The 144,179-nt window shown below is 41.4% G+C and overlaps 2 protein-coding genes across 6 annotated transcripts; both read left to right on the top strand.

Annotated features, from left to right (window-relative positions):
• The first annotated feature begins 50,632 nt into the window (after positions 1-50,632).
• RSPO3 (R-spondin 3) lies at positions 50,633-109,141 on the top strand. Of its 2 annotated transcripts, none has more exons than XM_040059302.2 (5): positions 50,633-50,872; positions 82,009-82,200; positions 83,752-83,898; positions 86,243-86,440; positions 108,098-109,141. In XM_040059302.2, the coding sequence occupies exons 1-5, from the start codon at positions 50,776-50,778 to the stop codon at positions 108,289-108,291; spliced, it is 828 nt and encodes a 275-aa protein (XP_039915236.1). In that variant the 5' UTR covers positions 50,633-50,775; the 3' UTR covers positions 108,292-109,141. The 2 variants fall into 2 exon arrangements, with proteins under 2 accessions (XP_039915236.1, XP_039915235.1); XM_040059301.2 differs by having other exon boundaries at positions 86,222-86,440.
• Positions 109,142-131,075: 21,934 nt separating this feature from the next.
• RNF146 (ring finger protein 146) lies at positions 131,076-142,124 on the top strand. 4 transcript variants are annotated; one of them, XM_040057881.2, is made up of 3 exons: positions 131,076-131,159; positions 136,617-136,772; positions 140,352-142,124. In XM_040057881.2, the coding sequence occupies exon 3, from the start codon at positions 140,353-140,355 to the stop codon at positions 141,409-141,411; it is 1,059 nt and encodes a 352-aa protein (XP_039913815.1). In that variant the 5' UTR covers positions 131,076-131,159; positions 136,617-136,772; position 140,352; the 3' UTR covers positions 141,412-142,124. The 4 variants fall into 4 exon arrangements, with proteins under 4 accessions (XP_039913815.1, XP_058275640.1, XP_039913814.1 ...); XM_040057880.2 differs by lacking the exon at positions 131,076-131,159 and adding an exon at positions 131,302-131,368 and having other exon boundaries at positions 136,617-136,773; XM_040057879.1 differs by lacking the exon at positions 131,076-131,159 and adding an exon at positions 131,536-131,659 and having other exon boundaries at positions 136,617-136,773.
• The last annotated feature ends 2,055 nt before the right edge of the window (positions 142,125-144,179 follow it).

The raw sequence follows: 144,179 nt of genomic DNA, 5'->3' as shown, positions 1-144,179 counted from the left end.
CATCAGAACACCTCTGATTGTGATTAAATGTCTGTAGGTGAATGTGCAGTGTGAGACCTTTGAGAAAAGTCAAGATACTGTAAAAGAACATTCCTATCTATTAGGTAGTAGGCAGGATCAGTGAACTGACTGAATTCCAAGGAGCTGCAGTAAAGCATGATTATATTCACAGGCATGTTTCATGGCTCTGCATTTCCATACTAGGTTCAAGGAGGAAAAAATGCAGTGCATGAATCCAAACATACATAATTCAGAGAAGTCTCTTTTCAAAATTCCGTGTCAGAAAATTGGCAAAATTCTGCCTGTATGGACTTTTTGTATATAACAAAGTGCAATAATGTGAAATGTTGGCTTAGGAGCAGAGAGACAGGTTCCATGAAATCTCTCTCCAGAAATATAGGTATTTGCATAGAAATCCATTGAATAGGTCTCTTGAGCTTTTTTTCTTTTTCTTTTTGTCCTGCTTGACCTGAACGCATACTTCTAGTTGCTCAGGGAGTGTTACCATATTGCTTTTACATTAGTTTGCATCACAAAAGAAAGGAAACGTAGTTTTGATGAACTCAGGACGTATTTGGTGCAAAAAGTTCTACTCTTTCCCCTTCACAGTTGAGTTTTGAGGGTGTTCAAATGGCTTTAATGGAGCTGATGTTAAGGCAGAATTAGAGTTTATATATAGTAACCTGGAGCAGCTAGGGAAAGCAGCACATGTGTACTGGAGGGACAAGGACAGAGGTACCTAGAAACATCATAAATTAACATAGTGCGATTACATATGAGAAAAAGGCACCTTACTAAGGAGCAAAATTGCTATTGCGATGAATGTTTATTTTTTCAAGTTACAAAAGGTATGTTTTAGAGGCTATTAGTCAAAAGAAAAAAAAAAAGCGGGGGGGATTTCATTCAACATCTAACCACATGCTTCTGCCTGCAATGCAGGGAAACAAGGAGAGCATTGGATTTCACAGATAGCACCACAGACAGCTATTAAGGCCTAATCCAGTGTCACATTTCTGCTTAGCGCTGGCTAACTACCAGCCCAATTTGCTGGCTTCTCTCTCCCTATGTTTCTTCATTGTTTCAAGCCATGCAGAGACTTATCCTAATAATGGGTCAACCCTCAGCCAAATGTGTTCAATTGAAGGCCACCATGGGAGAATGGCAGGATATTGTCTTTCCAACAGCAAGTGAATTTCAGGCAGCTTAAGGCGGTATCCATTTCACTATAATGCTGGTTTATGTTACAGCCCTTTTCAAAGTTCTAATTGCCCTGTACTGCTGACATTTATAGACATCCTCGACTTTAAATGAAAACACAACACTGAGGTCAGGAGGAGGTTCTGGGACAGCAAAGATCCCAGGTGAGGCCAAAGGAGGAAATTGCTTCAAAACTTCCAAATGCCAAACATGTTGTGGGGAGGGGAGGAAAAAAAAAAAAAAAGAGAAAAAACCCCAGAGGTGAGGGACACCCTATTCACAGCCTGAAAGTTATGGATGGATGCCTAATAGTAACTCTCGCTTACCAACACATCCAACGCCTCGAGTACAGCTAATCCTCTCTCTCCTCAGTTTCTCTCCCTTAGGTATAAACTTTTTAAAGTATTTATTCATCTGGATGTTTGTGACTCTATTTTGGCCCAGCTCTTCGTTAGCGCTACATTGGGTGATCTCCAGCGAAGTCAGTGACTTTATGCCAGCTGGGAAAATGGTCTCATTGGAGAAGGAAAGTGCTTTGCTTATTACAGAGACAAAACTCACAGAGCTTCCTTCTTTTGTCCATCCTCCCTCATCTCAGGGAAACTGATTTAGCAGCAGTGATTGTAGGAAATATTGCTACACAGGCTGGCCCTTGCTTTGCAATGCCCTGCCCAACAACAATGCACTGTCAGCTACAATGTGGGGTAAAATCAGAGTTAAAGGGACAAGGTGAATAAACAAGGCATGCCTCTCACTCATGCAAGGAGTGATCTGTTCAAGTGGTAGACTTTGCTTGCTTTATATTACTCCTGTGGTTCAAATGGCTCCATTTATTCCAGGGTAAAAATATTCTGCAAGAACAAAAGAGAAGGGATTCTACCGCCGTTTTGTGAACTCTTATTTGTTCTCTTCTTTCTACAACTGTTCTTACAGATTTCTAAGGGGTTTGAAGCCTGGCTTGTGCTCCCAGCTTTTTTGACATCCCTAAGGCCAAGGCAGGCAGGTCAGGGTGGAAGAAATCAGGGACGGTACTCAGGGATACAGTTTCTTCATTCAGCCTCTTCAAAAGATGCCTATACCTTCAAGACATCACCCCATCCTACACTAGGGAAACTTGCATCAGTGAGAAATGGTGAGGAAGAAACTCTGCAGAGCTACAGCCTTGGCAGCCAGTGAGAATATATTAAAAATATGTTTTAAACTTTCAAGTTTGTTAATTGAAATGCAATCAAGTTTATACATCATTCTTTATTTCTGCGACAACAGGCTGATATTACTAGTGGATATTTGTAATGTTTTTATATAGCAATAAAACCTTCTTCTAAACATAGTCAGCTGTGCACTGTTTTTCAGGTCCTGTGGTTTATCCTGTCTGTAGATATTCCTCTACACCTTTTGTGGTGTCTGGCAAACTATCTAGTGGACGTGTGCCAGCCATTATGCAAGATATTCAATTGCTGTATGGTGACAGGTTAGAGTATTAAGGTTAGAGTATTAAGACCAGTTATTTAGGCTGCTAATGATGATAATGATCCAAATCAATCTCCTGTGCCTTTTAGTAGGAGATGAGTGACAAAACACTTGAAAATCCTGTGATAAATGTCTTAACGCATTTGATTCAGTTGTTCATGCACAGATACTTAATGTCACTCCAGAGACCTTACAGTGTCTGAGAGAGGGTATCTGCTACAGAGGACTAGCAGATAAGAATAGGATCTTCAAGGGAATCAGATATTTCTGGACCACAGCATGAATATCTTTATGATAAGGGCAGGGGAATGGGGGGAATGCTCCCATATGTTTCAGAGAATTGAGCCCTGGATGTCTGACAATGCCTATACATCTGACCTCTCCCGATCATGGCAAGTTTAAATTCAAAATTATCAAATCAAGGGCAATTGCTGATAATGGAATAAAGCCTGCAGTGTGCAGGAAGAAGATCACTTGCTTTTGTTCTTTGTTGAAAAGAAGCATTGCCACCACGTAGCTGGCTAGTAAAATTCAGAGGAGATCTAACCACTTCAGTGGGAATATTTTAATATGTGACACTTAATCAGAGGGCATGGCAAGATTCCTCTTACTGGGATAGTTACAACTATATGGAATCAAAGAATCAAATATCACTACCTTGTGACAAGAATAGACAATGAGGAGAAACCCACATTCCTCTGACTTGGTGTTTGTCTCGATTTCAAAAAATGCAGTTCAAGCTTTAAATAACAGGCTGTTAATACAGTGAAGTTTCAGACCTCAGTGAATTTTAGGACTTTGTAAAGTAAACCTGTACCTAAAGCAGTTATTTCTCCCTAAGTCTATGTCTGTTTCTATCTCCAGGCACTGACATAAGGTACTGAAGTTCCTGTTTACAGAGAGGACAGCAGAGTCCCATGGTACTGGTGTGTTACTTCGTATGCTGGAATATAGGCGTGGAAGTGATTCCTGAGCAGAATGCATAGGACAGTCCTTCTCCTTCACTCCTACAATTGCTCCTCACTTACAGAGCTGAGACTTAAAAACTTGCTTTTCTTTCAGCATCCCACTCTTGTGTCAGGGTTAGTTAAGTAACATTTATGCTGTGTTAAGCTCTTGGTGGCCTTTCGGCTGACACCTCAGGAGGCCTGGGCTGCAGCAGTCTTGTCCAGTTTCACCTCCTGCTTAATTCATCCTTGTCCTACACAGCATGGGAAACCCCAGAGCTAGAGAGAGGAAAAGCAGAGGGAAATCTCTTTCAAGTGTATTCATGCAGCCTCCCACCTTTGACTCTTTCCAGAGCTAAGACAAACTTTCCAGAGCTAAGACAAACTGATCTATTATCAATACATCCAGTGACTACAAACAAACTCAGCTACAATTTTATTTTATTTTTGTGAGAGACTATATTTTAATCAAAAATTTTCCAACTCAAATTTATTAACCAGAGCATAAATAACATTTTCTATCTCCTTTTTCTCCTCTTAATTTCTACCAAGTGCCAATACCGTCTTAGGAGGAAAAATGTTGTTCTACTAATGCGGTGTGCCAGTTCCCTGAAGCCCTTGGTAGATTTTATTCAAGGCTTTTATTTTAGCTGAATTTGAGGCTGATTCTAGTTGCTCACAAAAAATAGGTCTCTTCAAAACTATGTTTAACTTAAAAATATGTATGACTGGTGTCATGGGTTAGTACAGTTTGGTTTTTTAGTTATAGAAAAATGTAGCCTATTTCAAATACAACTCCTTGTTCTTACACTATCATTTCTGAGCTGAAACTCAGCTCACTCAGCTCACTGTTTTCAGATTTCATCTTGTTAAAGGGAGTATTTGGTATGTAGTGCAATGTTCAGCCAACACTTCATTACAATTTGGGATCCAATTACTCATGCAGGGTTTTGGTTTTATTTTTTGTAACTTGGTGTAAGTTTTCTTTTCCTGATGAGGTTTTATTTTAATTCCCTTCAGTCTGCAATGTCTTGCAAGTATTTTGTGTTATTTTTTAAATTGTGGTGGAGATACGGAATAAATATTTCCTTTTTAACAAATCTGGAAAAGAACCAAATCCCGATGAAATGCATCTCCAAGATTTTTGAGTGAAAGCAACATTAAAGGATATCTAATTAGACCTACAGTAATAACATCACCATCCTTGTTACGGGACATATATGTATATAAAAGCTTGTGATCTGCTGAGTTAGGAAGTTAGCAAGCTGGAGGGTCTACCACAACTTCTGACTGACCAATCAGCTACACCACATATTACACACACCGTGGAAATTATAACCTACTCTGTAGCTTTTGTGTAATCAATTTGGAATGACCAGATTTGGTCTCAAAACAAGACTTCCAGGATGCAAAAACCACAGATCTGAACAAAACCACAACTCCCTATATGCAAACTATCACATTTTTATATAGTACAGTGAATCTAAAGAATTTAAAACAAGATGCAGAAAATTTGAAATGCCAGCAAACTAGTTTTGCTCTTTGCCTATGACCACAGAAAATTACTCTGAATGTCCTACACAGCCTGCAGCTTTTTAAAGAACATTTAATGGGTACATAGGAGTTGCCATCTATGAATCTAGGCATATAGCCTCACCAAATCCTAATATAGGATCTCTTCTGGTTGTAGTTGATCAGCTCCTGAATTCCAATTCAACCTTTAAATGATAAACTTCTTTACTCTGTGAAACATTGATCTCTCCCTCTCAATTTGAAGTAACATCTGTTCTTAAGAATTTCAATGATTTTGCTCAGCACTGATCTAAATTGTTGGGGTTTGGGTAAGGAGTTTGGTTTTAGCTTCCTCTCTCTACTGCATCCATTTGTCATTTATGCAAGTTTTGATGTTTTTATTAATCTTGGCAAAAGCCAGAAAATGGAATATCTTTAATAAGAAAGTCTAGACATTTTGGAATAGCCCAAGGCTTCCAAGCTGGCATGATGGGCCAGTTCTATTCAAATAGAGGTACAAGGCAGCATCTTATTTTGTAAAAGCCCCATTTATTTTGCCACTTTTCTGTTGCCTTTTCCCATTTGTCATGAATATGGTGAAGTTAATGAAGTAAAAAAGAATACCAGAGGATAAATTTATTCCAGGCATTGCAAATTCTGCTTTCAAAATATATTCTGAACTGTATTTCTATTTAATATTCATGTCATTCCAGTGAGAGATGTGGCAATAAGCTCTGGTGGGCTTGTTTTAACAAACTGACGGAGCAGCAAACTGATAAACTATTCTAGATAGTTGAATAAAAGTATGTCTGCCCATAACCTTGGTTCTTCAGACATAAGTAGGAATTTTGTGATTTTCCCCTCTAGCACACATTAAGCCTATACCTGATGATGCCTGCCTGTGGTGAGTCTGTACGGTAAGAACAGGGATGATGCTTGCTTTGGGAGAGTTGTATTTATAGGAACTAGCCCCACATTTTTGTGGCTACATTTTCAATATTAAAAATTCAACAAATTCACATCATGCTAACAGTAATGCTGATTTTCAAGCCAGTATGTGCAGTCATAAATATTCCAAGTTTCTTAAGGTCATAAAACCCTAGTCATTTGACACAGCATGCAACAGTCCCTGAGCTGCCCATTTTTGCTTCCCTTTCCAGCCTTTTAGGAAGAAAAGAAAAATGTTTACCATGACCTTTTTTTTTTTTTTTTTTTTTTTTTTTTTAATGACACTTTTTAAAATTGCCCAAATCCCTTCTTGCAAGGAGGAAGAAGAGTCTGTAGAAACTAGATGGAAATTGTCTTCGTTTTACAGTTCAAACCTTACCCACAGAGGCAGCTGGGGTGAGGGTCCTGGAGGGGAAATGTTTTTAAGACAGAGGTAGCTGAAACTCTGATCTGAATGGAGAGGCTGCACAAAAGTGCAGCCACAGCTGCTTGATGTAATACAGGGGCACATATTGCCCAGATTGATGGCTCAGAGAACTAAAACTGTCTCCTCTCACCTCAGTGATAAATCCATGCTTGCAAGTTATGGCTGCTTTAGAGCAGAGAAATAAAAGATAGGGTGCTACAAGTATCTGGTTAGAGAAATAGCCGAGTAACCTGAATCAGCTTGCAACACAGACATCTCTGTTTTGACGCACAATAGCACAGTACGTATAGTCCTTTTCTAAGCTCCAGGAAAATGTTCTGCTTTCTGCTGAGCCCAGTGAAATAGATCTGGATTCTCTGCAACCCTCCTGTTATCCCTGAAGTATTTAAACACCTTACCTCTTATCTCCATCATGCTGTGAATCAAAATGACAGAGTCAATGATCTGGAACTTTAAGCCATTAGTCTAGAGTTATTTAAAAAGTATTTGTGTTTAGAGTCAATAAAGAAACAGTTTTACTACTTTGTAGGAAAACAAGATGAGGGGAATGGCAGAAGATTTCCTTTAGTGTGTGATCAGTACTGGGCCAAATAATGGTTAAGCCCAAATCATGTTGTTCTCTATCCTGCAGCTTTTTTATAGAAATCAACACATTTCCTGAGCACTAACAGGAGTTTCTGATGGTTCACTGTTCTCAGACAAAAACAATTGCCCAAGGTTGGGAGCCCAATGGTGCTGTCCTTGGGGCAGAGCTGTCAAGAATTAGGAGAATTTGCAGAACACTTCTTTGTTTTACTGAAAGTGTCTCAAATTCATTGCATTTTCAAGAAAACAAATGCAAACATTACACAGAAAGATTCTGCCATCCGGAAAATATTGACTGGATGCGTTCATGGTAAAGAACAAAAGCATAAATGTAAACAAAACCCTGACAAAGGAAGATATTTAAACATTTTGAAGAATGTGTTCAGAGTAAAACATCTACATAATCACTTGGTCACAAATGAGTCAAAATACAAAATACAAAACTAATCTCTAATTTTTCTAGAGGTGAAGTTGAACAATGCGTTTCTAGTTTTCTGATGTGTCCTGTTGTATCAATCACACAGCTTAATACAGTACAAAAACTCTGTCAGATGAGAACAGAAATTCCACCCACAGAAATTATCAAATCCAGAACACAGTTTTTGCATAATATATATGTGCAAAGTCATCTATACATATATGTCTAAATGTGTTTCCATTACTTCCTAAGCTCTTGCAAGGCACAGGAAATCAACAGAGTCAAACAGCCCACTACAGCACATTCCCCTATCAAACCGAATGTGTTAATCAAATAGAAACATATTAAAAACCTGCAGAGCAGCTTTACACGGCTTAAGCGGATGTATTATTTAGTGGTGAATTTCCTGGGTGGGCTGGTGGGGACCTAAGAAGGTGTATTGGTTTCACGTTCACTAAATTCTGGTCTTAGTACTCACTCTTTTTCTGTGGGAGAGAGACTAGGAGAAAAACAAAGCGGGCTCAACTTTAAAAATGAACAAATAGTTTTATTAACACACACTAAAAGAACAGAAAAAGAAAGTTGGGAAAAAAACCTAAAAACAGAATGAAACTCTAAAAACACTCTTCCTTCCTCTTACAAACTGTTCACTTTCCTACAAAAGAACATAAAGATATAAAACTTGTAATTTTCAATCAGTTTCAGTCAGTTTCACTATCTGACAATAGTCTTTCATCAGTTCTTTAGGGGAAGAGTCTCTCTTACAATCATGGATCCCACTGACAACCTAGAACAGTTCTCTTGTGGGTTTTAAACTGGCACAAAAACTGTCCAGAGAAACCTGCCTTTGTGACCCTTCCCATCAGCAGGTTCCTAAGCTGCTTATGGGACATGGGTCTTAGACTTTTGCATATTGGGGTGTCACCTTTTAAAGATTAATAACTCCAAAAGCAAAGGATTCTTTATCTCAAGGTACAGAGATATCTTCTCACTTCTTCACTGGCATAGAGGGTTTCTCATCTCTATCTCTATCTCTATCTCTATCTCTATCTCTATCTCTATCTCTATCTCTATCTCTATCTCTATCTCTATCTCTATCTCTATCATCTCTATCTCTATCTCTATCTCTATCTCTATCTCTATCTCTATCTCTATCTCTATTTAAGCATTTTATAGGATTAATATTACTTAGTTCATCATAAACACTTTTGCTCAAATCTACACACAAATCTAAACAATTATCTCCTCAAATGCTTATCTTTCCCATGATTTAAAGGAATAATCTAAATATAGAGTTCATTTCTATAGCTCAAATAAGAATGGAACAACCAACTCTTCAACCCTCTGTCCCAATAGTCTTTTTACTCTTGTTCTACTGACTTCATGCTGTTTTTCATTATGTTCGCTCCGTCCTTTCTTACTCTCTCAGAGAAGGACTAAGATCTGGAAGTTTCATGTTGCTAGGAAAGAGTTAAATCTGCTCAGAGTCTTTGTCTCTCCCTCTGTAGCTCCTGGTATTAGACATTCAAGGCCACGCTGGTGAGGGAAGATCTCACACAGAAACATCAGAGATCAGAGCACTCGGGCAGTCCGGAATCACAAAACCCAAGCAGGATCATAAATGCCTTTTCAGCCCACCCTCGGTGTAAATCGGGGTGGCTTCAGCCCAAATGGTGCCCATAGCTCTTATCAGGGGCCTGGCAGAGATCTCTCCCTGCTCCAGGGAAGTTTGGATACAGTAGTTGTTGTAAAGCAGCAACCTCTCCTTCCTCCCGCCCCCCTCACCCGGGAGCCGATGGAATCCGGCCAGGCCTCAGGCCAGCTCCCCCCAAAAGGGGGAAGCAGCAGGCCCAGCTCGATGTTACCTGTCTCTCTCTGGTCAAAGGAAAGAAGGAAAAAGACCCACCTACAGGAAATCAAGGGGTTTAATATGGTACTTCTTAAAGTCGTAGCCAACAATTTTCAGTGGTCAAAACAGATGCCAATATTCTAACAAACCCTCTGATAGATCCCTGTCTTTTTTAAAGCAATTTCCAGGTCCTGACTCAGAGACTCATTCTACATTCCTCTATAACTAAAAAAACAAACTGTACTAACCCATGACAGAAGGTCCTAAAGTTCCTCTGGTACCAGAACCCTGAGTGGTGTTTCCCAGAGTAGCAGCTATACCAATGACCAGCTTATTTGTTCCCATCATATCTGTTCCCAGCACTGGCATGTCTCCTCTTTGCCCAGACAATTCCTTTTACCATGCATGAAGACCACACTAGTTTAATTTTCAGTCTACAAAAGGAAGTGCTTTAAGGAAATTGTCCGACATAACCCAAAAATTTTGAATTTTTTGGTATCATGTGTAACATCTATTCATTGTGGGTGGGAAGGGGGGTAGGGGAGGGTCTGAACTGTAGCAGCAACACCTTATGTGAGCTACCCTTCTATGGAAATATATGTGGAAAGATGTGAAGGCAATACATGCCACCTTGCCTATGCATGGAAACAGTTGTGCTTTCACTCATCTCCCTTAACTTTAGACATCTGCCAATGGCAGTGAACTTTTCTCTCTCCACTGACAGAAAAAGAAATTTAGAAAGTCTCTGCCTGTAACTTAAGCAGCATTGCCAACAATCTGAAATAGGTGGGATGATTCTAACTTTCTGTGGGATCCTCCCATGGTCCATCTCCCCTTAAATGTCTAGAAGCAGCTTCAGTAATGAGATATTTTAATCATTGAAATTGCTCTTGCTGAGCCCAATATTACACACTGCTATGTACCCATTTGTTCATGATCATTAATGCTGAGAATGAGCCTAGCAGGTAGCCTTGCATGGCACTCCATGATCATATACCTTGGACATGTATCCTAGCTTTCACACTGACACAGTAGCTAATTATAAAAACAAATTGTAAGCCTATCTGTTTGTCCTTGCCTGTTGCCAAGTAATGTTTAATTTCATGTGGGACAATAGTATCAAAATGCCTGAACCAAGGCTGATATATAATAAGAGAATGATGCTAAGAGAAAACAATTGCAATAAGTAACTTTCCTCATAAGGAAAAGAATAAGAAAGCTATAAACTGTTCTACCATTTTAAGTGCTTTTTTACTTTAGCTTTAGCTTGCATGTCTGAGGATAAATTTCATTTCATGTATTAAAGCTAGGACTATAATTTCAGCTTCTTCAATATTTGTAACAAATGAAGAAATATGAAACTCTCTTTATTGACTTACAAAATCTCAATAATTTCTTCAGGGCTAAATGTCTAACCCTGAAAGGTCAGGTGAAATTCTTTGTTTATAAAAATCACAAAGAAGTTAATATGGTATAAACTATCCCAGTAAAGTTTGGATCCATGATTCCAGAGCTGTCTGCTTACCTCGTGACTTTGATCCAGCCAATGTCTACAGCTATGCATAATTTTACATATTCTGACCTGCATGTCATCAGTGAAAAAGATGCAGCTAATGCATAACCAATTGCAGATTCACATCTTAATCATTATCACAACACAAGAGAATTCCTTTTCACTTTTGTATATCTTTTCAAGTTGTGATAACCTGACTAAATGCACTTCATAAGGCATGGAAAGCAAACAAAAATGAAGCCTTGCTCAGAATACATGTGTATTATTTTTTCTCTTTAGCATTTCTGAGTAAAGATGAATCCACCAACTCCAAAATGTTTGAAACTTTTTCTGAGTTTAGCCATTTATTTTTACATGCGTTATGTTCAGGTTTTTATCCTATGTCTACAAGTTTTTAAATTGAGCCTCTTAACATGTGGGAGACTTGAGCTATTTTTTTTATTAATGCTGCTCCCCTACTGACAAGTTTATAATATGCAATATTTTGCTTCTTAAATTCTACTTGGTTGCCAAAACCCAGGCAAAGATTGGAATTAGCTGTCCATAAGTAAAATTTCTAAATTTCAGTTCAGTTGACAATATCATATTCTTTTTGGAGTTCTAAGAATTGTGAATCCTTTTTATTTTGCCTTGCTCAGTTGACAAAGAAAATCTCTGTGGTTGAGACTCAAGTCACAAGCACCACGGCTTCAAAACAAACAAACAAAAAGCAGGAAAACAGTTATTTTCTTCATTCTCTCCAATTCATAACTGTTCCATCTCTTCATGGCTTGGTTTTTCCACCCAACATTCTGGAGGCATTTTTGTTCCTCATGACCCTTCAGCATTTTCTCGGGATGTCTCTGCCTGTAAAGAGAGGTAGGCTTGACTTTTGATTAATCAGCTAAGCTCTGGATGAAAATGAAAATACTTTTCTTGTTGTGGTGGAGAAAGAGTGCTTGCAATGGCTCGACCTGTCCTGAGAGCTTTCTGTGTTCATTAACTTCCCTGAAATTTTTGTTTTGGGATGTCAGCCTTTAATCTCCACCAAAGTTGATTTTTTTAAAGAAGACCTCTGGAAAATAGTATTCTGTTAGAATTGTTCTGGTTTTATAGCAAAATCCTTACCTTTCATATAGAAAAATCTGAAACACAGTAGTTAATATATGTTAATATTTTGCTAACATTATGTGTTTTTGGACTTTGTTTAATAATGTCTTTAATTTAAATGAAAATCTGGCTCCTCACTGTGACCAGAAGAAAAAATACATTCACCTCCACCACATTTTGTCCAAAGACACAATAGCAGGTTCAGGAGACAGTACAGTCTATTTCTGGATAGCAGATGCTCTGTAGTGTGATCATTATTCATTGGCTGCAGGGATTTTCAAGCAGACTGCCAAACAGCCCATGTGCCTCTGCTTATTGCCACATTTCTTAAAGGTAGGTTTTTAATTGGGAAAGGGATAGATCATGTGTGATATGTTATGCAGTTCTTGACAAGAAGTGTTTTACATTAAGTGCTATGCCATTTTTTCACATGCAGGGAGCTTTGGAGAATGTGATCTCCAACAAGTACACGTTAAAATATAAAGCTCCATAGAACAAAACTGTTCCTAAGAAGAAGGGAAAACTGGGAAATTATTGACACTAGGCTGTAATTCAGGACTTTAGATAAGTGTGTACAAAATACACATATCCACCATAGAGAGCAAGTGGTATGTTCATGAATTCATTCCTTCTCCAGTGCAAAGTACTCTTAGCAGGCACTTTTAATCTCTACCTAGATCTGTATTTTCTTCTATATTTTGTACAATATACCCCTCCCATATGGGAGTGGATAAAACACAGATTTACAGATTAGTTTAATTCCAGGATTTGATGGGCAAGACAAACATATGGTTTGCATCTTCTAGACCTTATCTAAGATTTTACAGATTTCCAGATCACCAGATCATTAGGTCTTGATCTCTAGATATAGGATGTAGCCCTGTAGGGATAAAACTATAGGATTTTGTCTTAGAAAAATGAAAAGATAGTAAAAATATTAATGCATTTCTTCACTGCAATCTTGAAAGGCGTAATTTTCACTTTTGACTGTCTAGAACAAATAAATAAATTTCTAGTTTTTATCTCCCTTCAAGTATGTAAGCCTTGATTTCAGCCCCTCCAAATGAAAAGTATATAGATGTCTTGATAGGGACCTAGTTGGGCTTCCTCTTACTTTATGTCTGTGTGTCAGCAGTGTAGATGTACATCTGAGCTGGTTGCCCAAATCTTCTTTCAGGCAGTTAGAGATAGAGGCTCCTGGAAGGTGCTTATGTCTTCCTGAAGTAGAATTTTAAAGTCGATCTGTTAACTACACCCTAAAAAAGTGTCTTTTTTTTCGTTTGTTGTTTGGGTTCTTTTATTTAATGTGTTGGCAGGAAAGAAAAGCTAGAGATTTATTCCTAATGTAGACTTGTCTTGTGGATACCACACACACCTTGCATGCTAGCCCACAAAACTAATGAAAACCAACCAGGTTTAAAGACTGGAAGCAAGAGGGAGGTGATATGAGGACAGAGTACAACTGGTAAGGCATTAATGCAGCCTGATTCTGCTGTTACAGAAGCCCTCCTTCATGTTCTTCAGCATTACAAACCGCAAGCAAGAAAGAAAAACTCATTTTTCTGATGTGCTGCAGTTGCCCATCTTTGCCTACATCAGCTGACTAGAAGTAAGACTGAGCTTGCTTGCATACTGCTGGGATGATCCAATCTTGAATGTGGGAGGAATGATGCCAGAGGGTACCAACATCCCACGTGCATTATAATGCAGCCATGGGACCCTGTAGGAGCTGCTGCCACTTCTGGTGCTTGCACCCACCTCTGAGGGCACCCTTTTCACCATCCATCTTCCACCTGTCTTATACTTCACCACCTTAGGAATATTTTGTGGTGTATCACCAGGGGTTGAAAAGACTATATCAAGATGTACAACTAGAAATAATGAAGTAGAAATTAGAACAAACAGAATAAGTATACAGAAAAAAAGTTTCCTAATGTTTCCTACCAGTGAATTCTCAACAAGTTTAGAAGGAAAGAAACTCATTATTTAGAGGCATTTTCTTCAGTGTCTTCTAGCCTGACCTTCAGAGGCATTACACAGCAGTCACAATGCACTCACAGATTGATAGACCTGCTCGTGATTTAAAGGTGTGAGGGCCCATGACACTTCTGAAAATATCTCTGCAGGTGGTCTGCTACTTTAATAACTTTATATATCTCCACTTTGTTCCACCTTCTTTAAGCTTACTAGAGTACCTGCTCAACTGTCTTCACAATATCTCCTGTGTTGTTCCACAAATTTGCTGAGATATGAATAAAAATATCTTGACTGTCATGCCCAATCCCTCTCTAACTTATCTGACCCTTTTAGGAAACCTGACTGACTGTATATATCAGTTAAATTATACAGAACAAATCTGCTAAGATTTCAAATGCTACTTTATGAGTAGGCATCATCCTACTCACAAATGGAGAACGTTTTGGTTTCCTGTATGCATCCTGATTGTTAAGGTTGGAGTATGCTTTAACAGAGTTTACTTTAGACCATGTGAAAAATGGGTTGCATAAAACCTAAAAAATATGGAGAAGGTCCATTGCAGGGCATGATGCTGGACTGGCACAGGTTAGATTAAAGTCATAATGGCCAAACCTGGGCTACTGAACGCTGCTGTGTGTTGTCAGGGATTTTCTCTCTACACTGGAAAGCATCCTATAGTTGGAGGGGAGGGACAGAAGCTCTTTCCCATCCTTCTGGGACCATGAGAGGGTATTGCTGCTGCCTGGGGAGGGAGAAGGGGAATGGATTCACCAAGCAGGAGATCAAGAGTTTCAAGCTGCTTGTCCTACTCTCCAGTTCCCCAGATAAACCAGGGATCTGAGGAAGGAAGGAAGGAAGGAAGGAAGGAAGGAAGGAAGGAAGGAAGGAAGGAAGGAAGGAAGGAAGGAAGGAAGGAAGGAAGGAAGGAAGGAAGGAGGAAGGAAGGAAGGAAGGAAGGAAGGAAGGAAGGAAGGAAGGAAGGAAGGAAGGAAGGAAGGAAGGAAGGAAGGAAGGAAGGAAGGAAGGAAGGAAGGAAGGAAGGAAGGAAGGAAGGAAGGAAGGAAGGAAGGAAGGAAGGAAGGAAGGAAGGAAGGAAGGAAGGAAGGAAGGAAGGAAGGAAGGAAGGAAGGAAGGAAGGAAGGAAGGAAGGAAGGAAGGAAGGAAGGAAGGTCCCTGAAGAAGAGGCGTCTGCAAAAATCCCAGACACCTAACAAATCTGTGAGGATAAAAATAAAAAGGAAAAAAAAATCCCTATAATTTTATGTCTGGTCTGAATGATTAAGCAGTTTTTCCCTCTCTGATATCTATGACTTCATACCTGTGTGTTGAAATACAGACTCCACTAGAAGTGATGATGAAACTCTCACTGAATTTGAGGAGCTAGGCTTTTATGTGTAGTGTCTAAGGAGAACTTTTTACTCATTTTAAAAGTCCTAAGTGCTATTTGTGGAATTTCCAGCTGCCATAAAAGCTATTGTTGTCTTCCTAGTACTGCAAGCACATTTCCATTCCAAAAGAGATCTGTACAAACGTAAGTATTTCTGTAAGTCTTCTGCTTCTTATTGTCTTTAACAATAGATATTTCCACCGATCAGCTTGAGACTTAAAATCTCATTATCTTACAGATGGGTAAGTAAACCTTAAGGAAATCAAAGATTGGGTCTTCAGGTCTGTTTGGTCTTTATGCTGCCTATCAGGGTTTTTCTATTGCTATTTCCTGCAACACTCAGCTGACAGCCTGAAGTGAAACTCCCAGGTTCCACTGGTCTACAGCTACAAAGGGGCTAAGGGAGATCTGGAGGGAATTGGGAGAAGCCAGTTCATTCCATGCAGATGTGTTCATTGCTACTATGAAATGTCAAAAATGAGAAAACACTTAAATGTTCCGACTCCATGATAAACTCCCTCCTCAGCACCACTGTGGCACAGGTGTCCTTCTGGGTCTCATTTCTTCCCCTACCTAAAAAAAAAAAACAAAAAACAAACACCAAAAAAAACCAAAAAAAAAAAAACCAAACCAAAAACAAAAACAAAAACAACAACAACAAAAAACCCAAACAAACAAACCAACAAAAAAAAAACACCACCAACCAAACCAAACCAACAAACAAAAAGCCAAAACACCACAAACAAACAAACAAACAAACAAACAAACAAATCCACCACTTCTCTTGTGTTCCTACAATTCTTGTTTGTTTGTTTGTTTGTTTGGTGGGGGGAGAACTAATGAGGGGAATCCATCATTTATCTGGCAACAGTTTAAGTTTTTGGTTTAGTAATTAAATATTCATGAACAGGGCAAGAAGGAACAATTGTGAGTGCACCAGTGCAGTTTAAAGCTTTTCCTTTGATGATGGAAAGGAGAGTGAGAACCTTCTTGAGGCAGGATAATATTCAGTGATGCTCACACTTCTTGAATGCCATCACACACCGCACATTCTCTGGAGAGGGCAAGGAGGACTGTTACCACTTCCAGATGTCACAAGAGGGAATGGCTAAAGACACCGCTTTGCACAAACCTAGTTCACATAGGCATTTTCTCATCTTTAGGGGGAAGAAGGCAAAGCAATCTTGTTGTGGATTCCAGCCTGTGGATCCCAGAATCTCTTAGACCATGAGTTACTTGGACTTTCTGGACTTCCTGATTTTCTTGAGATACATACCCTTCTCACAATTTTTCCCTTTTTACACCTGCAGCAGGCACTGGGGTATTTTCAATCCATCCTCTGATGATGGAATGCTCAAACTTCCACTTCTGGAAGGACCCAGATATTGCATGGACCATCATCAGTTTCAAAAGGAAGGAATGTCCTGTGTTTCCTCACCATATTTCCTCATCTGTGTCCAGATATCCACTTTCTCCCATAATGCCTGGATAATCTTGGGCATATAGTAAAACTCAGCTCCCAGGAGATAGCAAATGCCTAAAGCAGATCAAAAAGGTTGGGTGTGCTCAGTCATCCTAGTTTGCAATCAAAGAGAACAAAAAATAAATGTGCAAAAAGGGTGACAGGTTGTCACAGCACAGCACAGCACAGCATGATTGTGTTTGCTGCTGGCTTCATCCAGAAAACATCAATTGGCTCGAGTCCTTTCCACATGATCTGTATGGCAATGTCACTTGCTGTCCTTTCATCACTATCTGATGTGGTTCATATCTGCATAGCTTCATTCCTACAAAACACCAGTTGCTTTTGCCATTGATTTTTGTGCAAGACACTTTTCCATGTTCTTTCATTTTTAATTCATTCTCTTCTTTGCTTGCCTCAAATGTTCCCATGTGGTTATAATTGTTTTTAGTTAATCTATGCTCCTTAAGAGAAGCATAAAAGACAACAAGCTGGCACAGCCCACAGCAGACAGATTGTAAAGTTTTGTTTGAGTCTGTTGAGGTTCCTTTCCTTATTGACAGGACTGGAGAATAAGAGCTGAAAAGAGCAAAGCTAACTTCAGAAAATTCTAGTTCTGTCCTGCAAATGTCAATTTAGTCTGCCATCTTTGTCATCTTACATATGAAATAACAAGGAAAAAATCCCAGGTGTGATTTAAAAACATGCACACAGCAATATGAATAACAGATAATATGAATATCATTAACAATCTTTCTATCAAAGTGTTGTGAGTTGTTTCCCTTTAGCTTTCCACTTTGTATAAATTATCATTATTATCTGGGTTTTTCAGATTTTGAAGCCTCCTACAACACCTTTAGACAATGATTAACTCTACCATCCATAAAACAAAGCATAAATCTTTTGATTTGAGGCAGAAGAAATGGTGTTGTACAGAAAGGAATCTTCTATGGTAACAAGCCTTCACCTATATTTCCCAAGATAAACAACTGTAAGATTATGGGGTTTCAATATCTCTTAATTTTTTTTCCTGGATCCTTCCTCCTTAGGTATTTAGCATGAGATATATGAACTGGTCAAAATGATACATACTCACCAACTTCCTTGTGTTATAAAATAATTAAACTAAAATGCATTAGATTATCACCATACAAATTATCAATAAGTCATTTATCATCTTGAATGGATTTATACCAATTTGGGTGTGCTGCAAGTCTGGCCAAACAAGAATAAGTTCCCCTTTTTGGGGAAATTCCTTGGCATCAGTTCCTCCCATATTCTAAGAATAAGAAATTAGCTCTGTGTGTTTAAAAGAGCAAGGAAAAAAAAAAATCATGGAAGCAAATAGCTCTTCCCCACAAATGCTTACAGACTGAATATCCTGAGAGAGAGTTTTTGAGATACTAACAGTAAAATTGCATGTGACAGAAGAAATATTTTTTTTTTTTTTACCAGAAAAATCAGCAAGAAAAGAATCCAAATTATGTCTGGAAGTAACAGAAAGCAGGACTGCTAGGGAAGATTTTTGCCACATAACAGACTGATTTCTAGCAAGAAGAGAGAGCTAAAGAATAAGTCAGGAAATAGAAACTAACAAATTAAATTGTATTAACAAAAAATATAAATGGATATCATGTTTATATTTGGATGCTGAAAAAAGTACTGACACTTAAATGAAAAAGTAAGATTTTTTTCCACTGCTCTGAATACCTCAGTACCTTAGAAAATTGCCTAGAAAATCTTTGAAATAAGAAAGTGAACCCTGTCTGTGCTGAATGGACTCATATTTGTTGAAGAGAACTAGGGTCACACTGCTAAACAGAATTACATTTTCTATGGTGGATTTAGTAGCAAAACAACAGAGAATACATTGGAAATGTATAGCATATTTGTAAGTTAGACTGTGGTTTTCTGAATACATCCAAACGACAGACATGGAAAAAAGCTTCCAGGAAGTAAAATCTCACTATACTTCCCAAAAACCCAGACAAAATATGGAGAGATATTTATGAAAGGCTTAGATTTCGCTCTTCTGTGTATTAGAGTTTGGACTCCATATGTATGAGAAGGCTCAAAGAATGTGTATCTTACAAGCTAATGTGCCATCTTTGTTGCAATGAATTATGATGTGGAAAAGTTTTACCAGCCTCTGTGGAGGAAAGTTTGCTGTGGTGGAACCAAGATTGTCTGGGAGAGCACTTGGCTTACCGTGAGATTGTCCCTTCCTTGAGAACTCCCTTTTCACTACACCCTTGGCATATTCTGCAGCAAAGGAACCAGGAATCCCAGTGAATAAAAACTGTGCCCTTATCACATGATTGTGTTTCAATCTCAGCATATGTATGAGAGCCTGCTCAATCTCTTGATCTGGTCAGGCAAAGAGAGGGAAAGGAAAAAAGGAAAGGAAAGAGCTAAAAATGAAACAATTAAATTAAATTAAGGAGAAATGGTAAATTGGAACATTAGATAGAATTCCCAGTGTCTTCTTTAAAAATAAATCTATGGAAGAAAGCCCTTGGGATTAGCTCAGCTGGTTAGAACATGGTGCTAATAATGACAATGTTTGTGGGTTGAATCCCCACAATTAAGAATTGATGTTCTTTGTGGATCCCTTTCGGTTCAGAATATTCTGTGAAAGCAACTGCAATGTCTGTTGAACTTTTAGGTTTTTCTTTTCTTGTTAAACAATTTTATTTTTCTTTTTTTTTTAATTGGAATAGCATCCGAATAGCTTGATTTATAGTACAGACTCAGAAGGAGCTTTCCTTGGCCTACCTGAGAGAAGAGCAAGATGACAAGGTGCAGTGAGGAAATCAGTGCAGGGAAAGGCAGCTAAGAATGCGTCTTTGTCATCAAAATTTCTGCTCATGTAATTGTCCCGAGAAAATACGTTATTCTAACTACACATTTTCTGAAAAAGCTGGATTTTGCATTGTTGTTTGGAATTCCATTCTTTTGGACATATCCAGAGCTACAAACAAATCCATACACAACCTTCTATAAAACTTGCAATCACCTATTCTAAATTAATCCATTCTTGCTCTAATGAATACAGCTGGAAAAAAAGAGAGTACTTATCCTTTATCATAAATGTAAAATTCATGCTACTAGATTAAATTTAGAACGGCAACAAATTTATTTTTTAAATTTCCTACAAATTGCAATATCATAAAATGTCATGATGTTTATTCTGTCAGCATGTCAAAATGTCACATGAGAAGTGCAAAAATTTTTGAGACATTTACTAAAACTTGGGGTTTAGTACATGACAAACTTCAGTGGCATCTTTAATTTCTGCAAACCTGAAAAATCAGTTGTGCCACACACAATAGATATTTCATCAGCTTCAGTAAGACTTCTTAAGCCACTTCCCTAATTAAAGGAAAAATAGGTACTAAGTTCTGTTCTCAGATACATTTAAACAAATCTGGAATGATTCCCATTTAAGTAAAGCAAATTAGTTTAGCTTCCTAAAGATGTTGCACTGTGATGTAATTGATATCATCGGGCAATTTCCACTCAAGGGGAACATATTAATACTGTCCACAATCTGCAAGCCTCTTCTAAAGAAACTAATTCACACAAATCTATACACAAGTGGATAAGGTTTTTGAGGCTTGAATGTAATCATTTTGCTCTCTGAATTGTGAAGTTTTCCTGCATTGTATCATGGTCATGCTTTGCATACCAAGAGATATTAGTAATGGCTGTTAAATTATCCTGTCATTAAAGAAAATATTACAAAACTGATGTGACATTTGACAGGATTACTGTTTGCAAGAAGAGAATTACAAAATGCAAGAAGCTGAAAGGATGATCTCTTTCTGCATTTCTTCATATTAACTTTATTGGATATTAATCTTTCTATGCGGTTTCCAACACAGGGAATTATGTGGGAGAGACTGTCAAATGTGTTTTCTGTCTGCTCTTAATTGGCTTCCATTGATGCCCATGAATTCAGACATTCACTTTAATACCAGATTTTGTTCAACATTAGGCATGTTTAGAAATTGCTTCTGCAAGTTACTAGTGATTGGGAAAAAATGTTTTCCTCAGGCTGAGCCCTCCTTTGGTTAAGTATTGCCTCAAAATAGATCCCACAGTGGGACAAATGTGTTTGTTGCTTAGATATGGTCTGCCAGATTTTCATGTGGAATATTTCAAGCCAAGAAGGGAGGATGACCTGTACCATGCAAGTTCTTCATGGGCGTTTAACACCCACAGTTTGTAACCCTATCTCTGTTTATTTTCTCAAATGAAAACTGAGAGCATGTTTCTGGGTCCTAGGTTTGGACCAGACCTCCCTGCCAGTGAGGCCTGGCAGGAATGACTGAATAAGCAACCGTTTTGGGTCATGCTAAAGTAACCCCGGTTTGCTGGCTGGAAAGAGCAGCCAGAACTTGCAGTTGCTCCTGGGCTGGCTGACAACTGAAGCCTGTTGTTGCTAGCCCTTCCCCTGACCTTCAGCTTGACTTTTGGCTACTGACTTTGTTTTGGTCCCTGAACCCAGATCCTCATACTAAACACTGATTTGGACTGTGTGTGTCCTATTGCTTAAACAAAGGTCATGTGATAGGTTTTTCAAGTGTGGAGAGTAAATCTTAGGAGTCTCATGTCTTCGCTGAGCGTATCAGGATGGGCCACCCCTAGTGAGTTTAGTGCAGGTGTTCTCTGGTATCTGGGTTAGCCGAGTGTGGATTTGAACAGCCACTGCAGAAAGCCATCCTCTCATTAATGCAACCAGATGTGCGCACCTCACATGAGGTGCTAGGACTCATAAGAACATACCCTGTGGCTCACAGTGCAGAATAAAGTGGCACTACCCTGAATTGTTTTCATTATGTGTTGGGAAAGACCCTGTTCCTTTCCAGACGCCTATGCTGAAGTGCTCACAGCCCACCAACTTAGTAACATTTCCTTCCTATTTATTATGCTCCATATTTCTGTCTAGGATTTTTTTTCCAACAGATGGTGAGACACAGACTCCACAGACCTGTTCTAACTGTTGACATTAATCCAGCTTTCATTCCAGAGCCTCAGAGCATATTTTGAGACTTGAGGTGTACAGTAGGCAACTGGCATCTGAAGAAGGCAGCTTGGCTTTGTTAAGGAGATCACAGGGATTACGAGTGGATACAGCAGGTTTTAATAATTATAGCATGTCCTCATGCTGAGTGTCAATATTGGAACAGAGTGCCAGGAGTGCATTGCCATACTTTCTGAGGTAGGCTTTAAGCAGTTTCATGAGGGGCATGCTCCAACCCAGATAAGGATGCACAAATCAGAAAAAAACCATCAAGCCAGAAATGTGGTGTTGTTTTTAAACATCTCCCTATAAACTGACCTTCAGATTGCCAAAGATTTGTGGTTTATAACAGTTTGATGTTGCCAATTGCAAAGGACTGCAGTGACAGGTAAGTCATTGCTGTCATATTGGTACAGTTAAAGACTTCTAAAACTCCTGAAATCGTCACAAAATTCAAATTTCAGGACTTCCATGTGGTTTGTTGAGCAGGATGTTGTAAGAGAAAAGAGACAATAGAGTAATAATCCATTACTACCCTATAGTGCTGACATACTTTGAGTCTGAATTGGCACTAGACAGCTGAACTTAGCTCGGAGTAGGCCTTTGATAGGAGCATATCTACCTGTTTGTAGGCCTCTTTTAAGCTTTGGTGACAGTGCACAATGAATACCGAGGAAATATTTTTGTTACCAAAAAAAATGTCAGAAGTTCATTCTCCAACACAGTGCCTTGATATTTCTTCTACAAAAGAAACTGCCCGGCACCACTGTGCCAGCAGGCATTGAAATTTGGGCTACGAGGAGCAGGATGCTAAGTGAGGTTGAAGGAACCCAGTTCATTACAAGCTGCTGTGAGATCTGTGCACCTTGCAAGTGCTTGAGGCTTAAAGTGATCTTGGGTCAGCCAGGAGACTGAATTTACACACTGAGCTATCAACCCAAATTTCCTCTGAAACCTCAAGTGAGTTAAAAAAACCCAAAAATATATGAATTGATATACCTAGAGTAGTGCATCCTGCAATTTCATTTACAAGAATTGTGGGATTTCTCTCACTAATGCTTGCATTGTGCTCCATTGAATACTGTAAACTATTTTTTAAGTATTTGATGATGTGGTGTCCCTACTTGAAGGCTTCCCTGAGTCCCACTTCCTAGAGACCAAAAGTGAAACAAAGGAAATCGAGGGCCTACGCTCAACTAAAGCTTTATGTAGAAAATATCACTTTAGCTCAGGGAATATTTTATACCTGAATAAGTGATTTGTCAGTACTAGGAAAGATCTGGAGCTGTTAATGGCCCTATAGTAGGAATAAAGACAGTGGTCTCTAGATTGCTCTGTGGATGGCTTTTCTCCTTTGGCATCTCCAGTCTGGTCTTCCCTCTTATCTGTAGAGGGGTCAAAGAATCCCATTTTGGGGTTGTCTTGACTGAAACCTGCTTAATTCCCTCTTTCCCAATGCTGCTAATCTCCATTCCAGCTCTGCTTGTCTTTCTGTCTCTAGCTGAGTTTCAGTGACTTCCATTTTTCAGATTAGAAATGAACTTTCTTCTTATGGAAATGGCGAGTAATTGGTCCAACTCATCATAGTATAGACAGGTTCTTAGTGAACAACCAGATCAAAATACTGGTTGGGCTTATGGGCACCAGGTACATTAGGTACAACACATTTACAGGGAAATTCTGGGGCAATTCCAAGAGCAAGACAGTGCAGACAGATTATTAAGAACAGTTCTGAGGAAGTCTTGGATGAAGTTCAAATCACTGAAATGACTAATGCATTTCAGATTTGGCCAAGAAGCAGCAGTAAGCCAACATTTCCAACAGAAGGGCACCAGCTATTAAACAGTGAGTTCTCTTTGACACATCACTTTTTACCAACTTCACTGTTGCAGGAATTTAATCATTGGTTACTTTTACTATCAAGGCAAATGGTTGTGTGAGGTTTGGGCACAGATAAGATGATTTGTTTCTTATGTCCAAAATATGTTTGCTACAGGGTGGGTTTGCTGCTAAGTAGACAAACCACATCTGAGGCACTAATGCTCTCATAAACTGACTTCTGCTTTCTGATCATTTCTTTTAAACACAGCTTCTATTCAGCATCAAAAAATATTAGCACTTTTCAGAGAAACTAGATCCTTCAGCTTTGACACATGATTTAGCACCCTGATCATTACACAACACATGGTTTCAAAGTGCCTTTTGCAGTTTTAAACATGGGATGTTACTTGAACTACACTGTCTTTTTCACAGACTTCCCTGGGAATTTTATTGTACGTATTTTCAATCAAGCTTCCTGACATTTGAGTATAGTTTTCTCAAATAACAGGAACCATTGAAACACTACATGAAACAGCATTATGCAGTATGGACTAAGCAGGTGCAGCTTTCCTGGCCTGCACACAGAGGTGTTGTGAAGTCATAAATATTTTGAAATAGATCTGTCTTATCCCATTTTTGACATTTGGAGATATTCTGAAAACAAGCATATGCCACAGCTGCTGGGGAGCAATAAGTTCTTTTCTGCCCTTTTAATTTCCTCCTTTGGTATCCTGAGATATTTATGGGAAGCAAACTCTTCACAGAGACAGATCGACCACTTGTTTATATCAGTATAGAGTTTTTCACGGGCAAAGGAGTGGGTGAGGGAGTTTAGTCAACCCTGGGGTGCCCTCTTTGATGCAGTTCACCACAGGCCCACATAAGTGCTAGTAACAGCATTAGGGAGGGTTGTGGCAGTGAAAGACAGCCCACAGGACAGCATGAGAGCTCCACTTTCAGAAGCAGATTGGATTCTTACCAGATTCAAATGATCCTGGAGGTATGGCATGAGTAATACTTATGGCTGACAGCCACTAGAAAAGCCAAATCAGCACAGCCTATGCTTATTGCTGAATCAACTCCTCTCTTAGAGCTCCAGAAAACACAAAGCTGTGCTGCCTGCCAGCAATGAGAAAGAGTAAATGTGGATCAGAAACTTCAGCCTGTGAGAGGATGAAGGAACTGAAGCTCCCTGGTCTCCTCTGTGTATCATGGGAAGAGGAGACAGGATATGAGGGTTAGTGGGAACAGAGCCCTTTTGTTGATGGACAAGTGCTGACAAGGGCTTCTCCTTGACAGCATGTTCCTGCACTGCTATCTTAATTATTCATCCCTCCCAGTGGCAAGATTTGTGGATCCACAACATCTTCCACCTTGCATCCCTGCTTCTGCCAGGGTGGCACTTCCTCATGGCACACACCTACCCCTTGGCAATGGCCTGACTTGAGCTATCTGAAAGCCAGTTGCATACTTCACAGCTGTGAACTGGGGCTTTCCAGCAAAAGCTGTGTTTCGTGGAGACACATGTTCATATCATCCTTCCTCAGTTTGGCCAGACAAAGGAAACAATGAGGCTTCTGAAAAATCCCTTTTCCTGGGAGTGCATTGTTCCCACCAACTTCAGTAACACAGCCTGTGTTAAATAAAAGGCAGAATTTATTCCTACCTATCCTAATTTGGTCAGGTACTATTTCCAAGGCTATTCCAAAGTAAATAGGTCAGGGGTACCTGCCAAAATATCAACCTCTTTCACCTTGTTATTGCTCCCTGGTGTGCCCTTGTTTCAGGAGGAGTAGGTTAATAAGAGTCTATTGCACGACCTTAACCAGCTGAGATGGGGATATGGTGCCCTGGGGGCTAGCTCCAGTCATCCAAGCTTTCCTGCAGACATTAACACTAATTGGTCACAAAAATGGAAGACGTAACTCTTATGAAATACAGCATAGTGAGATAAGCAAACCACCATGGCTGCTACAAACCCACTGCTGCAGATCTGCAGAATAAAAGCAAGTCTCACCTTGTGGGTGAAAGGATGTAATGGTATCACTGCTGGTGGTGTTTTACTAGACCAAGAGTTCTCTTTTGCAAAGGTTTGGCCAGAAGACTTATGCTTGCTTTTTTTGGAAATGAAAAAAATCTGTTTTTTATTAAAATGTATTAAATTGTATTAAATGTATTAAAATGTATTAAACACAAAATTCTGAAACACAGAAAAAGTGTTGTTAGTTTGCAATCCTGTGTATAATATGAAGGTCTAATCTCAGCTGATTTTACCTTTTTTCAAGCAAGACATATACCATGATATATACTATGACTGTGAAACTTTGACAAAAATTGGGATTTGAGTCACGACAGTAAATTCTACCTATCAAAATTAGCTCTGGCTCTTTTGAAACACAATTGCTTGACCCTTAGAAATACTTTCTTTTTACTTTAAAACTTGTTTTCTACTCATGCTGTTTCATCCTCTTCTGCCCTTTGTCAGAGAGCAGATCTGCTCTCTGACACTTATAAGGCACTTATCACTATCACCAGTATGAATTCAGGTTGACCTGGTGGTTTGTTTCTCAATGGGAGAGCTGTGTCATTGCAGGCAGATGATATGAGATGATTCATGATATTATAATGCTATGGGGTTCATAAGATAGCAATCAAATCAATGAAATCATCATCTGGTTAAAGCAGAAAGCAAAACATATGTGAAATAAATGTTAAGCTAGCAGAAGGAAAATCCAGTGCTGTCATCACCCCAGTGCTCTATCAACTTTACATAAACAGTGCATCTTGCACAGGGTCTTCTTGTCACCCACCTCATAAAGTCATGTGTCTGCTGACCAGTGCTATCATAAAGCAGAATTTAAACATGCTGCAGCAGAATGTGCAGAGAAAACAATCAAATGCTTCGGAAGTTTTTGGACTGGATTTCGGGGGCAGCAAAAATCCTTCATTCATGAGGGAAGTATTCTTGGATATAAATAGCTTTATATCTCATGAGTTTTCTTCCCACCTACATAACTATTTTTCTGCTGTTGAGGACCGTTACCATTCCATGAGGAATCCAAAATCTGGGTAGTGGGTTTTAATTGTGGGAGAACTACCATGTAATACAGTAGCAGTTATTTTTATTATGCTTTAGTGTAATTTTTCATTTCCCAAGGGGTGTCACAGGATGATTGTGAGGCTGGAATTTTCCCAGATAATGTAAAAGCCCTGACAAACTGAGACAGAGGATCAGCATAGTGAGAAGCACTGAGACCCTGGCCACAATGTCTGCTTGGAACTGGAGCCAGTTCCTGCTCCTCCACTCCCTTCCAAGCACCTCCTGTGCCTGGCTATGGGTCCACAATGACAACACCAGTTCTCAGTCTTCCCAGATCATCTAGATATGAACATTTTATCTGGATAAAATCTGTGCAACCTTTCTTCTTACACATGAACACATTTTTTTGAGTTTGTTAATGTTATCCTTTCAAGGTGGCAACCACAAGGTGGACAATGCCAGAGCAACATAAACTTAACTGATGGGGAGATAAGCCAACACAATCAACTCAACAAATTGATTCTAGCAAAATAAGTTTACTCACTGGTAGAGTTAATCACTATTTTGCATTAAGATTTTCTGGTACCTCTCGATCTGGTGGGAGGAGCCTTAAAGGTGGAGTTGACGTATTGGTGAATGCCAGCCTCAGGTAAATTACTGCAGTGCTAAGTCATTAATAAACCCTCTGGACCCCAGTATGCCAGGAGGGCAGAACAGAGACCTTCATTTTGTCCCTTCAGGGAATCAGAATTAGTTTCTCGAAGTGTATTAGCCTGGATGAGATTGAAAAGTGGCTGAGTGGTCTTGGAAGAAGAAGAGTGAATTGCACATCACAAAGCCTGACTTCAAAAGTACTGCTAGATTAAAAGTAGAGATGCATGGGTGTGCTCTGAGGTTTCTGAACCCTTGGCTGGCTAATTGAAAGTCTAGATAAACAATGTACAGATAAAGAACCATGAGGTCAGAAATACCCACTTCATTTATTTGCAATCTCTACCTTCCTATTCATCAATTTCTTGATAATTCCTCTCCCTTCTACAGTTTCATACATTTCTAGTGCAGGATTGTGGAGCACAATGCAATGTCTTTGGCATACTGGAGAAAGAAAGGGAAAAGACAGCCATACTTCCTTTACAGATATGTCTTTCCTTAAAAAATAAGGAGAGGTTTATTTTTGTACGTGTTGTGTTCGATTTGTCTACATGCTTCTGGAAGAAGAGATAAAACCTACAGGCCAGATGCTGCCTACAAGCCTCTAGCATCCCCATTCCATAAGAGAGAGCAGTGTGGAAAGACAATAACTTACTAAGATTTAGGTGTTGACACAAATCCCTCTGCATCTCACTGCAAAGGTTGTTTAAAGTCCTGCGCTGATTTTGCATTGGCAGCAATGAGGGCTGTTTCCTCTACCTGGAAATGTTCTGCCCTGGCAATGGCAGCGATCATCCAGCCAGACCTTATGTCCTTACATTACCTCAGAGCACACTCTCAGTGCCGCATGGCACCATGCAGCACCATGAGAGACCACACCAGAAACAAGATAGGCAGCAGAGTGCAGCACTTCACTGAGCCACTTCTCCCAGACTCATTTGCTTGGGTCCTGTGCCATACCAACGTGGTGATGCTCCTTCATTTCCTTGAGAAACCTCATCCAATGCCAGCCCAGACATCTGGCACCGAATCTCAGATCTGTATGAGCTCTGTTATTTATGAATGGTAATTATCAGTCCATATTTCTAATTCCCTTCACTACTTATGTGTTGCCTGAAAACTGGGGAGGGTTAACCATAGGCGCCGGTAAAAGGGCTGAAGTTGGGCTCGCCTCTCTGAACCTGGAGTTTGGTGCACAGAGTGGAGTTTCTCATTGGTTAATTTTTCTCATATTTCTTCTTTACCTCTTCTTTCTTCTTCCACTATGTGCAGATCTTCTCATATAAGCAGAAAGCTGCCTGCAAGAGACACCAATGTCATTTGCCCATAGAATTTGGGAGGCTGGCTGTTTGATCTGCTTCTAGACACAGCACCAGCCACCAATACGATCACTGACAACTGGTGTATCTTAGCAGCCCATATTACTTATCTCCAGGGTTTTCACAGCACACACTCATTTTTACCAAGGCAGATCCTTTTCTCCACAACCACTGAAAATGTGTCTGTGCCCAGTGATGCTCAGTGCCATTACACCACTTAACATGCCTCTTGGTGGGGTTTGGCAGCAGTAAAGGCCTCAAAGATGAAGGAATATACTTAGAACATTACTTGTGTGAGAGCCCCACTGGTTTGCTGCCTCTGAGGAAATCAACGACCACACAACAAGCCCAGATGAAGGAGCACTCATGAGGAGAACTCTGTCACCAAAGCTGTCTTCCCCCTGATGACAGTAACATGACTCATGTGCCCTTGAACCTGAGAAAAACCAACCTTGGGAAAACCTCTGAGAAATTAGGAAGTGGTGAGTCTTTTGCTGCATTGAATGCCAGCACAGCAAACTCATCTCTGTAAAATGTTCCTACTTTGCAATATTTCAGCTACATGCTACTAGAAAGCACCAACCGTGCATCACCAGGAACAGCCTTCCTACTCCTCCACTGCAGAGGCAAAAGTAGGTAACCTGCGTGTGATTTATAGGCAAAACTCATCTAGTTAGAGTGCAACACACACCCTGTGCCAGCAGCAGTAAATCCAAGCTCTCTGTGCTCTCAAGGGAACGTCTGACGCAGTAGCCTGAAAAACATGTGCAATGACTTTGAAAATCCTGTGGTTTAGGGTTGGTGTAAAATTTCTCATCACCCTCCTGTATGCCTACCTGCCTGTACTGAGAGACTATGACAACAGCAGCAACTGCAAACATTCCCTGGAATCAGACTTTACGTCAGACTACCCACATCACTTTTGCATACAGTCAGAAAGTTAAACACCTCATCTCTGTATATCAGAGTGGGGGAGAAAAAAGAGAAGTAGTTATATCTAGCACTGAAAATGGTATTTCAATTGCAGGAATTAAATGTTTAAAGTGTCATTCCAGAATTTGGAATGGGCAGGCAAGTGGCAGAAGAAAGCAGTGAAAGGTACTCAGGAAAAGGAGGAATTCAACTCCTGTCATCAATTTTAAATTGTGTCCACTTTTATATATGGAAATGTGTTTAAAAACTGTTCAGCCCTGAATAGGAAAAGGAGTTCATCCCTTGTCATCGAAATAACCCCCACAAAGGACAGAGGGAAGCATGGGAGGTGAATTGCCTTCCCAAAGTCAAGCTGTGGGATAAAAGAAGAGCTGAGGGGAAAGCAGATCCCCATGGTGCAGTGTTGAGCATCTTGACCTCCACCACCTCCAGCAGCCAGGCTGCAGCAGGGAAGGTCATCCTCAGGATGAGCAGGCAGCAAGGCAGCTGCCTCCCACCCGTCCCAAACAAAAAGTCTGTCCCTGCTGTGTTCAGAGGCTGCTGCCTTTGCTTCTGGTCCAGCAGTGAGAGTTTATTTCTCCCTCTGCACAGAACAGAGTCTTCCTGGTACAGTCTCCTGGGAAGATAAAATAAACATCACTCTATAAAGTAACTGCTTTTGCCCCCAGCCAGGGCAATATAACCACCTCTGCAGAGGGGAAAAATTCAATCCCTCTCAGAAATCTGGGAGATGGCAGGTGTTAGCCTCTTTAATAGGAGTAATAAAAATAATTACTTGTGTTAATTTTAGGTATCTGATTTCCAGTGTTGAACAGGAAAAGTGCAATACCTGCCATTTTAAATTAGCCTGTCATGTTTTCATTCCTTCCTCACCCCTGGGATTTCAAAAATCTTGATGAAATATGTGTTCACTCTTCAAATATTTCCTGAGGCCAGTGAGGTCCATATGTTCTTAGGAACAAGTTTTTCAGCCTGTGGGTTGCTCCCCATGACATTTAAATTTTCTGATTTGTATATATCAGTGGCACAAAGCTAGAAGATGATGGGGTTTCCCTCTCACAAATATAGTGCTATATTTATAATGCAGTTTAAAGGCAGCAAGAAAGTAATATAATATTTTATAAGGATTAGGCAGAATACTTCAGTGTTCATATTGTGATTGCAGCGATGCTTGCTAAATTGCAGTGTCATTGTCAAGGTAAGAATGATATTTTATTTAAACTGCTGCTGAACATATGGTGTTATTTATGCCCCAGACATCCACAGAAGAAAGAATTTTCTAAGTCTAATTTAAGCTGTTAGAGAGTAGACAGCAAAAATATGAGACCTCACTGTTTTTACTAGCTAACAGTGCTGGTTTAAATTAAAATAATTAAGGGATGCTTTTTTTTTTTGAGGAAAAAAAATCTGCACGGGTTTGTACAGAAACCATGACAAATGAAAGTGTAGATCTGTATCCTTCCTCTGCTTTCAGATCTTGCCCATGACATCACCTCGGGTTGTCCTCAGCTACCAATGGTACATCACATCCCCTGACCCTTCCCTCGATCAGTATTTTTTTTATGAAAGTATTGTTTAAAGAGGTTGAAGCATGTTATGTGTGTGAAAGAGAACAAACATCTCTCTATTCATCTCTGCACATGCTGAGAATCATTTGCTCTTTTGCTTATATGGAAGATGAAATTGAGCTGAAGTCAAATTCCAGGTTAACTTTACTCCTAAGTAGTGGCAAATGGTGTAGGAGGCTTTGATTCAGAGCACTCTGGGGATTATTATAGTTTTTACGGCAAACAGGAACTGAGAGAGTACTTTAGAAAAGAGGCTTATTTTTAAAACAATTTGAATATATTTCAGCTCTTAGTGCTCTTTTCTTTCCTCACCTTCCCAGTACCAAGTTAGGGCCAAGAGGGGAAGATGAAAGCCACTGTGCAACTAGAAAGTGATGGCCTGGTTGCCACAGCTGAAATTTGGTGGGATGAATCCCATCACCAGAATGCAGTTTTTGATAGCTACAGGCTGTTCAGGAAGGACAGGAGAGGAAGGAGGGGCGAATGGGTTGCCCTCTACATCCAGAAATGGATAGAGTGTGAAGAGCTGCCTCTGAAGAGCAGCAGACTGAAAGCTTATGGGTGAGACACAGAGACCAAAGCAACAAAGGAAGCCTTGTGTCTGTCTGCTACAGGGCAAGAGGGCAAGAGCTCTCAATCCCCATGCACAAGAAATTGGGCAAGAATGGCAAGGGACTGACATGCCTGACCTGCTGGGCAAAATAAAGGGAAAGGTGCAAATGTGTAGGCAGGGAAAGCAGGGACAGGCACCCTGGGATAAGTACAGGGGTGCTGCTCAGTTGTGCAGGGATGAGGACAGGGAGGCCTAGGTGCAGCTGGAGTTGCACTTGGAAAGGGATGCAAAGAATAACAAGAAGGGCTGCTACAGATATGTTAACCAAAAAAGGAAGATCAAAGAAAGTGCACCCCCAAGATGGACAAGACTGACAAACGTGTAACAATTGTCAAGGAGAAGGCTGAGGTCCAAACCAACTTTTTCCTCCAACATCCGGTTTCAGATGGTGTCCCTCAGGGACTCATACTGGGACCAGTACTCCTTCATATCTTCATCAATGACATAGACAATGGGTTTGAGTGCACCCTCGCCAAGTTTGAGACTATATCAAGCTGAGTGATGTGACTGACATGTCTGAAGGACAGAATGCCATCCAGAGGGACCTGGAGAAGCCTGAGGAGTGGGCCCCTGGGAACTTCTTGAGGCTCAACTAAGCCAAGTTCCAGATACTGCACCTAGGTTGAAGCAATCCCAAACAAAAACACAGGCTGGGCATAGAATGAATTGAGAGCAAATTTGCTAAGAGGGGCTTGGGAATACTGTGAACAAAAAGCTGGACATGACCTGGCAAAGTGAGCTTGCAGTGCAAAAAGGCCAACTGTACCCTGGGCTGCATCCAAAGCAGCACGGCCAGCAGGTCAAGGAAGGGGATTCAGCCTCTCTACTCTGCTCTGGTGTGACCCCACCTGGACTACTTTGTCCAACTTTGGAGCCCTCAGCACAGGAAAGACAGAGACCTCTTGGAAAAGATCTAAAGGAGAGCCATGAAGATGATCAGAGGGCTGGAACACCTCTCCTATGAAAACAGGCTGAGTTGGGATTATTCACCCTGGAGAAAAGGTGACTCCAGATTTCATAATTTAAAAACAGCTTGTAAGACAGATGGAGACAAACTTCATAGCAGGGCCTGTTGCAATAGGACATGGGCAATGGTTTTAAACTAAAAAAATGGGTATATTTAGAGAAGATATAAAGATGGCATTTTTTTATGATGAGAGATATGAAGCATTGGCACAGGTTGCCCAGAGGAGAAAGGGAGGTTCAGGTTGCTCAGAAGTCACCAGAGGAAGTTCAGGTTGGGCATCAAGAAGACTTTCTTCACAGAAAAGGTTGTTAAACATTGCAGTGCACTGCCCAGGGAGGTAGTGAAGTCACCATCCCTGGAGTTGTTCAAGAAAAAACGACATAGCACTTAATGCTGTGGTCTAGTTGAAAACGTGGTGACCTGTCAAAGGCTGGACTTGATGATCTAAAGGTCTTTTCCAGACTAAATGATTCATAGATGTGGTAGGTGCCTCATCCCTGGAAACCATCAAGGCCAGGGATGGAGATGGGGACCTGAACAAACTGATCTAGTTGTAGGTGTCCATGCTAATTACAGAGGGTTGAGTCTAGATAACCTCTAAAGGTCCTTTCCAACCAAGATGTTCTGTAATTCTGTGATTCTATGACTTGAATGTTTCATCTTAATGCGCCTCTTAACTCAGCTTTGTAGATGGCCTTTAGAGGTACAAAAGCTCATTTAAAGCTTGATCCAGCTACTTGTTTCTATGATAAAACAGATTTAAGTGTTAGCACTTGCTCATATTAGAGAGCTAGGTAGGGATCTGGAACACAAGAGACTATGCTAGGAAAGCTTTATGCAAAATTGTGATATTAATCATTCAAAAGGAGATGCTAAAGGTGAAAACAGGTAGGAATGGACACTGGAATTCTTTTGTTCAGACAGGACTTATAAGGTTTATCTTATTTGCATGTTTCTTAGTTACATAGAAAATGACATTACGCATGCACATATTGGAAAAAAAGTTCTAATTTATGTTTTCCACTATGCCATTCATTTGCATTATTCAGTGGCCACCCCCTGTAGCAGGTACAGGCACTGTGCTGAGAGGTCTCCACAAAGTGCAGTGGCAGGGCATCACGGGGCTGGGGCAGAAGGACGGGCAGAAAACACAGCAAAACAGAGCTCCCCGGGTTGGCCACTGTCAGAGGTGTCCAAGAAACTGCCCTCCTGTGGGGCAGTCAAGGGCTGGATTTGGCGCTGTCCTCACGCTCTGACTCCCCTAGATATGACCCCAGCTTCCAGAGCAATGGCTTCTGGCCCATTCTCACTCACAGGCTCACTGGCAGCCATCCTCCTGCCTATGTACATCCCCACTGTGGGCTCAGGGAAGCCAGGCTTTCAGCAGGGCCATATCCACCCTGGGGGAGTTCAGCCAAAATGACCAGCAGGACAAGGTAGCTCAGTGTTCCTAAATTCTGTTTTGTCAAGTGAGACTGTTCATAAATACAGGCGTAGTTTTTCTTCCTGTTGTTTAAAAGAAAGCTCACACAAGACTGCAGCTTATTTCAGCTAATCTTTGCAAAGTGCTTAAGTTTCATGTCCAAAGACGTTAAGCACAACTGTATATCCAATTCAACACCATTATTAAGGATTTTCAACAGGATATGAGCAAAGTCAATAAATCTGGAAAGCAGCCATTTGACAAGTGCTATGACTGGCAGAAGGGACATCCAGCAATGGCACAAATGGGATGTGATATTTTCAAAGCACTGTATGGTGACACCAGACTGCATCAGTAGGTAGTCATACAACTCCAGCACCATGTGGGCCAGCACACTGTATCTTTCTCACAGCAGCCATAGAAAAGGTCTTTTTTTTCTCAAATTACGCTGTTGAATGAAGGGACTTGAATTTTCACTAAATTCTCCAGTTCAGTGGAGCAGCTCCATCAAAGGTGGTTTTGCTCAGGTACCAGAACCAAGAGAAGAGAGCCCTGACATCCCATTAGCTATAAGAATTAATCCAGACCCCATCTTCCTGCTGCTGTTTTGCATTTTTTTTTTTCCTATTTGTTCCCCTGCCCTTGTAAATCATCTTTGAAGCCTTTAAATAGGGTCTTTTTATTATCTTTAGAGATAATTTGTTCAAAATTCTAATGCACAGGATAGGCTTTTTGAGATTTTTATCCTCAAATTCTGTGTGTTCAGAGCAAGTGTGAGATGCAGATACGTGTCTGTCCCTGATGCAGATGTACACCTGCAGGCTTAGGAAGTCTCCCAACTAGTATTTCACACAGTGTAGTATGTGTGAAATGGTCACATTTCAGGAAGATCTGCAGTTTATTTATGCCAAGATCACAATTTTTAAAAAAGTTTGATTATTTTAAACCCTAGCATGTAATTACATTGTTTTTATCTCTTGTAGGTTGGTGGAAACCCCAAATATCTTCACAAATGTGACATTGATGTCAATCTGGGATAGGCTAGATCTATCTCTGACAAACCACCTTGGCTCTAGAGCCAGGAGAGAGAATAATGGCTTAATTCTATAATGAGATTGCAGTTCCTCTATTTATTTCTTTTGCTTTGAGTACTGGGGGTGATACTGAGGCTTTGTTCTGACAGTGAAGGGTTGATAGTGTTAAAGCCATTTGCAAAAAGACTCTTGACTTGCACCCTAAAAAACATGAGCTATTCTCATCCTAAACTTCTCCCCAGCAGATTCTGCCAATCATGAAAAACTATATGAAATTTGTGGCGAATTTGTGATGTGCAGGAAAGTCCACTAGGGACTAATTTGACACCATCAGATGCAATTTTCCTTTATCACCCTAAGGCAAGATTTAAACTAGTTTCCAGGGGTGAGAGGTTATTCCATTAATCCAGGGCACTTGCCCCAGCAGGCTGCCACCTAGACAGTCTGGGGCATCATTAAGTGCATGTATTTGTTCTGTTTTCTTGTTCTTTTCTGGGGTTTTCATTTTAGAGAGGCACTTTCATTCTTAGTCTTCAGATAAACACCTCTTCTCATAGTCAAACCAATCTCTACCAAAGCCTTTCCTGCAGCCTGTTTTTGCAGGAGAAAACTAAGATTTAGACTAAGTCAGCCCAACAATTTCGGTTAACCCTGTGTTGTCTGGAGTGGAGGATGAGGTGAGCAGAGATCCTCAGTGAAGCTGAGATAACACAGGGAGGCAGAGATGAGTGAGAGTATGTGGAACCCAGAGGCAGCTCAGGGTCTGCAAGGCAGGGCCAGCCATCCCAAAACAGAGCCACGGCTGCACGTACTTACCCTGTAAGTACCTGGGCATCTGGGAAGAAATGAGAGCTTTAGCACAGGGCCAGGCTCAGCCACGCATCTGCCTTCATGTGACCTTGTGCCTGAAGCACTGCATCATCTGGTGTCCTGGCACCGCACAAGGCTCTCCAAGCAGTCTCCCTGCAGGACCAGCCCAGGTCCAGCAGAGCTTCCCAGCTTGGGAGTCATCCTCAAGCAAAGCAGCTACCTGGCTTCTGGATCCCAGCAGGTGCTGGAAGAAGCAGAGACCCCTGTTCTCATGAGATTATCCCTGAGTGACAAACCTTTGTCATAGCATCTCTAACCACGGCACAGCTACCCTGCCAGCCACATAAACTGCACACCACTGACCAAAACTGTGCAGATGTTAATGCTGACCAACAGCAGAATCCTGTCTGATACCTGTCTTATTCTGGACCCAGTTCTACCAAAAACCACCACAAGGAAGAATGGTATTTGCAGGAGCTCAATCTTTCAAACTCTTTTTTCCCTTCTGTTTCTTTAGGGGTTCTCCTTCAGATTCAACTTGAAGAAAGTTGAATTTGGTTTCGTTTCTGCATCTCTGTGCTGCTCTCTTTCACACAGGCACTGACTGCCAGGGAACATACTGCTTGTGTGAGATTTTGCAAAGGACAGAAGGAGGGCTCCTCGGTGGTTTTGGTAATGAGCCAGGAAAACAAGGACAAAAAACCTGAGAACTTCAATCCTGGGAAGGATACAGGACCTTCTTAAGGTTCTCTGTGTAAGTGGTTTAGTTGAACCAGGGAACTTTTGGTGCAGCAGAGACATAACAACCCTGAATCTGTGAATATTGCAGTGTCTGTCTTTGGCAGTAATTTGGAAAAGGCACTTCAGAGGCGGGAACAAGAATCCCCAGGAGGGCAGATGCAACATAATCTGCCCCAGTACAACATTCTTTGTGGTTTTAATAGCTGGCATAAATCCCAACTAGTGAGGTAGTTCCACCTCTCTTAAAATGCCTTTTTAGTTGTCAAGAAGAGCTGTAAAGTGAATTAAAATGAGCTAGTATTAAGAAATGAAAAAAATATTTATATAAGGCTTGGATGGGTTTGACTTACCTCTTTAACTAAACAGGGTGAAGGCAAAATGTTGGGGACGGATGATTACTGAAAAATAATCTGGATGAGGAACCCTTATTAATTTAAAGTTAATTATCTGCCCCTAAAATGTTTTATATATGGTTTTTTGTATATGTGGAAATTCTTGTCTTGAGGCAGACAACTCTGAAGTCTGGATCACCTGAGAGTACAAATCTGGGCCACCGTACTTCTGATGACAGTGCTGCATTTCTATCATTAATTAGCATCTCGTGGAGCTAATGATACTCACTGTCCTTCAAAAACTTCTCAACAGCCTCAACAGCCCTGATTTTTGCCACATGTTCTCTGCCTTTTCAGTCCTCCAAGGCACTGTGGGAAGCAGACCATTGCCACGTAAGAGTGCTTGTAACATACTCCTCCACAGGAGGAAGAAGACAGGCTTGGATGCATCTGCTTTCAAGATCAGCAATTGTTTTGAGAAAAACAACAACAACAACAAGAGCAAGAAACCAACCCCCCCCCCCCCCCCCCCCATTTAAACTGAATCACTGGCACCACTATTTTCACCTCTCCACAACCTAGCTATGACTTCCAGTGCATCCTGAGTTAAGAGTTCATAATTCCATCTGAACTTAATGGGAGTATTTACACAAGAATTGTGTTGCAATACCTAATAAGCTTGGTTGTGGGCAAATATCTTTTGCTGTGTCTGTACTGATTTTGGTTCAAAGAACATTCCCACTGCTGCAGTTCCACCAACAGGTAGAAATAATTGTAACTGCTGTGACTGATCACTGTTAATTCAACGACCATATGTATCTTCTACTCATGGCCCAGGGCAGATTGCAGTCTTTGCATGTCGGTGGCTGCTGCTGCCTTGTCCACACCAGATCTCCCACCATCAGTATAACAACAGAAGTTCTTCTGGGAAACAACTCCTAAGGAAAATGAGATTTTCATCAGGTCCCCTCTGTCTCCACTTTCTTCATGGACACAATAAAAAAAATAATATTTCTTGAGGTCACTGTGAAGACTAACAAGTAAACACTTACAAAGGGCTTTGAAGATGAAAAATGTGAAATATTCCACTTAGTTATGAAAGCATAAATGAGGTCAAAATAGCAGTCAGTCATCTAATTTGAATAAAATATCCTTTTATAATGTTCTAGTGATGCAGTTTTCTGAATTTGATGGCCAGCAGTCAATCTCTGCACATAAACAGGGACACCAGAATCTGCATTTCCTCTTTGTGAATTTTGGAAAAATTGATCCATCTCATTTAATAATGAAAAGAAAAAATAGGGAAGAGTGAGAAAGAGAGAAAAAAGAGCCAGAGAAGAAAAATATGTTTTTTGAGCTAATGTGAGGAGTAGGGCTATGTTTCATATTAACCCTGGTTTCCTCTTCATACATCCGATTTCTTTGAAAAATACAGCTATAGTTCATCCACCAGTACTATGGCCCACATTGTTCCTAAGGGAGGCTCAATGCTATGGTTAGAAAGAACTAAAGGAAATATATTGCTGAGGAATTTAATCAAAATTTTTGAGCTAGCAGCTTTGTAAGAAAAGAGGATGAACTGAAGCTAAAGTTGCTGATGAAAATCGTGGTGTTCATTGATGCTACCACGAAAGTTTGAAGTATTTCCAGCCAGGATGAAATATAAACCATTGGATGGCATTGGATTGCTTTGGTTGGATTGGGTTAGGTAAGACAAGGCACCTTCTAGAATACGGAGAACTGGAAATACAACCCTTGTTCCTCCTCTCTCCGAACACAGTTATCAAGGTAGCTCTCCCCTGACATAACCAGTGACTTCTGATCAATTATTTCCTTTTTCCAAAATCAGTTAGGACTTTTCCAGCAGGGAGACTGCCACAAAGGAAGGGACATCCTCCAGTCTGCAGTGACAGGGATGCTCAGCTGCTCAGCAGAGAACTGGACAGTGAGAGCAACCTGGACCTGGAAAGCTGGGAAGAACAAGGACAGTAAGCTGCAGATGATGGGCTGGAAAAGCCTGCACACATTGGGTAGGATGTGTCTTTCAATTTCTTGCTGCGGAGTCCATAGCAAATGTAAGGGCAAAAGGGACATGAGCATGGTTTTCCCACAGGACAGACAAGCTCCCTCATCAGCCTAGGAGACACAGGCACAAGAGGAGGGAGTGGTGCTTTCCAGGGGTTTATGCAAAATGCCTCAAGCCTGGGTGAAACAAAGCTAACAAGAATAATTTTGGAAATCAGAAATGTCAATGAGCTTGGGTTTATTTTCTCATACTCCATAAGTTGCCTGACTTTCCCTCTATGTATTCCTTTGTCTATACACAATAGTGGGAAGTTATTTCATATAACTTTGGGCATTTACATATTTTAGAACACTATTCAGTCAGCTCTTTCAGACATCTATCACAAGACAAATAAATCAATTATAAAATACCTGTGTCTTTCCACTGACTACAAAAGCAGTTGAGAAGACAAGTTCACATGCAGATATGTGTTCAGATCCATTTTAACCCCATGACTATACCCCCCACATCCTTCTCATTTCCCCCATGAAAAAATACAGATCCCCTCACTGCACAGAGCTCAGCACAAGCAGGGCTCTGCTTGCTGAGTTACACCAGGTTGTGTTCACTGATGAGTGAAACCAGGTTGAAATTCAACTGCTAGCTCTAGCCTCCCACTCATTATCTCTGCTGAGTGTTTAGATCTTAGGGAATTTGTGGAGTTTCTGGGTTTCCAGATACCAGATAGTCTTTTCTGTGAGGCAGTGGGCATAATTCCTTCAATGATTGTGGAGGAATCTCTAGAGGGGAACCTCATGAGCGTTGCTCACTCTCTCCTCTAAGGGAAGAAATTGAACTCACGGTTTTCTGACAAATGCTTGTTTTCTGCTGTTGTCAGAAAGCCAGGAGATGTTTAGCAGCTGTAACAGTGGAAGCTAAATAAAAGCTGAAAATTTCCCGTCTGCTGCTACTCTGGATAACTATGCAAAGTGAGGTTAAAGAGAGGTAGATCTGCTCCAGGAGACACTGTCACCCAAAATAATTTTTGAAGGGGAACAGTCTTCCCTCCCCTCACCCTTTGGTATAGGTTTAATTCCTTAAGACACAGTCCAGTGATTGCTGTAAGCTATGTATTCAAACTACATATTAATGTTAAAAGTGGATTTGTTTTTTAAAGAGGACGTGGCCACAGCCTTCCTCCAAGATACTAGTGTGCAATTGATAGGATATCTCTTTCAGAGTTTTGTTTTTCTACTATAAAGTTCCCATGTTATAGACCTGGTGTCAACAGACACTGAAGTCATGCAAATTACAGTAGAAAGTTGACTTTGATACAGGCAATACCTCAGTTTCTTTGGAATATGAGACTCTTTCACTTTCTTTTCTACTTTTGTCTCCTATGGGCCTGTTTCCTTCAGAGATAAAATTGATTGCTAGTCTCAAGGGCTATTTATTGCCTTGACAGTGACATATCACTCTGAGTAGTGCCTCTTAAGTACTATTAGCACCTACCTGATCTGAAAAAGTACAAACATTCAAACAAAATTGCTGTATTAATAGACAAGCCTAAAATAAATAAACAGGAAACAAACAGAACCTTTTAAAAGAAGGAACTGCAACTGAAATACTTTAAAGATAAATAAACTTTTAGATTTGACTCCCTCTAGAGTTTATTTAAGGAAAAGCTTGAATCAGGAGATTCCTTTTTTATTGCAGAAACTCACTGCAGTCCCACCAAAGTTGTCTCCAAGTCCAAAAATCCCTCTGTGCCCAGCAGCCTCTCTTCACTAGAGATCTGTGCCAGTTACAGCTAAGCCCCTGCAGCGCTCAGACCAGAGCACTTTAGTGCCTCACTGGCACCAGAAAACAAAGGTATATCTTCTTTTTCAGTAAGAGGTGATAGAGCTGTAACTGTGCATGCCTACATTTTCCAAAAAGGACACCAAAGCCTTCCTGTCTTCATCAACTAAATGCAGTAAGAGGGCTTTCATTTGGTCTGCAGCGATGAGTCGGAGTAGACCCATCTCTCTGGGGACCTGCTGTAGAGTAGGACCTTCATTCACTTTGGCCCCTGGGGATTCAAACAAACTCAACAAACACAGTGTTGCAACATCTGAAGATCCCAAAATTTTTTTTTTCTTTTTTTTTCTTTTTCTTTTCCCTAACATGAGGATTGGTTACCCATTTCAAAATGAGCAGGGCCAGTGTAGTCACTTAGGTCACATTACAGACCTTTTGTTGAAACTGCCTCAGTCCAGTTGTGCAGGACACGAGACACCAAAGTATCTTCTCTCTGCATCTGCTAGTGCTTCCAGCGCCACTCTGGAGAGCTGCACGGGTTTGTTTACAGGTGGTAGCGAGGTATTGAACAGAAGAAAAGGTAGCACAGAATAAGCAACTGAATTTTCAAGGAAGAACCTTGTGGAAACAAGGCACAGAATCCCTCAAAGCATTTATGTCTATGTTTCTAATGAAAAACAAGCAGAGTATCAAACACATTCCATAAGTTTCATATGTAATAATGAAGAGGCAATACAGGACAGGCACAATTTTCCTTCTCTCTTTGCCAGAAAGTAAGATTGGAAAGAAAAAAACAAAAAGAAAGAGGAAAAAAAAAAAAAAAAAAAAAAAAAAAAAAAAAAAAAAAAAAAAAAAAAAAAGAGAGAGAGAGAGAGAGAAGAAGAAGTATGAAAACAGAGAAACTGGCTTCCTGGATTCCTTACTAGCTAGGTCCATTACTTTCCAGCAAGTGATGGATTCTCAGTTTGGATTCTCAGTTGCTGAGTTTTTAAAGACACAAAAGAGAGGGAAGAAGAAACCCAAAGTTTGACATCTCTTGCTGCACCAAGGTATAGATGAATTCAGTTTTACTACAAGACATATACAGCACAGCAGTACCTCCAGGAATAAATTTGGATCACTATGCCATAGACCCCAGAGAGTCAAGATGACATATTGCATCATATCCCCCTACACAAATACAATTCACTAACAAACATCACTTCCAAAAGTGCTCCTTTATTCCACTTTTACATTATAGTTTCTTACGAAATATCTCAGTGGATGACTTTGGTGCTTTGCCACATTTCTCTCAATCTATTTATAAATGTTTGGTTGGAAAGAAAGTAAACATTGCAGGACAAACATTTTATAAACCTTTGCTATTTTCATATAATACTTGAACTGGAATTAGTTTTGCTTAAAATAAATAATAACCCTGGAGTGCTCTGCAGAATGACACAAAATCTCCAAAGGTTTTAAAATAAAAATGAAAAAGAAAAGAAAACAGAAAATAAGAAGGCATAAACCAGTGGTTTATATCTCATCTGAGAACACAGAAAATTATGTCTGTTTTGAGGGGAAAAATACCCAAAAACCAGCCTGCCAGGTATACTTTATCCTGCACAGTATATCGCTGGTAACAGCCTTCGGGACAGTTACTGCTCTTTGATTATAAATCGAATTGATTAACGTGCCACCAGAAAAGTGACAACATCGACGGCTGTGATTCCCCTGCTCCCCAATAACGGACTAAACAAATGTTTCACACCTAAAGACGGGTTGCATTTGGAAAAGCACAACTGGTTTCTCACAGGCAGAAAAGGGTTGGCTGACAGAGCATGACAGAGCTGCTGCTGCCTGCTGCTCCCTTCCCACCTCACACACCCAGCGACTTGCTGCTTGTTTATTTAAATGACACTGTTGTTTGAAATGATGGGGGCTTCTTATCCTCTTGAGTCATGCATTCTCTGTCTGCGATCCTCTGTTTAGGCACTTTTAGCACCTCATTAATTACTAACTGCAACAAAGTCATGCTGTTTTGCAACTCTATTGCCTTTGTTAAGAAATCTCAATCCTGTGTTAGAATGTGAAAGGGGACTGTTATCTACCATATGCCCTGTTTGACTCCATGCTACAAAATTAGCTTTCTAGTTCCTGAAAAACTTATACATGTTCTCCTTACACACATACCCCATGGTTAAATAGCCCGGATTCGGCTAAACAGCCTGCCAGTACCAACTGTAGAAGCTACTGTTGCAGATAAAGCCTCCTCTGAACTACACACTCTATAAATAAGTGTTTTATCGGAGAATATACCATTTCTTAACAATGTCCTTAAAAAGTCTTAATAATGTCCTTAATAATAAGTCCTGCTGCAAAGTGCTACCCTAGATGACTTTCTATGAGTCTGTGGGTACTAAACCCCCCTCAAACAGTCAACTATTAAAGATAAGTAACTCACAGATTAGGCAGTTGGAGATATTATTTCACTCTTAGATGGAAGATTGGTGGGACAGCATCATGTAAGGACAATGAAAGTCTTCCTTGTGATGCTCTGAATGTTATCACTGTGTGTAAACTCTGCAGGCATGTTAAAGCAGATCGGTACGAGAGGTTTGATCCCAAAGGGATTTTGATAGCTGTGCAGAAAGCTGTGATTTAAGAATCATCTTCAGCAGCGGCTGAGGCTGGAAGAACCTAATTAAATTCACAATGTCCTTCCTTGTTTGGGGTGAATGCTCTTCAGAGTACAGCTCCTGCAGAGACCCAGAGCCAGCACAGGCAGGACTCTTGTTTGAGCAGATTGTGGGCCAAAGAGAGCTAAATTCACTGAGGATCTAGACACAGCTACCAGTGGAACCGGGCTCCTCTCAGCAAGCAGTGAGTAAAAGCTTGTTTACAAAACAGGGACAGCAAAATAGAAATGGTAACAATAGAGACTTTGCTTAGTGGTTAGGGTATATGCAGCCAGAAGACACCAGTTTCTGCTCATAAATTTCCATTTAATGTGAAATGTGCAAGCATATTTTCAAAAAAGAGACAGAAAGATTTTCCTTCATGTGCCTTAAAATCAATTCTTTCTTATCTTCTGACACCAAGAATGTTTATGGTGGCACAGATGCAGCAAAGCAGCCTGTGAAGCGACCTCAGCCAAAAAAACGTAACTGAGAGCTCAGGCTGTGGGGTGCAATTGCACCCTGAATCACACTCCCATGGAAGGTACTCATGGAGCATGGGTCCATGTTGTGGCCAAGTTTCATTGCCACTGGGCTAAATGGAACTCTAGAAAAAGCCACAACTGACTATTTTTTTGAAAGAAAGGATCTCAATTTCTCCCCCGATGGAGGAGGCTGGCTGACTCAGGCATGAATGGATATTTAGCTGGGCAGAAAATCCTCAGCTGGGCTGAGTATTTCCTTATTGCTAGCTCCTGCTTGCTCTCAATTAAGCATGAGTCCTTATTCTGGTAGCAGACTGGAAGGAACACTTATTGCCACACTTTATTTGAAGAATTTAGACATCTAAATATTGAATGTTGGCTGTCACTTGCAATGTCATGTGCCTACAAGGTAGGATTTGCTACTCCTAAATTGGAGATGTTTCTCTAATTCATGAGATCCTGGCTTTCAAGTTGTAGCTGTCTGGTGCCTGATTTGTGATTTGTTCAATGTAGCAGAGGTAGATATTGGCTTAACAGAAGATCCATATCATTAAATCCTTGTTATTCAACAACTAGTCATCAGCCTCATGCAAAAAGAGAGCTAAGTTCAGAAGTAAAACACAGTGTGATTCTTTCCATTCATGAACAGTGGTCAGAAATATGCTGGAAGGCACACAGGTTCTCACTAGGGAACATCTGTCTCTTCAGAAAAGTACAAGGGCTTTTCTCAGTTCTGAGGAACTGAATGCAAAATATGAACTGATGCAACATATCCAATTCCTTTGAGCTCTCCAGGCATAGTGATGTACATCAGCTTGTGCTTAAAAGTCCTTCTAAAGAGTACCATGTCACTGATGCACCAAAGGCAAGCAGAGAAAAATATTCTTCAGGACTACCATTTTGCAGTTTTCCAGAATTTCACTTTACGCCTTGAAATAAGCAACAAGCGCATCTGGGTAAAGTGTTCCAGATTGCTCAGCACTATCAGCCTAATACTGAAGCATCCCATAGAATAAGTATCAGTGACACATTTACCAGTGTCTAGTGAAGGACAGGGCAGGGTAACCCATGGTTGCACACTCTGTTTCTTATGTTGTGACAGTGTCTGCCCAGTTCTTCAGCAGCTGGGGCTTACTACCTTGTCCCTGCCTTTCCAAGGAACCCTACATATGTAATTTCACTTGCAGTAGTGAGATTGCTTCACTGACCTATTTGAGAATCTCCCTGCCCTTACTGTTTTACATGTCAGGTTTTTCATTTCCTCATGGTCTACCAGACCAGGAAACTGAATATGATGAAAAAAACTTTTTTGTGCTTCATTTTTCAGCCCGATATTTCCCAAAGCCTTGGACCAACAGGGCCCAGCAAGTGGGAATGAGCAAGTCACTTGGGCAAGTGTGGAATCTACTTAGATGGACATTAACACCAAAGAAATTCACAGGAAACACTGCCAAAGTGAGAAAACAGCTCCTCCCAAGTACTGAAATCATAGCGAAATCAATGCCTAGACAAATGGATGTGTCAGACGGCGTGAACCTTTGTTGCTGGTTACTCACATCCTCCAGCTTTACCCAGTGACAGTTCCACCCTATGGGCTGTCACCACAGGAGAAGCAGACTTGGGCAAACTGATGCATGAATTTAAGCCAGTACAGTTATTCTAGTACTGTTTTCTGGGTGGTTAAAATTAGCCTACATCAAAAGTTTGGTTTAGGGGTTTTGTTTGTTTGTTTGTTTGTTTGTTTGTTTTTATTTTTTATTATTTATTTACCAAACATTAGAAAAACACTTATGTTAATTGCTTCTCTTCCAGAATGAGTGTTTACACCCAAAATACATAGATACTTCCATGGCAATGCTGATTTTTTTTTTTTTTTTCCTTGCAGACACAGTTGCTCTAGGCACAGATTCTGCAAACACAGAACAAAAAGTTGGTCTGTGTCCCGAGAGTTTTACAATTGGATCGCAAGTCCAAGAGACGACCAACTGATAGATGAATACAGGGAAACAATGACTTAGCACAGTTTGATCATCCTCGTATTAACTGCTAAAACTTCCTCTGTGCCAAAAACTTCTCATTTTGAGGCCTTCCTGTTGGGCTTTCTTAACTGAACTGCATCTGGAAGGTTTGTGCTGCAAAATTTGTTTGTGTGTTTTTCCCACAAATACGCCTTTATTTCTTTTTTTTTTCTTCCTGCATACAATAAAACAACAATTCAGCCCTCCTCCAGAAGAGGATCCAGAAGACCAGATCCAGACCTCTCTCAGACTAATAAAAGGTCAAGCTGGCAGCAGCAGGCTTTGGACCTGACCCAGACAGAGGGGTAGTCCAGATCGACATGCTAATTTAGAACCTGATCCTGTAAACTTTGATTACACTGGGATTTTATTACAATGACAGAATTGCACAAGTTGGAGATGGGAAAAATCAATTAGGTCATCTAGTCTATTTGTTGCCAGTGTAGGATTGTTCTCTGCTGCACATGTTGTTAGTGTTCTGCCATTAGATATTTTAAATATCTGAAACATAAAGACATTATTAAGGATATTGGGACTAGATCTTTAGGAATCAGTTTATTTTCTAAAAAGTATGTTGTGAGTAAAGCATTTTTCATCACACACTTTTTTCAGTATACTTAGGCTATCCAAATACAATCTTCGGTTTGTGATATTAACAGATTTTGAGAATACTCGTGATGTTACAGGAGATTAACCTCCTAAATTGAACATGGCTAAAAAACAAATGGGTTATGTTAGGAAACACAGAGAAATGTAACAACTGTCAGATTGGGATGTATGGAAAAGAATAGTAATACACACACACAGAAACACAAATACTTACAGATATGTGTATATGTGTGTGTGTGTGTGTGTTCTGGATAATTTCTTAAATATTGGTGTCCTTCTGTGTGCCTTGCCAACTGTGCTTGCCCTAAGTTTGTACAGGAAAAGAGAAATATGGAGCAAAGACTGTCATGATTTGAGGTCCTGTGTGGTGCCAAGAATATCGTGAGTGTTTAACAAATAGTAGACATGCTGGGTTGTGCAACCATTACTCAGGACTCCTGCTCCAGTCCTCCAGCCCTTCTCCCTTCTCAGACATTACTGACCCAGATCTGCGGGAAAGCTGCCAGGGATGACTCCTTGGTGGTGAGGTCTGACCTGTGCCAACTGCACCCTGATCAGTACCTGAAAAATAAGGGTATGTATCGGACACAGTATGCTTCATTTTCAAGTTATATATCAAAAGTAATCCAAGGCCTTTATTCCTTTACTGGGTTTCCCAAGTTGAAAAGGCAAATTAGTGACTCTTTTGTTCACTTACACAAACTATTTCCAGTCTAGAGAAGAATGACAAAGGGTGAGCATTCAGCTGTCCTGTTCACATGGCTAGTTTTTATGACCAGAGTGCCATTTTAAGCAAACACAATATCAGCTATTAATTGAATATTAATATTTTATTTGGGACATAATCTGAGGATCCTGAGGCCACCTTTTTTTCTAATACAATGTTTAACTATTTGGAAAACTGAAATCAGTATTTTCTAGCTGTGGGAGTTTGCACGGAGAAACCGATGGGCAGGAATTACAATAGGGAAAACAACACACACTACTACTCTTTGACTAAAGGGTTACTTTCCTTAAAAAAAAAAAAAAAAAACAACAACAACCAAACAAAAACCAAACCAATACCTAGCTGATTTTATAGACTCCTGCTGCTGGCTTTGTTGCAGCTCAGCAAAACAGACATCTTTGACTTTCCGGTAACACACAGACCATCAGCCATTCTTTCCCTCACCACCCTCCTTAATAAACCCCAAAACAGAGAGGCGCATAAAACCACCCTGGGAACTGTTTCCAATTCATCTGTTTCACTTGCAAGGAAAGGCTACATCCAACTCCCTCCACAGTGTGTGCTGCTGCTGGCTCCTCACGTCTCCCACCCTGATGAGGGGAGGCTTCTTGCGTGCTGGATCCCCCCAAAACCGATCGTCCACCGACCGCAGGCCCAGGCACAGCTGCGCAGCCCTGCACAGCCCAGCCCGGTCGCTGGCTCTGCCTCCCCAGGGCTGATGTCAGCCTGAACTTTGCCGCTGATATCTCATCCATCGGGATGAGCGACATAAACAGAGAATTGCACGCCAGAGTTTTCCTCTGGAACAAGCTCCTTCCACACATTTCAACAATATAAATCTTCCCCTTTTATCGTGGAACGGCAGTGACTGTTTATGGGTTCAGTTTGTTATTGTTGTTGGGTGGTTTTCTTCCCCCCCTAATGGGGCTGGTTTGTGGAGGCAACCAGGCTCCTGGCGTCCTCTCACCCTGCCGCTTTTTGGATCCTGTCTTGAGTCAAGGCGCAGCTTTTGTTTTCTCCTCGGTCTATGTCTCTGCCCCTCTTGCACAGCAAATAAACCACCTCTTCCCCCCGCTGCTGGTCACTCACGCATACCCTGCCCTACTGCCTGGCCCTCGGTTGGCGCACACTCCGCAGGTTGGCTTTGCGGGGCTCTTGGGTGACCCATGCAGTCCCCAGGGTTAACTCCCAACACATCTGTACCACACATCTTTGCTGGAGCAGGGACACAGCGAAGGGAAGAGGCTGGAGAGACAGTGAGCAGAGTTTCTCAGTCGTGCTTTGTCAGGGCAAGGAGAGGGAGTGCATTTCCCATTTGTTTAATGTTTTCCTTATGTTTCTCGCGGAGCGTTTATTTTTTGACATGCTTTCTCTGCCCACTGGTGCTAATGCTGCTCGAGTGAGTTGGCTGGCTAGCTGCAGGTTGGCTCACATACATGTCCCATCCTTTCTTCACTGCCTTGTTTATTTATGCCACTCATGTGGCTTGCTCAGCTATTTATACGCACACGCCAGCACACAAGAAGTCTCAATTTCCAACGAAACAAAACACGGAGACAAATGCACTTTCTACATGTCAGGGTAGCCCCTAGTTTTGTCTGCTGAATGATTTTTATTTTATGCCTCTCTGGCAAACCCACCACATCAGGCTCGAGTATCCTGGATTAGAAAGACTTTCCCCAGAGTCCTTTTCAAAGGGAGCCTCCCACAGACCTTTAAATCCCCCACATTTTATAGTGCCGATATTTAACAGCTCTGAGAGGGACAGCGGGCGGGGGGAGAGAGTGGGGAAAACAGTTGCAAGCAAGGGTGGCCCCTCCTCACACCACTGAGGTTCTTGATGCGATCAGCGCCGGTTCACACGGGTCACTCTCTCATCCCGGCAATGGGCACCGAGATAAGAAGGCAAGCAAGAAAGGGTTCAGTGAAGTCGCCAGTTTTACCTTGAATCAAGCTCACCACCCCCTTTGCAGCCTTCCCCTTCACCTCAAAAGGAAACCCTTGCCGGAGAAAAGAGACGCGATGCCCTTCGGTCAAACAGGCGGCCTCGCTTCGCCGAGGTGCAGCTGAGCTGTGCCCCGGTGCCGGCGCTCTGCTGAGGGTCCCGGCGGCACGGGCGGGAGGCTGCTGTGTTCACCCCCGAGCTCACGGCTCCGCTCGACCCCAGCCCGGGGCCAGCCCCGTGTCTCGCCTGCCGCCAGCCGGCCGTGGGGACGGTCCCCGGCCACGGCAGGACACAGAGGTTTGCTCTGTCCCGTCCGGCCGCAGAAGCCACCCCGGAAAACCCCTGCCCAGTGGGGAAAGGCCACAACGGAGAAAACCCCGAGAGGCTGGAGACCCCCCCCAGCGCCCCACTCCCATCTCCCCACCTCCACTGCGAGCCGGGATGTCAGGGGCGAATTCGGGGAAGAGAGGGTGCCGCGCTGTGTCCCCCTCCGCAGGAAAGGAGCCGAGCACCCCGCCCGTCCCCCGGCGAGTGGGGGCGCCCCTCCCTCCCCACGGAGGGGCCGGGGCGCGGGGGGCAGCGGCATCTCCGCCGTGACCCCGGGAACGCCGCCGGAGGGGAGGGGAGGCGAGCGGAGACCTGCGGGAGGGGGCTGCCAGCCAGGCTGCAGAGCCCCACCGCCCCCGGGCACCGCTGCCGGAGGATGCTCGGGCGCCAATGCCCCGAGGGGGCTCGGCCGGGAGCGGGGAGCCTCCTCCCGCCGTGCCGGGGCGCTGGGGCTCCCCTCCTCCCGGCCCGCCCCGCCCCGGGGCCTCTCCCCCGGGGCCCCGCTCAGGAGCAGCTCCCGCATGAAGCCCGGGGGCTCCTGGTCGGCGGGCGGGAGAGCCGGGGGGGCCCGGCCCACCTGCGCCCGGCGGCTGGCGGTGCCCGCGGCGCAGAGCGCGGCTGCTCCGGATCGGCGGCGGCGGGGCTGGGTCCTCCCTCTGCCCCCCCGCCGCTCCCGCCCTCGCACACTCCTCTCCCACCGCCATCCATCCATCCGTCCTGTCGGCACCTCGCCCGCCCGGCGCACACACGGGCGCGCACAGCCGCACGCACCCCGGCACCCTCACAACATGCTGCCGGCCACCGGCCCGGCATGGACCCCGGCGGCGGCTGCTCGGCTCCTCTCCGCTGCTGACTGCCCTCTGAGGTTTGCGGCAGGTAGCGGGTCAGACTTCTGGAAAGTGCAATAGGAAAAGCGAAGGGGAAGGGAAAAGGAAAAAAAAAAAAAAAAAAAAAAAAAAAAAAAAAAAAAAAAAAAAAAAGGAAAAGCCATCAAGCCGGCCAAGCCCAGCTTTGGATCTCAGTGCAGGTATTTCTGCTGCTGTGTTCATCCCTTGCCGCCTACCACCCCGGTTTATTATTTCTTTTTTTAAGGGAAGAAAAAAAAAGGACGAAAAGGAGAAGTCGAACTCTCAAAGGGTTACTATGCAATTGCGACTGATTTCTTGGTTTTTTATCACTTTGAACTTTATGGAATACATTGGCAGCCAGCACGCCTCCAGGGTACGGCGACAGGGAAGAAGTAAGTGCGAAGAAATTTATACTTTGATAACTTCTGCTTCCTCTCGTTGTGCTGTTCACCTGTCCGGGGGGTTCCGTGCCCCCGGTGCCCGGGCGAGTGCGCTGGGAACTAAATCCCGCGTCAGCGGCGCGGCCGAGCGGATTTGCAGGCGGTTTCATTCAGTTGGAGGGATGAAGGCGATTTTTGAGCTCACTCTGCCCCTCTTTCTCACCTCACCGGGATGAGCAGCGCGGGCTCTGGGGAGACCTGCTTCTGGTGCTTTAAATTTTAATGTCTTGTGAAAGGGAACGTCCTGTCTTACGTCTCTCCTCTTTCTGAAGGGAAGGGGCGATGACAGGACAGGTAACTTTTTGCCGGTGCGCCTTAAGCGCCTTTCTCCATCCCGGTCAAGAACGGGCAGTACAGATTATCGCTAGAGGTTAAGGCTGGCGCCCGGCGATGCGGAGAGGGGCTGGGGTGTCGCGGCTCTGTCCGGCCCGCTGGCTTTCAGCCTCCGCTGGCCAATAATCACCCATCGCCACCGTCCTGGGACTGTGGCCCCCGAATTTTTTAATTTAATCGATTTAACCTGCCCCGGTCCATTTCCGCCCGGGTGCGGGGCAGAGGCAGGAGGCAAGCGGGGGCCCAGCAGCAATACCCGGGGTGCTGGCAGAAGCTCCCTGCCCCCCGTGAGGGTTAGAGAGGAGAGCCCCCCGTCAGCGGGGAGGAAAGAACAGGGAGGCAGCAGCGAGTCACCCCCTTGGGAAGTCGCTGTCCATGTCGCGGGGCGCCGCCACGGTCAGGCAGTCTCTGGCTCCGGCATCGGGGTGCGGCGTGGGCTCGAACCCTCCGTGACTCCTCCGGCAGTGCCGCCGGTCGGAGCTCTGCCGTGACCCTGCCGCAAAGAGCCGTGGATGAGGCGGGATGCGGCAGCAGAGGCCGCCGGGACGTGCCCCCGACCCGGCCTCGCCACTCCGCCTGGATCGGACCCGCCGCTGTTTCTGGGGAGGAGGCATTTCCTGCGCACCTACCGCGGAGGGGCTGCCCATTGCCCATCCGCTCTCCTTGACAGCTGCAGACACCGAGGAAATGTCATAAAACACAGCAGCCTGCATTTCATCAGCAAGAAGTAACTGAGTTACTTCCTCGGGGAGGGGAGGTACTATTATTTTAATTTTCTCCTGCTCAGCCTTCGCTCCCTTGCCCCGCTTGGCACGGCTGGCCCTTGAAAGCCTCCTTTGTATGGTTTTGCCTCCTGCAAACAAGGTTTGATTCACCTAAAGTGCCCCTAAAGCGAAGCTGAGGACGAGAGAAACCGGGGCTCCGGCACTCCGATCCCCACGGCCTCGCAGCGAGGGAGCACTAAGGGCTAAGTAAAACACGTCAGGGCATCCGATTTATTATCCTTGGCAAGGGAGGGCTCCGCAGCCTCCATCACTTCCCACCCACTCCTTTAACCCCTGGCAAGCTGCGGCTGCCCCGCACCCCCAGCCGTAGCGGCACCCCGACGGGCGCGGCAGAGGTTCAGCCCCGGGCCGGGGCCGCGGCAGGGCTCGGGGGGCAGGAGGGCCCGCGGGGCGAGGGTCGCGGAGCGGGGCCCCCTCCTCCCGGACCCGCTCCGGCACCTGGTGCGCGGCGCGCCGGGCCAGCGCCGGGCCGGCGGCGACCTCTGCTGTCCCGTGCCGCGGCGGGCAGCCCGCGGCTGCAGGTGCTCGGCTCGGCTCGGCTCGGCTCGGCTCGGCACGGCACGGCACGGCACGGCACGGCACGGCACGGCCCGAGAGCTGCCCCACTCCCGGCGGGAGAAGGCCGGTCTGCCTCCTGCCCGCGGCCGCTCGCAGGGCTGGGCGCAGGGCGGCCGGCGCTTCCAAGCGTCGGGGCAGACGCGGTGTACCCTCCGGGAGATCGCCGTCCCACCTCGTTCGTCCTCAGACAACCTGCTTAGCCGGGTAATTTTCGGGAAATAGGGGCGGAAGTGTTGGCCGCGAGTATTTAGCTTGGTTGGTGCACCAAGGAGAAGGTAGCCAGCCGTCGCTCAAAGTTTTATGGTTAAAAGGCGAGAGCTAAGATAAATTCAGAGCAGAACAAGTGGCTAGAAAAACATAGCTAGAGGGTCAGAATGAGAATCTGCCTCGTTATTTTGGCAGTGAAGGCAAAAAGGCTTTCAGAACACCTCGCCTGGACGTGGTACACTCGTCTACTGGCTGAGGTCTTTAAATCCAGCTGGTTGTAAAACATGATTTGGTATAAATAGTGGTTACTTGGCTTGGAACAAAAATTTAGAGAGTGAGTATTTATGAAAGTTATTATAAAAGTGGTTATGATCACTTGCGCTAATCACTTTGGCTTTGAAACTCTATGAATCGCTGTTAGCGAGTAGTGCAACTTGAAATAAATTACAGCGTGCAGATAAAGAAGACACCTGTCAAATTCATCTACTGTGTGGAAGGCTTTCCCTGGATTAGTTTCTTTTGCTCAGATAGTCTCCTCTGATCATAAATCATAAGCACATTTCTCGGGAAGTGTTTTTAAATTTCTCTTTAACCTACTTATTTTTAAATATAGTGCGAATAACTTGACGTCAAGCAGTCAGTGAGCCCATGTTACTTTGTTTTGGTTATTATCATAGTCCTCCATTCAATGTATTATATTGTAGACTTACATATTTGAACATAAAGAAATTATAAAATCTGAACTAATTCAGAATAGGCCATGCCAGACTCCCAACTGTTATAAATTGAGGTTCCTTTGTTAAATTACCCCATCAGGAGGATCTGGTCCTGAAGCATTACTTATTTTGTACCTATTGCCAAAGTAATCCTTACTATGAGAAATGTCTAGTTTGCAATCCTTTTACTGTCCAAACTCCTACTGAATTTTCTAGTTGGGGAATGCTAAATTTCTGTCCCATGATCAGTAGTAAAGATATAGTTGGCTGTGGAGAGATAAAACTCCTGTGAAGTCAACAAAGTGCAGACAGATGATCAGGTCCAGAATTAGACACAGAACACGATCAATAAAAGTTTGAAAGCAAACATACCATTAGCAGAGAAATTTGTGGTTTTATTCCGATAAGAGCAATTAAGACTAACAAAGTTGCTTGTTTGAGTCTTACAAGACAGAGTAATACACGGCTGAGTATAGTGTACCAATAAATAAGAATTTCTGTGTATTGGCCAGTGATTGCAGCTTGCTCAGAAAAAAGAGGATAAGTCAACAGTTCCAAAATACTTTGGGTCTGCAGGCCGCTACCAACCCCCAAAACTTAGTACTGACAGTTATGTATATCTCTCACTGACCTTCTAATAGACAGAAATAAAGTAGTATTTGCTGCGGGTCTGTGAGTGACCGGTAGACCGTTTGCCATGACCCTGTGGACTAGCAGTGAGCCATGGACTAAATTCGGAAATCTAGAATAAGCAAAGTGATAGAAAATTCTGTATTTCTACCACACTCTTACATTTGTGAGTAAAATAATCTGTATGACTGTATGGAAATGCAATTTGGATGTTGAGCTCCCATGATTATTGCTAACCCATCAAATTGCCTCCTGCATTTCACTATAACAGCCTGTCCAGGATACTTGGTCTTCCTTCCTTCCTTGCCTTCCTGCCTTCCTGCCTTCCTTCCTGCCTTCCTTCCTTCCCTACTTCTTTCCTTCTTGCCTTCCTTCCTGCCTTCCATTGCTCCCTCTGTCCATTCCTCTGCTGGTGCGGGACTGCAGGTCTTCCAGCATCTGTCTCTGGTCACAATTACTAGTGGAGGGCTCCAGTCTGCAAACACTCTCTATCTCTGGCTTGGTTGCATTCAACTACTTGCAAACTCAAAATTAGGGAGATGTGTAACAGCCCATTTGTAAACATAGCTATATATATATGTATATTTATATATTTTTATATAAATATACAGTTGGTGTTTTGTCAGTATTTTCCTGGGATATATATATATATATATATATATATATCTATCCCAGGAAAATACTGACAAAGCACCGACTGGTAAAATTATGTCTTCAGTGTTTTTATACTCTTGTGCAGGGTGTAATTCACATGGAGGTAGAATATCAGCAAGAAAGGAATTACAATATTAGTTAAAATAACACTTTGTCATAGGAGCAATTGTGTTAATAGTTCACCACCTACTCATACTCTTGATATTTACATGTATGTTTAGGGTTGGCAAGTCACAGATATCAGTGCTACAGAGTTGGTATGTAATATAGATGTTGTTACCAATTTTTAAAAATAGAAATAATTTTGTATGTCAGTGCAATAGTTTAAAGCAGAAGTTAGCCAAGCAAGCAGCCATTAAGCAGCCCCCCTTGGGCAGGATTGAATTACTGTTAGTTCTCTTTCAAAAAGTGTTTGTGTACTTTGCTGGTGACAAGTGTGTCCTTTTTTTTTTTTTTTTTTTTTTTGCAATGAAACTATATTTCTCATTTTTTGGATGAGAATCTGTCCATGTAAAAATAGACAGTAAAATTCCTATTGCAGTCATTGTAAGCAGAAGCTGTTCCATCGTGTTGTCATAAACTGTGAACATATCTCACTGTAGTGATATGTTAAAAAATTAAATATCTGAAAATCACTACCAATCGCTGAAAGCTTTAGAAGCATGATAGGAATAGACTGTTTGTGTTGTTACACATATTTTTAAATAACTCTATATGCATGTAAATCTGTGCCTGATCCTACCAGCATATAACGATAAGTGGAACAATAAGTGTTGTTATCCCAGGAGACTAAAGGACATTACTGACCAGTTCCATTTCATACCTGACATCCGAAAGGGTGATAATTACAACTTTTTTTCTATGACCTGCTGAAGACATATTATATAAAGTTCAGGTTAGACTTTAAATACACATATTATCACAACATCTCAAAGGCATTGATGTAGGATGATATACCTGAAAATACGTGAAAAGTCCTATTTCTTTCTGCAGACAGAATAAAATATTACTATTATTAGTGAGATGTTTTTAGAGCTTGAACCTGCCTCCTTTGCTTTCAGTGGAGAAAGTCTTATGTACTATGCTGGAGCTGGAACGATTTTTTTCTGCAGGACCTCAGGATACATTTTGAGTTTGGAAGAAATCCCATACTAAAATACTTGGAAAATTGCATGATTCAAATATGTACAGCCCCTAAAGAGGATAAAACAATGCCTTTTACCTTTCAAAACTATGATACTTAAGCTGCTTGGAAGGCAGTCTCTTTCTTAATTATATGAAAAGTACAACTATTTTATTACTTCCACCTATTGAGTCAACTGAAGCCAAACAAGTTAACAGACTAATTTCTTCTTTTGAGCTTTGACCTTAGTGTACCAAGCCTTTGCCAATCCCCATCCTGCTGTTTCTTCTTGCTATAAATTTTTCACTGGAGACAATGGAAGTTTTACCTGATAAAATCTGAGCTAGAGCTCAAAAATCAGACTAATTCATTTTCTCTTGCTCAGCAGGCTCATTTTGCTTTCTGGTTTGCAGAGCAAGTGTGCTGGCTTGACCACTGCACTTTATCGCTAACATTAACAAGCTGTCAATCATTTCATACTCAATCATTTATAGACAGTGACTACTAGTAACACTCCTCCATTAAAATTATGGATGTCCTTAAGAATGATTTTTCCCCTGAATTGTCACTTCTGCTCAAAATTAAAATAGGAGTTGCAAAAGCTTGATGGGAGAGATATAAAAGTTTATTAAAAATATTTTTGTCTCGCTTCTAATTTTGGAGTCTGAACTACTCAAAATCACTTCGCCAATTTTTTTTTTACCAAGATAATTCTGAACAAAGCAATCTTATCAGATGACAAAAGGCAGCTGAAACCACGTACATTTTTATACAAAAGTCTGTCTGTCTGCTATTACCACAAACAATGCTTCAGAAAAAAGTACTCAGAGAACATTTATTCATGCAAAATGTGTTAGGGCTCTCTCTCTCTCTCTCAAAAAAAAAAAAAAAAAAAAAAAAAAAAAAAAAAAAAAAAAAAAAAAAAAGAGAGAGAGAGAGACAAGAGCTCCAACTTTTTAATAAATAATTGAATAACTGAGCTTTTGGTGACAACAGAATGATTACAATTAGATGTTTTGTCTTAATAAAATCTAACAGATTTTATTTATGAGTACTTTAACCTTATTTTTGTTGTTAGTACGGAGCAGTGCGATGAGCAATGCTGCTTAAGGAATGATTGTACTACGGTTGTATGACAGCTGACTAATAAAGGTTTTTGTGTGTTTCGGTTTCTAGATTATGAGCTATCGACCTTGCATTTTAAAATGTTAGTATTACTTACTCCTGTGTTCAAACATAGCAGCCCCTGAAGTAAAGGAGCCACAAAGCACATCTTGCTCCCGTGCTTCTAGGCAAGAACTCACCAGAGCTGAACCGGGAGAGCCTTTGGCTGTGGCAGTGGCACTGAGCTCCTGCCAGCTTGAAGCAGCATCCCAGCCTTGCACCTGGTATTTTGGCTCCACACAACAGGGTAATTGGGAGGAAGAACATAAAGGAATACTTAGAGTAGCACTTTTAAATAAAAGTAAAACCCCAAACCACAGGTTCTTGTGGTGCTGCTGTGAACTTTATCTTTTCAAACTCCTTAATGTGTGTCAGTATTATACCCTGACAGGTTTCATGTTTAAAATTGCAAGGTCCTAGATGGGATTTCAGACATTTAATATTTTCTGCAGTGTAAAGAAGATTTTGGGGCATTGTAAAATGAAACAGGAGGTCATTGATAGATGTTAGGATAGTAACGATGTCTGATTCCTGTGGCTTCCTGTAAAGTGCAAGGGCAAACACAGAAAGGCTCTAATCCAAGATCAGGGCACAAGGTGCTTAAGGTGTGTCTGGGACAGGATTTAAATATGAGTCCCTCACCTTCAATAATGCTCAATTTCCACCTCATGCTTGACACATGGACATTTCTAAGATGCTCTGTCATTTCTAACGTGATGTTTCATCTTGCTGGCATTGAGCATGTCTGAGCTCAGGTCCCTTCTTGCAGAGCCTTTGAGATCTTCTCTTAGAGAAATCCTGTGTTTCAGAAATGTAGTGAATAAATAGCCACAAATAGTAAATATATCAATGCCAAGTTCATCCACACAATGTTGCAGATGATCACTTACTGACATTGGAATAAAGTCACGTGCATTCCTGCTCCATACACAGCCCTCAATCCTTGCCTTTCCTGTGCAAACTACAGTGGGTGGGAGTGGTGATCTGAGATTACATGCAAATCCAGGTGAAAAACCATCAGTTTATTAGAACATATCAATACATACCGGCTAGAGTCATGCTATATGGAAGAACTAATTTAGCTTAGATTTTCAGGTTCTGGCCAAATGTTTTAGCAGCTAAGCTTTTGGATACATTAAGAGGCAACAAGGCTGCTGCTCCCTTCTTGGTATGTTTCAGATGAAAAGAGCAAATTCTCCTTTCTGTTGTTAAAGAATGTGCTGGTTTGTAGTGCTGTGTAGTAGTGCCAGGGCACCCAAATTCCCTGGACACCCAGGACTCCATAGAGTTTCTGACCTAGTCCTTTCAGGCCAGGTTAAGACTCCTTTGTACAGCATGCTGGATTTTGTTCCTTTTATAGGTACCCAGCTCTGGTTGCCTACTAAAAGGCAACTGAAATATCTTGGTCAGAGCTGCCAGCTGTACTTTGACTGAGGTGTCAATAGAGTGCATCACGATACAAAGCAGGGGTGTTCAGAACAGCTTAAATCCTCTACCACGCACCAGCTCATCCACCCCACTTCTCCCCAAATAACTCCCTGGGTACACAGGTTCACTGGTGATAGTGTTTTCATGGGAAGTCAAGGCAGAGGTAGGGCTTGAGATATTTTATCTCAGCTTCCCTACAGGGTAAGGGTCGGTTTCTAGGGGAAGGAAGACAAGGTTCTCGCATGAACCAGAATCGTAGGAGGAACCAGCTGGTGGAACAAGATTTCCATTGCATTTCTTGAAAGACTTTTACGAATATCCACATGATCCAGAGCTACTAAAACCCGACACTTTAATATGTTTACAAAGTTTATGTATGTTATCAGCACATGCAATACTCCCATTAGGATTTATTACAGGTTTCTTTAGCAACAACATTTTTTATCATAACAGCTCAACTGGTCAGAGAGAGGAAAACAGCCAGTTTCTCCAGAGTGAGTCTCCCACGCACACTTGCCCAGCATTATTGAGTTGCTTATTCATGAAGATTACACAAACCAGTGTCGGCAAGTGTTTCATAACCTTGTTTCCTTTTCCTAGAATGTTCATAATTAATTTAACTTTTTTCTATGCCACTGAATAATGAGTTGCTGGTGCTATTTTACTTGATGTTACTGCTGAGTGAAGAACTAGCCCTCCAAAATAGAAAAGTGGGAGCAAAGGCTATTTATTCAACATGGGAGTCAGAAGATGTTAAGTGCAAGTATTTCGCAAACACATGGGAATTGATGAAGATTCCAGAAAGTTTTAGTATAACACAGAACTAAAAATAATCAGCTGAAATGAGACCGCCTTGTGCTGGGCATGCTGGCTGCTGATGTCTAATAGACAAGATCCCGAAGGCCTGGAAGGCAAATAAATGACATGATTTTGTGTTTTGCAAAAAAAAACCAAAAACACCCCCCCCCCCCCAACAACAATAACACCAACAAAAAACCCACAAACACCCAAAACAAAAAAAACCCAACCAACCAACCAACAAATAATTTAAAACCCCCAAACAAAACAAACAAAGAAACAAACAAAAAACCCCCACAACCCTAAAAAATCAAAAAAACCACCACCACAGAAAAGAAACCAAAACAGTTTCTGTTTTGCAGTTCAGAATGAAATCACACATTTGTCTCTTGTATTTATGTTTTATGAAAAGTTGGGCAATTGAGAAGCTTCAGAGTTAAAGGCATAGTAAAAGGGAAAGTAGAATTCTGTATGAGAGTGTGGAATTTATAACTTGTGCTATGTCCTAGACAAGTAATTTTAAGATCAAGGCCCTGACTTTAGAAATGAAACTATTTAAATGTGTTTTTTAAGCTACCAGTTGAGGAGAAGTTTCAGATGTGTAAAAATCTGCCAGTAGGATTCAATTTCAAGTGACTGTCAGCAAAAGGACATCCTCATCACTGTGTAGGTCATATACTATTTCTGAAGAATATACCAAAGTCAATTTGAGGAACAGATAAACATAAAAACCAAGTTCCCGTAGACAGCTTGTGGACAAAGATACTGCATTCTTTCTCCATTGGCATAGTTTATCTCTGCTAAAACCTACAAAATCAATATGATTTGAAAGTGCTTATTCTCTTCCATGGCTGGCTATCGTGTTCTTTCATCTGAGTAATTAACTGAGATACTAATCCTGCTTTAAAGCCCCAGCTTCCTTCAAACATATGTCTTAGAACAAGTAAGCTGCCACATTACTAACTCCAAGTTCAGTGACATGTACTATGGCTGTGTGGTCTCAATTACTCTGTGAATGTGAAAATTATTGAGGAAGTTTCAAACAGGTTTTCATTTATGAGGTATCTACATATTGTACCTAGATATTCTGCTAAACACAAGTCTTCCCAAGCTTTATGGAGGTTAGAAGCACTGAGTGGGGAGTGATCAGAGTGGGGGAATCTTACTGCTTGTTTCCAGGATCTGGCTGGCCACAAAGGAAACTGAACTGTACCCTTTCAAGATGAGGACAGGCTGCTATTCATCTCTTTCTGAAATCACATCATTTCCAGCTACCCAGTGAGCAGAGAAGTTCATTTCTCCCTTAGAATAAATCACACCTGAGTCTCGATATAACAGATTAATCAAAAGAGTAGCCTTCTCTTGCATTTCCATACTTTCGTAATTATGTGAACGAGGAGGATTCCAACCATAGCTACCACTAAAAGACCACCAAGTATTATGAAAGTCAATCCATAATCCTTTCTGAAGCCTTGCATAATTTCTTGAAAAGTAAGTTATTCATCTATGAAACTTGTTGGTTGAGCCTTCTAGTCTGGTTCCATGATTGGCTGTGGTTACTTCTGGGAACAGGAAAAAGGGCCCGTGTTTTTCATCTGAAAGTATGCAGAGACCTTGGACACATCTTATTCAAAAGAGATCAGTCAGAGGAATTTCAGTACTGCATATAAGAGAGTTTATTCAGAAGTAGAATCTCCTATCTCCCTTGACTTCTACAGAAACATTCTCTGGCTTATATAGTTAATTCCCTGGAAACCCCTGACCCTGCAGCTGTTGTCCTAGAATTGGAAAAACCCATTCTCATGCATTGTCATCTCTCCTTTCTTACCTACACATTATCTGTGTCTGTATATACACATTCCCTTACATACACAAAAGTTCACATCCACACAAGCAAGAATTAAGTATTTTCACTTTGAGATTTTCTTAAAATATAGGTGGAATGCATGCTGATAACCTCGGATAGGGGGGGTTTGACTCCACATGAAGTTCTTTTGTTTGTCTGAAAACTCCATCTCTTCTCCCATTGTTCTTATCTTCACTTTGGTCATGGAAAACAAAGTAATTAGTTTTTTGTGGGCTAAAAAAAAAAGCCAAACTGAAGAAGTACAAAAAAAAATTACTGGGAAGCTTGTTTGGGGACCCTCTTTTCTTCCTGATGAGCTTGGCATGTTTTAAACTGTACCAGAAGGTTATGTGGACCTTTCCCTTTTCATTTCTGAAACCTTTCTTGCTTTTCAAATGACCGATATCAACAGGTTGGGAGTTTTACTTAGCTACTTGGAAGGAAGATGATGCTCCAGTGGTTATGCTCTGGGCAGGGAAAATTTGTGGTGCCAGTGAAAAATAGTTTTTCCTTGCCACTGTGACAATGCAGCTGAACTGCTGCTGATGTTCCTGGGGTTGGCTGAGCATATGGGTTCACTTCTGTAACTGCATCTGTGCATGTGCAAGGAAAGACAATATTCCTCTCTTCTATCAGCAAACAATGGCATGATCATAAGGCACATGCCATACTAACCCGAGGTTTTCAATTAGAGCCTCTGCATTGTTTTTAATGGGAGATGGTTTAGGCAAAATAAACATGTCACAAAGGTTAAGGGACTGATTCTCCTCCTAGTTACAACTCATGTCAGGGGGAAAATATCTCACAGAGCCTTGCCAGCATAAAATTTGCATGTGCACAGAATCCAGCCTAAATGTTTATACAGGCTACTAAAAAAACACGGTGAGTGGGAGGTTTTGGTTGCCAATCACCAAGAAAAGGAGCAGAAATGCAATTCTCTTTGTGAATTGCTGGTACAGGACATGAGGGTATTCCACTGTCTTTTGTCAGAGAACAGCTGCAATTCACCACTTAGAAGTGTAGGAGAGATATTTTTATGGCTTTCTTCATGCTGTACTTATTCACCCTGCTCAGTACTGTGTATTCCTGAGCATTTTCCTTCTTTGCCTTCCCTCTCTTCCTACAGATATTGAGCCTGAGTGCTATGTCTCAAAGTAGTGCCTGAAGTAATTTACAGAACGAGAACATGCACCAAACCAGACTAGCTAAATAAGTGAGCACAGGAATAGACACAAAATGTTGCATTTTCTGAAGTGGCAAGTGGTAGAGGAAGTAGTAAGTCTAGATCAGCTCCATTAGCCTGCCAGTTTTAATACATGTATGATCCATGTCCTTCTCATAATGCATTCAACACATTAATCCAGCCCAAGCCTACTGGAAATGAGAACTAGCAGGTGAATGTATTGAACCTGAACAGACACATCAGAATTCACATGTCATCATATATCCAAAATACAGGATGTACAATAATGTGCCTTTTGTCAAATCAAATTTTTCAATACTTATTTCTCATAGTCTTTGCAATTTCTGTTTTTCTGTAGTGTCACCCCAAAGAAACATGTTTTTGGTGCTCTCTCACCCTCACCCCCTTGTTTGTATCTACAAGCAAGTTTCTTCTTCAATGTAATTGTCCCTTTTGATTACAAATTATTGCAACACGTTTCTGAGACCAGGATTTTGGGGAGAAATGGTGAAAAGAAAAAGGATGCCCTTGAGCTGTGGTGTTTATCAAGTCATGCTTACCATGATGACTTGATGATAGCAATGGGTTTCTTGGTGAGAAAAAGGAAGTAGTGAACATCTTTGATTTACAGAGATAGATTATAAAAACAAGCCATGAATCTCTGCATGTACAGAAAGATGTGAACCCTTGGAGCCTATGTTAGACATAAGGAAGGATGGCGAGGTTTGCATAGACTAACAGAGAATGTAACCCTGAGGTCTATCAAATACAAGAATATGGAGTTTGTAAAGTGGTGAAGTATTCTGAATGCGTCAGCTGACATCAAACATGTCTACGGCTGTTTGACCAAGCACAGGTACCAGACTATGCTTCCAGTTTGTCTACTGCTCTCCCCTTCAGGGACCAGCAGAAAAAACACAATATTCGCAAAAATATTGAGGGGAGGAGTTCGCCTTGACTCAGTACGACTTACAAATAGGAGTTTGGTCAGAGGTAGAATCCTTCTCCTCCGCTGTGTTGTTGCACACAGGATGGGCAGCAGAGTTCCTCAGCTGAGCTGCAATGTGTAGCTCTGCTCACTGCACTCTATAAGCAATTCCCAGCTCTTGTAATGCCTGATAGTCCCAACTTTCCCTATGCCAAGACCTTTCTCCAACACATTTAATTCCTCAAGGCTCTGCACATCTCTATTCTCTCTTGTGACAGGAGTTGAATAACGAATGTTCACAAATGGAAATATCTACTCCTCCTCTTGGCTTGCTGCAGAACCATAATCCCCCTTCCCCAGCATATTCAGTCTAAGTGGATTTACAGAGCTAGTCTGACAGTTTCTGAAATAAAAATTCTCTGGTTCACAGCAGAGTGCAAGCACTGCTGTCTCTACAGGCAGGCCAGTGCTTCTTGCTTCTCTTTAAGATGGACTCCCTCTGATGACACAGGGGCTGAGGAGGTACCACACCCTGTCCAGCCGTCGGCCTCGTGTTCAGACAGCTCTCTCAGCTGCCAGTTCTTCTTTAAGGTCTTACAATGAAAAAGTTTCAAACAAACATCAGATGAAAGCAATTTTGAGTCTAAACCAAGCATGGCCAGGTTTGCATTGGTGATTTATTGGTGCAAGTCATCAGCTCCTATTACCTTTTTCTTGAGCCATGCAATTCTCTGGCTTCCAGACATTTCTACGACCTGATTCTTTTCCTATTGAAGTTAATGGGAGGTTTTGCCACTGATTTCAATAGGAGGCCTCTAACTTTCCAACCTTCTGCCTATAGAGTCTTGAAGTGCTTCCAGGTTTCCATCATAGTCTGCGGTTCCCCTCTTAAAGTCAATTGGACATTAACAGATTGCCTGGGTCCACACCTTTGGATCGAGAAAAGCTCCAGATCTGATTCAGCGCTCATTCACACACCAGCTTTATACCCCAGTGGAGTTCCTCCTGATTTATATTGGCAGGAGAGTGAGGTCCAATGTTACTTATGCCTGGGTCATTGCCAGCAGAACACGGAGAGAATTCAAGTCACTTGTTATCCCCTTCCCCACACTTCTCAATCACAGCATAAATGTATATACATATATGTGGATATATTAGAATCATCTGGACTCTTTTAAGTTATTTGCCATTGAAACTGACTTCAAATTCAAGTTTTAGAGTTGAAATAACAAAGAAGAAAAAAGAGTCAGAAGGGAGCCAGCTGCAAGGGTACTCAAAATTTTCATCAGTCTACAGGACACTCCTAATAACATATTTTACTACTTTGTAGTGAACTTTCTTTGCTTCTGCCATAAATATATTCCCTATGCTGTAAATGAATAGCTTGCAAGCTCAGTAAAGTTAATATAGAAGAATAAATCTTAACTACCTAATGTCAGGTCAGAAATATAAATCTTATCTAATATGCCAGGTCAGAAGGAAAGAATACTTTTCGCTGAAAATAGCAAATACTTTCCAGTGCAGAGTCGGAACTTATTTTTCTCTTTAAAAAAATGTGCTGCTCCCTAATAAGATGGGTTGAACAGTCTCTTTTTAGAATCTCCAAAAGAAAAATAAACACATAGAGCAGAGTTAATTTATAAAATGCTCCAAAGTTTATCTTGGCAGAACAGTTGTAGGCAGTGAGAGTTCTCTCCCTCTCACACATGCATTCATACACACACACGCACACACAAAGACACACACACACGTCTCAAAATTAGGACAGCCCTTTACAATAGCAAATGCTACAGAAAATTTTTATATATGGGTAAATTCATAATTTTTATTCATGCAAGGCTCTAATTTTAAAGTCAATGGAAATTTTTCCAAAGAAAGACACCGATCTTTGGTGCCTTTTTGTGTAAGTACAGACCTGCTGTGTCACAGTGGGGAACAGCAAGACACACAAGTGCCTCGTGTCTCAGCCCCCCCTCCCACGTACCAGCACTTCTGCCAGCCGTAAAGCAGCGATGCAGCCACTGTCCCCTCCTCCTGCCTGCCCAAGACCCCATTTGTTAGACACAGCTGGACAGCCTGGTGTGTGATCTGCTAGCCTGCAGCTGCTGGCACATAGGTCTCTCCCAGTAGCCACAGGCTCCTGCTGCTGCCCATTCTCTTGTTCCTCCTCCACACCTGCTTCACACCACACACCCTGTTCTCACCAGAGCCAAGGTAACTTCAGAGGCTGAGGAGATGAGGCCCACCAAGGGCTTTCTTTCAGCCTCACAGTATTAGCTTTATTTATTTCAAAGTCCATACCAACCTGTGTCAGGGAGCCACAGCGACAGAGAAATACTGCAGGTTCCAAATCTGCCAGCCAAGAGATTGCCCAAGAGAACAGCAGGTGCTATGCTGACACCCCCAAACAATTTGGAGCTCCTCCACCTCTTGTAGCAGCCACTGACCTTTCATACAATTTATTTACCTCAGTGTTTGCAAAGCAAACAGTTAAACAGTCATTTCCCCAAAGACAAACAAGAATAGAGGCAGTTTTGCATGACTGAAGCAAAACTTGATGCTGGGGTGTGCACAATCCTCTGGACCGTTCTTGCTCAGTGCTACCAAGCTACTCAATGCAGAACCTGTTTCACTAAAACCCTACAGAAGAATGCAACAAGTAGGTTCTCCTCTCCTCTCCTCTCCTCTCCTCTCCTCTCCTCTCCTCTCCTCTCCTCTCCTCTCCTCTCCTCTCCTCTCCTCTCCTCTCCTCTCCTCTCCTCTCCTCTCCTCTCCTCTCCTCTCCTCTCCTCTCCTCTCCTCTCCTCTCCTCTCCTCTCCTCTCCTCTCCTCTCCTCTCCTCTCCTCTCCTCTCCTCTCCTCTCCTCTCCTCTCCTCTCCTCTCCTCTCCTCTCCTCTCCTCTCCCCTTTTTGACTGCTGGGAAGTTGCCAGTAATGTCCAGCATTTGGTCTGACAACTGTTCTACTGTAAATATTTAGAAGAATCCATTAGAGATTAAACAAAGTGTGAGTAACTGCTCCTAAGTGATAGCTCTTATTAATGTTTCCAGTTATAAACTCTTTACAAATGCATACGAAAGTTCTACCTCTAGATTGCTTGTAAGGAAGGGCAAGACAGAAGGCAGCAACCAGAACACAGTGTAATTAGAGCATCAGTGTGTTATCATTACAAACATCGGCTCAGAGAGCATTCTGTAGAGTGTGTACCACGCTTGCAAATCTTCTAGACAGCAATGGGCAGAGTGTGTTACTCTGACCAATGTCTTTTAAATGATCCACTCAGAGTCCCTGTCATCTTTGCTCTTCTCTGGTCTGCCCCAAAAATATAACCTCTCCCCAACAAAAACACACACACACACACACACACAAACAAAACAAACAAACAAACAAACAAAAAGAAACAACACACCAAAGAAACAACACACCAAACAAACAAAAAACCAAACAAAAAACCCCAACAAATGAACAAACAACAACAACAACAACCCCACCAAAACCCAAAACAACAACAAAACAACAAAACACAAAACAACCCCAAACCACCAAGTCCCCTTCCACCTCAACATGTATCAAGAATTGTCATGTGTTACAGGGGGAAAGACAAGCACTGGTCGGGAGGATTTTTTAAACTCTTATTGTATTCCAAAATTATCCTGTTTATCCAGTATCTTAATTGTTCTCTGTGCAGTAGGATATTAGTAACAGAGGAAGGATGAATACTAACACTGTTCTGGAGCTTATTATGAAGTACTTAAGAAGTAATTCTAGCAGAAGTCTCTTTCCAGTGGATATAATTTTGAGAATAAAAAATGCTGCTTTTACAACCAACTGAGATGAATGAAGATTAATAAACACATCTACATATTAACCAATTTCTTTGTTTAAAAAATAAATGCTGTTCTAGGAATACAGTGAAGAGCAGGTATATCTCTATGTGTGTGCATACAATAGCAGACTTTTCTATCATAACAGAGGTTGGGGATACAGATTTTTTAAATTACTCTATTTATTGTCAGTGATCAGTGAGTAGAGTGTGCTTGTTCTAATACAGAAGGGGTAAAAATTGGATACAACATTTGACTCCAGTGCCCACCTTGAACATGTTAAGTCCTGCAGGAAAAAGGCCTGGAGCTTATCCAGACCACTTATGATGCTTTGTCATGGTGGAAGTGTCTGGCACTCACAAATAATACATTCAAGGCAGACCTCTTAGCATCACATCTAATTTTTGAAGCTATCAGTCTCCATCTCATTTCTTGTCCCCTTACCTTAAATAAAAAGTCTGGATAGTGTTTCTAGGTTATCCTAGACATCAGTCTGTGCTCATCCTTTCAACTCAGTTTCATAGTCATATGCAACCTTTCAAAATTAGTCTCCATTTTCTGTAAGTGTCTTTAGATCTTAGCTGGAGGAATCAGTAAAAGCAATCTGGACAGCTGGGAGGGTTAGGTATGAGCTACTGAGTAGGAACGTGGTGACTTGGTGGGTACTCCCATCTCTGATGGTGGTGACTTACAGAGTTGGGGGCTTCTGTGTCACATCAGGGAAGGCAATCTATCTTCTTCTGTACCTCTGTGTGTGCATAAATAGGAGTTTAAGAAAGCCAAGCAGAAGAGATACTCATGCTGTAGAGAGAAAAGCTGTAGAGGGGCAGACTCCGTGGTCTCTTCAAGAAAGAGAAACATTTGTAAGCTAGTGGATTAGACAAGTGGCCAAGACACAAGAAGAAATTATGTGAAATTGAAAGAATGTTATCTTGATATTCTCCCATTCTCCATCCTGCCCAAATATGTAAGTGTAAAATCAACAAATCTCCCACCATTTGTTTGCTTACGCTGATGCCTCATTCAGCAGACATGCTACATAGAAACCTTACTAGACATAAAATTCCAATTTTCTTTATAAGGCAACAATGTGGAGTTTGTTATAAGGAAATTAAAGTTTATTTAATTTCTGAAATCTTCTGTGAAACAAGTAGTTCTCAAATCACAAAGAAAATATTGGATCATCACCTTATATTAGAATAATGGCACTTTTATTTGCTTTTATCCCCTATAATTTCTTTTTTTTTCATCATTAGATTGATAAGTATAACGTAAGCCACTGTGAGTAGGAAAACTGTGATATTGCTGATACTGTCTTAAGGCCAGATGTTAACAAAAGGCTGTCTTGCTAGCATGTGTCCCTAGACATGGCCACAGTGCCAAGGTGTTCAGCATAAACTGTTTGATCCACTCAATGATTCCTTTCCCAGGCACAATAATTTATGGCTAAGCTACAGCATGCTTTTAAAAAGATATCTCACCTCTGATTTGAAACATGCATGTGACCAAGATTATACTGCCTCCCTGAGACCGTTGCAATGATTTTATACAGCAAGGCTTTCTGAATTTTATCTTAATTAATGCAGTCGAATCTCACTGATGCCTATTTCCAACCACTGAGCGGTTATATCTTTACTTCCAGTGATAGATATCATTATAGCATAGATATTTTAGGGGCAATACTTTGTTACAGACTACCTTTTGGTGATACATATTCATGTACATGTTTTTTGCTTACAAAGTTGTTACGGGAGAATTGAGGCTGTGCCCTGCCTGCTACCGGCAGCTCTCAAGCATTTATGAAGCAACATCAAGATGCAACATTATGAAACAACATCAAGCTTAGAGGTTTTCCTAGGTGGAAGAGTAGCAGTGAGGTGATGCACTGTCCCTTCTTAATCCCTGCTACTGAACCATTGCTTTGGTATGCCAGTGCCAGTAAGAGTAATAAGACCAATAGCAACCAATCTGGATTTGCTGGCGAGAGTCACAGCTTCAATCTGAGAGGTTTCCCGAATGTCTCAGTTCAGACTGGTTATAGCAGCCATCAGACAGGCAGTGCATTTCCCATTCTTCTCCAAACATCTGTTGTTAAAGGTAATATGGCCCCTAAAGCATTTACTTACATCATGGAGCTGCATCTCATTTGATTGCTATAAAGTGCTTTGAGGACCACAAGGTGAAAAGTCCTACAGAACTACACATATATTTGGAGTCTTACTGCTGCTGTTGCTATGTGATTATATAATTTTCTCAGGGGTTTTATGGATGGTTGAAATCACAATAGTTCGCATTAATTATTCTCTTTTTCCCATTTACGTGATAAACTTTGTAAATGTTTTCCCTGATCATTTGGCCTCCTTTTTATTTAGCTTGCCTTTGAACACCTCTTTCTAATTTTCTGTGAGAACACCTTTGTGGTACTGGCTTTTTTCCACATGGAGTGTTACATATGATGTTGGTATGGAAAGTATTACAAAGCAAACAGCAGATTTCAGCTGAAAAAGATACTTTAGAGATTAATGAACAGGCTTTGAGTCTCTCCTTTTATAGGACACTGGTTTGAGTCTTACTGGAATCAAAGCAATCTGTTTGCTTTCCTGTGAGGATATAGCTTAGTAGCCCCTTATAAAACTATTTAGTAAACTAAAAGTCAAACACCTTTATATTAAAAAAAGCACTGAAATTAATATCTTTGTTGAGTCCCTTGCTGAGACACAAAGGAAGAGGGCTGCTGAGTCCAAACACTGTAGGAATCTTACTCCCCAATATAATGGCAGTGATTTAAAATGCATGAACATTAATTTTAAAAAGTTAATAAAGTAGTGCTAGAAGTCTTTCATACATCCTTTGAATTCACAGAGCTATGCTTTTCTCTTCAGTATTAGGGCAGAGAATTTTTTTCCAATCTTCTAAAAATAAGGAGAAAAGAATAATGGTTTTGCTCTCTGGAACACCATGAAAATGCGGTCATTATGTTGAAAATAATTGATTTTTTGGGTAATACATAATTACCCAAAACTATTGAGAAGCTAAAAAATAGAAATGTTTAGATTTTGAATTACTTAATGACTGAGAAGTTCAAGGCATTATTTCCAAATTTAGTATGTTAGGATTTAGGCTTTTGCCTAATTCAGGAAGGTAAGTGTCTGTTCTAAGCACAAGAGCCTCCATTCAAGAACGAGTCCTTAATTTTAATCAGGTATTTAAGTCTAATTGAAGTCAAGGGGTCTGTAACATATGTGTGTAGGTAATCATATGCTGATGTGCTTTTTGAATGGGGAGGAATTTAATCATGGGCTTACATGGTAATTATATGGGTTTTTTTTCCCCAGTTTGGTCTGGGTAGGCCGAAAGTAGCATAAAAGGGATCAAGAAACTTTAAAGCTTATTAACTTAGTGCTCAGTGTAGAGGAGAAAAAGAGCCCTTTATTTCCCTGAAATTTCTGATCTTTTTTGTTATTTTTTCTTCTCCCTGTTGCTCTTTGCTCACCAACCACAGCTCTCGTTTGCTGTGGACAATTCCCAAAGGGAACATTCCTTGCTGGAGTAACTTACCCAGCTCTTTTCCTTCATTTACAGTGAGTACAGCACCCCTTGCAGAATCCATAGCAGACCCTTTGGCTGTAAGCCAGTGCTAATAGCATGTTTTCCAATAATCTAATCTCTTCAGTCACAGAGCAGAAATCAGAAAGTTAAAAGAACTGGCTTCTCAACTTGTCTCAGTCCGCCTTTGAAATCGGTGCATGTAAATGTTGTGTGAATAACTACAATAAATTGTTACCACACTTGCACCCATGATTCAATAGCTGCGCCCGTAACAATCTGATGTATATGAGAGAACCCTCTATAAAGCAAGGTTTAATGTGATGCCAGGAACAGACTCTCTCATGAAGGCTTGCATGTGCAAAGGAGCCAGAAATTTCAGCCAAGGCTGAGGACGTATTGTAAATATCCATTAATTAAACACCTCACAATCCTAAGAGATAGGTATCATTTCTCCTTTGCAGATGAAAAAAATCGAAGCTCAAAGATGATAAAGCCAAATTTACTAAGTTTGGCTCTAGAAGTGAAGTAGCAATTCTTTGATTGGACTCCTGAATAAATTGCTTCATTTTCAGACCTCTGACCACCTCCATCTTCTGCAGCCATTCTGAAAATGAGGGTATATATATAAAGCAGGAGATTAGTTGTCTCACTGGATGCCCTAGATCTGAAAATGTAGATTCTAGTACTTTACAGAGCTAGAAAGTGACCGTAACCAGCCAACTTTATCAACCTTCAAACCCAAGAATATCTCACTTTCTTCAAAGGCATATAATTCAGTCGTACTGTTAGGGAAAGACAAAGTAACTAGATGCTTAAAGTCAACCCGTACCTTTTACCTTTTTCCACATGGATTCTTTTTCATGTGTGCTGAATTACGTATATTTTTTTTCTTTGGAAGTGCAAAACTGACACCATCACAATAAATTTTCCTGATTTTTAAATGATGCAGAGATCTGGTGATCTACAGATTACAAATTGATAACCGGGTCCGTCATTCGACGCAGGACTGGATCCCTTCACATATGATTTTGATTGCTGTCACCAGGAGCATATGCTTGTTGGGTACTTGAGGTAGCAGTTTGCTACCTCTGTGAGACAAATGGCTTGACTTACTTTGTGCAAGTCCAGGAGGTCAAGGAGCCAGTTAAGGAGGATGTTTTAATTCCAGGGCACAGTTCAGTCTTTTCTTTCACTTATTCCATTTTGGCATCTTCTTGTGACATTTTTTAGCACAATTTTCTTGCAGCAGCCCAGCATTTTGAGTGGTGTTGTTTGCGGTCATCTCACATCCGAGCCCTGTCTCATGGCAGCCCAACGTGGTGGCAAGCCACTAGCCACCAGCTGAGCTGCCAAATATTCATCATATTGGATGCTTTAAAAATAACTGCTGTGATTTCATGTTTTTCTAATATCTAGGGGATTTTGGGTTTTCACTGAAGCCTAACTAATTGTTGGTATAACTTATATTAGGCCATTCTATTTACAATAATGGGTTCTATTTCTATCATTCATTCTGCATCAGCTTAACTTAATTAAGTTACAGCGTGACAAAACAGAACCAAACAGTCCTCTCTTCCTCATTACTGGAGTTATCAGAAAAATGTTCTTCAACAGAGCACGTTGCAAAGTGCTAAGGATATTTTGCAAGCTGGCTAAGGTATCTGACCTGAAAAAGCAGCTCTCTTAGGCCACAAAATAGTAAATGGATCATTTTCTTGTGTGAGAGCTTGGTTGTGAAGATGTGTCTTACAAATTTGTACTTGAACGTGCAGAGCAAGGTTAAATACGCACTCTCAGGATGCTGCTCTGATCCAGCCTAAATTATGAGACGGCTACCATTGTTACCAGTGAAATACTTCAACCAAAGTATATTTTTATGACCATTTCTTCAATTGTGCATAAAAAGTGTCAGATGTAATTTTCAATGTGCATCAGTGATATTAAAAAATATATTAGACAAATAAAAAAGTCATCCTTAAAATTTATAGTTCATAGTTTGGCCATTAATCTTTCCAAATGTGAGGTGGTTTTTTTTTCTGTTTGGGCTGGAGACAAATTTTAAAGACAAATTAGCCTTTTTTTTTTTTTTTTTTCTGCTATTTTTCAGAAACATTAAAATGGCTTCAAAACCATTGACTTTGCAGCTCTGACTATAAAGTGTTTAATAAGTCTCGTAACACTAACCCAAAGTTTCCTAGATATTTAATCCTTGATTTTATACATAATTATTGGGCTATGAGGTTTTGTTTTTCTTTACCTAATATTGTCAATAGGTGGCCTCAGTTTTTTGGGATTTTTTTACTGTAGAATTTATTTTTGCTTTTAAATTGAAATTCTAAATCTTATAATTCCTTATCACATTTACAATGTTGCTCTTGCTATTTAAAATTAATGGCAGCTATTAATGGAATAAAATTCCATTAGACTATGATACTCTTCAGAAATAGAAATATTTTGCCAAATATTTTGACACAGTTTGGTGTGTCAGCATTATACTGTTAATTGGACTTGGGATAACAAACATACTATTACAGATGTTACATCAATTAAAAAACCAGAAACAACAAAAAAAATCAAAACCAAACAGAAGTTTTAATTCATTTCAATTAATTTTCTCTTGCAATCAACTGACCTGACTGGTGTGCAAATCCTCAGGGAAGTGGTGGTGAATCACCAGAGGGAAAATGAACTATTTCTCTGCTTTAGCACAAAATGTATGATAGCCTTGATTTCGTCACAAGCACCCCAGTAATTCAGCTCAAATACTTTGTAGCATAGCTGTATCTGAACAGTGAACTGCCTGCTGTGTGTCACTGCAGTGATGTCAGATGCATTACGGTTTTGGGGAAGTGAATGATGCTCCTAGTGAGCACTAAATTTCTTTCATGTGGGTCAGTGTGTGCGGCAGTGAAGCTGGTTGGGAGGGAAAGACTCAGACTTCAAAGGGAGGGCAGCACGCAGAAGGGGTGATAAAGCAAGCCCTAACTACGTGCCATTCATAGTTACTTCACTAGAAAATCCAGGCACACAGAGCTGTTGAACTGAGTCAGTTTCCTCAGGAATTGGATGCCTATTTAAATCTTACTCATCCTATTACTTAATCCCAACCTAAACAGGCCATACAATCACATTGCCCTCTAAAAATCAGATAACTATGCTCCAAACTGGACATGGACTATGCTAATGTTGATTAACAAATTATCCTCACACCATTTTCTTCACAGGAGCTTTACCATTGACTTTAGGGGCCCAGAGGTTTGTCAGTGAGGAGTCCAAGCTGACTGGTGACGATGACTCTTGACTGTTTTCCACCAGAGTTGAATTTGATTTCACATCATACTGTTCATGTTTTGCAGTCAGAAACTTTTGACTTCTTTCTCTTTTAGACTATCATGAGTCCCAGTGAGATGAGGGAAAGGTGAAAACAGTGGGATCATCATTTGCTGAGTCTTGCTACATAGCACTGCAGCAGAGAGGCGGTCGCTAGACCTAGTATTTCAATCATTAATTTCAACTTGGAATTTTGGACAGTATTTTATGTCACTTGCAGATGGATGGTCCAGACAGCCTGGAGAAGTTAGTCTTTTTCCTTCAGGAGAATGTAAGATCAGAGTTGTTTGTTGCTACAAATTGTAGAACACAATTTTTAGAGATTTTTCCAGCACTGTGATACTCCTTAATACCTATACTATGACTTGAAATCTTGATGCGAGTCTTGAATTTAAAGATACATGTTTCATTTCAATGTTTGCAGAAGTCAATCCAGAACAGTTCTACTGCAAGAACCATACTTGGGGCTTCCAGTTAGCTTCAGTACGGTATGAATTTAATCATTACACAGAAAGAAATAATTTCATTCAGTACAAATTTTCGATCAGTTCCACTTAGGAAAATACATTAAATTGAGAGGATATTAAGTAATTGAGCAAAGGCTGCTCTGAGCACCGCCAAGGCAGTGGGCTGGCTTGCTGTCTGGCTTATTAATTTTTTAATACTGTAAACATGGTAGTAGAAAATCATAGTTTCGACATGGGATTACAGGCTTTTGCTGTCTAAACCCTTCTCCCTAGTCTCCAGCATGGAAAGTAAAATCTGTTACATCCTGCTGTTCTTTCTGTGGTTTCTGAAACAAAACTTTGAGAGAAAAACTCTGGTCTCAAAAGACCCTGTGGGAAATGAGAAACTTGCAAATGCTACTGTAGTTGTGTAATGCTGACAGTATGAGCTGAGTGATCCTTATACAGATTGGAAATACACGAGCATCTGTGTAATACGCAACAATAAAAGTCTCCAGTGTGTTAGGAGAACAAAACAGGAGAAGCAAATGGGGTGTGGGGGGTACAGGCTCTGCTGCCACCAGGGTAGCATAAACACTCACAACCTTTGTTAGAAATACAAAAATGGGAGATGGAATGTTACTACCGAGCAGAAAGACCGTGTATTTCACAGAATGAGCCTGTACACTATACATTTTTCTTCTTTACTCAGTAGAAGCATGCATCACTTGAAGGGAAGAGATTGGAGAGTCAAGGGACTCACAGTGACAGTGTCTGTGTCCATACAAGGAGTATAAAATCAGCTGGGGCTCTTCATGACAGCAGCTTGCAGGACTAGAGTATTAAAATACTGTCTATATGTGCATCAAATATAACCTCTTTCCTTTTTTATCTGAGCACAGATGCTTTATTTGCAAGTAGCTGTTTCTGACAACTATCATAACACAGCTGGTCACAGAATTACTAGGTTACTACAATTGGTAGGTTACTACTTTTAATAGATTAATTACTTACCCTTCTATAGCAGCTTTTTTTTTTTTATCTAGACAATAAGATGGAGATTATGCAATTGAGTTTACATTTTAGAAAAAATTCATAATGTATAGTCTTGAAAGCTGGGTATTTGGAAACAACTACAGCTGACTCTAAAGGTAATATCTGTATTTGCTTATAGGATTTAGAACTTGATGTGAGAAAGTATTGCATGATCTGGTCCTATCTTCACCATCACTACCAGGTGTTTAAGGCAATTTTTTCAGGGATCCTCTTTGGTTTCTATACTGGTTAAACTTCCTGGATCCTTGAATGTTGGTGGTGCTCCATAGTATGTGGGGAAAAAAAAAAAAAAAGTCAATTTCCCTTCTCTTTCCACAAAAAGAATTTTTCAGTTTATTTACAAAACTCTCTGGAATGACAAGGAGGCATTTGTGGTTGTTGTGGCTGATTTCTGTTGTGCTGAAGATGCTAGGAGACTGCATAAAACTCTGCACCCCTGGTGAGATTTTTCAGCCTGTTGATGCTCTTTCTAACAGAATTCAGGGGAAATGTGTTCTGGCTGCCAGTAGTCCTAATTTTCAGGATCACTCTGCCAGACATGTGTTCAATAATGATGAGGCAATTCCCAGTGAGGTCTTGACCATTTGGGCCAAGGGCCTCCTTGCTCATAGACACCACTACAAAATAATTACAAATATTCCCTGAGACTGTGGAACAATCCCATACTCACGTTTCTGTTGCTTTTTACAAGTCTTTACATTTGGTGAATAAAATAGGTTGGGTTTTTTTCCCCTCAGATGTGCAGTGCCTCTTGAAGAGAAAAATATTGTCAAGCCAGGCAGATATTTGGGGAAATTTTTTTGTTTCGTATAAGATCTTTTTCCTTCAAAACATAGGAAAACACTTGGGAATCCTCTTTGCTACATATTGTGTATCAGGAGGCAGCAATACTCTGAAGTAAAATAGAAGTCAGGCAAATCTCTGGAGGAGCTACCACCCTCTCAGAAAGAAGTCCTAAAATATTTGTGAACATCAAATCACAAAGAGAAGCGGAAGACATTAAGCTTTTAACATGTTGACTTTTATTTTTCCTCTTTGCCTCTTTTGAGGGTGCCTCAGATTCCTGTAGATCCAGAGGAGGCTGAACAGAGAGTCCACATTCCTCAGCTATCACCACTGATCCAGTTGCATCTCAGAAAACTTACTGCCAATCCAACCTAGTAATTGCCACGTACAGGTTTATTTTCCCAGCTGCTCCCCCATCACAGCACATCCAGTCTCTTGCCTCCCTGCAGGTAATTTAAGGCCTGGTGATCAAGCAGAGCTTAACCTGCAAGACTGAATTCAGGTTTCACCTTGGCCCAGGCTGGCAATCTGTTTAGCACTGACAACACCGATTTATCAAGCCCATGCATACTAGCTCTCCCAGGGCTGTGCTACCACTCCTGGGCTTTGTCCTTGCCCTGCACAGCCTATTGCCTACACGACAGTTCAGCGTTTTGCCCCACCATTGTGTGTCCAACCTCTAACGCATTTCCACACAAAGGAATGCTGTCCAAGAAAGAGTCTGAGGAAATACGCTGTGGATTGCAAACTGAATTCCTTAATGACTTTCTCATTAGAAGAGCTGACTGCCAAATGGTCCTTGCGCTTGCCTAAAGGATGGTCTGCCTGACTGAGAGTGGTTCTGCTTTACATGAAGTATTGTTTTCAGGCCACTACCACAGGCAGCTGCTTCTCACTGGGCAAGGGAAAGAGAAAGGAACGTGAGTGAGCGCACAAAGCAATCAAATGACATGAGAACCCATGGGATTTCCCATCCCAAATCCCCACCACCACAAGGGCTAATGTCCGTGTGGGTGCTCCCTGGTGGTAAAACCTGAGGTGAGTCTGGCTCTCCCGGCAAGGGGCAGCCCAGCTGGGAGGGCCAAATTCCAGAGCAGCTCTGCTATGAAAATATTTCCTGTGAGAACGTGCAAGCCTGAGAAACCAGGGACAACAGCAGGGATGGATTTCATTTGCCTAGCACATCCATTTCAAGAGCAAACCTCTAAATGGACGTCTTGTTGTTGAAGAGTGGTGAAGAGACAGTGCACCTCAGCTGTGGCAAATGGTCAAAGAATATTCTTCCACCCTGTGTTTTCCCCCAGCTGTCAGAACATATGCCTAGCTGGATTTCTCCTCCATTTTCTCGTTTCCATATTTTTTTGAATTCCATAGATTTTAATCTATACGTGGAGTAAAACTGATTGAAAAATGTCATTGCAAAGGCTTAGAATTTATTTGCTGCATATGGTCAAAATCTAGCTTCTTGTCCACGAATGTTCAGATTCAAACTCAGCTCCTTGTCCTTAACTTTCTGGTTTTTAACAGAGACCACGACTAATTGTTTCCAGAGTAGGGCTTTGGAAAGTTTGAGATTTCATTTGCTAATGAGACTTAAAACTACTAACTGGACAAACGGCTTGCACAAAAAGAGGCCTCTGGGGAAAAAAAAAGGGCTTAAAGCCAGACAGGAGAAGGGAATTCAACATTCATTTAGGGTCTTCTCTAATCTCCAGTATTCAGGTTTTACAAAAAGAAAAAAAGAAGGGATAGATTTTGGACCTATAACCAGTTGCGAGTCTGCAGATGAGTAGTTTGTATCACTTCTGGCTGATTGTGTAAGAGCTGAGAAAGAACTTGTCTGTGTCTCTGCACTCCCATTTGCTTTGCCTACTAATATGCTGCATTTTTCATCCCTGAGAGTCTATGATTTCACTGTGCTCAAAAAGTGGATATAAGAGGGCAAGCACACAATGGTTAGTAGGGTCATGCACAGATTATTTCATCCTCTTTGAGTCAGTTCTGAATGTTGTTGAGAATTTTTTATATTTTGGCTTTTTTGTGTTTGTAATGGAGCAGGCTGTACCAAAGATCAAGTGGTTTCAAGCAAGTGTATTTAGCAAGAGCATTTCTTGGACATATTTGCAAAGCTACAGTCCATACCTCCTGGTTCTGCAGCCAGTGTCTAACCCAAAAGGCCACAGTGCCCAACTCTCAAGGCACCGAATCTCACTTCATCCCTCTTACCTCATATAATTTGTGGCTAACAGGAGTGGTCTGTGCTCTCCTAGTGCTTTATCACCTGCTTTTTCACTTCAAAGCATTTCTTAATGTGGATATACATTACTTAACCATTTCTACTGTTGGCCTGAGTATAGAAATTTGAAGTAATGCTTTCTCTTGGTAGACCATGACTGGATTTCACCAGATGGGGTTTATGTTTTCAGCTTCTTGTGGCACATCACTTAAACTGTGAGCTCAGTGTCTGATATGGGGGAAGAAAAGAAGTAAAACTCATGGTTGCTTCCTTGGGGTTATGGTTGCAGTTGCTGAAGCAGTTGAGATCTGCAGGTACTAACAACTTGCTGCAATGAGAAGGGAAGAGTAAGGGCCAGTTCTGTACCCAGAAGTTTGAATGGATTCTGAAATCCCTTCAGTCCCACCCAGTCTTTGCAGCAGGGGAAGGACTGGCCCATACATTGTGAGGATATGGCAAGCATCTGGATCTGAACGAGAGAAAGGAGGAGGCTGAGGAGTAACAAGAACAAGATCTTCAGCTGGGGCTTGGAGATGCCTAATTTCAAACACGTTATCTCATTCTCTAGGCAGAAATATTTTTGTTCCACAATTTTTTTCCTCCCAGGTTCAATGGCAAAGCCCAGTGCTTACAAAGAATGCTAGTTTCTGGAGCGTGCAGCTTGTCCCCTCCCTGCTTTGATTCTTACCTGGGCTGGAATAAGGGTCTACCCTTTTTGCAAGACAAATGAGAGACTATTTTATTACACAGATACAACACTCAAAGAAATGCCAGATGCAGTAAGAGACAATCAAAAAAGTGCATCACTTTTGTCATTTTTAAGAGAAAAAAAGTGCTTCATTTAAAATATTAATTCTGACTTTTCAGTTATATTTTTCTTTAAGACTTTCCAAGAACTGGAGCTTATTTTGCTTGACAGAGTTAGTTATAACATGACATCAAATCAGTGGAGCTTGACTTGCATATTTTATCCTATTCCTTGGTCAATAACACTAACAATAACATTCTCCATTTGGAACTACAGGCTTTCTTTTTTTGTTGTGTTATTTGTATGAGATGTATCTGGAATGAATGAAAGGAGACAGAAATTGTGAAAATGGCTAGGAGTACATTTTATTTTATACTTAGTACTTCTGGAGTTAAAGGGGAGATGGAAATTTGCCATTTAATGGATCTTAGCTATAGAGAATTATCATATTTCAATAGTAAAGTATTGCCTGTCTCGGCTCACACACACATCTTGACCTCAGAGCAGTTGCACATAATGTTTTCTCTGTCAAGAGAATCTATTCATAATGATGTGTCACAGGTGCTCACACATAATATGTTTCCCGTCAAAAGTGATCATCCATATTTTATATAGCAGCTTTGATGACAAATATTTTGTACTTCAGCTGCTTTTTCATCCAACTGTCAGACTTAATGAAGGAAAGTCACAGATAGTTTTTAAATAATGTCAGCTTCTTAGATCACATTACTGTGTCTGCCTTTTAAAGTAGTTTCATACAAGGGCCACACGACAGAGGAGAAAGAGAGACAAGGATGTTTTCATTTACTTAACTTAAAAAAGAAAAAATTCTCCAGGCTCTTAATTTCAAAATCAATAAGCTCTGTATGTTTGGAATATTTTCAGGAAAAAAAATGTTATATTTAATAAGCACTCAGTATTTTGAGAGTCTAGTGAAAGCAAATATGGTAACTGAATTGGGGTTGCAACTTCTCACTATGCTGAATGTCACTTATTCTCTTAATGGTGGTGTGTCCTCATCGTAAGCACGTTTTATTCTGGGTTGTGCTACAAAATGAGTGCCTCAGGGTGCACAGAGAATTGAGTTCTTGTGTTCTTACTGAAATTGTTTGTGCACAGCAAGGTACATCTTATGTATGTCCAGCCCTACTTAGAGAAACAACCCTCATTCCTCGTTTTATTAATGAAAGAGGAAGAGGAACCTCCCTTTGAGGTTCTTCAAATCAAATGACTTGTCATTGAAACCTCAGAGCATAGAAAAGTACTTTTCCCATTCATGGATCATGTCTTTTCTGCTGAGAGTGTAAGTGAACAAAGTACAGAGGTGTTCCTGAACTTCCCTGCCAGGTAACCCTCTCCTGAGCAGCAGGCAGTGGTGGCTCCTCAGCATGTAAGCCATGGATTCATATGGACTCCTGGTCTGCCTCCAAGGGCTCCATAGAAAGGAGTCGAAGAAAAAAAAAAAGTTAATTGTGTGTGCAAGCTATTTAGCAGTGTCTGCAGATCAAAATAAAATCAAAGCACTAAAATAGGCAATCACTCCATGGCATGTGCATATGTATAAAGTTATCACTGGCCTGAGGAGAAGGCAGAACAGGAAGCCAATAGTATTTATAAATACAAGTTACAAATGTAAATGCGAACTATATTTCTTCTATATATGAAATACAACCAGATGTGTTAGGTTGAGAGAATAAAGCTTGCACATAAAAAAATAACCATTTTTTTCATGCAAGACAAGGCCAAATAAAGAGGGGGCACAGGGTCTGGAGTTACTTGATGCTTCATTATTTTCTTAGTTTCAATTTATTTAATAAAGCAAGAAAGAAGGAATTAAAAGTAGGTAACAACTTCTAAAGCACTGGAGGATGCAAAACTTTATTCCCTACCACTGAGAAGTAACACACTTCAGTGTATCACACAGCAGATTAATGTCTGCTACTGAAAAGCAGATTAATGTCTGCTACTTTCCTGCTATCCTGAAGCCCCAAAAGAAGTTAGGCAGTGAGTGTAATAAATTTCGCTTTCCTTGTCTGAAGAATTAGAACAATTCAATTGAAAGGCAAATATAATCCTACCTGTGCTACATGCTGAGGCTGGAGCAGAGTAAATGCCACAGTTAAGTCTAAACATCAGGTTGTAATTGTTAGAGATTAAAAACATGCCAGAGAGAACATTCCAGGGAATGAAGGAGGGTGAGAAGGATGGCTCTCCTGTGTCTTTTTTTTTTTTTAAGGCAAAGTATCATCAGATCTTACAAGGATCTTCCAAGATCTTATTCCTGCACAGCAGAACTCAAATAAAATGGCATTTAGTCAATGAAGGAAATTGTACACTAGAATGATTTTTAATCATCCAACTAGGAAAAGCAAGAGTAAGTGAACATGTATTTATCTGCTGAGCCAAGTGTACACAAGGCAGAAAAGCCCCTGAAAATCAGGAGAAAAAAAAGAATGTTCTCTAGAATGCTGGTGTTCCATACAATCTATTTCAAAGATCATTTACTGTTGGCTATTTCTGCAAGATGTGAAGATGTCAGCTGAGCTTCTCATTTTTATGCAGATTAAATAATTTCTGAAATGACAACTCAGGTCATAAGAGACACAAGGAAAAATGAAGCAATCTTTAGAGCTGTCAGAGAGATGGATGGCCCACCCTTCCAAGTGCAGAGGAACCATTATTTCATGGTCTTGTTTAATGTATTGTTCTCTCACAGTTTTTTGTTTGTTTGTTTGTTTGTTTTAATTCTTTTCTTCTCAGTGCATCCTAACGTGAGCCAGGGTTGCCAAGGAGGGTGTGCTACATGCTCTGACTACAACGGATGCCTGTCATGTAAGCCCAGGCTCTTTTTTGTTCTGGAGAGGATTGGCATGAAACAGATTGGAGTATGTCTTTCCTCGTGTCCAAGCGGATATTATGGGACACGGTATCCTGACATTAATAAGTGTGCAAGTAAGTGCTGGGGAAAGGGGATGCACATGGATTTGTTTGTTCTCTCTTGAATGCTGTGTCTCCTTAGGAGTCAAGTCAACAGAGAAGGAGAGGGACAGGCCGTGTCCTTATTCAGTTCTTTGTAGTATTGCATTAAACATTAACCCAAGCAAGAAGTTAAGGACCCCAAAGTGGCCTAAAGCTCAGGGATCCTGGCTCTGCATGAATGACCTGCCTAGAACCCTGGTGATGGCCTCCTCCTCCTCTACATCCCCTTGTGAAGGGGAAGAGCTGGTGGGCACCAGGCACTGCCCTCCAGAAGCAAGAGAACGCTGGCAGCTCTGAAGAGAGAGAGGGGACTGAGAGATGCTGAATCTTGGTGGCTGGAGCTGTTTATCCCACTGCCCTTACTGAGAGAAGATGGCAGGTGGCATTCTTTGGAGATGTGGTTTGCCCTGGACTCTTTATAGCTTGTCTCACACTCATTGTAATCCTCTGAATGTTTGTAGAAGATGGCCAGGCTTCAGCTGGCCACGTTTCAGCCTGATTTGGGGGAATTTGCCGATTTGTGTTGTCTTCAGGCTGGGGGGCAGAGAAGCCAACTTTATTCTTTACTGCTCAGGCAACATTTTGACCCCACTATGGATTTTTGAACCATAAATGAACTGGAAAAGATTGTAATGTCCTTCCCCACTCCTCTTTTTGTTGTTGAATTCACTGTTTTTAATCCCACAGGTGATATAAAAACATTTGAGTGATGGCCAAGAAACTCTCCCAGTTTTTACCTGGTAATAAAAGTTATTTAATGAATGGACCCCAGAGTAAAGTCTTACAGAGTAACTTGACGCTGCAAAGTATCTGCTCACTTTTTAGCAGTGTGTGGCCTTGCATATCAAACATATGCCGTGCCATACATAAGGTTTAATGCATTTCTCTTAAAAATTTCTGAGAACTGGGAAATATATCAACAATGCAAATTTGGGTAGTTATATAGAGAATACATTAGATGCTACAGAACATCAGAACATCTGACTGAACATCAGGGAATCATTTAAAGAAAAAGAAAAATATGTTGATCAAAACCACTCATAAGCAGGTTCTAAATTCTGGCTTGCCTTTTTTTTTTTTTTTTTTTTTTTTTTTTTTTTTTTTTTTTTTTCCTCTTGGATGAAAATTTTTTATCTCCTGGAGATAAGTACTGTGGAGCTGACGCAGCACTTGTGGCCCATGGGGTCAATTAGTGTCTGTGTGGTGCCAGTGTAGGGCAGAAGCAAACAGTGTTATTCTCATGTGCTGTGCCCTCCCTGCCATTTGCACAGGTCTCCAGGAAGATTAGCAGTGTGAAGCTGTTCAGCATCAGGCCATCCCTTCTGAATTCTCACCCACGCAAGGGTCACTTGCAGCTGGTCTTGCCATGTGGCCTCATGGGCCAGGAAGAAGACCTAGCATAATTTGCTTCCTTTGAGGATTGTCTGATATTGCTAGAATTGTGTGATTCTGGTATGTGTGAGAGAGCTCATGGCCATTCGTGGCAAAATGCAACAACGCTGTTGTTTACTGTTTGCATTTCAGAATGTAAAGCTGACTGTGATACCTGCTTCACCAGAAACTTCTGCACAAAGTGTAAAAGTGGGTTTTACTTATACAGTGGAAAGTGCCTTGAAAAGTGCCCTGATGGGCTGGAAGCCAACAACCACACGATGGAGTGCACTAGCATCGGTGAGTCTGCTCCCCATGTCCTGCCTCGTTTTCTCAGAGGGGGTGTGGGATCTAAGGAAGGCATGATCAGTTACAACACCAAGGAAGTGCAAGATAAAATGAAAATGTTCTTTATAACAAGATGTATTCCCCAGCACAAAAAACTTAAGGTATTTTCCAAGTCTGCCGCTTCACAAGAGGCACAAACTTGGTTGTGTCCCACAAACAGAGCTTTGATGCTAAGGGCAATTCTGCCAGAGGAAAACGGCCTGTTTGGTCTGCCCTGAGGTAGCAAGACATACATCTCTTGTTTGGTTACAGTGTTACGCAGCACTACTAACCTCAAAGTTTCAAAAACCCTGAGTCAGATTCCACATGTAGTTTAAAAAAGATTAAAATACTAATGGCTTTTCTTTAGCTCTCTTTTACTACCTGAGCCTTCAGAGCATGCATACAACAACATTTTGAAGCTTACCTTTTAAAAGGTGAAAGCTAGAAACTAATATAGTAAGGAAATATCCCCCCAAAACTCTCCAATCTCCAAAATGGTACATGTGCATAATCACCTGACTTCAGAAAACAAGGGTTAAAATAAAACACCAAATAGGGTGTAACTGACACTGAAGGAGTGAGATTGACATCATTGTGACTCACTGGCTGTGGAGAAGAGACCTGCTTTTGTATCTTCAGCCTCTGACTCAAAAGCTCCAGTTATTCACACAAGGGCAATTTCGGAGGTCACCACTCCTAACTGTCTGCTCCATCCCTTTGCCACCCCTCCAAATAACAGAAGAACAAGGGATATGTTTGCCTGTGAACAGCTGCAGTTAGCATCCCCCACCATGGGCACACCGAAGCTGTGGCAGGGTTCAGCTTATTTTCGTACATTGGCTGCGAATTGTGGTGGCTGAGGGCTGTGAGCTGCAGTGCAAGCAGTAACCTCTTCAGCCACCAGCAACCAGGGAGCTCTGAGGCACAGTCTGGCCGTGGTGGAAACCTTCCCCACAGTATCATGCACATAGCTCTCTCTGGCATAGAGTGTTTTGGAGGGGAAGTAAAACAGGAATAAAAGTAATGTGTGATAGTTTGGTGTTTTCCTTCTCAAGTATATATTAATTCAGGTGGTAGTGTAGGCTTTCATTATTTTATTTTCAAGCAAAGACTTTCATCATTGAAAGAAATTCAAGGGATCATTTTTGTTTCTTGATGGCTCTTTCCAGCTGCTGTAGACTCAGCTGCTTTAACAATGAGTCAATCTCAAATAGGAAAAGTCATTTAAAGCTCTGGAGTAAAACCAGAACGTTTTTATCCACATGAAAGCCAATTATTTTAACAGAAGAGTTCCAGTGTAACATGAAAAAATAGCCCACATGACAATCCACTGGAGGAAGGCTCAAGATTTCATTAAGTGTGTTGTATTTCTGGGTTTCAGAAAATTCAGAATTAATTTCTGGATCTGGAAAAATGTTGACTTACTTATTCCTCCTTATAGAGGGGCCGGAAGTCTTTCCTTCTTCAGTGGTGACTTACAATCTTAAGCATGCAATTGGACTTAAAGTAAATATATATATATTTACTATTTTTTTTTCAAGAGATAGTGAGATGACATAAGAGAAGGATAGCTATTAAAAGCATATTATTAACCTTTCAAGGTTAATCCCATTTTTTGTTTACGCTCTTAGGACAAATGTGAAATTACACTCCTTCTGACTTCCAAACAGTACAGGATGCACATTCACATCACTCTGGTTGAGAAAAGATACCCTGCACCATTCTGGAAAGCTTGAAACCTCACACTGACCCAAATTCTCCTCTATTTTTCCTGTTCCCAGCTTGTATATGCTACAGATGATGCCTCTTTAGGTGGCCAAAGACACTTGACTCCTAATGTAACATCTTTTGATATCAGTTGGTCCTTTATAGCAATCAATTTCCAGATTTCCACTTTTGAGACAAGCTGCAGCAGCTTGACCCAATGACTTCACTCACCTTTCACACAGGCATGACCAAAGTTTATTCCACTGAAGCTAAAAGGATTTACACCTCCATCAAACCAAAGCCAAATCAGAACAAACCCCAGTAACTGATTTCATTGAGACCAGTTGTGCTGTTACTGCATTGTTTCAGGAATGGAATTACAAAACAGCGAGTAGAAGATAGTAACTGACATAATTATTTGACATTATTTTGTACTGTATATCCTTAACAGTCCAATTTCTGTCAATTCATTGCTGCAACTCACCACTAATTAATTCCATTCATTTTTGCCACCTTTTGACTGATGCAGAATGAAAATAATGTACCATTTGTATTCTGTATACAAAAATACATTAGTCAAGTTCAGTTTGTTCTATGTTTATTGCAGTGCACTGTGAAACTAGTGAGTGGAGTCCATGGAGCCCTTGCATGAAGAAAGGAAAAACTTGTGGTTTCAAAAGAGGAAATGAAGTAAGGATCAGAGAGATCGTACAGCATCCGTCAGCAAGGGGAAATCCTTGCCCACCTACAACCGAGAGCAGAAAATGTATTGTACAAAGAAAGAGATGTCAGAAGGAAGGAAAAGGTACCAAGTTATCATCATCATAATATGAGATTGATATTGTGTTTGTTTAATAATTCGCACCTGAATTCTTAGGCCTCAATTTCAGGCTTCACCAAAGCTGCCATTGATGTGGTGTTTTTTGGGCTGGAGAGAATTGTGCCTTTGCCTGCAGTAAATAAAAACCTAACACTGCTCAAAAAATGTGCTTTGTGTGATCTAGAGAAGACAGGGTGGGCTGAAAGGGAAGGCAGTTTGTCTCCCAGTTCCGTCTGCTGAAAGAAATGCCAAGATGAAAAGTTGCATTGTAGTGCTCAGAACAAAAAGATCCATCATAAAACATGTTGTGGTGGGTGTTGTCTGTTGGGTATCAGGCAGCCAAATTTCATGCCTCAACAGAGGGATTCCTCCAAACCAATTCCTATTTGATGCTTCCCTACAAGTAAGATTTGAACTCTTGTAAATGCAGTGCTGTGGCCTCTCTCCCAGCCTGAACTCTTCCTACTAGCTCTGGCTGAACAACACAGCCTGATCCTGCCATCTCCACCTGGGTCATCGAGTTCCAGCAAGGGAGAAAGATCACAGTGTTGCATGGCAGACAAGGGAAGGTCCACGTGGTTTCACCAAAGAAGCAAGACTGCCAGCAGAGCTGTCCCTCCAGCCAAAGCAGCTTGTTGGAGTCCCCAGCATGGCAGTGAGGGAATGGCATCACACGTGTTAAGACTGGGAGATGCTTAAAGAGTCTGTGAAATGATTATTTACACAAATTCCACCCAGTAGATACTGTTGTTTGATTATTCTCCCCTTCTTGCAGAGGGGAAGTTACTTGATCTGTCCTCAGTGAAGCTACTCTGGTTGACACAGGGGGAACTATGGAATATTTCCTTTTCTCCATTCCTCCCATTTTCTCTGTTTCTCCCCATTCCCCATCTCATCTCTTTCCTCCCACCCCTTCTGAGGGTGAAAGGAAGAGGTGGAGCAGCTGCCCCTCCATGTGAATGTCTGTGAGGTGGCAGTAGCTGCTGGTACAACTAATAATCCTCTGTTCCAATGTTGAATGATGGCCAGGGTTGCTGCATATGACTTATGGAAACACTCAAGGGTCTTGGATCTTGTAATCCTTTTGAAGGTTGACTCATTCCCTGGGGAAGTAGCTCATGAGTACAATAATGTTGTTAGAGAGAGTCCAAAGGAGGGCTACAAAGATGGTGAAGGGCCTTGAGGGGAAGCTGTATGGGGAGTAGCTGAGGTCACTTGATCTGTTCACCCTGGAGAAGTGGAGATTGAGGGGAGACCTCATTGCTGTCTACAACTTCCTCGTGAGGGGAAGGGGCAGACCCCGATCTCTTCTCTGTGCTGACCAGTGACAGGACCAAAGGGAATGGCCTGAAGTTGTGTCAGGGGAGGTTTAGGTTGGACATCAGGAAAAGGTTCTTCATCCAGAGGGTGGTTGGGCACTGGAACAGGCTCCTCAGAGAAGTGGTGACAGCACCAAGCCTGACAGAGGTCAAGAAGCATTTGGACAATGCTCTCAGGCACAGGGTGTGACTCTTGGGGTGTCTTGTACTGGGCCAGGGGTTGGGTTTAGTGATCCTTGAGGGTCCCTTCCAGCCCAGCTTATTCTCTGATCCTGTGATTCTATGGTTAGAAGGAGGATCCTGTGGACCAGATAGCTACGGGTGACTCCTCCTCACCCAAGAACTGGGTAGATCTACTGATCAATAGGGCATAGATATCACCTCCTCCTCCTTGTGTCAGGCAGTGTCCTGAAGAGGTAGAGAGGTGTACCTGCATCAAGTTCACAGTCAAGACAACCTATTTACAGATTTCCTCTAGAAATCCTGCAGATTTCTACGCTCAAAATGTCCATGCTTGCTTCTGTTCCTACACAGTGGCACAACTTGAAACAGCCTCTCACTTGCCCACTGTAACTGGGGAAGGAGTCAATTTTTTTTCCCTACCAAAGCCTGCATCTTGACAGAGATGGAAATATAGGATTGAATTGTAATTTTGGACTATGAAATCGAGGCGATGACATTGTGTGTTTGCTTATAGCAATTTGGCAGACACTTCAGATTGGACAAGACATTTCTCTTTGAGAAATGCCTGCTGTTCCTGTGTAATAAGAACTTTAGAAGAAACTGCTCACGTATTTTGCTATCCATTCTTATTTTATGGGATTTGAGCCAAACCATACTTGAAAAATACTGTGCACCACAAGAATTCATTCACAATCATGAATCTTTTTCTTTCTTTCTTTTCTGCAATATGCATAAAGGTGGGCTTTTTTCCTTCTTTTGAGCAAGTCACAGACCATATTCTAGCCTCTTTTATGCTCAGTTATAATTCCTTCAAAGGTGGAACCTGCATTCCCACTCTGTCTGTACCCTTGGGATTTGTATGTGTCTGAGAGTTTTTTTTTTGTTTTGTTTTGTTTTGTTTTGTTTTTTTTTTTCTGTTCTGACATTCACCTTCTCAGTATTCACAGAAGTCTTTGCCATTCACATTCATTGCTTCAGGGAGATGAACTTTTTTTTTTTTTTTTTTTTTTTTTTTTTTTTTTTTTTTTTAAGAAATATAATTCCTAATAAACTCAGAAATATCACACATGAAACATCAGGTTAAAAGAGCTTCAAGGGATGAATTATGGTGACAAGTAGGAAGGTAAGAATTAAGCTATTAAGTTTTCCTTCTATTCCTACTGAAATGGGGAAACAAAGCTTTCCAACTTAATCTCGAGACAACATATCTTCCCTACTGCTACTGTCACTTATTACACAGAAAGAAACTTCTATTCCCCTTTAAACAATAGAACAATTGCCCAAGAGAGCAAGCCAGGCTCTGTTCTTTAGGCTAGCTGTGCCCTGTCAGTGAGAGCAGAAGGAGGTGACAACAGAAACACTTGAAAGGAAAGGGAAAGTCAATAAGTTTGTATTTACTGTTGAGAAATATTGAAAAGGGTCCTTTGTACTGTACAACTCCCTGTGGCCACTCAGGCATTGCTTTAGAGTTGAACTTCCATGGCATTGGCTTTTGAAGTGTTGCAGCAGACCCGGCAGTGACCAGCAGTGCTGCTAATCTTTTCTCCATGATCATGAAGAGCGGGTCAGCTCGGTCACTCTCAGCCGTTTCCATGTTGGATAGATGTCTGTGGCTGAGGGATTTAGGGCAAAGACCACATGATGACGGGGTGTGCTCGTCACAGATGCCTCAATGACTTTGCTCGAGACGTTGAGGTCAGCGACAGGATGTTACTCAGTGAAGGCGCTGCTATCGCACAGCAGCAAGGACATGTCTCTGGAACAACTATGCAAAACGAGATAAAGCAGATGAAGAGGGCCTTTTTTCTTTGCTTGTTTCCATCTGCTGGTGTGCCATTGAAGATGATGAGGTGCCTTGCAACCCTTTTTTCCCCTCACTGGCTATACAATGATGTTTTACTGTGAGAAGATGTTAATATTTTCAGAATGGGCACAAACAAATGGGAATAATGAGGATACAAATAGCTCAATTAGCCTAAAAGGTCCTTTTTACTTATTTTAGCACTAAATTAGTTGATCCCAGTGTGATCTGACATGGTAATTCCCATGTGTTTCACATGCTCCTTTTGTAGTTCAGCGCCATCCAAACCTTACTGTGATTTATTTCATCATTCTCCTCTTTTAATCCCATCATGGTGCATTCCTTTTAGTCTGCATGTCTATATGATATTAAGTTCCATTTTTTCTTCTTCCTTTCTTTCCCTCACACTTTTTGTTTTGTTCACCCAGCGCAGTGTACTGTAACTTTTACCTTCTCACACTTAACACATTCTTGGCTTCTACCCTTCATGGACATATAAAAATTGAGACACGTTTCCTGTAGCCATGTCTGTTAATGGCAAATGGCACATAGATGTACTGGAAAAGGAAAACTTTCAGAGCTCCTCAAACACTGCAAAGTATCCATCAATATTATTTCTTTGCCTTAATAAATGTGCTCTGGCCTAACACAAGTCCCTTTGGACTGCTGTGTGCAAATATATGAGATTGACTTTTACTGGACGTAAGACAAATACGACAAATACTCTGAAATTCCGATATTCTGCATACAAAAGTATTTGTGGGGAAAGAATTGCATGTTTTCATGACAAATTCTGCCAAGAAGAGAATATTCACCATATGACTTTCTGTTGAGTCCCAACTAAACCCCCTCAGAGATCAGACAATTTCAAGTATGTTCAGAGAATCTGTTTTGCTCAGTTTGAAGAGAATAAAAGCACTCACCAAAATTAGTATTAGTTATGAACAAGGAAGACACCTTAGAAATCTGGGTATTATGCAAACCAATAGATAGATGACATTGGCTACACAGCTGCATTATTTTAAGCAAATAAATACATTTCAATTGTTTCTCGTTCTTATATTGAATTTTTGCACAATGGTGATGTTTAGATGTTCAGAGGACAGAAGCAATATAAATTTAATTGTGTCCCATTCTGTGCAAATACAGACCAAAGAAAGTTCCTGTTCCTGACAGGCAAAATTTCAAGCATTAGACATGAAGACTTGGGAGGGTGAATGTAGAATAGCATGTTTCTTTTTCACTGTGGAATGCAGCAATTGTCACCTTGTACAGTCTGAAAGCAGAATATGTTATGAGAGGAAGAGGGATAATTTTAGTTAAAAAATCAAAAGACTACAACTCCCTGGAGGTGAGGTAGCTTGTCAGTTAATGGTTTAAGCTCTAAGGAGAATAGAGACACTATGCTATGATTTTTTTTAATTTTACAGCAGGAATAAGAGAGGCAAATGCCTTTGAGATGAGGAGCTGAATTCTAGATGCAGACTGGTGAACCGAAGGGAACTAAGGGAACAGGATTTGTTGCTAAAGAGTTTTAATGAGGAAGTGTATAAATTTGGGGTAAATAAATTAAAGTAATAATTTCTATACTGTATGGCATACATGTGAATATAAAACTGCAGGTTCCATTAAATAGCCTAGAGAACTGAGACTCAGCTCATTTTTGTTGTTCCTTTGTACTAGTTCTTCTACCTCTTATATGTCCAGATAATGCTTCTAAACATATTAATCAGGTCATGTCTGAAGAAGTCTTCAACTGGCTGGGGTGTGAGGAGGGACTCTGAGCAGGACAAGTGTATTTCGGGGGAATCACAGGTCAGCCGTAAAACAAAAATTGGATTTTAAAAATACTCATGTCCAATACTAATTTTACCTAGTCTTGGCAAAATCAGGTTAGAGAGGCATTTTGTCATGTTGATAAATGTGTAGTAATGGCTGTACCTCTTCTTATTCAAATGAAGTCTGTCCCTATACACTCCATACTCCAAAGATAAAAATTTCTTTCCAAGGCAATGGAGGCCCACACCATTTCAGTAATTCTTCAGTGTACTATTTTTAAACTAATATTTTTCTGATTGAAAAAAAAATTTAAAAAATTGGACGATAATTTTAGATGTTTCTGGTATTGACTACTTTTACTTAATCACGTTTAAGTCCTAAGCATGGCTATGTGGGAAAATAAGATATTCCTATCACAGCCCATGCCACAAGTCATATCCTCTTGCTCATATATAGTTCAGTGTAATTTAAAACAAGAGGGCTGGAGCATGTGAGCCGGGGAGACATCCCAGTACACAGTTCACTCGTGTAACTGTGAGAGATGGGGTGTCCTGTGCGAAGGTCACCAGTGTGGTTATGGTTAATGACCTTACTCCATGGCAGGTCACAGGACTTCTGAAACCTCAAAATGAACACGAAGCTAATTACTGCATCCCTGTGTTTACATACTGCATATGCCAATGGGTCCTAACTCTGGCCTTTGAGAGCCTGAGTTACTATAATTGAGGAATCTGTCTTGTGAAGAGTTTGGTTGTTTATTTTCCGTTTGTTGCTGCCAAGAGGGCTTCTCATTTCCTTTCCTTGCAAGGGTTTTGACTCTTTAACTTTAACACATTTCCAGCTTCCAATAGTAGGGCTGCTGAGATTGGGAATCCACTAGCTGCAGCACGAAGGGGAATGGCATCCTGGGGATACCCCAGGCGAGGCAGAGCATGGCCAGCACCCGGCTGCCACTGCCACTGGCTGGTAAACCTAGAGAAGGGATCTGGGTGAATAGGCTTCAGAGGGAAAAATAAGGCCAAAATGAGCCAAAATGATTTGTGAATCTAAAATAACTAATAGTAGATGCTGTACTGACTAGAAATCATGGGCTGAAAAGGCTAGAAAAAGCTGGGTTTAGCCCTGTAGCATTTTCAAGATTTGATCATAGGCCGTGTCAAAAGTATTACCAAGTTACTACCTGCAAACAGAGACATTAGAATCTGAACTAATTACTAGTAATGTTTTATTTCACTACAAGCTGTTTTGTTTGTGCTACTGTGAACATTAAATTCTCATCAAACCTCCCAGTTCATGAACCACACAAGCAGGTAGTAGTGTGCCTCAGTATATATGGTACTACACATGAATGCACACCCTCTGTACACGTGCACCATGCCAAGGTTGTGATCTCTGAATAATATGCATCTTGATGAACAGTCCAGTGAAAATGGTTGTGCCCTCAGATATCAAAGTTAGTTTAAGACCCGCAAGGTGCTGGGCTGACACAAAGATGCTCTCCTTTCCTTTCCTGCTAGCTCCTCTCTGCCACCTCCTCCCTGTCCTGGGGAGCCTGGGAGCAGTGGGGAGGTGACTCAGATGCCCTGAGGTCCTCTGGAGCAAGCTGTAAAAAATGTGCTGGGCATGCTAATGATAAAAATCATCAACCTCTTATTAACAGGAATAGTGTCAAAGATGAGACAGAAGTATGTGGTCAATTGTTCTTGTAAGGGAAGTGACTGAGAAAAAAAGCTGATTGCATTCTTTTATTAAAATGTGAACAATGTGAGAGCTGTCCTCCTCAGATCACTAAACCAAATAAGGGATAGAAATCAGCTCTTTTTCTCTTCTGATCTTCCCTTTTGGTGCCTCCTTGTGCTCCAGAATTGGTGAGCTGACTATATTTTAGATGCCTGAGCTTTGTAGGAAAAGAAAAGGGAATACAAATCCCTCAAGAACCTTTCTTCCTCCCCCTTCCAAAGTATCCATCGGGTATTCACTCAGCACTAAATTTCCAGCATCTGCCTAAACTCTTCCCTCTTGAAAAAAATGTTTGGGACTGAGAGCTCCAGCTTCAGAAAGTGAAATCCGCATCTGTGTCTATTCGGCAAAAGTAAAGAAGGCAGAGGTCTGCTCCTTCCCCACAACGCCCAGGTCCACCTTCTGGCTTGACACCGAACCAGCTGAGGCTATTTCCTCCATAGCAGATATCACTGGGGAAGAGGGCAGGTCAAACAGAGTCCTTAAACAAACTCCCAGCTATGTTCTGCAGACATGCAGGACTCTGCCTAGTCTCTGATCTTCCTCACTGGCACAGCTGGGAACAGCTGTGGCACAACTTATTCATGGCACCTTCACCTTCAGCGACTTCCCGTTGTTTCAGAGAGAGGCACACAGGAACTGACTGCCCTCCCCTCTCAATGCCACAGGGCAGAGACCACATGCAAAACAGCAGCGTGTGGTTCTCCCCTACGCCTCACCCCTTCCCTCCTCTGCCAGAACATCCTCGCATTACCATCTTTCTCCCCACATCGGTCTTCTATCACAACTCACAGTTAATGCTTCGAAAGGAGCTCTTTCTGAGGAAGAGACACGTTTGTCACCGCTGAAAGAGGAAATGAGGCTCTTCCAGCATGTGTGCCACAGTGGTATACATGGCAACTTATTTTCATTGACACTTCAGCAGCCATTACATCAGGCTGTTTTCTCACTTTTGGACAATATTGCTACAAAATAAATGTGAAGGGACATGGCTGCTGGGAGCAGGGCCCACCTGGCTCTTGCCACCTGAAGACATAAATACCTCACTATTTTGACCTTAGTGTCCTGGAAAGAGGAACAAATGCAAGAGAGAAGTTCGATAGCGCATCTATCAAATTTAGGCCAAGAATGCAAAACATTTGAGGTATGTGAGCTACAGAGTAAATCAGGCTGTGGATGTTTCAAGTCTAATGGCGACACATCCAGCACTGTTTAATCGGCTAAATCCTGGGCTATGGAACACTTCCATGTATAGCAATGCTGTTATAACACTGCAGTCATGGGCAGCATGGCACACATTCATTATTGTGTTACAGCTGCCCTTATTTTAAAGGACCTGATCCAAGACGCACTGAAATCCCATTGACTTCAGAATACTGTGGATCTAACCATAAAGCAGGGATTTTCAGCATTCCTTTGTAACAAAGTGAAAACAAAGGAGCACTTTTTTGGCCGCTGTTTCTCCTCATCTCTCTGGATATTTGCCTGTTCTTCCCCACCCAGGCAGCTCAGTTTGTTTTTCCCCACCCAGGTCTCTGCATCTCGTGCCTCATTGTCTCTTCTCAGCTCACTCTCGCTGCCAGCTCTGACACCTGATGTAGCCTTTGGTCTGCTTCGGCTGCCACCTCCCAGCTCTCTTTTACCTTCAAAACTTTGAAAAGGGTATGAAGTTTAGTTATGAAATTATGAAGTTATGAAGTTAAGCACTTGCTGCCATAACCTTGTGTTATAAAGGTCCAAGGAAGCATCAGGACATTCCCAACGAGATGATAACATCCAGTGATATTCTCAGAGATCCTACAGATCGGGAGAGAGGTGGTGGGAACCGCTATGGAAGATTTTTAAGGAGGTTAGACATACAATCATCAGAGCCAGCCTAAGTATAGTAGCTCAGATCCATAGAAAAGTAAGGGACTAGATAATTCTTTGATAAGAATTTATAAAATGGCTACAAAATTTCCACAAAACTTTTTCTTGCCTGTTGCCTTCTGCAAAACTCCCACAAAAATACAGCACACTGCCCATTTACAGAGCAAATTTACAAATCCAAGTATCTCTGTTCACTGACATCAGTATAAGGCCTCCTGCTGTCATTTACCAAGCTCAGTCTTTTATTTGGGCCTGAGTCAAAGAACTGAAATCAACTTTTCATGCTTTTTGTCCAGTGCAGTCATTCGCATTGCAGAGATATCTGTTCATGTTTCTCTTTGCATCCACCAGCTTTGAATAATTGTTACAGGAAGAGTACAGGGCTGGATTTTCTTGCTAATTCATGAGTAGTATAAAGTAGCATCTCTCTGCCAATGAAAATGTGTACTTTAAGAACAGATGCAGATATGGTCCATGAGGGGCATATTGCTTTATAATTAGGCTTGAAAAAAATAAAATAAGGACAGATGCAAACAAATATTAGCTTTCAATAATTTCTGTTGAAGCAATTTTGCAGTGACAAAAAAAAATATTAGAAGAAAAAAAACAACATTCTTCATTTAAAAATGTGGCAGCCATGCAAAATTCAGAAAAAAACATTTTCTAAATTTTCTAATTTTAGTTCCTTGAAATTCAAAATGAGAAGGATTAACTGGTGTTCCATGAGCAAAATGTATACAGCTGACAGTAAGGTCAGAATTTGACAATTAACTGTGGGGATTTTCTATTGTTGTTTTGTTTTGCAAGCAAAATGACCCAGTAATGAAATTTCTCAATTCTAATCTAATCCTCCCCAATATCTACAGCAAACAGTAGCCCCCAGTGTAAAGATTTACAGCTACAGTTATGTCTCTGCTTTGTTCTTGAGCATGTATTTACTTCTGCCCATTTGCTTTCTGAAATTCTCTCTCATTTGTCATCTGAAGAACTCAGTTTAAAAGGAAAACAGTCTTCAGACATGAAACACAGCTACATTCCTGAAACATGAGATGAACAACCTTTAATTCGTGCAACCTTTCATTTACAGTAATGTTTAATGGATGGGCTGGTTTCATTATGGACAATGCCTTTCCCTGTCATTAGCCTGCAGAAAGGTCTAAAACTCTTAAGCATTTAAAGGAGCTCCATTTCAGTCTCTGTGTTCCCTCTTCCCCTCCCTCCCCCACTCCCCATCACCCCTTGTGACTGCCCTTTTTCAAAGTGCAAAATCTAAATGCTGTACTCTGCAAATTGCACTTACTGCTGTCTTCGAGCTTCGAAGAACCCTTCTGAACACTTTTTATACAAACCCTAACAAGGTCAAAGTTGGAAAAATATCAGCTGGTGGACTTGGATCCCATGAGCTAGTGACCATTTATAATTAATATTAATGAATGGCAGATGACAGATGTTTATTGCCTAAGCAGAAATGTGCATTGCTAAACCAGAAGGATTTAGTTTAAATCCAGAGGAACTGACTTTATTTCTTGTACGGATGTGGGGTGGTGGTGGGGAATGCCAGTGGGTGATCCAGCTCCTACTACCTTTAAGCATGAACATGGAAACAATAATTCTGTAAAAAAGAATCCCGAGCTCTCTAGTTGAAGTATGACATTTGGTCCCTCAAAACATTAATTGGAGTAAGGAGGACTCTCTGTGCACTTCGGCAGCTCTAATTTGCAGCAGTGGCGGGTTTTATTCATATAGTCTAAAGCACCAAAATTAAGGAACTCTTATCTCTGCTTTACACTTGTGAAACCTGAGGAAGTCATATAAAGATGGTATTATAAAGAAAAGAAGTATTTGTCACTGAGACAAAGGATCACATTCCCAGGGAGAGTATATTTTTTGTTGCAGGATTTTTTTTTTTTTCCACAGTGGTCTTAAATTAAACTAAAGCTATGATGCATAAATCTCTCAAGTTTAAATGTGAAGAAATTGAAGATGTAATATGGAGATGGAAGAATCTTGCCTCTGTGAATACCTGTGAATACTTAAGGATGATGGAATCTCTGGTTTCTATCTGAAAGAAACTCTTTCACAGCACATAAATTAACTTCCTGGACATAGAGCCATCTTGCATAACATTTTCAAAATACAAGAACAACTTTAAGTAACTTCTTAGAGTTTCTGGTTGAGGTTGGAGTAAGACCCATGAGACTAATTTTTTCTGAATCCCCTGGACAAAGCATCCTGTTCCTTATAGTATGTTGCTACAGCATGTGTGCACCAACTATTTGCTGTTTCTTTGCCCCTGAGATTTCTACACTTCGGTATTACACTGTCTGTAAAGAGTTTCTGAGTATGCCATTTCAGACCTTTGCAAAATATTATTTGGTTTAGTGGCTACAGCGTTGGTCTCGGGTCTTATTAAAAGGGTGCCAAAGGAGTTGCTAACAAAAAGCAAATGGTGCTCAAATATGTAGAAATACTGAGCAGTTTCTGCTTTTGGCTAAAGCAGAAGTTCTTTGCAGAAGGTGACTTCTCCAAAAGCAAGAAAATTATTTGTTACTGAGTTTGAAAGAGAAGGATGAACATATTTGGTGACTAGTGTACAGTGGGCTTCTTCAGCTGGAGGCTGGAGACAGCTGGAGGGAGAGGCTGCTGATCCCCATAGCCCCAGTTTTTCCCAGAGAGGCTAGAGAGGATCCTGACTTGTTGCAATACATCATTGTACCGAAGATATCACTTGCTGAACTTTTGCATCAGGTTCCTTAGAACCTTTCTTGCATTCCAGCAGTTCAGCTCCTGTAACCAGCCCGCCTGAATGGGCTGCACACACACTACGGGAACACCTAGGGGTGTTACCATTTTACCAGCACTGCTGTAAGGCACCAGCCAAATAAAAAAATAAAACAAGCAAGTTGTGCCGAATGGCCATTGTGCACTGCTGGCAGGATCTGTGTGAGACAGGACACAGGGCAGATCTCCTGGTGGAGGTGGATCAGGGCTTGCAGAGATTCCTTAGCATTTGGGGTGCCCTGTCATGAGAGCCTGTGTTCTCATCTCGGTGGGGGCTGCACCTCCTTGAGCCTTTGGGCCACGCAGCCTCGCCTGCATCCATCTCGAGAGCATAGCAGTCAGTTTGTAAAGTATCCTAAGTGAAGCGGGCTCCGGTGATGCACTGTCACATGGCAGAATCATTCTTCACATTCCTCTTCCAGCTACTCATAAAGTTGGCTGTTCACTTCAGTGTGCAAAGCTGTGTTACTACAAAAAGCTCTAAATGCACAGTTCATCCTCAGAGGGATTTAAAAAGAATAAACTTATCACATTCTTGGGGAAGAAAAAAAAATAAAAGAAGGCAAGACAGCCTGGATAAAATTCACATGGACAATTCCTATCTGTGATTCATGTTAAATTGAAGACTTAAGGGCAATGTTAAAATATTTGCATTCCTTTTCTGAATATCCACCACGATCCCTACTTAGAAATATATTTTTTAAAATATTTTATAAGCGTTGATTTTCCAAAAAATGGAAAATACCAGATTGCCAAAGTCATCACATTTCCCAGAAACTTGCTGATTTCAATGAAGTCCCAGTCAAAAGCAGGCAGATTTTTGAAACAATCTTACCTTTGTGTTAGGTTTCTGCCTAGTATCCTTCCAGCCTGTCCATTGGGTTGGCCTCTTGGCAACCCTCCTGGGCAGGCTGACGGAGACTCAACAGCCTGAAAACCTGACATCCATTTGGCAACTTGCTCCAAGATTCCCAAGGTTGCTCAAGGGGCTAAATTCTGAATCCTTTTGGCATATAATTTCCCTGAGCCTGTTTCAGAGGCAGCCCACGAGTCTCTCTGATGCCAATGTCCTTTTCCATAAGCTTCTCTCCACCTGGTAAACTGCCAGGTGTTCTCTCAATAGCTGAGAAAAATCCTTCAGAAACATATCGAGATGGCCAAAGTTAAATCTCACTTCACCCTTTTAGAGAGGGAACTTTGGGAGTCTCTGATCCATAGGAAATTTAGAAGCCTGAGGTGTCATTTTGATCAACGTGAAAATGCATTTGGAAATATTGGCACTACTTAGAGAGGGGAGGATCAATGTTTTGACCAGCTAAAATAGTACACACACACTGGAGACACAAAACAGAAAGAGACAGTCAATTTTCAACACCTTGATTTGAAAAGTATCCTTGAAAGCAATTCTCCCTTCAACTACCACAAACACCAACCTTGGTGATCTCCGTGTGTTTGAGCAAGCACAACAGAGAGGTCAGAATCAGGCCTCTGGTGAATTTAGGTAACAACATACTGCTTCTGTGCTGATGGTTTTGCTGAGAGGATCCATCAGGAGCTGCTGTCCCCCTGTATGTTACCTGCTGCTGACAGGCTGATCCAGCTGTCCAGCTGGCCTGGGGTGCACAGGGGCTCCTGTCTACCTGTCAGCACAGGTGTCACCCCAGGCAGAAATGCAAACAAACGATGCTCAGAGTGGAGGGGACAAGTGAACCGTGCTGAGAGGGGCCAGAGGTGCATCCTGTTGACTCCTCATCTTCCTTTGTCTTCCTGGCATATCAGAAAACTTTAGAAAATGTAAGGAGGAGACTCCAGGGGGAGGGTGTAGGTCCACCTATACTAGCAAATGAAATGGTGGGAGATGCCCAGGCTCCCTGGTCCTGGTGTGTAGTACCAGGGTAAGAACTGCTGGCCTGATCCAAGTGTTGGAGTCAGCACTTGCAAAATGCCTCCAGGATCTGTACTCAGTCACCAATATAGCTCAGCTCTGAGCCATGGTCGATAATGGAAAAAGGCATTCCTCAGGATGTGCCCAGACATTGGGGTCATATAAGTATCATCTGAATTACCAGGTTGCATTGAGTCAATCAGTTTAAGCAAAGCCAAGGAAAACATCTTTTCTTACTTATCCCTCCCTTCAGAGCACACCGAGCACAAATTTGAGTACTAAAGAAACAAGTTTCTTAGGGGGTTTTCTCCATTTTACTATTCTACTAGAAAGAGTTGAAATGTTTGCTGAGGCACTAGCATCTGTCTCTTATCATGTATAACTTTTCTTGATTATTTCTAGAGAGGCAGACTAAACATGCAGCTCTGACATAATGCAGCATCACATTTTTATTTCTGGTTTGTTCAAAAGCCTGCACCAGCTGAAGTCTCTGAAAAGGACTATATTTATGACCTCAATCCAAGGTAATGGGAGGGTTTGGATTATTGGTGACTAAAAGGACAACAAGCTATTAAAGATTTCTCCCAGCATCCTGATGCTCTAAAAACAGGGTAAGGACTTTTGGTACCAATCACTATTATTCCCGATCTTTGTACTGGTTCCTAATTTTCCTAGTTCTTAAAAGGGGCCTATCAAGTGGATTTGGACACTCGTAGACCTTTTAGCCTCTTTTAGGAGAGCTGTAAAAACCCTATCCCATTCAGAAGTCACCATTAAAAATCTCAAAGGAAGAAAATGTCAGTTTCCTAAATACCAGCACGGTCTTTGTCATCTTCTTGTGCTAAGGAATGGGGACTGATTTTCTGGTCCGTTAAATCGCCATTACTTCCCTGTCTTTGGAAAATGTGTTCAGGCTTTATAGGCTGCGGGTTCTTATAAGATTAAAAACTGTTACGTAATTACAAAATTGGTGTTGTTAGCACATTAGTTCTGATTAAAACAAGGCTGCTAACAAATTCCCTTAGTCCCAACAGACAAGCATGAAGGGAATAAATCCCCACAAGCACTTGTTTGAAGAGGCAGCAGTAAATGTCTCCACAAACAGCAAACAGAACTCATTATAGGAATCCTCCTTCTCTGGCTGCTTCTTTGACTGAAGGATATTCTATTTTCAGGCACTGGCAATATCTTTTCTATGGCACAGGAAATGCACATCCAACCAGTTTCTATTGCAAGAGGCCATCACAAGCCAGGGACTTTCCATAAGCCTTGCTTATGAGCTCGTGAGTGTAGAAGTGTCGTTTCCCAACCATCCACAGAAGAAATTATATCTCCTGGCTTCCCATACACGTAACAGGATACAACTTTCTCCTTATCTCCTACAGTAGTGAAAAACCCGACATCTCCTGTCTTGGCGTAACTAATCTGGTCAGCCTCCTCCCACTCCTCTCTGCCTGCTTTATGCGAATGGCTGTGGTGCAGGCCTGAGCTATTTCTGTGTTTGGAACCAACATCCTCATTCCCGCTAATAGGCCTCTTTCAGCACTGTTCTTGCAAGGACAAGCTAGAACACACAATGTAAGTAAGAACATTTTTCAAGTGAATGCAATCTAGTAGTCCAGCTTCTATTTTCAGAGGCAAATGAACCTTAAGGATCCTCATACAAAGATATCTAAAGTCTACATCTAGAGAAGTATTTCCACTCTCAAGAGGAGAAAGGACACATAAGTACGAGTTAGTCACCAAGTCCCATAATACAGGTGCTCAACCACAAATATCAATAGCTTTTGAAGTATAGCATCATCACAGAATCACAGGATGGGTTGGATTAGAATGGCCTCAAAGATGATCTAATTCCAACCCCCTGCCATGGGCAGGGACACTTTTCACTAGACCAAGTTTTTTGAAGCTCTATCCAGCCTGATTCTTGAACATTTCCAGGAATGGAGCAGCTACAGGTTCTATGGGCAACCTGCTCTAGAATATCTTCCTAAGATCTAATCTAAACCTACTGTCTTTCATCTTAAAGACATTCTTCCTTGTCCTGTCACTACCTGCCTTCATCAAAAGCACCTTTCCATTTTTCTTGTAGGCTTCCTTCAGGTACTGTAAGGCCACAATTAGGCCACACCAAAGCCATCTCTTTTCCAGGCTGAACAATCCAAATTCTCTCAGTCTTTCCTCATAGGAGAGGGGCTCCATCCGTCTAATCACCCTGGTGTCCCTCCCCTGGGCTTGCTCCAAAAAGCCAGTGTCCTTCCTGTGCCTGGGACCCCAGACCTGGATGCAGGGTTCTAAGTGGGGTCTTACAAGAGAGGAGGGGCAGAATCCCCTCCCTCGCCCTGATGGCTACATTGCTTTAAATGCAATCCACAACATGGTTGGCTTTCTGAGCTGCAGGAGCACATTTCTGGGTCTTTTCCAGCCTCATCCGTCAGCAGCACCCCCAAGTCCTTCTTGGCAGGGCTGCTCTCCATGTGTTAACCCCCCCCAGCCTGTACTGACACTGCAAGTTGTCCCAACCCAGGAGCAGCACCTTGTACTTGGTCTTGTTAAACCTCATTAATTTCCCATGGGGCCACTTTTTGGGCTTGTCCAGGTATCTTGGATTATCTAAGATTACCACATAGAACTACGGATATGACACGTGCCTTAAGATCTGTATCCATCTGGACTGGTATGGAAACCAGGCAGGCTATTGTCATGCATCTCAACAGCAGGAGAACATACGTTTGGCCAAGCTACTTGCTCCTTGAATGTCTTTGGACCTCAACTCTGTTAAAATTTTTGCCTATATTCTCTTCAGCATGTGCAACATCTTCAGCAGTAAGGCAGGTCAGGAAACGCACTAAGTTTTGTAGCATCAGATTGTTCTGAAGTTGTTGACCCTCACACTCTAGTTACCCTGAAATCTAGTGATTATAAAATAGGGCCACAATAGCTAAGAGGAAAAAGGAGAAAAAAAAAAAGAAAAAAAAAAAGAAAAAAAAAAAAAAGACTGCTGTGGATGAAAAAAAAAAAAAACAAGCAGTTATGCTGTTTAAACTTCAAAAACTCATACCAGATGAATCAGCCACTTGTGGCTTGGGAATGAAAGGAGAAAGTCCATTGCATCACTGGGCAGCTGGGGGTTTGGAGGATTGTTATCTTGGCAAGTAGTGCGAATACATGCTACAGGCTATGTTCCAGAAAAAAATGTGTCACTTTTCTTGAAAATGAGAATGATCTGCTCATTTGCATAATATGGCATGACTGTATTGTTGACAGAGCTAGAGTAAGGGAGTTCAGAGCCTGGGGCATGCTCCTCTTCCTGGTTTCTTTGCTCAGCATGGTTTCTTTGCGTCATGCTGTTGTTGTCCAGGCCACATCACGAGGAAAGTGCGACAGACTTTTAGTCTAAGAGGGCTAAAAATGCCTCTGAGAAGGGTGTGGACAGGTGGGAAGGAGAGCAACACAGTGTGGTGGCACTTAACCTTTAGGCTTTGTCCCTGTACCTCAGTGGGGTACGGAGAGATTGGGGCACCAGTACTGCAGCGCCAGTGCTGACGGTGATCCACTAGCCAGGAAAATGCCAAGAGGTCAGACAAGGCTGTGAGGGGTGTGAGAGAACACTGTGGCACGTTACAGCAGTGGCTTGCGGTCTTTTATTGCAGCTCTTCAGCTTATTACAGTGTAGTGGGGAGGATTTGTGGTCCGTGGTGACAGTCACAGTAGAAGCAGTGGGACCCTTCCAGAGAGGGGCCTGTTACATCAGTGCCTGCAATCCCAACAGGAGAGGTTCCATGTCTCCTCTTGCTCCTTTTGTTCTCCCATGGTAAATGTCTTCATGGGAGTGATGAAAGAAATACAATCATCACAAACGTCTGATGCCAGACTCTCATCCCTCTGGGATTTCCATGAGGCCTACCCTGTAATACTTTCCCCCCCCGCCATCAAAGTGAAGCAGTTTGCACAACCAGATTTTATGTTTTCCTATGGTGTTTTGGGATTTCAGCACCCAAGTCCTCTGTAATTACAGCTGAATATAATAGGTGGGACTAAATGACAATGCTTAAAGCATAAGAAATCTGTCACCTGTGGTAGTTAATCCATGTCAGCCATGATAATCTAAGTAACTGTCTGTCATATAGTGCTTTTGAGTACCAAGGCCTCCCGAGCCATGGCCAATGCTTCCTCCCGCTAATCCATAAAATACAGCTATAGATCTAGTGGAAATACCACATCTGATGAGATAATGCAAAGGCTTCTCTGAAATACCCTGGCTTGTTTAAATAGATGTATTCAGACATGGATTGCATAAATACAGACACAGGAATTTCTTTGATCTGGGGCTATAAAATATATTAAAAAGAACTCAGCACCTTGAATCTGATTAGACATGTAATTATATTGTTATCCCAACTAATTTCATGTCTGCATTTAATTTGAACTACTGCACTTCGAAAAATTATGGCAAGTCTCTAGACTTCCATCGATATAGGAATTTGCTATTATTAGATGCAGCAAGTTATCTCCCGTGTACCAGAAAACTCACAGTGCCTGCAGATCAATTATTCCAGTACAGTTGTCTGTACAAAGCTTTAGTTCCAACATAAAAGCTGCTTTAACACCAATTAATTAATTTATTGTAATATATATTGCAAGTATTAGACACTTGTAATAGATGTAATATATAATATCAGATGTATTAGATTCTCACGAATACTTCTCTGATATATATATATATATTCTCTTCATAAGCAAAACACTCTATTGGAAAATGTTTTATCTCCTGTCTAAAAATACTTATCCTTTTTTTTTTTTTTTTTTTTTTTTTTTTTTTTAACGGTTGCATTGAGTCTGTAAGAATCCGTACTACATCGGGGAAGTTCACCCGCAGGCAAGATAAAGCAAAGACAGAGGGTGCAGCGGCAGGAAGGGCACGGGCGGGAACTTTAGGACACGACCGGAGGGCGCGGAGAGGGAACCTGCGGCCGCGGGAGCCGCTCCCGCCCCGCGCCCGCCTGGCGCGGAACCGCGGCGCCCCCGCGCGGGCGGCACCGGCACTGCAGCGCAGCCCGGGGGACAGGCAGCCACCGGCGCCGAGGGATAGACGCGTAACCGGGCGTGCCTAAAATGTTACCGGCTACAGCCCGGGAGAACTGTCTAACGAGAGCATCCTTCGTAAATGAAACCGAAATTCCAGGGGAATATAGTCCTCCGGGTCATGTTATTGCGTGGTTCACTTCTTCAATGAGTTCCAGTCTTAGTGATGGCCTTGCCTTGTCATCTTCAAAAGCAAAGTCGGTCAAAAAAATACGCAATGGTTTGGCTTGAAAGGGGCCTTAAACGTCATCCAGCACCCCTGCTGTGGGCAGGAACACCTTCCACAAGACCAGGTTGCTCCAAGCCCCATTCAGCCTGGCCACAAACACTTCCAGGGATGGGCCATACACGGCTTCTCTGGACAACTTCTTTCATTGTCTCGCCACCCTCATGATAAAGAATTTCCTCTTAATATCTACTCCAAATCTCTTCTCTTTTAGTTTAAAACCTCCCCACTTTGTTCCATCACTATCTGTTCATATAAAGAATCATTTTTCATCTTTTTTTTAATAAGCTCTCTTTAACTACTGAAGGGCCATCTCTTATTCAGAGATGAACTTGTAAACATAATGGCCCATGTCATTTTTGTACTTTTCGTTTCACAGATAGCCAAATGCCCAAATTTCCAATGAATTTCCATGATATCTGGCACACAGTTCAAGGTACTGCTATGAAGTGCATTTCAGCAAGTAGAAGAAAGAAGAAAAAAATATTCAGGAATAATCTCAGGGAAAAAGAGAGAAGGGAGGGTGAAAAAGAGAAGGGGAGGGTGATGTACACGAGAATGGGGCTCCAGCTATATCCCAGTGCTAGCGGAGACCTGCTAGTAGAATCTTCTCTTGGGTCTAAACTGAAACACAGTCTGACACTGTCATACAAAAATTCCCATTTTTAAAAATAGTAGTGAAAGGAACTAAAGAACTGGCAAAGATGACTTTTCTATGCTCTATTGCTTTACTGTAACAGTATAGGTGTAGAGAGCAGGTCTTTCTACAAATGACAGCAAAATGGAGGTGGTAACCTTAAATCATGTACAAAGCTGCGCAGAGGACTCCAAACTAGCTATCCTCAAAGTAGAAGAGAGTTAGGACTCAGTTTTAAATACGTTCCAGAGATCAGTTTTCCTTGTCATTTGTAAAGATACCGGTCTGATTAAAACAGAGACAGTAAAGCCGTGCCTAGATAAGTCTCTAGCTAGACAAAGATATCTTATTCTTAGCATATCAACACGCGTATAAATACATATATCCTGGCCCATGACTGAATGGGAAACCATTACATATCATTCCAACATACTTAAAGAACTGTGGCTGCGAAGTCACAGCTGAATGATTTTGGCTAATCACCAAGTGAGTAATGTCAAACACTGAATGTCTGGATAGTTTCCATTCAAATAACATTTCATCTTGGGCCAACAGTATTTACAAACCACTGGAATGAAATCCCATACTGTCATTTATCCATTAGTAAGAGACAGCATTACAGCTGGGTAAGATGCAGCCTTACTTCTGCATGGAGATGTCCCAGTTCTCCCAGTGGTGGTAGCTCTTTCGGAGCCTCCTATGTCAGTTCTGCAGGTCTGCCCTGCTCACCTCTGCACATCTTAGATGGCATTTACAAATTCAGAGAGGGATTCTCAGGTATGTGGGTGTGTATTCAGGTAAACTCTGACTGGTTCCCTGAAATTTAAGGTGTCATTTTACATTTAAAATTTTACTGTTTGAGAAACAACAAATGATAAAGGCAGATATTGGTCGCTACTTGACTTAATGTGTGTATGTAAACCTTCCCTTCCTCTCTGATTCCAGGCAGTGGTGATAAAGAATGGGGAAGCTGTAAAATATTCTCATAGAGCCACACAACAAGAAGGAGATAGAGCATATTCTCACATCTTCATCTTGCTCCTTCTTTCTGCACTCTCTTCACCTGAGTCTCTCTTCCTTTATCTGACCTGTATCTTGCACCTCCTCGGATGGTTATCTGTTCTCAGAAGAAAGCTACTTCCCCTGCAGCTACTCCCTCATTGTGACATACTCCCACAGAGCTCAGTGAGACATCAAAACCCACTCTCTTTGGTTTTGAGGCAGGAATGGACAAAATTTATAAAAATTTAGCACCCTCAACAGCAAGAGTTACTGCGAAGTTTGTGTAACTACCCCCACACCAGTGCAGGAAAGCCTGGATTACCTCTATTAAAATTTAAAACCAAAAAGTACTCTCTCTGTAACAAATAAGGATAGATTACTTTCACTAGTATTTTTATTGGGATATCATAAAACAGAGTTTAGCCAGATGTTCTTCAATACTTGTCCAGAAATCTCTCCATGTAAGGAGGCATATGGGTCAGTATGACATTCTATCAGGAAAGTCTCCAGAGAGGTTTTCTTTGAAGATATCATTGAGATTCATCTAACTTCCGGTTGAATTTGAGCTGCATAGTTCAGTAGTTTCACACCAACAAAATATCTTATCTGTTTTAGGCTAGTGTGCACTCACAAGTTCAAGCCAATGTCATACCTGCACTGGTTTGTAAAGCTAATAGAAGAAATGGAATCATAGAATCATATAAATGTTTTGGTTGGAAAGGATCTTGGAAGATCATCTCTGCCATGGGCAGTGACATCTCTCACTAGATCAGGTCGCTCAGAGCCCCATCCAGCCTGACCTTGAACAGTTCCAGTGATGAGTTACCCACAGCTTCTGCGGGCAGCCTGTTCCAGTGTTGCACACTCAGTATAAAGAATTTCCTCCTCATGTGCAAGCATAAATGCACTCTATTATATCATCTCCATAGCCAATATACAAAGTTTTAATGTTCCTAAGGGGACAGGATGCTTTACTGGAGAGGTCTGTAGCAGCAACAAATTCCTCAACATCTTACCTTATTAAAGCAATAAATTAGTTGAATACCTCATTTTGTGACAACGGTTGAGAGTCTGATTTGAGACACATTTTAGTGTGAAGACTGTCACACACACCTGTGCTGGAGCAGACACTTTGTCATGGGATTCATGTTGCAACACCAAGAATCCTCTGGGATGTGGGTGTGGTGATTAGATATTTCCAAATACTAATGCTAGTGTCCACCTCCTAATGGGAGCTGCTAATCCAGGGCTGGTTTCACAGGTTATGGCAAAGTGAGAGACTCAGAAATTGCAATAGTCTGAGCAAATCTTCTAATGTGCCATCATTTCTTTCAGGGAAAAAAAATAGGGAAGAGAAAAGAAAAAAATCCAACAAAGATGAAAGCAAGGAGACAAGACAGGAGAGCAAAGGGCGAGCAGCCCGAAGACAGAACCGAGAACAGAGGGAAAACAACAACAAAACGCAGCCGAAGAAGAGGAAAGCCCCAAACAAAGAACAGGACCTGGCACCAGTTGAGACTGCACATTAGTGGCCCTCCATGATTGTTTAAGTCTTATGATGCTGCTATCTCTACCAGATCGCCCTGACAGGTGTTCCAACCATTCAGGCTGCAAATGGACAATGCTACCAGTTATTATTAAACTTTAAACAACATTCCAAATACTTCCTATATTCTCCAAGCAACCATAGTTTATTAAAGAGATTGACATGAGCCAAGGAAAAAAAAATCTAAAGATGGGATACTTTAAAACTGTTATATTATATGCTTCCATGCATCTGTAAAAGGCAATTAAGAAATTTTGTATATATTAATAATAGGGTATAAAATATAGCAATATAATAATGAATGACATTCAGATGAACAATGTTCTTTTTCTTTGTAAAATATTTTTCAAGTTATTGTTTAAGTATGAGGCAAAAGATATGTCTAAATCAAAGACGAAAATTGTATCCCTTCATATATTGTACATAATTAAGAGGAGGAGGAAAACATTTCTGAAGAGCCAGTAGGAGCCCAAGGTTTTACAACCTCTGGCAGAGCAGGAAGGGATTGCCCTGTGTTTTCCCAGTCCATGCTCCAGATATGGGTGAGAAACATCAGGAGAAAGCCAGCAGGGCTTCAGCTGCTGAGGGATGAGAAGCAGAAGCATCTGCAGCTTTGAAGACTGAATCCCTGAGGCAGAAAGAAACTGAGCTGAGCTTGAATAACACTCTTATCTGTGGACAGCACAATGTTTTCTGGTCTGAACAGTGGTACCGTGTGCTGTTTGATGCTTTTTATACCTATGTGTAACTTAAGTCTACATTTCAAATCTTCTGGTGAATGACAAATCGTATTTGTAGGAGACAACGTTGAGTTAATAAAAACCAGAAAAATAGATCATGTAAGTATGTGTTTTTCACAGTGATGGTGTCACTTTTTCTGTTGGGGAAGGGAATCATTTCATAGCTGCACAGACAGGAGAGGACACAACTTACATCCACGTTGTGTTTCTAGCAAGAGAGTATCCATGAAAATAATTGTACAAACATATACAAATTACAAACTTCTGTCCAATTTTACTCAAATTCCTATTCTGATTCTTCTCTCTGACACAGCAGAAGTGAAAGTCTCCACTGCTCAGAGGAAAAACTGAATCCTGTGGTACTGTTCTGGGTATGTTAGAGGCTAGAGAGGCCCATCAGTGAAACACAGATTATGCTGCACGCTGAGTTGCTGCTCAGAAATGGACTTACCCTTTACAGGAACATGTTGAGGAACCAACATACCTCACAGTTTGTGTTCTGTTGCCGTGTTTTGCCCAATGACAGCTGTCACGGGGGTAGCATCTCACCCATTATGGAGCATGGACTGGAACAGGTAGCAGGAGTCAGTTCCCTGCTTATTCACTGCTTCTTTTTCTCACGGTGAGTTTGACCTTAAAAAAGACCCTGTCCAACACTAAAGCCTGTCTCTCAGTCTGAGGACACCTGAATGACAGGCCTCAGTGACTTTCCAAGGAATATCCTATTTATCCAGACAGCAATGTAGGATGGTGTCCTACAGTTTGCTTTGCAAGAACTTTGTCTTTAATGATACATGTAGATGCAGTAGTCAAACCCCATGGTGTTTAAGGCTTCCACAGTTGGCTTCCTATGTTCATGAGAATTAATTAAAACTTTCTGTAACCAGTCCCTGATTTTATGCATTTATTATATTTTTGCTGACAAGAAGACCGAAAGGCTGAATTTTACAGAGATGAGCATCATACACAAGTAGCCCTCCTCACACACAGTGGAGGCTGAATGGGTGAGAGAGCAAAGCAGGGTGTGCTGACTGCCTGTGAGGAGCACCCGGCAGTGGGAGACTGGAGCAGGGGTGACTATTTGTGAGCTCCCAGCTCCATTGCATGACTTGTTTACACCTTCCTCCTGAGAGGTCTGGTCTCAGTCTCCCACTACTGATCCAAGCAGCAGCACTCAAATCCCTCCGCCAATATCTTCCCACCTTGTTGGCAGCAGCAGCTGAGGAGGAGCTGGTCTTAGAGTAGTGGAGGGTGCAGAACCTGTGTGCAGCACTGAGGCTCTGGGTGATACTGATATAGAGAGAGGAAAGGAGAAATCATCATGCTGCCAGACTCAGAAGCTGGCACCAAAAGATGAGGTGCAAGTAGAAGTTCTGGGCTGAGAGGTGTTGGTATCACAACAGAAAGGGGAACTCAGTGCTTCAAACCCTCTCCTGCAGCTGCAGTCATTCATCTCTCTGCAGTGCTGGTGGGCAAACAGGGACATTCAACTTCTTGGAAAGAATTTACTGTTCAATTTACTTCCTCCAAGGACAGGTTTTTGGCTAGATGAAGCATCCCTACTTGGATTCAGCAAACTAGGTCAGCAGCTGGACCACATGAATAGTTGCACTCAGGGAAGATTTGTCTGTAGCTCTTAAAACTAACCAGTAGGATTGTGTATTTTCCCTGCCTTGATTAAATATAGGAGCTAAATGGCAAGGGAATTTGGTATGGAAGAGTGGCTTTTGATAGAAGCACAAACAAAATCTATAAAAATGAAGAAGAATGGCATTTGATAGAAGCAGAAACAAAATCTATAAAAATGAATGAAAGTGTTCAGAGAATAATTAAAAAAAGAAAAAGGAAAACAGCAAAACTAGATGCTATTCTCAGAATGTCCCTAATCTCAGTTATTCTCTAATATAACACTTGGAGGAGTCAAAGGAATGCCATTTATCTGGCAAAGATAAACAGAAGACTGGAAAAGCAGTATCAAGTAGTTCAGGAATTACAGACTGGGGGAAAAGAAAGAGGGAGAAAGGAAAAGAAGGTAATTTAGGATACAAATGTCAGCTGTTATACAATGTCACATCACAAAAACCTTTATTACAAATTCCCTGCTTACGCAAAAGGCAGTGACTAGTCTGTTTTACCAAGAGCAGAAATTGGAATGCTGTTACCTTTCAGGAAGGAATAAAAATGTAAACAGAATTTGGCTCACAGCAGTAATAATTTATAGCATTAATACCTGAAAAAACATGCTACCTCTTTCCTGGAAATGAACAAGGAAGTTGCTGTCATGTTGCTTCCTCCCACACACAGAAAAATGTTTGATAACTTGCCTATAGCTATGGTGAAGCATTAAGAAGTATATCCAAGTCACTTGGGCAACTAAAATTTTCTCAAGTCCTGGTACAGAATGTAGACCACCCTGCTGGTAGGTGAACTACTCAATTGGGACTCCCAAGAAACTGAAGGAGAATATGGACCTTTGTAGGCCGAGTGTATTGCAATAACAGCTTTTGCCCATCCAGTAACAAATGTGTAAAATCAGGAGCTAATGGTCTTACAGGCCAGTGAGAGCCCGTGGCAACTCATAGTATGTTACTGGAGACAATCTGATTAAGCAGTGGGAGTAGCTGTGACCCATCTGTGCAAAACTTCTTCCCTGACACTTGTTTCCCAGTTAAAAAATACCTCAGAATCTTAAGAGTCTATTTTAAGTGATTCCCAGAGAATTATGAACGGTTTCTCTTGAAATGGGACCTAAATTGAACGGACATTAATTATAAGCCAAATTCATAATGTGTTAATTACTAAAGGTTATATCTGAAATAAAATACTAAATATCAGTTAAGGCCACTAGATAAACACAAATCGAGTGCTATATCTGACACTTAAGCTGCTCAAGGAACTGTCATCAGTAACAGGGACAGAAAAAAGGAAACAACTGTTATGTCCCAAGCTTCAGATCTGTCTGATCAAGCTGTAGCTTGTTCTCTCACCTGAAGATGTGAATAAAGGAATCCACTGTTAAAGAGTTTAAGTGCTGAACTGGTGGACCCTTCACTGATTTTGTCCCAGCAGCTTTATTTTGAGCCACCACAGCAAAGTTGTCAGGCAGACCAATGCACTAAATAAATGACAGGTTTTTCTGTACCCAGTAGCAAAGTGTCAGCAGAAGAACCTGTCAACAGAACGGGATCATCATCATCACCATCATCCCCCACAATGAAGGTCTTGTGTCTCTACCAACAGTCTCTGCGTACTTGTGGCTGATGTGCTGACGGGAAAGCAGCGCATGAATATTGTTATTAATTCAGAAGAATTCCTCTATAGCCCTCGTGAGTCACTATAATTATTTTTTGTTTCTGTGGTTTCAGGCTCTGAAGCTTATTGAAATTTCTGATGCAGCATGAATTTACCATGACACTTGTACTTAACAATGCTATGCATTTTTATTTGCAGAGGCAGCACTGGGTTTAGTTCACGTGGTTCACATGAAGCTGCACAAATTCAAACAAAACCCTCTGCAGAGGATGACATAACAGCTGATCATAGGAGCTACTCTTCAAAGCCACATTCTGCAAGCATGAGCTGCAGCTTCAGTCTTTACTAAGTCCATCAGCAAGGGCTTGGTCACATTTTCAGGCTCAGATCTGCTACTTCACTGCTGTTATTTAGCACAAAGCTTACTCATTAAAGACCTTTTGCTCTTACAAGCGAGCACACTCTGCAGTTACACATACGTAAGTGATTTTCTCATGTGGCCTCTTGTTAATGGGAAGTTGGATTTTTCCTAGTGTTTTGCAATAATTTGGCATAGCTTAAAGAGAAGTCAGCGTGTTTGTTCACAATTTTAATAATGCATCTCTCCCTTACATCTTCCTCTCCTAACTTCTCTGTGATACTCTTAGTGGGTTTATCTGCCCTTTCAGATCTGGAATGCAAATTGCATTTAAAAAGCAAGAGTACCCGTTGATCGGTTTGATATGTAAATTTCTGTGTTTTCACGCGCAAATTCGTGTTGATAGTGTTTTCTACAGGGCTTCAGGGTGTTAAAAATCTCCATATTGAAAAAAAAAAAGTGAAACCAAACAGTCTTACTGGCAGACTCACCTCTAATCAAGGAATCTCAGCCTGGGGAAAGGAGGGTAGGGTAAGCAATCCCTCCTGGATAAAATAGGCAGCACAACTTCTGTAGTCTCTACTGTGGAAGAAGAACAAATTCTGAAAATACCACAAAAATACGAGGCAATATAGTAAGGACAGGACAGAATAAATTTGTCAGCTGGTCTGCCACCTTTAAAAGGATGATGTGAACAAAAGTAAACTAGTAACAGCACCCATATTTTATTGTATAAGGGGGATAAAGCACTAGGATAAATGATCCCAGAATGAAACCAATGGGATAAATTAATTTAGTTCTTGATGTGCATATAGAAAGAAGCCAGAGATGAGACAAATTAATGCAGAGAAGGGAACAGAGTGCTGGCTGGCTGCAGATAAGCAAGAAGCTGAAAAACATGCTGTCACTATTATTTAATCTATGCATGGATTAATCTCTACTCATTTATAGTCTACTCCAGTACACCTGTGTCTAAACAGGTTATTAAAGTTCATACAGACATTGTCCAGGGAGTGCCAGTACCATAACTATTACCTTGCTCTGGTAAAACTCCAGTGTTTTCCCAGAGTATGATATTAAGGAACTGCTTTTGTGATTTTCAGGTAATTTTTGTGACTGAAAAACAGGAGGGCAGTTCCCTTCCTATTTTAGGCTATAGCACAAAATACCTGGTTTTACAAATGAGTCAGTCCTTACTATATCATCCATGTGCTGTTTAAATACATAGCAGTTCATAAAGGAAGATTCCACAAAAAAGAAAAATGTGGGTAATATTTCTTATGGAAAACAACATAATCTGCTCAGGGCTGTGTTCCTTTTTCATAAGAAATGATGTATTGGTTTAGTCTGCTGTCAAAGTTGAACAATGGTAGAAACTGAAAAACATCTCACAGCAGAAGCACAATTCCAAATGGTAAAGGAGGTTATTTTTCACAGTGATGCTTTGTTCATAAAAGAAACCTCCAGTGAGTAAATTACAACAGAATCTGTCCTATAGCAACTTTAATAATTCTGTTCTCTGGAAACAGGGTTTACAGTTTCAGACAACAGGAGGGAACTAAAAATGAGTAAACGATGTCCAACACTGATGGATAACCAGATATTCCTGTAAGTTATTGGAAAAGTAATATCCAAAATAATAAAATAATGGTCATCCTTTTATCAGCCCTTTCCCCACACTGTTACTCCTAAACTAGATGATAAAAAAGCATCTAGTTTCACAAGCTAGAGACCAAATAATAAGCAAGAATGTGTCAGTCTGTTTTTAAACCAGGAGATTTCTTGAACAATGGCTGAAGAGCACAGTTCTGTCATGTTTGGTGACAATGGCTCCCACGTCAGAGACTTATGTCCTGCTGTCACTCTGTTCACTAATAATACCTGAGATATCACTGCTCTTCTAATGTGTCACTTCCATTGAAGAGTGACTTTGACCATTCACAGAGTGTGATGAGCTTTTATTTTTTCCAGATGCTAGTTACCTTTCTAAAACACTTTTCTACCCACCAGCCCCTGCCTCCTGTTCCATAGATGTGCCTCATGTAGGATAACTAACACAGTTCGGCTGAGAACAAGACTGTGTGGTTTGGATGTCTCATGTGCTTGCGTGTGTGACTGGAGTCAGGGATGGAAGGACTGGCAGAGACTGGATCAAACACCTCTAAAAAAGGGAGGAAATTAGATGAGCCAAAATGATACTATAAAACACCTTGAAAGCCTGGGGGAAATAATTTGTGTATTTTAGTGTCTTGTAGTCATCTTTGAGATGAATCCCAAGGGTAGAGCCTGACCTTGTAGGCGACAGCTTTGCCCCATTTCGACACCTTCGGAACATATTGTGCTATTTCTGTATTATTTGCCTCACTACGGATGCTCACTCCCTTCCTAATGGGATTTGTAACAAATGAACAGTCTTCTTGAATGTTAATTAAGTTGTTTACATTATAGTTAATGAATAGTGAGGGCTGAGCCACCTGCTACTCTCCATCCTGACAAATCCTCTTTGGAGTACCTTTTGGTGATAGCTTCCCAGATAATCTTGAGCAAGAGCACATACTCCTTATGAATCTTTTTACCTTGCTGGCATTATCTGAGCTCCAGTAGTGCATCAAATGATGTAATTAGCATCCCTCATCTGTGGTTTCTTTTCACAGCCTGTTTCCTACAACCTTACATTTGCTGTGCCAAAAGCATTACTGAAGTCCAGACATATTTTACTTACTGCTTAGATGGAAAGAAAAAGAAAACCAAGTATTCTCAGTAGAAATCTTGCTTGAGATATCAAATTCTTGTTTTGGTTTGTTTTCCTTTTTTACACAAAAGAGAAATGTCAACACAAGAAAAATATCTTAAGCACACGCACCAAGAGACTTACATTTTCAAAATTAATCCCAGGGGAAAGAAAAGAATGATGATTAAAAGTAAGTATTTGAAAGTCAGCTGGGCACCTTAAGCTGAAATTCTAGTGCACCATTAGGGGGCCATCTCAATGTAAGATCTTAAGAATGAAGGTTTTAGAAAGACTTATAAGTTTTATTCAGCTGAGACAGACTTGCTCAGGGATAAGTAAGAATTCTTTACAATTTTCTCATGGGTCCTGCAGCATCCTAGGAGCAATTTCATACATTAGGAAATGCAGGTCCACTGCACTTTAGTGTCTGTCAGTGGGTGGTTAAGAAGGACAATGTGCACATTGTACCTAGGCTGTAATTAAAGAGGTATCAGCTATTTTTCAATATAGAAAGCTTTGTCTTCTGCCTACAAGAATAAATAATCCATCACTCAGGAATGCTGGATAGTCATAATTTCAGGCCTATAAATCATACTTAGTGTGTTTTGTAACCAGTTTTACTGAAACATTACTTCATAAAAAATCACACTAGCAGCACCGTGCATTGTATTATTTATTGCTACAAGGGGGAGCTGCAGAAACATCCTCCTCATCATTCAGCCATCTCCCCCTGTAGGAGTGCAATAACTGCCATGTTTTGAAGAACAGTTGACAGTATCAAAAGGAATTTCGATGTTAATTTGAGAAGTGGACATTCTGTGTTTGCTATAAGGCAACAGGCCATGCAAAGGTCTCGGAGGATTACTTAAAGGATGCATTGACAATGTATTGTTTTAAACAGCTTTTAAACGTTTAAATTTTTTTTATCTTGATTTTTTTAATACAGTGACATAGATCTGTAGTCAAGGTGTCTTTGCACATGATTTGTGCAAGCAGTAACAGTGACTTACAATTCTGTACAAAGCTGTCTGTATAAACACGTGTTCCCTTGCACAAGCTCTGCTGAAGCTGGTCTGAAGTTCCCACAGTCTCTTTCCTCAGCTAAGCACCAGAACAAATCTTTCAGAAGGCTGTGGCCAAAGGCTGGGAAGGTTCCTGTGGGCTTCTGTAAAACAGCAAGATGAAAATCAAAGGGAAGAATGCAAAGCACCACATGAAGGCAGAAGCATACAAATTCAGAGAGTAAAAAGAAAAGGCCTCTTAGGCAGCAGTGGTAATTCACAGCTGAATGTAAACAATGTCATATCACAAAGAAAGCAAACATCATAGTGGGACACACATGCAGAAATATAGCCTGCAATATGTATGAAACAACACTTCTTTTCTACTCAGTATTGCCAGAAGTATCAGCTGAAGTACAATGTTCCCTTAAGGTACTACAGTTGAAGAAAGAAGTGGTATAACTAGAAATTGTTCAGGCAAAAGGACTGAGAATGATCAAAGCTTCAAAAAAAAAAAAAGCTTCAGGAAAATGTTCCCACATTTCCCTACCTACCTATGAAGCAGATAATAGCCATACAGCAGCACTGCCAAGGATGAGAAGGATATGGCCACAAATGGGAATCAGCTGAAGGAAACAGAAATAAGTAATTATTTATCTGTACAAATTTCTCCCTTTCTGGATATACTAAACAATATAACTCACTGAGGGCATTTAGCAATAGAGAAAACAAAACACAAGGCTCCCATCACTAAAACTAACGTGTCTCTTCAATCCCATCTGTAGCCAGTGTCTAAATTTACCCTTTCTCAGGATGCGTGTGTTTGCATTCCTAGCTCCCTCATTCATTATTTTAGAAAAGAATAACACCTTTCCTACTCTTTTCCAAATAAAATTTTCTCTCTTGTTTCCCAGTGATTCAAAGAAACACTGGAGCCTCCTAATTTGGAAGAAAAACGCAAAACATAAATGTTATCGTCTTTCTTAGAGGAACAAAACTTGTGTTACCATGCTGGAAAACTGGTACTGAGCTGTCCTAGTGAATTTCCACCTTGATGGCCAGTTTTACCCTAATCTGGGGAGAAAAAAAAAAAAAAAAATTAGCGTCTACAAAGCAGGCTTTCAACAGACAGATGCTGAGCTGCCAGTCAGCAGACTTCCTGATATCAAAATAGTCCTCCCACTCCAGGAGTATCCTGAGAATGAGAATCCCATACAGGTACCCTCAGAAAGCAGAGCAAAGAGCTACCTAAGGTAGTCATGACAAAAAAGTGAATTCTTGGACTGAATCTCCAGGTGTGTGCATCAATGTCTCTGTCTACCCAAGCAAGTGATCTATTTCACGCATATGCTGTGACCTGCACGTAAAACAAACACATGCAATGGGACAGGGAGAGTCCTGTACTCCAAATACCAGGATCCAGGACAGTGACATTTCACTGGACTAGTAGACAGCTGGGCTCACAGATGAGTGTCCCAGTTTGGAGCAGACATCCGAGCAGAGCAGCGTTCTTACTGTGTTCCAATTCAGACCATGCTTGCTAAGGCAATTAGGATCACAAGGCCAGGAAGCAAAGGAACATCAACTAAAAGAAAACCTGCTTTGAGATGTCTGACACTGGCCTCAGTGGCTGAGCAGAGCTACATCTGCTCACCAGCAAAACTTGGGAGCCTGCTGAACTGATCTGAGCACGAGTCCATTTGAGGAAAGCAATGGTTAAAGGAGTCCCTCCAAAGGCACTGCAGGAGACAGTAGAAGAGTGTAGAGGAGGAATGAAGCTACATGAACCACTGATGGGATAGAAAATTTGGCCACAGTATTAAGTCAGTAAAACATATTTTACCTGGAACTTTTTCATTTCTAGCTCTGGATCATGTTTTTTCCCCAGTTTTCATTACAAAAAGAAAAAACCTAGTCATTTGGCTTTTTTTTTGACCCTATACACACAAAGTATTCTGGACTGCGCAGTTGGTTGCAGCCTTAAATCTGGAGATAGGATGTGAGTGGGTGAGTCAAGTAAAATTGTTCTCTTTCTTTTCTGACTCACCGCAGTTTTGTATTTCAAAATTTGAAGTCGCTTTTGCACTGTCAGCCAGTTTAAATTCTTTAGCTGCAATGTTCTCACTCATTTTCTACAGAAGTTTTGGCAATACCAAAGATCTACCCGGAGACTTTTTACTGACTTTTGCTATTTGTCACTGTGTCCAGATGACCTGAACAATGCCTTCATTTTAAATTCAATGACGCATTAGCAACACATATGAAACGTAAGGCTTATGAAGATCTTGGCATTAACATCTGACAGTAATAAGGATGTGAACAAATACTCACATACACACACGTCAGTGTATTCTCAGCTGTAATTTAGAGAGATTGTTTTGTGGTAGAAATCTTGAAACACCACCTTTGTCTTTTTTTCCTCTATTTTCCACAATTCCATTAAGACAGAATGATCAAGACCAAGACTCCCAGCAATTCCCAAAGGAAAGTGAAATGCAGCCCTGAAAAAGGGCATAAGAAGTGATTTTGGCCTATTTTTATTAGCTAAAAAAAAAAAAAAATTTCTGTGACCACAGTTTACCAGTAAGATGCCTCCTATATAATTTTCTGGTTTCCAGTAACTAACAGAGGCTAAGTTACTTCCCAAGGTGTTTGAGGTACATCCCTATGAGACTTTGCCTTTCTTGGCAATGTCCTGCATAGCAGGTAGGTAATAAGAGACGCATTTCAGTGACTCAGACAACAGTGTGATGCCTCCATAACCAATGGAGAGCCAGGCATGAAGAAAACTTCATATGGGAAAAATCTGAACCACTGATTCAGGGGTTGCTAATTGGGGATCTGAGACTCAGAGGGGTCTAACACTATCATTTTCTTCATTCTTGTGTTGTGGACTCATAACAATAGGTTAATTATGGTTTTAATTTTGGAAATAGAGATCATTGTTCTTCAACACAGGCCAGACATAATGATTTCTTTGTTGCAAGTCTGGCAGAACACAATGCTTCTTGTTTATAACAGCAACTGGACAATGTATTTGCATGCAGGAGGTAGTTTGTTCCACTGGATACCCTTTAGCCTTTACTTTTCCATTGTTCAGAAATAACAGAGGATACTACAATTACAATTATACTACAATAAGCCTTCAATTATTGGGTAAACAAACTTAATCAAACAAGAGCATGGCTCATACATAGCTGCAATTACCTGCAAAGTTATGGATACTGGCAGATAACAGTACTGTCTTTCACTGCCTCAGGAGAAATGACATAACTTAAATATGCTCTAATATCAGTGAGACTCCCATTGTTAAAGAATATTACAATAATAATTCTAGTATTGCCTTACTCCACCTTACTACTCACAGGTGGACAGTGGAAAAATGAACATTTTGGTGCCCCTTGAATACATTGTATCTTCACTGCCATCGCACAGTGGGAATTTCTATGTATATCTCATATTTTAAGAAGTACACAAGTGCAAGCTCTTGGGATCCAATTCTTCATCATCTGCCATCAGGACACAAAAGCCTTTGCAGCTTTGACCAGCGCAACAGCCTCTCTTTTGCTCACAGCTGCCCTTAAAACCTTTGGCTTCTAGCAACACATGGGTGCTTGGGTGCAGGCAAGAGCAATCCCCAGCAAGAAAGAGCAGCTTCTGGTGCCAGAGTCAGTGACCTGCCAGAGCACAAGTCATTGGCCAAATCAGCCTCTCTGCATCACCTCTCTCTTTCAAGTGATGAGGCAAAGGACAAAGTTAAAAATGAGATTAACATGCCCAATTTTCACTGTTTCTGTGGAGGTGTCTGCAAAGATTAGGTGTCTTAAATCCTGGTCAACATTAAATTGGTGAATACAGTAGCGGAGTCTGGAGAGTAATGCAGTTGTCCAAAGGTAGGTGCCCAGGGCCATTTTGCACTCCTTGTCAAGCATGTGCTGACTTCCAAGCAGAACGTCAAAAAGGGCACATATCCCGTAAAGCTTGTGTCTTATCCAGAATGATGCATGGCTGTCACCTTCCTTCTAAGTCACTTTGGGGCAAACTGAGTTGATCCAGTGGCTCTTCTGACTGTACTGCCCAGGAGCTCAGAGCAGCTTCCTGAACATTTCATGGATTGCCATCCAAGATGCCCTGAGAGGGTCTGCCTGGAGTTCAGATACCACTACAGACATGGGTATCCCAAAGGCTCTGTGTTAGATGTACCAGACTCCAGTGGGTGTCTCAGAAACTCTACAGCATCTCAAGAGGCCCAAGACACATGTAAATAGACATCTGAAGCCTACCTACATTTCCACAAATTTAAATGGGTGGCGCATCTATAGACACTTAGATAGAGAGGTGGAAGTGTATTTGTGTATTTAAAACTCATATTGAATCTCCCAGTGTGACCTAGATTTGAACTGCTCCTTTTGGTTTAAAAGTTTATACAAAGACAGTTACAGGCACTCAGCTAAGAGCATCAGCTCTTAAGCTGTCATAACTGGACTGTTTGTCTACTCTAAACAAAGTTAACAATTTTAAATGAGTTTAAAATATGAGTCCTCCCTTCTTTGCCCTTTTCAGTCCACCATCACCCCAGGCACTTCTCCAATATGGGCTTTAATTTTTTCCTGAGAGATCTGGACTGCTACTGCATTTTAGCTTGGTGATCAGTCAAAGAATGTTCCTTTATAAGTTCTTGTTCTGTGTAAAGCTGTAGGTTTTGTCCCAGTCTTATTTTAGTTACAAGAGCTTTCCCATTGTTGGAGATAATGAAAAACCAATGCCATAGAATCTGGGCTCCTGAAGAAGATTCAGCAGCTCTTTGGCTAACCAAAGAGGAACAATGATAGATACTGTGCACCTCACTGGACAATGAAGCCTGATTATATCAGAGACTAGAACAATAGAATCAGTAATCATACTTGCTTATGTAATAAGTAATACATCCAGCTTCAGCACATACCCAGCAATCCCTTACTGTCCATCATATCTGTCCAGATACCATGAGTCCTGAATATTCCTCTGCAAATCTTGCAAAGCCTTCTGCTTCTCCTGCAGAGTTCTGGAATATATCCCTCCTGCTGTTATTTTACAGCAAACTAGAAACTGAGGTGAGACTAATGAGGTGTAGTAAGCTAGATGGTGCAAATAATTGCTCCATCAACATAATTAGTTGATATCACATCAAGCTAAACCAAAACCACCAGCACTATTCCACCTGAACCAACACAAAATATCTACTTTTCTGGGTGTAAGCATCACAGAAATTTGCCACACAACACAAAGCACAATGTATCATCAACTGTATATGCAAGGATGTATACAACTGCACCTATTCATTAAAAACACATAGATACCTTTCACACCATGGAAACTCAAATGGAAGTACAGATTCATTCAACATCTCCAGATTCATTCAACATCTCCACTCAAACCAAGTGTTATGCCTCCTGTAAAATGCACAGCCTCATCTTTGAAATCTATAACCTTGTCTTTAATATGAGTCTTTAATATGAAGCACAGTTAAGTTCATTCGTTCATTCATTCATTCATATGTCGTCACCTTTTCTTGCCTTACTGCTCGCTCTTTAGGCCATTACATTCTGCTTCAATTCTGTTTCACTATCCAGCTGTGTTGGAATCTTGGATGAAATCATACAAATGAGTCTGTGGATGGTGTAAACCGGTGTCACTTCATTGGAACTCAAGTAGTTAGCTACATCCATCCAGGATCAGTGGAATAACGTAGTTCCACCATCCTGGTCAAAATGATTAATGGGGGCAGCCTTGAGGCCCCAAGTAAATAGATGCCATAAATTCAGCCCTTATATAAATCCAGGAATTTATACAATTGGAAGATACAACCATCATCTTGCTGATCACATACTTGTGTACTTTAAAAGCTACACATTACTCATTGCTGATGTGAGTACCTGAAACTTTGCTGACTCCACAGCACGGCACTGATCTCTGCTGGCTGTGAGCAAGTCCCTGTGACATTAGGCAATACACACCTAAAGGCAGTGGTGCTTAGTGGTGCCACAAAATGAAGAAATGCAAAAGTGAGATTTTTCAGAGCTCATTTCAAAGTTACTGGAAATAGTGTAGCCATTTCGTTTACCTGAATTTTTAAAAGCCTAACATAAATTCCCTGAAGAGAGAACAGTTAAAGAAGTCATACAACTGCATGACTTAACTGAAATCAGTGAAAATAATTCTGGAGTTAAGTGCTACTCAGCAAAAAAAACCAGCCAGAATTGAGCCCTAAACAAGGAAGAGTGGTGAACTGAGACTCCTCATCTGTTTCTAGTATGAACCCCTCATGGGCTTTTATCAGCACTGCTGGAAGCCAAGAAACAAGAACATCTTACTCCATTGTTTTTCCCCCTAGCTTTCAATGCTCTGCATAACTAGAACACTTCTGGAAATGTAGCTCATGTGAAGACTTCAAATGAAATAACAAAATGCCTGATCTATTTACCTTGGCCCCTTAACAGAATACATACTCTTGAAAATTAATGATGCATTAATACATCAGAAGGTTTTCAGGATTATAAAACAGACCTAAACCACAAACAAACTCCAAGCTAACATTACGGCTGCACCAAGAGACCTAATTCACACAAAAAGAAGCCCTGGAATAGCACTTTTAAATTCCAGTGAGATCAATAATTATGCACCGATGCACACATAGGCTCATGTGAGTCATTCCCAGGGTAGGTTCACCACGAACTGAAGAAATTAATTTCATCTTGAGATCCTATCAACCAAAGAGAAGAAAAAAAATGCATCAAAGAAAAGCCAAGCAGATATAAACTCAAGCATACATAATAGATACAATTATTGTATGCACAACAAATGATATGCAATTGCAGTTTGAAAACAATGGCTTTACCCAAGTAGAGAGTCACCTACTGACACTTGGGAACCTGGAGAGGATTTTGGGGTCAGCAGAATACTACCACTTTGTAATTTCCATCTTCAAGGGACTGCATCTAATGAATCTTGATAAGATCCCTGTGAAACAGGTCAGCATTATAGTTCATTTCGTAGCTAGTTAAAATGACCACTGGTCTGGCAAATTTGGGATCTCCAAGGTACTGTGATCCTTTTGTGAAACTTTGCTTTCCTGCTTTTCCTTTGCCTGCTATCTTCATTTGGGTTCAGACAGAGAATATATTATTGCTGTAGCTATTTTTTGTCATCCTATGAAATCCACAGAATTGATATGAACTCCATCAGAACAACTAGGGCTATTAGAGCTAACCAAATTAGCAGGAAATGGCCGAAGTTAAGGGATTAAGCATACAGAAGGAAGGGGCTTTGCACTCCAGGCTGCAGAAAACGCACCCCTTCTCTTTTGAGATTGCAAGTCATTTATCTTCTGTTGGAGCACCTCTTCCTGATAAATGGTGCTATCAAGGCAGCCTGCTTATGCCATTTCTAAACCAGTCTGGCAGCAAATTAAACCAGGATGTAAATTTGTCATTCTCATCCCCTCAGAGAAGATCTACAGAGGGGTTAATTGCATCGTTGTGTTTTCAAACCATTCCCTTCTATAGGAGAAGGCATGAAACTTTCCACATGCGCCCTGGGCCAACCCAAGCAGGTTGCAGGTAGCAGGCAGTTAAACACACACTTATACTCACTTAAGCAGTCTATCCTGATGGATCTAATGAAACTACTTGCAAAATGTAAGGTGTGTAAGTACTGGTCTGGGGGATATGTGGGTTATCAGAATTATTAAATTTTGACTGTGTTATTTATTTTGCAAGCTATGCTGAACGTCCCTTTGTCAGCTTATGGATGCTATTTACCCTTATTGAATTTGTTAATTAAACTCTAAGATATAACAGACAGTGCAGCATTATTGATTAATGCATGCCTCAAATCCTCAATGAACTCCTTCCATCTCAGGGTTTCATGCCACTAAGAAATTTCTGTGCAATGCTGTCATACTGTCTCAGAACACTTTATTAGACAGATGCAAGAGCAAGTGATAGTGTTTCTTCCATCTGCAACATCACCTTTGCATTATCTGTCTCATTCTGTATGGTTCCTGGAGGTGACAGTTATCAAAATTGCAATCAGAATAATTATTTAAGCATTGATTGAAATTACTTTCCTTCCAAGATTTTACCATAACAACTCCATTTTCTTTTCGTTCATTATGGATAAAAGTCTGGTGAAGCCATAGAAAGAGATTCTCTCCTCCTTTGCTGCCTTTGTGCAGTGCTGGGGGTTTACACACCACACAATATGGCTCTTCTCCTCACTCCCTCCCATCCCAAGGAACCTGCCACACAACTGTGGAGAAGACCAAGGGGAGCAAAGGCCCAGCAGGGTGAGGCTGCAAAGAACAGAGCCTTGCACTCTGAGTCCTTCTCTACAGCATTTCCTGCTGCTGGGGAATCTGGTGACACCATAAGAAATGGTTATGAAAGCTTCAGAGGATGCTGCCCATCATAATGGGTCTCTCACCCAGAAAGCCACAGAGTCTAAGCATACGAGAGACCAAGAGAATGCAAAAAGCACACGCCACCACATAGGAAAGTAGCTAGGCACCCTTTTTTTCTGTAAACTGGATACTTTTTTTCTAAAAAGCTCTTAGAAATTTTTGGGTTCGATGGAATAGGAGAAATAAGATTTAACTGTGGAATTGTGTCTGTAAATGTTGTTTATGACACCCTTTTCACACAAGTAAAGCCCAGAGGACAGAGTCATCCAGGAAAGTTTTAATTTTGAACTGATAATTTTCAAACTACAATATCATGGATTACTACAGCAACTACATCGAAATAATTCCATTTAAGCTGCTGAACTGTTAATCCAAATGCAACAGCATAAAGTGTTCTTGGTTCTTTTAAAAATTCTACCAGACATTTTATACTAGCATATTTTTAAATACATATATTATTACTATAGGAGATACTCTACTGATTCTGATATGTAGCATTCAAAAATATTACATGAGAAAATAAAAAATATGCCCTCTAGTGTAAAAGTAGGTCTTTGCATGGAAATTATATTGTTATAACTAAAATTGCAAACCTAAACTTCCATTGGTTGTGCCTCCATATGGACTTTTACACCTACTGAGCACACACCAGCAGGTAGCTCAGAGGATCTGATCCACAATATTTGAAGACTTTGCTAACTTTCCAATAAAGCATGGATGTTTTCAAGCATTTTAGTACAGAGTTCCCCTTTTCAAAAATTCTGAGTTTGAGGCCTAAGTACTGCACAGTTTCCCAGAAAACATGAGCACTGAATCACCCAGTAAGATTTGCCACTGCCTGCAAAAGAACCAGGGGTTTGATACAACAAGGAGCAGTTTTGGGTGTCAGGAACAGCTTTGCAAGCATTCCCTCTGTAAGCAAGGAGTCTGGTCAGTACAACATCTGGATCAGGAGTAACAGCAGTACCTATACTCTATCAATTTTTTTTTTTTTTTTTTTTTTTTTTTGAGGTCAGCTTCCCCACAGTTACCATATACCATCTAGTGATAAAAAAGGAAATTGCAATTGCTCATTCACCATTTTTTAAAATGAAAGATGAAGATGACAACAACTTTTTTTTATGGTTTGCTTTCCTTTCACTAAAATAAAAATAGTATGAGTCCTCCTTGTGATTAACTGTTTTTCCATATCTCAAGAATCTCGTGACTCCAGCTAGTTTTTAAGATTTCACTTCTGAAGATGTATGATTATGCAAGATTTTCAGCTTCAGTAAAGTTAAAATAAAGCCTGCCTTATAGCTACAGATGGACATTTTTGTGCAGTTGCGAGTTCCTGTTAAGTCATACAGATGCAAAACTTGGGGCCAAATTTAAAAGAAACCTAAAATCTAACTTTGTAAATTATGTGAACATCATGATTTTGAAGATCCCAATTTTTTTTTTATTATTATTATTTTTTATTTTTTTTTTCTGTGTTTAGCTGCTCCCCTGGTTGATGGGGAAGATGTTAAAGAGAAAGAGATTCAAGTGATGATGAGACTAAGGCACAAGATTTGCTTTTGGGAAAAGAAGGCTTTAATCCTGCAAACTCTGCCTGGAAAAATAAAAGATTTAAACATACTGTATTGTAATGCAATAACTGTTTTGTGGTGGGATTTTTCTGCTTGTCTGCATCACCATATGGATGACTTCAATTCCACAGCAACATACACTGTGATATGATTTTGACAGCTGGGATAATGGAAAAAGTCAGTGTTTACTTATTGGCAGAAAAGAAAGTTACCTTGCCTGCCAACTGGGGCAATAAAATAAATTTGTTTTGTATGCTGTGTGGAATTTTTTAATGCCACTAAATGAAAACAAAAGAATCAGGATCTCTCCTTGGGAGTTCACAGACAGAACGGGTACAGATATGGCAAAAGTAACAGACTGAGAGAAATGAGAAAAAGAACTCGCCCCGAGCTCCTCTTCTCCCACTCCTCCTCCTCAGCATCATTCAGCTTCCTGTTTTTAAGCAAAATGGGATTGTTCTCATGACTAACCAGCACAATCCTTCCAAAGCTGTTAAATAACAGCATTTTTGGCAGAAGTTACTAAATATCTATATTATGTAAGCAAAATACAGATATTCCATGAGGTACAGTAGTTGCATTTCCATACACCAATTTGGCCTTTAACTGACACTTTGTTCTGAATCTACAAATAGCAACGGGAAATCAATTTAGCTACAGTGCAGCAGGACTCTAAATGCAGATTGCTGAAGCAGGCATAAACCTCAGCAGTTTCTAGACGGTCAAAATGAAAAAAACACTTGTAAACCCAAAGGGGCTTTGGACTTCCATCAATCAACTTACATTTCACACATCATTGACACAACTGCAATTGCATTTCAAGAGAGTTCAAGTGAATGTCATTTTGTCTCCCTGACACCATCTTAAAACAATTGTAGCACAAGGGATATGCTTGTGTCTTGGACTGTGAAAAATCATAAATATCATTTATAAAAAGAAATAATCCTGGAAAATTTGTGTATCTTAGTCTTTCATGGCTGTACAACGTTTATTACTTCAATGAAAATAACTGCAATATGGGGATCTTCTCCTTTAGGACAGCTTAGAGGAAAAGGAATGCAGGGAGTGATAAACAACAGGGGGTTCATGAAGGAATGTGCCACTCAAGCAAAATCAAGATTTGTCTTTAGTACATTTACACGCTGTAACTCTATTCTCAGCCCTTCTTTGGCTCCCTGCAAGGAAGAGACAAGTGCAGTGCACTGCCAGCTTTACACCTTCTCTGTCTTTACCGAAGGTTTGCTGAAGGTGCAGGAGTGTGGAATTGGCATGATACCAGACATCATCCACTCCATCGCCAATAGTGTTAACTTGCAGCAGTTTTGAGGTTCTCCACAACTTCCCAAACTGCTTTGATATAAACTGACGCAAAACCACAGCAGAAGGAAACTGCTTCTCTCCCCTCTCACCTCAGCTGCACCAAGGGCAGCAAGGATTGAGCTCTTGAGGAATATAAGCCATTGGCACATCTGCAAAGGTTTATACAGTATCATATAGATTTGAAGAAGCAGAAAAAAATGCTTTATAAATAGAAACACTCACATATGGATTAATAGTTCTCCACTATCACAACATCAGCAAATATTAATGGTGAGACTGTAGACATGTAACAGAGGAAGTAGTGTTTTTCAGGAACTAGTCTGGCGAATATTTACTTTTCAAACCACTGTATTAATTAATAATTTAGTGGCCAGCAAAATACATAAATTTCACAGTGATGACATTGTAGACAACAATAAAAATACACAAGGAGAAACATAGCAACCAACAGAAATGTGAAGCAGGTAGATGTAGAAAAGGTACAATAGAGGTGGCTTCAATTTTGACAAACAGGTACAAAGCAATAGGCATAAAGAAAGGCATGTGTCCATGCCAAAACCAGAAACACACAGAAAATAGATGTACCTGTTCTGACTGAAACAGGAGCTGGTAATAAGGATTGATAACCATGTAGGGAACATTTTAGAAGGTATATTACTAGAACTGATCCCCTTATTGCCATCTCTTCAACTAGATATCCCTTCATGCTCCTTATTCCCTTAGTCTAGTAAGGTGCAATGCATTTGATTCTTTGGTTACTATCTTTGGCACTGTTTGATATGCCTTTGATTGCCATGATTGCTCCATAACTCATGGAGTGTAAAACAAAATCTTTCATTAACAAGCACATTTTCTCAGTCCATTTGCAGCTGCAGTGAAACTCACAAGCCTATCCATACACAGCCACAGACTTCTTTTTCACTAAGTGCAGTCTTCCCAAGGTGTTGCCTTTCTTACAAAGCTGCACACAGTCAGAGTAGCTTTGCCTGAACTCTCTAGATCCCTTAAGAGCACCAGCCTGCTTTCTTTTTTTAGGTCAGATTCTAACAGAAATCGACAGGAATTTGGCCTCAATAGCTTCCACAGGATCAAGGTCGGGTTCAGTAAAGGATTAATGCTATTGTTGCTGAGCACATGCTGCCAGTAAGAGACCTTCCGTTTTCCCTAAACTCCATTCTTTGTTTCAGCTTCACACAAATGTATCTAAATAGAACATTAGTTACCATGTAAATGCTTGTCCTTGGATGCAAACATGTTGCATTTATTAAAACCACAGCTAATTTGGGGTAGGCTTTTCTAGACTTCCAGAAAATAATAAGTGATTTAATCAAATGCATTTATTTTGGTATTCCAGATTACACTTAGAATTTACTATTTTAAAGAGTTTTCATCTCTTATGTTTTCTGATGCTTGTGATTTCCATGGGTTTAAAAATCAAAATGAGCAGCCAAACAGTAGCTTTAGTTGTAACAAGCCCTCGGTTTGATAGCTTGCACCTTGAAACATTTAGTTTTTCATTTATGTGCAATGAGCACCTGGACACACAGCCCCTACACCCGATCTAAATACCTTTCCAGCTGAAACGATGTGTGGATTATTGTTTCCCATCCTGATTTATTAAAATATTAATAGAGCAGGTTTCTCAATTGACAATAACAGGTGGCACAGATCTCCTCCCTGCAAGTCATCTACATGAGAAGCTCAGCTTTGGGATCGTCTGGGTCTTGCCCAGGTCCATCTCCATCTATGGGTGACCACCAAAGCAGCCAAACCTCCACAGCCACCCAAGCATGGCCAGGCAATGCATAGCACCATGAGGCACATGCTTGACTGCCAAGCCATGCAAATTTTCAGGTAAAAAGTGAGCTGCAGTTTCCCTGAGCTGCAGAATATGCTCCTGGAAAGACCAGCGACTGTTAGTGCCTCTTGCTGAATCCACTGTCTGGCCTCATTGGGAGGAACAAGGGCAGCTGCAACCTGCCTTCACACTAAGCAAGCATGACAGAGCTGTGGAAGTTCATCTCCCCCAGCACTGTCACCAGGCAGTTGAACAATGAATCCCGAGGGAGAGAGTTTTTCTGGTCAGAAAACTCCAGGGAATACACACCCTGAGGCTCCCATCACTTCCAGACCTTTCATCTCTGGTGTATTTGGTTTGTGTGGCAAGGTTTTGGTAGTGGTGGGGCTTAGGGAGGTGGCTACAGTGAGAAGCTCCAGAAGGCTCCCATGTGTCTGATAGAGCCAATGCCAGAAAGCTCCAAGGTGGACCCACTGGTGGCTAAGGCTCGGCCTGTCAATGGCAGGGGTAGTGCCTGTGGGATAACAGATTTAAGAAAGGAAAAAAAATCTGCACAACAACTTCAGTTGAAGAGTGGAATGAGAGTGAGAGCAACAACTCTGAAGACCCCAAGACCACTGAGGAAGGAGGAGGTGCTCCAGGCACCGGAGCAGAGATTCCCCCGCAGCCCCCGGTGCAGACCTCGGTGAGGCAGCTGTGTCCCCGCAGCCCAGGGAGATCCATGGGGGAGCAGAGACCCATCCACAGCCCGTGCAGGACCCCATGGCAGGGCAGGTGGGGGCCCAAAGGAGGCTGTGATCCCGAGGGAAGCCTGCGCTGGAAGAGGCTCCGGGCAGGACCTGTGCACCCAGGGAGAGAGGAGCCCGCAGCAGTGCAGGTTTGCCGGCAGGACCTGTGACCCTGAGGGGGCACCCGCTGGAGCAATCTGTCTGGGTGGAGTCCTGAAGGACCGCGCCCCAAAAATCAGGAGTGGGAAGCCAAAAATCAGCCCAGAAAGAAGGGAAAAGCAAGGATGGTGTTCATAGATTTGGGGTTGTCATGATCCTGTTCTGATTTGACTGGTACTAAATTAATTTTCGCACGTCAAGATTCTTTTGCCCATGACGGCAATTGATGAGTGATCTCATCCTCTCGTTATATTCCCCCTCCCCTGCCAAGCTGCGGAAGTCAGTGCCAAGGCGTCCAGCCAGGGTTAGGCCGCCACAAGGCGGCACGACCTGGGCAGGAGGTCCGGGAAGGGGAGCCCCAGCTGTGAAGCGGGGCCTTCCCGAGCGCCTGGCAGGTTCCCCTGCAGGGCACCCGCCGGGGCCGCGGCCGCCGGGCACTCCCCCCTCCCCTCAGCGCCGGTGCCGCCCGGGCCGCGCGGGACCGCCCTGACGCGGCCGTGACACCAGCGCGGGGCCGGGGCGTGGCCTCCTCGCGGCATCACGCGCGCGGCCCCGCCCCCGCTGGGACCCGGCCCCGCCCCGCCGCTGGCCCCGCCCCCGCCGCGGCGGCGTCACGTGGCGCGTTCGGCCGTCCCGGCCCGCGCGTGACGTCGGCGCGTCCCGCGGTCCCGGCGGCGGGGCCGGAGGGAGGGGCAGGTGGCGGCGGGCGGAGCGGGGCCGAGGGGAGCTGAGCGGCGCGGGCCGGCCCTGCGGGTGAGTCCCCGCACCGCCGCGGGCGGGTCCGAGCTGCAGCGGTCGGGGGAAGGCGGTCGCGGCGGCGGCGGCCTCGGCCACCAAAGGCCGCTCCGACAGCGCCATCTGCGCGGCCGCCCGGGGCCGGGGCGGCGCTGCCTCCCCTCGCCCCTCCGCCGCCGGCGGGGTGCGGATCGAGCTGGGTCGGGCGCCGCGGCCTCCCCGCGCGGGTGAGTGCCCTGTTCTAAAGGCCGTCTGAGCCGAGCGAGGGGCGGCCGCCCGGCGGGCAGAGCCCTGCCCGGTATTGTTTTGGCGGCGGGGAGGGTGGGGGTGTCGGTCGCCGCCCCGCCGCGGGGTCACGTGCCGGGGCCGCGGCGGCGCAGCCCTGCCGGGAGCCCTTCCCCAGGCCCCGCACGGAGAGGCTGCGAGCGAGAACCGGGACCGCCGGCAAAGAGCCGGGCCCCCTTCCGCGGAGCCGTGTCCCTGCAGGAGGCGGCGCCCCGACGCCGGTGCGGAGCGAGGTGCGCGCAGAGTGCCGGACCGGGCCCGGACTTAGGCTGGACTCGATGGTCCCGGGCGTCTTTTCCGACCGGCTTGTTTCTGTGGTTCTGTGAGTCGGGGGTTTCGTTGTGCTGCGCGGTAAAATAGGTCAGGAGCATTAGCCGCGGCGGCGTCACGCGTGGCGGAATCCCCTGGCCGAGCCGGCGCGGCGCTCTAAATCCCAGGGCGATGTGCGGCGCTTTGGCGTGTGGCTTCGCCCCTGCGGATGTCACCGCTGTGCCCGGCCGGCCGCGGTCACTGCCGCCGGCGGCAGCAGCGGAGCCGCTCGGGCGCTCACGGGTGCGCGGCGCCCAGCGCCCGGACAGAAGTAACTAAGTGTTCCTAATGGATGTGCTTTTGTTTCTTTGTGCTTGACGGCTCGAGTGTTTGCGTTGCGTCCCTTCGGAATGTTGAAAGGGGACGTGAAATGTGAAAACGGGTCCCGCCTTTGGCGCGGTACAGGTTGCCGCAGCTGAAAAATTGTTGTAGAATATTAACTAAATGCTAGGCTTTTGTACGAACAAAACGATCGGAATGGTGAAATACTTAAACTGGAACTGTGAGGGTTTTCATCTTAGTACAGCTTTTTAGTGATATGCCTGAGAAACGCTGTAGGTTTTGTTACTAGTGTGTAATATGCAGTTATGTATTAACGATTACAAGGAGGAGTATGGAACAGAGCTTTATAACGTTTTGCTTATGTCAAAGGTTTGTAATACTAAAAATCCAATCCTTCTTGCTTTGTTAGCCGCTGCCTCTGGACGGTGGGCTACTTAAATAGATTCTGAAGCATCTCTAAAAATGCAGTACCAAAAATTACAGTGTGCAATAGTATTGAAAACACGGTGAAATCTGAATCTTCCTTTGGTAACTTTGAATAAATCTTAAATATTGAATGTTTTTGCAAGAACTTGCTCTATATATAGTCTTGTGTGGTTAATACTCTAGTTTCTTTCCAAGTCCATTGACGTGGCCATTGTTTAAAATGCTATAATACAAAATCTGTAGTGAGTGAAAGAAAAAGTTTGTTCTTGTTTCTTTGAAATATAGTGCATCAATTTAGATGTAATTGATTTGTCATTTATTTAAAGAGCTGGAATTGCAGTATTTTTATAGCCTATTGAATAGTAAGCCTCTGGAAAAGTCCTCATATTGAAATTGATTTTTTTTTTCCTCTCTTCTGTGCATGTTAATCAAGTGTGTGTGTGTGTATATATATATTGTAATTATTTGAGTTTCTGAAGCATTGGTGACTTAAGATGAATCAGTTTCTGCTTCATTTTTTGCACTTTTGCTTTTGAGTGAGAAATTAACATTTTTCTTCTTTCTAGATTGAAATAGGATATATGCTCAAAATTCAAGATCGGTGCTCCAATTGTAGCATAGCATAGGGAACAGCCTCACTTTCAGTACATGTAGCATTTTAATATTGAAATGGCTGACTGTTCTGCACTTGACTATTCTATGATTCAGTTCCAAGTGTACATATAAATGCTGGGGGTTTACTAATATGCAGTAGCCAGTGATAAGGAATGACAGGTGACTCGAAGCCTCATCACAATCAGAAATTCCTGAGAATATTCTAAGTTTAAGAAACAGATACAAAAAAGCAAGCAAGCACAGGAAACAGTGAGGTTATTTATCTGTTGTGCTCCTCCGTGCCAGGGACAGTTTTAAACATATCTGATAAGACTCAGTTCCTTGAGCTGGTAGTGTATTGACAGTAGCAGACCATCAGACAGGAGAGGGATTTTTCCTATTAAATAAAACAGCCACCTTCTTTCTTCCCACATTGTCTGGCACATGGGTACTTGTGGGGAAGGACAGAATTCAGGGGATCTTTTTCCCCTCCTACCCCCTAAGTGAGTTACAAATTAGGGAGGTTGATGGAACAAAAAAAATCCAAGTATTTAATTACAGAAGAGCATTTAGTCTTGTGAATTAATACTGCAACTCTGCTGAGTTTTCAAGGGGGGAAATGATGAATTTGTGATAGCTGTTTTAAAATGATCTATATGGAGTTACAGTATTCCTAGATTTCTGTCATTTGAAGTAGGACTCATATAATAGTCTTTGGCTGGTGTTTGTTGAATTCACCAGTGTTGCACTTGTGTGGTTTTTAAAAATCTAAGATTTTACTTACAGAGCTTAAGACTGTAGGTAACTCTTCATCAATATATAGGAGCTGGCTTCCTAAATATGTATGCTTCTGGTTTGGGTGGGTCGGTTGTTTGTTCTAATTGTTGCTGGTTTTTTCCCCAAAGGAATAAGGGTCGAAAAATTGTGCTGGGCCTGATAATTTACTGGGTCTCATAATTTAACGAGCACACTTGACTGAACTGACAAGAAATTGTTTCATTCCATCTTGGCCTAGTAAAAGCTTTAAATTTTTCTTAAGGAGAACCTGAAGTAATTTTGGGAGACAAGTTCACTTCTTCCATGCTTTAAAAATTTGAAGCGGTGGACTTCCTACCAACCTAACTTCTCCCAGTAAGCATCCTGAGAGACTTTCAAGGGGACAAAGAGAACAGTTCCACGCTGGCTGAGCCTCCGTTTGGGTGGGGCTGGTCCTGATCAGTGACATTGTCCTTCTGTCTGTTGCATCTTTAAAGTTTCAAAATCAGTATGTGATAGGATGCAGGGGTTTAGGAAGGGGTACCTACAGGTTGCTGCAGATAGCGTAACTCCTCATACTACTGGAAAAAGAAAATTAATTGCTAAGTATAGAACACAGCCCATACGCTGGTGACTTCAAAGGAAGAGTCATCATCCAAGAAGGGGCGTGTGTGTAACCACAAGTGTTTGTCAGTCCATTCAGTAGAATTTCAAGACTAGCAGTGTCAAGAAATGTAGAGGTTACACAATGTCAGTATGTGAACTTGTTCTTTTCAAGAGCTTTGCAGCAGCTGTAGAGTTACCTTATCACAATCCTGTAATTATGCCTTCCTTGGATTCTTCTAGATATAATTACATATCTTGAATATGCATATGCATTTTTATTTCCTAAGAAATCTCTCAGAACTGACCCAGCCCTTTTCTGTCATGTTCACATAGCAGTGCTGCCTCTAGTAGTGGATTATGAGAGAGAGTAGATAAAAGGCTTCAGGTGATGCCTATTGAAGTAACAGAAAGCCAGCTCCTAAGATGAAGGACTGAATACCACACCCAGAGAGAGCATCAAGCTTGTTGCAGCTGTCTCTTTGATCATAGAAAACATAGTATCTTGTCTCAGTGGATTAATAGAGCCACAATTCATAACGTGATTGCTGCTCTTGGTTTCAGATTGATGTGTGAAGGAAGGAAAGCTGCTAGAAAGAACTATGAGGGGAGAAAAGGTGTGGATAGGCTTGTTAATTTTTGCATTTTTCCTTTGGAACTCATTCTAAAAATAGCTGTACAGAATGCTACATGGAGCTCAGCTATAAAGAAAACAACGTATTTGAGTAATGCTTCATGCACTGAAGTAATCTGAACACTGATATTATTAATGATGAATGTTCGATCATTTGATGAAGGACTATAGAATAGAACACTATAATGCTCCGTGTTCTTTCAGGGACTTATCACTTCTTGACTTTACTCAACTCTTACATGTCGGCTCTGTGCTATATTTATGCTGAAATGATTCTTTCCTTGAACAAATTGAATACAAAGAGGTGACATTCTCAGGTCTGCTTCAAATCATTCCTATATTTAACGTTTTGCAGCAACTGGAAACTGTAGTTCAAGATGTTTGAGAATCATCCAGAAAGCTGCAGACCAGAAGGAAGAGGCAATGCTGTGGCTCATCAGTCTTTTTACAGAGGATTCACTTGAAAGTGGTTCTCTTAGGTCAAGACCTTCCTGTTTAGGTTGTGAGAATGCAAGAGTGACAGTTTCCCTTCCCTTTCTGAGTTTGCAGATTCCTACTTCCCTGCTGTAGGAACATTTTAGGTATTTGTTGGGCACTTAGCGATTATTATATATTTGTGAAATGACTTGGCTCAGGTTCTGGTTGGTGGCATTCACCAAATATATTGCAACCGACATTATCTGCTAGCCTGAAGAGGGGTATATTACCTCTGAGGTGTGGAGGCCGGGTTGCATCCTTGTCCTCTTTTTTAGAGATCATATGCACTCTTTCCATTGTTGAACCTTGGAGCCCATCAGGACATTTTAAAGAAATAGAGGAAGGTCCTAATTAATTTTTGCCATTGTTTATTTACATCAGTAAGTATTAAATGTAGGTCATAGAGTTTGTTTATAAGCTGGTATGAGGACATACAAATGTAGATTTGTAAAGAAGAAAGTGCTGAATGCTTCTGAGGTTCACTAAATGGATGCAATGATCTCTGTAAAAGGGGATGAGGATTCAAGGCTCTGAGCCTTGAAATATGAAGAGGCAAATTTCTGCTTGAAATATGGGGAAGACCTGGGGGAAATCAGTTGTTCACGTGCACTGCTTTTCCTCAAGCATCTGATACTAGTCTGCCAGGACTTGATGCATGGCTAGGTGGTCCTTTGGAATGGTATGAAACAGATAGTTTTATAAAAAAATTTAGGAAGCCATTGTGACTTTCTAAATTTACTAAATATAAGGGATCATTTATTAAAGTTGTATAAACATAACATGCTCCCAACTTTTGTGCTACTCCTTTTTGTGAGGTCACTGCATGGAAATGACCAATTAACTTACTATAGTCAAAAATAATTGCCTTTTATAATGCTTAAAGATCACGACTTGTTTAAGCCAGACATCAAAATGAAAACTGTGGATCAAAACTGATGGCTACAAAAAAAATGAAACAGAAGTCCAGTGATAGCTTTATTGAAAATAACATGCATCAAGTAAATAAAAGCATAGTAATTTCCTTTCTGTAACAGAGCCATGGCATTTTACTTTGCTTGCTTGTACCTCTGGACCAGATTGTAATGGTGGTATTATTTGCTTTCTGTTAGATTGCAGAGAAGCTTAAATGCTGTCGTGTACCACTGAGCAGGACAAGTCAGGAATGAGCAAGCCTTGGGAAGGAGGACCTGTCATCCTAGCTGGAGACATCTGAAGAGAGGACATTTCAGTCTTGTGGCATGCTTCAGTAGAAATTATTCAAAAAAAGTAAGGTGTTGTTTTTTTAATAAACTTAAACATGTCAGCTCCTTGATGGACTGCTTAGTTGCAGTTAGAATTTGACCTGGAATTTGAAGTGGTTCTGTGTAATTTTACATTTTCTTCCGTTAGAGTCCAAGAAAGCCTGGGGTCTTTCATGTAGCTGTTACACATCACCTCATCCATACCTCATGTATTTCATAGTTTAGAAATACCTGTATTATTTAACATTAAAAGTAAAAACCACAGGAGGTAGGATCTTGCAGATTTTGGACTAATTCTGTCTCAGTTGGTTTTAGGCTGTATTTACATTAAAATGCAGAGTTCGGGTTCTTATTGTTCCCTTATTTATACCTGAATTGAGGACCTAGATACGTAAAACAAAATTATTTTTAGAATTATTCCTTGAGTTTAGTTAATTTTTAGTCAAGCAGTCAGTAGTATGATTTTTCCATGATGCCAGGAGTGTCTTAATGGAAACCCAATCCTCAAAAAAATAGAGCTTTCCTATTTGGTAACAGTGCTGATATAAAGCTGAATTGAATTTAATTTTGATTTTTCAATTGAATTGAATTTGATTGAACCTTGTTACAAAATACTACTTTAATTTCAGAAGGAATACTGTGTGGTCAGTTTTGTTAAATTCTTAATACCACAAAGTTGCAGTGGAAGTGCTTCTACAGCCATAATGTAGCAGAATTGCAGTCAGAGATGTTTGTCCTCTGTTCTGAAGGATTACCTCTTCAGTAAAAACCTATGTGTATGTTCTCCTAACAGCTTATAAACAAACTCCGTGACCTAGATTTGGTATTAAAAAAGGTCAATTAAAAAGAAAAAAAGATTAATTAGCATCATGATTTTGAAACAAAAGGTGAGACAGCATCAGTGTCATTGATATAAAACTTCAAGTGCATAATTGTCCTGCATTCTGAGCACATGCAACTGCAGTTTTGCTTATCATATCAGAGTTTTATGTTCCTGGGTAGTGCTTTCAGAGATAAGGATTTGCTCCTCCAGCTCTATTCATTTTATACATAACATTTTCCTTAGAGTCATTAAAAATCAAATAGGAACGTCAAGAAAAAGCATTTACTCGTTTTCATATCCTGCATTATTATCTTGATCTAGTAAGGAATCACAGATCCTTCAAACTAATGGGTGACCTATTGAGCACAGTTCAAGTGTTAGCATTTTTTGCTTTCAGTGAACAGGTGAGAACTTTTAATTCTTCTGTTAGTCTTCCTCGGGGTAAATTCTCTTTAGTTTTGCTCACAGTATCACAATTTGGTTTGTCAAAGTGCATTGCCTTTTTAATACCTGCATTGCATTTTAATCACCTCCAAAATCTTAATTATGGTAGGTGACTTGTGTAGAAGTTACTTACCTACAGGTTGTTTTAATCTTTTCATTGACTCTGAAAAGGATAATTTTATAAAGGATATTCAGGGAGAAGCATCCTTTTGTAAAATTCTAGCATGGAAGTTAAAATCTCTGCTGCTGTGCTTTTTTGCACTGTACTGTCTCATTGTGAGGGTACTTGAAAATTAGGATCCTTTACCTTCAGACATGGTTAGCACAAATTAATTAATAAATGGATTTCTCTTTCAGCTCCTCTGTTGTGAAATGATAGTTGAGCTGTGTTTGTGGGTATTCTGAAATCTCAATAGACTTTCTTCTCCCCTTTTTCTAATAAGTTCCTTGGTATAAACCCCTACATTTGCAATAAAAATCTGTTGCAAAATACAGGCTCAGAAGTGTGAGGCTTGAAAAAGCAACTTGTTCACAACATTGTTACAATGTATCTCACAGATGTGTGCTGTGCAGTAAAATCACAGTTGCCAGCTGGTAGGTAATGCTGTGTCTATATTTGGCATGCTGATTTAAGAACTGTTATGCAGATTGGTCATTAATCTCAGAAAAAGAAATTCAGATATGAAACTGAAACGGATGAATACAATTTTGCGCTACTTTAGGAAAAAGTATTTGAGCTGTAGAGCTTTTAAAAGAATTATTTGATAAAAAGATTAAAGAGGCATTGGTCTTTCAAGAGGAAATTTTAGTGATAGAAGAGAACAGACAGCATAGAGAAAAACATTCTAAGTAAACAGCACGTGATATATTATTGTAAATATAGATACTGAAGCATAATTTTTTTTTTTAATCCCAGCATATATTTATAGGATTTTTAAAACAGTGGAAGCTTCTACACTAGTACAAGGCATTTTCTCTTGAGGTAACACGTTTTGTTAGAAATGTGTATAACATTAGAAGAGGTTGTCCAGGGACCCTGTGGTATTTCCATCCTTGCAGGTTTCAAGAAGACTCAGCTGGACAAAGCCACTAATCTAGTATTGGTGTTGGTGCCATGTGGAACAGGAGACTGGACTAGGTGGCCTCTAAAGGTCCCTTTTGGCCCACATGCTTGTGGTAGTTTTGCATGTTCCTGGCTGCCTGTACAACAAAGACTACTTTCACTGAAAGGCTGTTTTGTTGAATATCAGTCTTGAAGGTTCTTGGGGATTTTAAATTAAAAAAAGGCACCTTTTTAGGCCCCATTCCCCAAAGCCCATTCTCCTCCCTCATTTGGTATCTGGTATTTGGTTTTGATTGTTAATAAATAAAAGGAAAATTACCATGAAACAGACTGTGAAAGATTACCATAGCAAAAATGTAGTTGAGAAAGTATTTGTGTATTTAGGGTAGAATTTTTCAACTACTTAAATCCTACATGATGCCAAAGTGATGCAGTTTTGCATTCCCCATTCTCCTACAGTTACAAAATCATCTTTAGTAACAGCAATAAGATATGGCCAGAGAAAATAAAGGCAATGACTTCACAAGCCAGTCAAGTCAGAGCTGTGTGTCTTCTGCAATACACTGCTGCTTCTGCTGGTCTGCAGTGATTCCTTTAGGGAGGCACTCACATGTGTCAGGGAGTTCACTTGATGTTTAAGAAAAAGGAGTCCCAGGTATATTTTCAAAAGGCTGCCTCAGTTTTCAAATCTGGTTGTTTCTGCAGCCCAGTTGTGGTTGTTCTGTGCTCAGTTTGAGGGTGGCGTACCATCATGCGTGGAAATGAAGAAACAGAGGGGCGGAATTCTTCAGCTGTGTGCTGCTGTCAGGCATATTTTCTGTTGTGTAAACCTAGTTCCAGATACTGTTTAGGCAGTCCCTCAATCAAACAGATGATAACCTGTAGTCTGCAGAGAGATTGTTTAAGTTCAGTTTGCAGCCACATCACCTCCTGAGGAAAGAACCATAATTTCTTTCAATTTCCTGAGGAGGCACTGAAGTAGTTGGTTGGCCAAAGGTTCATTAATCAATTCTACTTCAGGGAATGAATAGAAGAAATTCCAAAATTTGTTTTCTAACTTGGTATGTTAACATGCTGAAAATGAAACAGATAAAAGGTTGGTGATCAGCAAAAGAAATCTTCCCAGTACTCAATGTAGTCTGTCACCTCAAGAAACAGTAACCTTAATTTGAAGTAAACATCTCATTGTGTGGATGTTTAGGTGAAATCTGATGTGAGGTGCTAGTTTAAGTTGACATAATAAACTGATTTAAATTTCTTTGATCCTCTGCAGGATGGCTGGCTGTGGTGAAATAGATCATTCCATCAACATGCTTCCCACAAATAGGAAGACAAATGAGTCATGTACCAATGCAGCACCTTCTCTGCAAGTCCCTGAATGTGCCATCTGTCTGCAAACGTGTGTCCATCCAGTAAGTCTGCCCTGTAAACATGTGTTCTGCTATCTGTGTGTTAAGGGAGCTTCTTGGCTTGGGAAACGATGTGCACTCTGCCGGCAGGAGATTCCTGAGGATTTTCTTGACAAGCCAACCTTACTGTCACCTGAGGAACTCAAAGCAGCAAGCAGAGGCAATGGAGAATATGCCTGGTACTATGAAGGTAGAAATGGCTGGTGGCAGTATGATGAACGTACCAGCAGAGAGCTGGAAGATGCCTTCTCCAAGGGTAAAAAGAGCACTGAAATGCTGATTGCTGGTTTTTTATACGTAGCAGACCTTGAAAATATGGTTCAGTATAGGAGAAACGAGCACGGACGTCGTAGAAAAATAAAACGGGACATAATAGACATACCAAAGAAGGGAGTGGCTGGGCTGAGGCTGGACTGTGACACCAACACTGTCAACCTGGCACGAGAAAGCTCTGCTGACGGTGCAGACAGTACACTGACTCCAGGGGCTGCAGCTGTGCAGCCTCTAGCATCCATTTCTGTGAGGCCCCTACCAGCACTAGATGGTCAGCTCGTGAGCCCCTCAACGCCATCACCTGATGCAAGCAATTCGCTAGAGAACTCTTTTTCCCACTTGCAAATAAATGGAGACAGTATGGCTGAAAGGAGTCACGGGGGAGAGGGAGAAGAAGACCACGAATCATCATCTTCTGGTAGGGTGCCAGCCCCTGACACCTCTGTCGAGGAGACCGAATCGGACGCCAGCAGCGACAGCGAGGATGCGTCTGCCCACCTTCAGCAACATCCATCCTCTGGTCAGCAGAGACACTTGAATGCTGGTGCAAGCCAGGCAGGAGCAGATAGACCAGGGGCAGGGGGTGGGGTGGCAAACACAAGCGTAAGATCTAGAAGGCCAGATGGACAGTGCACAGTCACTGAAGTTTAGAGCCACGCGGAAAAAAAAAATACTCAGTTGTAATTTTCTGTAAATTTTCTGTCCGCATTGGCATTGCACTCAAACCTAGCAGTGTGTTTGGTGGGAGGGTGGGGTGAAGGGGAGAAAACAGATTTGGCCTGTTTTAACTTAAGTCTCTTAACATGTCTCAGCTGGAAGACTTTAACTCTAGGAAACTGGGTTGTCCTGTTAATGGTTTGAAAACTGTTTAGCAATGCCCAGTTTTCTTGAAAATGTCTCGTGTTTATTTTGTAGCATTTTCCCCTTGAAGATATTCTATCCCTTTTTGGCCAATGTATATCTACTGTACAACTTGAATTGTCTACATTATCTGACTGTTGCATTAAGTGTCTTACTACTTTTTGCATGGATTGATGTACGAAAAGAACACTAAAGCTATGTGGAATCAGGCAAGGTGTTGGGTGTGAGCAGGATGCTTAATTTAATGTGAGAAAATAGATGTGAGTTTGGAGTTAAAATGTGTTTTTACTAGACAAGAGCAATCATTTACCTTCTTTCAATGGAAATGTAAAAATGCTTTTAACTTGTGTTGCATATCCTTACCTTTACACTCTCCATGGCTTTTTCATTGGCTTTGCCATCTAGTCCTTGTAGTTTGGTTTTTTGAGATCTTTCTTGATCTGTCCTGTTTTTGTTACAGAATTTATAATTTAATAAAACTACATTTTATCAGTAACAATCTCTGCTATGTTTCCAGTTTAATTGAACTTCACTGAAGGAATTTCAAAGAAAATTATCATACCACAGCTTCCCGTGTTTACCAAAAGGGAGGACTAGTTCTGAGTGGCATCCTGACATTCTTGCATTCCTGACTGTCTCGCAGACACAACGCTGCAGAGTATTGTCTTTTACTGAAAAATCATGAGTTGCAAGCTTAATACTCACACAGACATCTGAAGAGCTAATTAACTCACTTCACTGTCGGTGGCAGGCAGAAATGTCACACAGCGCCTTATTTTAACAACAGAAATATTGAAATAAAAGAGTGTAAGTTATCAAAGTTGACCCTATAACAAAGGATGTGTGGATATTAAGGATTATAGTGCTGTTCATCTGTTCATAGCAAAACTGGTGGCAGCACAGAAATGGTAGTTTTGTCCTTGTATTAACAGTATAGGAGCTGCATTTCTACAGACTTCTGAATGTTAGGTCTTGAGAAACGTAGCTTGTCTTTTATCTCTCTGGCAGTTCTTTTCTTTTACATTATTTTCAGATTGAGAAACAGCATCAGTTGATTCTGGACTCAGTCTTTAAAATAAAGCTAATTAAACTCCCAATTCTTAGTATATCTCAGGATAGAAAATGACAGTAGCTGATACATAGGTACTACTGATCTTAAGACAAAGGTTACTTTAAGCAAACAACCATTTGAAGGGAATTAAAAGCGGCTGACTTTTAAAAATGGTAGATTTAAACTTTGATAATGTTATTCTTACTGTAATGATGGATGGTATGTCTGATCTTGGACAAACCTGCCCTGCCCCCCCTCCTCTGCCTACAGATGAGATCAGTGGGTCAGGAAAGTGCAGACAAGACTAGGAGGGAATAAGGAAGATTTCCTTCATTCTCAGCTAGGAATAGATGCTCTTGATCACAGATTTTCACTACCATCTTCCAGTCCCATAAGGAAATAAGCCAATTACATGGACTTCAGGAAGGAAACTGGATGGAATGCTTTTTTCTCTCTTAGTTGCTAGCTGTCTTATTCCTCTGATTTGAGTTAGTATACAGTGGCTCTAACCAAAGTATGCCTTTGTGCTGCAAAAGCCTTCACTAAGAACACCAGCTATGTACACACACTTCGCTTCATGTGAGAGTATGGGTTGTAAAAAGCAAGAAACAAAATAGAAGTACATGACCTACTACATACTTAATTCTAGGATTTGCAGCCCAATCAATCTACAAATAATTCTATCAGTGATTAGCCTTGGGGTTTTTGACCCAAGTAGTATTCAGTCCCTCACCCGTGATGCTGCTTTTGGCTCCTGCTGGCTGACTGCAGCTGTGAAGCACTAAAATCTGTTAATGTAAGGCTGGTGAGAGCTTAATAACCACCCATCAGAATAGTAAATGCACTCCCCAGATCAAGCTAGGGAAAAGTAGTAACTGATAATTTACATCTTATATTTAAACCGTTACTTTCAGTAGGAAATGCATTCTCTGTCCATTTTAGCAAAGTCACAGCCATACTGCATTATGTGGTTGACTGTAATTCCATGCACTAAGTGATTTTCAACTTGTATAGCATAGCCAGAGAAATGCACAGTGGAGCAGAAGGGAAAATGAAAAAGAAAATTTAAATACTATAAAATCTACAGCATCTCCTCATTTCCAGAACAGATAACCACAGAGACAGGAATCCCATTTCATGGCTAAAAAAAAATATAAATCAGATAGGGAACCAAGCAAGAAGACCTTGCTCATCTAGATTGACCATCTGGTAATTATATTTCTTATCAGCAGCAAATAAGATAGAAGTATGTGTATTGCTAAAAGTGATATCCAGTATCCAAGCTTTACGAGCTTGGTACAGAATTCCCATTCCCATTAAACCCTTGGGTTTTCTCAATACACAGAGGAAAAAGAAGACAACCATTTCACAATGTAACAGGAAACTTAGTTTGCTGAGGAGGAAGCTGGCAAACTAGTCCCTAGGAAGTCGAAAAGCTGGCATGGTATTTAATTAGAAGACTGGGACTATCAATTTTAATGTTCCTATTTTATTTTGCACATTTAGT

The sequence above is a fragment of the Hirundo rustica genome, chromosome 3, assembly GCF_015227805.2.
Source record: "Hirundo rustica isolate bHirRus1 chromosome 3, bHirRus1.pri.v3, whole genome shotgun sequence".
NCBI lineage: Eukaryota > Metazoa > Chordata > Aves > Passeriformes > Hirundinidae > Hirundo > Hirundo rustica.
Note: the sequence above shows the minus strand (reverse complement) of the source record. Positions and strands in the feature narration are given on the sequence as shown.

Excerpts from the sequence above, each read along its gene's own strand:
- RSPO3 (XM_040059301.2), top strand. The coding sequence starts at position 50,776 with ATGCAATTGCGACTGATTTCTTGGTTTTTTATCACTTTGAACTTTATG. Across the intron at positions 50,873-82,008 it reads GGTACGGCGACAGGGAAGAA|TGCATCCTAACGTGAGCCAG; the intron begins GTAAGTGCGAAG and ends TTTTCTTCTCAG. Across the intron at positions 86,441-108,097 it reads ATGTCAGAAGGAAGGAAAAG|GGAAAAAAAATAGGGAAGAG; the intron begins GTACCAAGTTAT and ends CATTTCTTTCAG.
- RNF146 (XM_040057881.2), top strand. The coding sequence starts at position 140,353 with ATGGCTGGCTGTGGTGAAATAGATCATTCCATCAACATGCTTCCCACA.